A 144,179-nucleotide genomic window follows, 5' to 3' on the forward strand; every position below is an offset into this window, starting at 1 on the left:
CAGAATCACAAGGACCTGCGGATGACTGTAGTGCCCGGGTTATGGATGATACTTGAAGAATAGAATTCCAGTATGAAACTTGAACACTAAACACTATTCACAGTAACTGCCTGACCAGCCTCATTTTCGATTGACTTTGACTAAATTCGAAACTAGACTGTAAAACATCATCAATATTCTCAGGTGACACAGGGACAGGAAAGCTCGGGCCATGTTCTACCGGCTGATCAACTGATGTAACATTAGGATAGATAATAGCTTTTTTTATTTTTGGAGTTATATCCACTAACATCTATACAGCAAAAATAACAATCGTCTAAATGGTTTTTTTGCTCTCTCCATACCATGGGTACTGCAAATTTAAAAGCTTTCTTCGTTTTTTTAAACCATTTCCTTAGATCCTCTACACAAACATAACATACTTTATGCGGAACCCAACACTTGTCTTGATTACTGATTTCTAAACCAAAATATGCAAAGTAAACTTTTTTTACAAAGTCAGTAATTTCCCTTTGATGTTTTTTAATGACAAAATTACCACATATGTAGCAAAAAGCGTTAGGAGCATTTTTACAATCACGTTTAACCATTTTAATTTTGAATAAAAAACGCACAGCAATTTGAGGTTATAACTCACTAAAAGAAAGCTAACAGCTGTTAAATTTATAAGAACTACCAACTTAAAAACATTTTTCTTCATTGCCAATCTGATTACATTTTAATAATGTTGCCAACTAAAAAGTATTTAAGAAGTTAAAAATATATCCGATACATTTTGGTACATAAACTTTATTTTTACTTAATTGTAAAATGTGAAAAGTTGATGGGTGATATAACTTTTTAATAATTTTTTTCGTAATCAGGACACCAAATTACAAAGTAATTAGTTAAAATTATCGAAAAAGTTTTTTGGTTGTTGGCCTGTATTATCATTCGCCCAAATGCGGCAATTCTGCTTATTGACGAAACCACTGAGGTGAAAATGTGCCTCATCATTGAAGATGATTTTCTTCGAAAATTGGTCATTCACTATTGCCATTTCCTGCCTCCATTCTGACCATTGACGACGCTTGAAATGGTCAAGAGGCTTTAGTTCTTGAGTCAATTGCACCTTGTAAGCGTGTAAATGCAAGTCTTTATGCATAATGTTCATCAACGACGAGCGTGAGAGGTGCAATTGTTGGGCACGCCGACGGGTTGAGGTGGACGGCTCTTCAACCACTCTATAGCGAATAGCAGCAATATTTTCTGCAGTACGAGCTGTACACGCATGCACTGGTGTTTCCACATCTCCTACAGACCCGGTTTGCTCAATCTTTTGCACCATTTTTCCGATTGTACGCACATTTGGACGATTAAATTGACCTGTTTTCATAATAAGCCTGAATAACTTTAACGCATTGCTCGATTGTGTATCTTTCCATGGTTCAAATTGAGATAGTCTGAAATTGACAAATGTCAAATGAAATGCAGAAAAAACTAGACGTTTAGGTGGTGGTTCACATTCAACATCGGTCCTTGGAAATTTAACCACCCTTTATATGATAAGTATCAAGCTTCAACCATTTTGAGCATATCAAGAACACTTCAGCACATCTTATTGATTCACGATTTTTAATTGCTACTTTTTTTTGTGGAAACGGTCACTTGGTCTAAAAATCCACATTATTTTTCGAGATGTCACCAAATAATGGTTCTGTATTAAAGAAAAAACGTAAAATGTTCGCTGCCGCTATTAAGAAATTTTGATCCAGGTGCTAACAGAGTATTTTGTTTTTTATTTTCGAAAGAAAAAAAGAGTTCATTGGACATAAATCCTCCGGCCTTGTAGTGACGAAATGGATAGGCAAGCAATTTCAACAAGAGATGCAACTTCAACAAGAGATGCAACTCGGAAGAAATTTCAACAAGAGATGCAACTCGCAGTGACAAAGATGTAAAAAAACCAGAAATAATCGTCTAATGCTGCAGGCTACCATGTTTCAAGCCCCGGCGAAGTCGATCAGCTTCTGTCTGTTACCGGATATTTCGTAGTGCAGGCTGAGTTTCCCGACGGTGCGACCAAATATTCCCTCTTTGCTCACCTTGGTATTGAATTCGCCAAGCACGATTTTCATGTTGTGGCGGGGGCAGCGCTCATAAGAACGTTCCAGGCGCTCATAGTAGCAATCTATGGGCCCACTATCCTCTTCCGTCGGGGCGTGCGAGATGTTGAAAAATCTCGCTTTGAAGCGAGACACTCGTCCACCGGAGTGAACGGCAAAACGCTCCTTTACCTGGCAGCTGTAGTAGACGTCGCAAGGTAATATGTTTTTCTTGCCTTGCCCCGTCCATCGCATCTTTTGGATGGCAGTTATGTCAGCCTTTGTTCTTACGAGCACGTCAACCAGCTGGGCAGAGGCACCTTCTCCATTAAGTTCTCGTTCGAGACTTTGTTTTCGTTTTCATGGGTGGTATTTTTACATTGCAGCGCGCAGCGTGCAGATATACTAGGCTGTTTCACCTTCTCACATTAGCGCGCTCCCAAACGGGTGTTCGGAAGCTACGCTGAGAATACTTGGGTGAAACCCCGAAGTTGTGAGCTGCTTGGACCATATGCAGAAGAATTGGCCTGACCACTCCCAATCGGAAGGCGTTCAAAGACTTTCCCGACTTGCGTGAACTTCTACATATGGAGCCATCCTTCCATATTGTACTTACTTTGAAGTTCATTGGGATTTATATGTTAATAAAACCGCCAATACCTGTTCGATTTAAAAATTGTTTTTTGTTTTTCACAGATTGTATAAACTCTTAGTGTTTCTAAAACTTTTTGCATATTGAGGACATTTTCTGTGCAAGAAAAAATGCTTTAAAATATCTACAGATCGATGTGACGAGGGTTACTATTTACATTTCTGGCTTAACAATGGGACAATGAACATTGGCAGAACGTTGGTGAACCGTTGAAAACAGCTTTATTGCTTCTCAAAATATTCTCCCAGATGGCCAATACACTTTTGCAGTCGTCTGTACAAATTTTTGAAACAATTTATTCAGTTGCGCTTCCAGGGCATTTTTTGAATTGTGTGGAATCCAACGCGAACACATCTTTTTTACCACAAAAAATATTTCACTCTTGCGACCTAGCTTTCCATTACTCACAATCATTTACACAAGCACAATTATTTTTATTTAGCAAAAACAGTACTCAGAAAGAAAATTGGAAGATTCATTGTCGCCACCTTGTATAATTGAATGAAAGTAGCAATTTTAACTCCTTTTTACCTGCTGATACACAAACCGAAGTTGATTGAGTGAAATTTTATTATTCTAATTTCGAACAGAACAAATTTTTGCTTTTTACTCAAGAAGCACAAGTACAATCGACGTCAGAATTTGCCCGTATCCAATCTCGTGTAACAACAATATTCGTAAAGCCATCTGGTATACTGCTTCCACAGCCATTAACACCAAAAGATGCCACACCTATAATCACTCCATTGCAAGCCGCCGGACCCCCAGAATCGCCACCACAAATGCCATTACCAACACTCTTGCCAAGACATCTCATTGAGTCCGCCAGTGTGGTCATATGTTTGACGCACGTATCATGATTTAGCGCAAGCACTGTATTATACTGTAACGTTGTGGCCAGACCACCACTCGACACACCACCCCACCCTGTTATTATGACTGACGAGTTTTCGGGTACTTCGACGCTGGCCAGTAGTATTGGTTTTATTTCATCGGTGAAATCAAGCGATTGATTGAGTCTCAGCAAAGCTATATCGTAGTTGAATGAACTATATTCAGGATGTATTTTCACCTCAGCGACTGGTGTCACCACACCGCCTGAGTTGAACGTCACAGTGCCGGCACGTACCGAGAAGTTCGATGCGGAATAACTGTAGAGTAGAGCGTTTAAAGTAAAGAGATAGAAAAATGCAAAGGCTGTTATAGGATATTTACCCGCTCACACAGTGAGCTGCTGTCACAACATAATTTCTTGAGATGATCGCGCCACCACAAACGACGATATAGCCATCACCATTGCGTGTCACCAACACTTGGTAAGGAAATTGTCCTTCAGCAGCGTCTTGGCCACCATAAATGCGACCTTGTGATGACAGAAACGGGACAGCGACGGTGGTGCCATTCGTTGCAGCATTGCAGCCTGTTGCCGCTACTGCAGCAATGATACAAATTACGAGTGGAAAATTCTTAATTTCCATGTCTGCTTTGGTGCATCGTCAAGAACAATGTAAGTGTTCACCCCTTTTTTGGCTCGTTTTATACTAGGCGCTTTTTCTAATTAGTGCTAGTAAATCAATTTTTGAATAGCCATTAAAAAATAGTTTACACCCATCCGCCGTCTCAGTTGCTCATTTGATTAGATAACCTGTTTACAAAGTTTGCTAGGAAAGCAGGGTAAGTTTTTTACTTAATTCTATAATGACCTGGGATATCATTGCTTATATTAGGTAAGATTAGATAACTTGCTTACAAAATTAGCTAAGAAGGAAAGTCGGTGGCCTACTTTTTTCCAATAGAGAAAGTACATAATCAAGGCCATTCTCGGCTAATTTTGGCTTTCAATCGCATTAATTGCCCCACTGATAGCGCTGGATGGTGATATCGCTTAAATGCAAAATTAAATAAAGCGCTCGATGAAATATTAAAAATATTGATCCCGCGATAGTCAACACAGATAGCAGGTCGCTCTTCTGGTGAATTTAGCTGAGCACAACTGAATTCCAATTGTGAGACTTTCCTCCAAAGGTGTTTTGCATAGGAAGTGCTCGAGTTTTATCAGCTCCTATTGTTGTTGTCGTTGTTGTTGTTATTGTTATTGTTGTTGAAGTGGTTGAGTATTTCCACTGAAATAATCCTAATTAGTGACTGGGACCGTTTTATTTACTACCACCGTCCTCGTATAATGATGTTTTTTTGTTCTTGTTTTTGTTTTTTTTTCTGTGTTTATTTTTTTTTTTTTTTTTGTTTTTGTTTTTGTTTTTTTTGTTATTCTAAGTCAAATCCATTTAATGAGGTTCAAGTATAGCATCAAATTCTTTATCTCGATGTCTGAGATCTCATTAATTTGCTGCAAGAAGGGCTTACCAAAGGAGCGGAGTCGTGCCCAAGCTAGCCCTGGAAATTCACATAAGTAGTGGAAAAGACTTTCCTTCGCACCTTCGGCTTGACAGCTCCTGCAGATAGGATTGATGGGTAGATTGAGTCTAGCTGCATGATCTACTTTCCAATGACCTGTAAGGGTTGCAGTCATCCTAACAGATCATTCGTCCTTTGGATGTTGTATGACGGCCATGTGTTTTTTGTTGTAAAACATGTAGTTAATTGCTTCCATCTTCTTTCGGCTTAAGCATGATAGTGTGAAGCAATGGACGCTTTTAATGTGTTGAGTGGGGTGGAGACTGCCACCGCCTCTGCTATTTCTAGTGTCGAGCCTTTTCTTGTTAGCTCATCCGCTATCTCATTATCCCGTATGTTCCTGTGACCGGGAACCCATATCAGGGTGATTTCAAGCCAATGACTAAGAATATCCAGCTCCTCTCTACACTGTAAGACTAGTTTGGATGAAATGGAGTTGGACTGCTTGACTGTCTGACAAGATAGCTACTCGTGCACCAACTTTCTGTAGTGTTTTAGTGATTTGCATGCTTCTCTGATCGCTAACAGTACCGTAAAGCCTTTCTTGAAGTTTAAATCGGGGACTGTGTAGTCTGATCTGTTTTTGAGCAGCGAGGGTCCCTGGAGGATCTTACTGTGACCGTACGACCTTGTTGTCCAGCTTCCTATGTCTCTGAGTCTCACTGCGTTGCAAGTAGCTATTGTTTTAATGTATAAGTCTAATTGTAGCAGATGAGTTAGTACGTTGAGCGCTTCAGTAGGACGGGTTCTAAGCGCTATTGTAGTTAAGATACACGATGTACTTTGTATCTTGTTCAGCTTAGTTTTGTTGTATTTCTTTTCTGTTGCAGGCCACCAAACTAGTGCCGCATATGTTGGTATTGGCCTTACAATGGCTGTATAGGACCAATCGGATAGTTTTGGTTGGAGACCCCATTTTTTACCCAACATTCTCTTACACGTGTAAAGTGCTATATTCGCTTTATTTACCCTGTACTCTGCGTTGGACTGCTGATGGGTCTCAAATCTTTCGGTGTATCATGACCGCGTCTGCCAGCTTTAGGAATAAAAATCACCTTAACACTCCTCCAGCTTTTTGGAATATGTTGTTGTCAGTACGATATAGTTACCGGTGGTCTTCGTCTAACTCACTAAACGGTGGACCCAAGAAACGTGCTGTTTCTACAGGTTGGGTGCAGAGGGAGACGGGTGTTAGGTGAGTAGGTTTGATGGGGCATGTGAAAAGGTGGTTAGTGTCGTGCGTTGCGCCTTCACATGTTGGACATATGTTGGGTATATCGGAATCAATTCTGGATAAGTAGGAGTTTAACCTGCTACAGTATCCAGAACGTAATTGTGGCAAGGTTACGCGCGATTCTCGGGGTAGCCGAAGCTCTTCGTCTTGGTTCGGTTGGGGGTTGGAATCTGATGACGACATTCAGAGGTCGGGAGTTTAGGAAGGTGGCAAGTGTCATTCGATGAATGTCTTTCAGTGTTTGTCTGTATACTGTTCGGTGCAGTAGTTGTAAATGAGTTTTGTCTGGATCTCGTCAGAGTAGTTGAAGAGGTGCCTCCTGACGTGCTTGGGAGGTGGCTCAGGTTTTAACAAGTGTCTGCAGGGGTGATACCTTCGGTAGCACTCAAGGAGAAACTGCTTGCTGAGCATTTTATTGTTGTGCTCCTTGACAGGGAGCATTGATACCTCTTTGTGTAGGTGTTGCATCCTGTGGGAGGCATCCTGTGGCTGTCCTGATTGTAGTATTTTGACATTTCTGGAGCTTTATATACTGCGAATCACTAGTGCCAGGCGGCCAGACGGGCTCAGCATAATTCAGAACCTAAATATTATATAACGAGCAACATTTCATTGTATTTGCCCCAAGTACTGTCGGCAAGTGATTTGTGACGACCTTGTTGCGGTTTTATACCCTAGTGGCAATTGCGGTCGTGTACGCAGAAAAGGGGGATTGTTTACTGTCGGTATTGGTGTGCCATAGACCTTGACCTTTAACTGTAGTTTGACCTCCTTTGTTTCGTTCAGGTGGTAAAGAGGCTTATCGTGGATTTAGTGGGGAAAGTTGAAGATTTCTCGAGTGTCAGCTGCTTAGCTGTGCTTTTCTTATTCGTATTTCGTAGTAGGGAGAGTTCTATGGGCTCCTCCTCCAGTCACCATAATCTCGAGTTCAATACAAGGGATATGGTAAACTTTCTGCAGCATTTTCTATCGTCCAGCATCTCGTGCTTAAGCATTTTCGTCTCTCATATTCTTTGACCTCCGATAATGCTTCAGTATGACTTGCGCTGTTCCCCATCCCGTGCCGGTTTAGCATCGATGATAGGGACAACGTTCTTTCTTTTATGGCAGTGTTTTTAATCTCACTGGCAAATGACCGAAAAATGATTCGTAGCAGAAATGGTCGTTTTGTTTGTTTGTATTGCAACTTGTTTTGGGTTGCTCGAAGTGGAATAATTCGCGCTCGTTGCCACAAGTTGCTCTTCTTAAGTCCTCAGCTGGTGATTAGGTGGAAAACACTGAAGACGTGACTGTTATAACGCAATCAACTTGATTTCGATTTTTTTTTTTTGTTAGAGTTTGACTAGTTGTCGATATTCGATCATACATTTGATTAAATAGTCTTTTCAGTACTTCAATTCACTGCTGTTTTCTTAATGTCCCAATGCCATCTTGAGCGACTCACTGGAATGTAAGTTGATAAGAATTCCACTTCAAACGTCACTGCCATAATGATAATGGCAATAGTGCTTGTTTGGAGCACGAATACCTTCCTCAACATTAACCTTAATCAAATTAGTCGTTCGCAGATCAAATCGATAACCGATTCAAATTCGATGAAGTGTTCTTAATATAATTCACATATATTGTATATGTATGTATATTAGGGTGCCTCAATACAAAAACATTGCAGTTTTTCCACCGGAATTATAAATATTTTTATATATTAATTTAAGACGTCTGGCAAAAATTTTTCGGAAAACAATTTACGTGAGCTGGGCCGATTTGAAAGTACCTACAAAAACGATATTTTTTTATAAAAACAATACTTGTTTTTAAAGAAATGAAGAGTTTAAATTTCAGGGGTCCCACTGGTTTACAGTTCGAAAATGTTGGGTATTTTCAGCAATTTTTTTTACAATAAAACAAATGAAAAACAATATTTAAAATTTTTAAGCTTTTTATTTAACCACTTTTACATAAAAAAACGAAAAAAAATTGTTTTTAATTTTAATCATATTAAAAATTACGCTGAAGTTTACCCTTCGGAAAAATTGGGACATGGACGGTGTTGTCCATTTTGGCTCTGCTATTTATCTGAAACCAAAAACCAACAACAAATATTAATCAGTATGTCTGTAGCGATGTCCCGTACTACCATAAAAAAAATAAAATTTGACAAAATAGCGCGGTTTTGAATTTGACACTCTAAAACTCGAATAAAAAAAGTATGAAATAATGGAAATAATAATATGATTCTAGTACGGGCGATAGCCATCGGTGTTGTGAACAAAATATTAAAATTTCAGACGATTCGGTTGAATAGTGTTTTTTTTTGACAACATCAGGCCGAAAAAAGTCGTTTCGAAGTAAATGAGTTTAAAGTTTGAGGTACAGGAGCGCGCGGACAGTTCTCTACCTAGTTAATGGGCTCTAGAAGCTATAATATTGGGATTTCCACATGAAAATTTAACAGTTTATTCTTCAGATACTTCTTCTATAATAATTATTCTTTTATTATAGGTTTTCACCTGTTTTTCTTCACACAATTACATAGTTATAAATCCGAGGCTTTGTGTGGTTCTATGACCAATTTTTTCATATTAGTAGGTTGCTAGTCTGACTAACAAGTATTTCTCCTTTACTTGTTGGTCCACGAGAGGTATTTTATTTCCCTCTTACCATTCAGCCAGCAGACTATGTAGTAGCCTAGTCCGCCGATGAGCGTTCCCCTATCCGCCACCTGGGGACGCGCCCGATGGGGGTTACAAGTTCCCCGCATGGGATAAGATACTATACTTTCGAAATATCGAAAAAATAAAAAATTGATTTTTTAAATTTCTAGAGTCCCCTTAACAGGTCTGCATTTAAATGTTTACAAATTTTAGCAACAGAATCAAATTAATGAGATTTTTGATGCTATTTTTGAAAAAAAAATATCAATTTTCTGGGGTGATATAATTAGCCTTTCCAGTAGATATAAATGAAAATAATCGTATTTTTATAGCTTTGCCAAGGAAAAGGTGTTCTAAAAGTAGTTCCATAAAAATAAATTGCAAATTTATAAAATTGAAGCATGTTTATTTCGCATTGTTAGTTTTTGATATTTACTGCCTCCGTGACTATATTTAATCATCTCTAACCGGACTGACGAAAGACGAACGAATTGTAATGCATAGGTGGCGATTTCCCTCTGCATCTATTTGGCTACTTTTATTGTAATTTTGCGGTGGCGATAGCCTGCTACCTACTTTCCAGTTTATGCAAATGTTAATTAGGTACGTCTATCAAAAGCATTGCGAGTGGATTAGGTTGGGATTGCTGGTGTATAACCAAGTGGTTGACGATTCGTCAGGCCATGATCGGCCTCTAGTACTGCCCGGTTATATTCTTCATATATCTGCTGGATATGAAAAATATGTTACAGAAAGTATCTTAAGCAACTCATAAAAGAAAAACGGCCGGAATGACTGAAGAGAGGTATAATAAATTGAGTTTCCTACAAAACGGTTGGCTTTACGCGGCTGTGAAGAGTTATGACAGCGCTATATATAGGCGACATTGCTCGTTACTATTTATGTATTATAGATATATGCAGTCATTTCTAGTTAGCGTCTTAATTCTTGTGAAAGTATCAATATTTGACTTTATAATGGGACAACCTCTAAAAATGAACATTTTTTCGTGGACTGAATACGCAAACTATTGAATTATTTATTTGAAATCAAGATGTAAATTCAAATTCGAAAATAATTCAATGCTTCCTGCTTGGTAATGAAAACTATGAATAACTAAATGTATAGCTAAACTATTACATAACGTGGATAAAATATACCAAATGCGATTAAAGAACGTGCCGAAGAAAATATGTCAAATACCCTGCAGGAAAAATACCACTTGTTCACTAGAATACTACCAGTTCACTATTCAGCTCAATTAGTTTGTGCTCTATCTTTTTGCCACTTTAGCAAAAGATTTTCTTAACACGTGAATATCCCAAAAACCAATTCGAGTCCAACATGTTAAAAAAACGCATTTTAAATTATTCTATTTTATAAGAAAATTTATAACTATAAGAAAATCCTAAAAAAATTAAAACAAGTTCTTAAATAAACAAATCACCGAGGCACTTATTTTAGTTGGTACCTCCTAGGTAGGTGAAACGGTTGAAGCACCTGATATCTACAACCAGCCATAGCTTTTGAATCAATGAAGAAGATTGATGGAATTTAGGTTGGCAGACTGCCTCAGGCTGTCGAAGAAAGGAGCACCCAGTGACCTTAATCATTTGGCTAAACCAAACCCGTATATTTACAGAGGAAGTGCTCATTAGTCTTCTTCTCTGAAAGGTCCCCCCAGCTTCTGCAATTGAAATTAAATGGTAAATCCAGCTTTTCTGACTGAGTGCCGATCGTCCGATGTCCGGTAAACACAGCTACGAGTTTGGAAATTGAATGACGTGGAGTCCTTGGAGGACTTTCTGAGTTCTGCGGCTCTTGTACTGTGGCCCAAGGGCTTTCAAAATAGCATACGAAGAAACATTGCTCCATCTGATCGTTGCTTTTCTGAGAAATAAGTTGCGCAAGTCATCTTTAATGAAGGTAAGGGGGTGCCGATGACCGGATGTTGATATCTCCCTCGCTCGGCAGATTCTAGGAAATATATAAATTGGCTGATTTAGAGAAAACCCCTGCACTGACTTCCGATTCTATCTAGGAGTCGGTAAGACAGAGGGAACAGTCTAGGTATAGATTTCCCCCTACTGCCTATGGACGGACCAATGCGTCTCTAATTGGTGTCCAATGAGTCTTTAACTTTCTAACGAACTTTTTAAAACCAACTAATATGAAGACAAATTGATCATACCCAACTAGAAAGTTTCCTATTCCCTACCGGGTATATCCCTCTACACCTACACATACTCGTATACTATATACATCCACAAAGGACGTGCCATTAAATTTTCTCTTCAGCTATCTACAAGTGCCGACGTTCTTCTTAAGCACATAGATGGTCGGATAAGTGCAAACGTACTTGTACACACACACTCATACAAAAGTATTTGTACAAGTTATTAATTCATTGAATTAATTTTATTTTTAAAAAAAGCTAGCGGACTTGTGTCCGCTATTGACTTTATTTAACTGAATCCAACTTAAGATTAATTACATTATTTTTCTTACTCCTACATTACACCTATTTTTGGCCATCCATATGCTGACTGTTGTTGACTCGTAAATATGCTGACTGTTGTTGACTCGTATTGATTGGTGATTTGCTGATTGATACATTTACTAACTTCATGTAAATGTTCGTGGAGTGCTGATGCAGCGTCAGCGGTTATGACGGACTCACCGGATGCATTATCGGTGCCACTAACCCATGGGGTTATTGTCCAATTCGAGGTTTTGTAAAGTGTGGTGTTAACTCTTCCCCCTTTAAATGTGATCGTCCTCGATCATTAATAGATTGGCAAATTGTTAAAACTCACATATGTTGGTATGTGATTTTTTCCGCTTGGCAGGTTAACTTCTTGGCTCGTTATGGGTTGTACTGGCTTCATTATTTCTTTTTCCACATATTGTATTTTCACGGACCGTTTTCTTAAGAAGAAAATGAGTATTATAATTATTAGGAATGCTGCCGTTGTTAAACTACCGACAGAGAATGTCGCCTTTTGGATAGAGTTAATTTGATGCGTGTTTTTTATATGCAGGTCTTTCAAAGCTTCTAAAGAAAGTAGTTCTATGTGCTCTTTTTCTAATGGAGTTGGCTGTAGTATTGTGGGTATGGCTTCGATCGGTCTTGTTTCAAAATTTTCGAATAATTGACTGTTTATTTTTATTGTTGAATTGTAAAATATGATGACATGAGTACCATTGATTTTTTGGGGTATTTCGTCAGCTACTAGTTCGCCGTCAAATTGATTTAGCAATATAACTCCTCGTTTTATTTCTTCTACTGTAGGGACGTGATGGCCATTTGTTGTTGAACAAGTCGAATTCAAGCTATAAATAATCCTAGTTATACATACATCTTTACTTAAATCTATTAAATTAGTTTCTTTACAAATCGTTAGATCATTATATCTTTCGCATTCATTTTTTATTCCGAACAGTGCATCTTTTCCTTTAAGTATTTCTTTATACTCAGTTTTGATTATAATATTGTTTGCTTTTTTTACTGGTCGTATTATAATTCTTTTAAAAATTTCTTTTAATGTTAGAGGTATTTTTACCATATATAAAATTTCCATATCCTTACTTAATACGTTTACTTTCGATATTTCTAATGCTTCTTCGGCACTTTTGAATGGTATTTTTTCCTTTTCCATTTTATTAATTGACAATTCTATTTCTTTTTTACTTAATATTACTGAATTCAATATATTTTCTTTCGCCCATTGGATGGCATATTTTATATTTATTAATTCTTCCTTAATTAACCTAATCCTATTCTGCAAATTGATTATAATTTCTGTTATTACATTGTCTTCTTTTCTAATGGTATTTACCATTCTATCAACTATATTGGTTATATTATTTATTCGTTTTTCAAATAGTTTATTAATTACTACTTGGTCATTATTATTTTCATTTAAGTTATTTAAATTATTTGTAATTATTTTCAAATCCTCGTGGTCTGGAGATCCGGCTATGTATTTCCATGCCGTTCCCAGTATATCAATTGATCTCTTCGTTTTATAATTTGTGTTAGAAGGTTTTAGTGCATTTAGGATTTCAAAGGTTTGAATGGTTTCGTGTTTGAGGAGAGGATATAGGAAGTGGTTGTTAGGGATTTGGTGATTTATCTCTTCGTATGTTTCTGTCAAAAATTGTTCGTATTTTCTTAAGGGGGTATTCTAGTCTAGAAATTTGAAAAAATCGAAAAATTTTTTTTTCAAAATTCGATAGTCTACGTATTCAAAAATATCTCCCTAAAAGGATTTTGCAAAATTCGAATTATTTTCGAAATTACAACTATTTTAGTGACGCGACAGCTAGACTGGTTTGAGCGGACGGCGAAATTCAAACGCCTTTTTCTCAAAACTCCTTTTGCTGAGGTGGTTGACACGATATCTGAAGTTCTATCTGACCGATCCCTTTGAAATTTGGTGAGAATCTTTTTCATACATCTCTTTATCACTGGAGCATTGGATTTTGAAAAATTTTAATTTGAAGTATTTTTAAAAAATTCGTAAAGGTCAAAAAACAGGGGTAAAAAAAATTTTTTTTTTCAAGTAGGCGCCATTTTGTGAATTTTTATTTTTTTTTTTCGGCCGAGGCTCAAGATTTAGCGACATCTTTACTAATTAAGAATTTTCTTTGTTTGTTCGATTTAGATCACTACAAGGGTTGGAATCATGTCAACCAGGGAGCACTGTTTGACTAGCAACCCCTACTTCACCGACCTGTCACTGGATGAATTTTTGACTTTTTTTTTTTTTAATTTTTTTTATATACCTTAAACATCAATAAATATTATATAAAAAAATGGATAGTAAAAATGTTTTTAATTTTTCTTTTATCCTAGTTTGAAAAATACCCAAAAAGTAGGGCTCTAGACCAGAATACCCCCTTAAGTCGATGAGGTGAATAAGTCTAAATGTTCCGTCTTGTATTTTCGCTTGTCCGTCGTCTATTGTCACTAGTTGAGATTGACTATAGTCTAAAATTTGAACGTCTGATGAAGAAGTAGTGATCGTGATGAGAAGAATGAAAAGTTTGTAATGGTCCATTTTACCTGCAAATTTAATTAAGTTTTTATTAGGGATTTATGGATTGTTCTTCCTGTTACGAAAGGTATTAAATATAATGTATTTATGGGTGCCTTATCATGACTGTTTGATATTATTTTTATGTACGACTCGGCCAGTTTTAGTCTTTACTGTCGTGTTGTAATTCTCGGCAACTATTTCTTTTCGATACCTAGCTGACAACTTGTTTCCTAATCTTTTGTTTATTTTAACGAATATTTCCTCTCCCTTTACATATTCCTTGGGAATAGATCTATTTTTGTTGTGGTACGCAAGGTCAGTAGCTTGTTTTTCCGAGAGTTTTTTCACTGTTTCTTGCCTGTCTTTTTCTAGCAATTCTGGGTTGCTACTAACTCTTCTACCAAAGAATATTTCCATTGGTCTTTTCCCTGTAACTGTGTGAACTGAAAAATTATATTCTTTTACTGCTCTTTCTAATAATTCCTGGAATGACCGGTGTATTTTTTCGCATTGTAGACAACGCATTATTTCTTGCAGTGTTGAATGGAATCGTTCGACCTGACCGTTAGAGCAACTTGTGTATGGAGCTGTTCGAAAAATTTGTGTTCCGAACTCATTTTCTATCATGAACTTAATAGATTCTGAATAGAAGGATTTTTCGTTGTCCATGACCAACGTTTCAGGAATGAGTGAAAAGAGAATGTCTCTTAGAGGTTGCCGTATGTCTTCTGCCGCTCTGGACTTTATGGGCTTTGCCATAGCGTATTTAGAAAATTTATCAATTGCTGTTAGCACTAGTTCCTTTCCCATCACAAATATATCTAGGTGAACTATCTGACCGGGCCAACGTGGTATGGGTGTTGGCTGGATTTGGGGTTTCGTTGGGTGGCGATCATACTTGTTTTCTTTACAAATTACGCATTTTTTTATAATTTTTTTAATTTTGTTCGCCATTGAGGAAAATAGTACCTTTCAAGAATTTGAGTACGATTTTCTTTACAGTTCCTGTGTGCTCTGTCATGCACCCTGATTATGATATCCTCCTGTTCTTCTTTGCTAATTATATCGTCCACCATTACTTGGGTAAATCTTATTTTGTATTTCAGGAAGTGTAATGGGTACAACTCCTGTATTTTTCCCATAGTTTGTTCGTCTGTTTTTATACAGTTTATCACTGATGGATTTAAATATCTCTTCAAAATGGAAATCAATTTCTCCTCGCAATAATCTTGTTCTGTTATAATATGACGGTGGTACGTGGGAAATATAATTTTAAATTGATATGATGACATTACGTCTCTATTCAGAAATATTTGATTCTTAAAGGCATTTATAGGTGACTCAACACCAAGGATTAAATTATGAGCCGAACTTTCGTCTGAGTTCGTGACTATTGATAGCGTGTTTAACTCTTGCTCCGTTATCCTAGATAGAGCATCTGCTACAACATTCGCCTTTCCTGGCTTATAGAACATTTCGTAATTGTACTCTTCGAGTATGGCCTTCCATCTCTTCATTTTACTGTTGTTATTCTTATTGCTTAGCGCATAGGTTAACGGCTGGTGGTCTGTGAATATTTTGACCTTAACCGACCCATACAGGTAATTTCTCAAAGAGTTCAGAGCCCATATTATAGCTAACATTTCCTTTTCGTTAGCCGCATAATGCTCCTCCGTTTTATTTAAAGTTCTAGAGATAAATGATATTGGTCTATCATTTTGTGAAAGGACTGCACCGATAGCAAAGTTTGAGGCATCTGTTACTAGCTCAAAATCTTTACTAAAATCTGGGTAAGCAAGTACTAAATCTTCTGAGGTGAGTGCATTCTTTATTTTGGCAAAAGATTCCTTAGCATCATCATTTAAACTTATTCGTAATTTTGCGGATTTGTTTTTGGACGTTCGTCCTCCCTCCCCCCTTAAAAGGGATGTCAGGGGCTTAGCAAGTCTTGAGTAGTCCTTGATGAACCGCCTATAGTATCCTGACATGCCAAGAAAACTACGAAGCTCTTTAAGGGTTTGTGGTTCAGGAAAATTTTGTATAGCCCTAACCTTTTCCTGATTAGTTTTAATCCCATTGGGGGTAATAACGTAGCCTAAGAAATCTACTTCTTTTTTGAAAAACTTACATTTGTCTAATTGCACTTTCATATTGGATTCTTCCAAAGCTTTGAATATATTTTTTATGTGTTTAAAATGTTCTTCTTCGGATTTACTGAAAATAATGATGTCATCTATGTAAACATAGCAGCATCTTCCAATGTATTCCCGTAGGATATCGTCAAGCGTACGCTGGAAAATTGACGGTGCGTTTTTTAGGCCAAACGGCAGCCGTGTGAATTCATATTTTCCATTATTTATGCTGAACGCAGTTTTTTCCATATCAGATTTTTTTAGTGGAATCTGATGGAATCCACTTTTAAGGTCGAGAACTGAAAAAAAATTACTAGTTCGTAGTTGAGAGATGACTTCTGAAATCTCTGGAATGGGATATCTGTCGGCAACTGTGATGGAATTTAACTTCCTATAGTCTATGACCATTCTATATTGTTTCTTTCCAGTTTGGTCTGGTTTCTTAGGAACTATCCATACCGGAGAATTAAAAGGAGACCTAGATGGTCTTACGATTCCATCTTTTAGAAGCTTTTCTATTTGACTCTCTACTTCGGATTTTAATGAAGCAGGGTAAGGGTAGAGCTTCGTGTACACAGGCGAGTTTGTCGTGGTTCTAATTTCGCCCACTACTCTAGTTGTATACGTAAGCTTTTCATCCGGTTCTGAAAAAAGGTTACTATATGTATTTGCAATTATTTTCATTCCTTTCTTTTGTTCGTTTGACAAATTTTCCTCTGCAATGTTTATTGCATTTACACATTGCGTCGGGAGTTGCTTAAGGTGTACTTTGAAACCATTACTTAATACCATAATATTTTCATTGGTATAGATAACTGCCCCTATTTCCCTAAGGGTATCGTTCCCCAGAATACCATCGAATGTTTTTAGAGAGGGCATTAGGTAAAATTTTATTTTATTACCTAACTTAAAGAGTTTTACAAATGTATGCTCGCTAATTTTTATGTCGCCTACTATTGACCTGGCAAAAAATGGATTTTTATTTGCTATACGCTTACTCACTAATTCCGGCTTAACATAATTTTTGCTTGATCCTGTATCTAATAAAAATTTTAGCGTCTTTCCGCTCTCCGTCTTTACTTCAAAATATGGCAACGAAGAGCTTATCATGCTAAAAAATGGATGTCACTTGGTTCGCCAAAGTGCTTATCCTCATCTAACTGTTGTTCGTTTGTTATTCCAGTCGTATTAATATGATACGTTCTCTGATTTTTTGCTTGTTGATGATTACCGAATTGTAGTGGCCTTTTTCCAAAATGTTGGTTTGGTTGTGGCCTATTCATATAATTCATTCTACGAGAGTGCATGCTTGAGTCCACTTCCATGGGTTCTGGCTTTGGCTGTGGCCTAGGTGGACGAGGAGGGATCGCGTTATTTTGTTCTCGTTGGTTAAAAAATAATTGCCTTGGTTGCGGAATATAGGCTAATTGTGGGTGAAATATTGGTTTCTGCTGTTGTCCAGAGTTTCGTTTTGAGTATTGCTGTGAAGGTGGTTTCCATCTTCCGTTGTAAGCATGGTTCGAGCGAAAGCTTTGATTCTCCAGCTTGAGACAAAGGTGGAGAGCCTGTGGCAAGTCCACCGGTTCTCTGATCCCTAAGAGGCGAGGCAAGTCGCCATTTAAACCCCTAATGAAGGTGTCGAGAGCTTTGTCCCTATATGCCTTTGTCAGCAGAGTAAGAGATTCATTACCCATTTCAAGACATCCTAATCTATTCAATATTAGTGAAAGATGTGAGTACACTTTTTGGTAAAATTCTTGGATGCTATTACTACCCTGTACCAGAGTTGTCATCTGATATTCCAGAGTAGATAGGTCACGTTTGTCCCCATAATGTGTGATTAAACATTGTGAGATTGCACTCCAATTTAACGGTGTGTTATAAGATTCTAGCGCTATGTCAGCGTTACCTGTAATTTTATTTCTGATTACACTCAAAATTCCGTAATATTTCGGCGTTCCCTTTATAGGTTCGTATATTGTCAAAATTCTGTCCACACTTTTCTTCCACGAATTAAATTCTCCTGGTTGCCCAGAGAATTCTTTTAAAGATTTCACGACGTCCGGTATTTTGTCCATATCATTTAGATTTTCCCCCGTCTGTCTATTGGTTGGTCCCTAATATTGGCTAATCCAGCGTTTGGATTGAGAGTTTCTCGGATAGCCTGAAGTCCTTGGTTTCTAAAAACGTCCGCCGCTATATCCGAAATAAGAACTCTTAAATCGTCTAAACTCAACTGAGCATTTTGCGAAGTATTGGGAGCGGAATTTGAGGGAAGTGTGGGGGGCCTTATCAAATTATTCGGATTTGCCATTTTAATAAAATACAAATTTTAACTTAAGCACAAGATAAAGGCGTAATAAGTTTAAAAGGATACTTAAATATTGTTTTTACAATTCTTAATTAGATAGCTTACAGAGCTGCTCTCGTTCTGGTGTTGAAGGGTCCTCTATAGCGTATTCACAGTTTTCAGCACAGGAAAAATCTTCTTTGTTGTATCAGGGCTGCTTCCCACTTTCATAGAATCACTTCTTTTATGTTTTTGCTTGGTGTTTTTTTTCTTCAGTACTTGTCCCTTACGGATCTTTGTTGTATCAGGGCTGCTTCTCACTTTCACAGAATCACTTCTTTTATGTTTTTTGATTTTTACTCCTTCTGGGAAGGAGAGCTTTTTTACCCTGGAGGGTCCCGTAGGAATCGCAGAGTTAAGCTTTATATTATAAGACCGGAGGGTCCCCCTTTCGGTGGTGAATCGCGGCCTTTTATATTTAATTTTATCTGGCTGTACAAGCCGTGAGTTATATTACCTTATTTTTTCGGTCCTATAATTTTAAAGCGTTGCTGCCGCTTGTCTTAGTTTTTTCCTGCTGCTGCTTTTTTTTTATTTCTAGTACTTGTCCTTTACGGATCTTTGTTACTGCGGCACAGGCTGGCACATATATGCCCCCGTTTTGCTGTTTCGCTACTTCGGAGCCTAGTTACCGACTTGTTTTTTCACAATTGCTCGGGCGCCAGTTATTAATTCATTGAATTAATTTTATTTTTAAAAAAGCTAGCGGACTTGTGTCCGCTATTGACTTTATTTAACTGAATCCAACTTAAGATTAATTACATTATTTTTCTTACTCCTACATTACACCTATTTTTGGCCATCCATATGCTGACTGTTGTTGACTCGTAAATATGCTGACTGTTGTTGACTCGTATTGATTGGTGATTTGCTGATTGATACATTTACTAACTTCATGTAAATGTTCGTGGAGTGCTGATGCAGCGTCAGCGGTTATGACGGACTCACCGGATGCATTATCGGTGCCACTAACCCATGGGGTTATTGTCCAATTCGAGGTTTTGTAAAGTGTGGTGTTAACTTACACTCTAGATAGCAAATTTTAGCTTGACACTAAACACCTTAGACGCCACTGTAAGGGTTGTTTTCAATAGACTTACTTTGGTGCCGCCGTCACCGCTTGGCAAGGTTACCACAAGCCATTAAGGCATAAAAGTGCTCAGCAAGTCATCGAAGAATTGAAGCTTTGTGCTCCTAGATGTTTATGCATATATGTATATATGTATGTATGTATGTGTAGGCTTGCATGGCAAGTGCTTTTTCACTTTTAAGTTTTTCAGGGTTAAGTAGGTTTCAATGACGAAAAAAATGTGGCCAGTAGGATGGCATCCAATGAATATTGTTCCAAAGTGTTGGTCTCCGTTAGAAGTGAAAATATTTGATACATATATTTTTTCCAATGATGAATTTCACATGACGAAAAACTGAGAAAAAACGAGAGATGAACTGATTCTGGTGGTTAAAAAAAGTTCATGCTGCTTCAAAGTGAACTGTTTCTTATTAAAATGAGTTTTAAGTTTATTTAGTAGTTTGTTGAATATCAGCTAAGTTTTTCTGCATAGCGCTCCACGAACCCTCTAGAAGTTGCCCAAGCTCAGCACTCTTTTTACGGATACTAAAAATGTCAGGATTGCGATTTCCTCTCCAATAAAGCAATGTTGTTGGCATCAAAGCACTCGGCTCCTGTATTCAAGGTAATTATCTTGTTTGGACTTTAATTTAATTCGGCTATAAGTAAAAGCGGTAACCTCGGTATTAAACAAGGAACTGAATTTCATTCAAACGACTCTCACAGCTGGCTATACAGTAGACCATTTTGACAGCATCGAGCAATGTGTTGATTATAAATCTAAGCCGCATTTGCTTTTTATTCACTTTGAAAAAGTCTTCGACAGCATCAATCGGGAAGTCATCTGGTCTGCTCTGCGAAGAAGAGATATTCCCGATAAGCTAATTGCCCTGATACACGAGAGCTACAGTCCTGCACAAAGGATTGTTTTCTGAGACTTTCCAAGTTCTGAGCGGTGGTGCACGGCAAGGATGCATATTTTTTGTTCTTGCCCTCGAGGACATCACGTGCGCTGCTTTCAGTAATCAAAGATATCTGGCATACGCGGATGATATCTACTTACTGGCTTATAAACTTTGCGACCTGAAACTGCTTACTCAAGCCATGCAGGAAAAGCTTCAAGGTACCGGTCTCGAGATCAACGCTATAAACACCAAAGCGCTGCTTCTCAATGAGATCACATCAGAGTCAGTTGTAGTGGGCGCACATCAGCTACATTGGCTGCATGGTCACCCCCGAAGGCAGCTCTGAGGTAGATGTTAAGTGTAGGATTTGAAAGCTATTTCAAAGCTATTTCACCATTTGGCATCCTCGCGCCTTCGTGGCAATCTAACACCATCAGCCTTCATGTCAAATTGCGCATATTTAACACAAATGCCAAATCTGTCCCTATATGGTTGCACTACATGGAAAGTAACCGCGGTAATCACGAGACACCTGCAAACGTTTGTGAATCGCTGGCTGCAATGTATGCTATGAATTTTTTGGCCCTGTATACAACTTGCTAAAAAACGTAACTAGCTTGAAGTGGTTACTGCAATTTGAAAAAGAAAGTGGTAGTGGATACACGCTTAGAAAAAGTGATGACCTACCCGGTCATCGGCATCCCCCTGACTATTGTTAAAGTGGACTTGCATAACTTATTTCTCAGGAAGCCGCAGAAAAAATGGAGCTCCATTTCTTCATGTGCTATTTTGAAAACCCTGTGGCCCTAGTACAATATATGGAGGACTCGGAGATTCCTCCAGCGACTCCACGTCATTCAATTTCCCAACTCATAGCTGTGTTTACCGGTCATTGGGTGATCGGTCCACAAACAGAAAAGCTAGGTTTACCATTTAAACCCCATTGGAGCAGCTGTGAGGACCTTTCAGAGAGGAAGAATTATGAGCACTTTCTCTGTAAATGTTCAGGTTTGACTGCTGGACGATTAAGATCACTGGGTGCTCCTTTCTTCGATAGTCTGGGGCAGTGTGCGTACCATTACATCAACAGCTCTGGTTGCCTGTAGTTATCTGCCTGCTAGAGGAGGGCCATAGTGGAACTTCAACCATTTTACCTACCTATCTACCCACCTATTTATGTATTTATTTTATTTCAATTTCTATATCCAATAACTTGTAAAATAGTGTTCGTCTGCGCACATCTCACATTGTCTGAGGGTAATTTTAAACCACTTTTTCATACTCTATAAAAACTCTAACAAGTTGCCGCATATTTCCTTTCTATTATTATGTCATACTCAGTATTCGCTTACATCACATTCAGAGCACTCACCAACTCATACAAGTCTTGTGTACAAACAGGATGAGGCACTTTTGCCTAACGACCTTGAAAAGCTACTTAAGATATTTGCAACAGCCCAGCGTTCATTTCCAGCCAAGCAGAATTTTGTGGCTTCCTGTGGCAGTAGTAGTAATAGGAAACAAGAAAAAAAATGTGGGTGCAGCTTCAACTTTATGCTCTCCATGTACAGGGTTGGCCATATTAAACTGACCCATTGAGTAACCCTATAACTTTTTACTGTAATTTGAAATCTAAGGTTTACGTCAACAAGCCAAAGACACTAGGCGCACTTAAGGCCAATATCCGACGGGAAATAGCCGCCATATCGGCCGAGACGCTGGCCAAAACTATGGAAAACGCCGAAAAACGGGCACATTACGCTATACGAGCTAAGGGCGACCACTTGCGCGATATCATATTCAAAAAGTGATGTAAACGAATCTCCTTGAACTAAATTAAATGTTTTTCACAATGAAACACAAAAAAATGTTTCTTTTTCCATATTTTTTTAATAATCACATGGGTCAGTTTAAGATGGCCAACCCTGTACATATCCAAATACGTGCTTAGGGCGACCACTTGCGCGATATCATATTCAAAAAGTGATGTAAACGAATCTCCTTGAACTAAATTAAATGTTTTTCACAATGAAACACAAAAAAATGTTTCTTTTTCCATATTTTTTTAATAATCCCATGGGTCAGTTTAAGATGGCCAACCCTGTATACAGGGTTGCGAGCATTGAAATGTGAACACCTAAGAAAACATGTGTTAATTGTTTCTTCGGGCGACTTCATCTTCTTGACTAAATACAAGCTAGTGCAGAAATACAAAATAGAATTATAAAAGTGCATCAGTCGACGATCATCTCTCTTATTTGAGGGTCCGTCGATATTATTATTGTCATTGCGCTATAGTGCATTGTGATCTCAATTGTGGTTAATTCTAGTTGACCGTGAGCCTATAATTGGAGGCTTCTAATAAATTTAAAAACTTCCTGAGGCTTTTTGTTCCATATCAAAACGGATTTAAAGTCACACAACCTAGATGTGCTAGTCTTCGTCTTGCGAGAGCTACATATTCGCAGTGGCGTTCACCAGTTCACAGAAAAGTTAGGCGCTGGTTTCTAGCAGTTCTAGTTCCGTGGAATGATAACAAAGATTACAATGCCCCGTATGGTATAAGTATACAGTGAGAGCTCGTAAGTTCTTTTCCATCCAGGTCTAGGAGCCTACCTCATACTCTTCTAGCTGGAAGCATAACAGTTTTGCCTTTCCATCTAGGGGCGCATGAATACTTTGTCTTCTCAGTCAATGCTAACCTCTTTTATGTGGGCTTTGGTAAGCCTGAAAAATTGTTCTGGTTATGGAATTGTGGTATAGTGTCTAATTTCACTAGGTGATCCGCCTGTTGATTGACGTTATAACCTTTTGCCCCGGTACCTAGCATAGCAAGATGGCGTTCCTTGCTCCCAGAATATTGATATTGCCATTACAGTGCGCATAAAGCTGCCTGGCTGTCTGAAAAAATGCAGATTCTTTTCGAATTTGTATATTAGTTCGAAATTATTCTCTGCCACAAATTTCTATTATTTGGATATTCGCTTGAAAGACTGTGGAATAACCGTCCATTGGTGTCGATATTTTGAGATTCGGCCGAAAGACACCTGCATTGCGTGTCACTTAGAGCGCCCCATCTAAGATAGATGTCTTTAAATTTCTGGAGACCTTTAACGCAGGAGTTATTGCATCATGTAATTACACTATCGAATGAAATTTCGGATTATGAATGAATTTCACTTCCGGCTATGAAAATGCCGGCGTAATCGAGGATGCATTGGCTAAGGTAGAATCTACATGGATGGGTGTTCCTGAGATTGTCTCTCGGTTCTGTGCAAAGAGTAATTCAATTGCACTTTGTTGGTTCAGCAAAAGGATGGTGGTCAAACATCCCATCAGACCTAACTACTGTAAAACGAACACAACAGATCAGTTACAATAAGCAAACAAACAAATATAATAATAATACAGATAAATTTAGAATTGTAGAATTGGAATGGTGTTCGCACGGAGATCTTGCTGAGAGTATTGGGTTTTCTTACAACGGTGCCTGCCGCAGTGTTTACCTGGATGGAATGCAAACGAGGAAACTGCCCATTATTTTCTATGCGAATGCTATTAGCTGATGGTGAGCCGATGTTCGCGCACACTCTTCGCTCAACCGGACCCATGTGACATTCCGTTTCTGCGAAATTTTTCTTAATTTTAGCTCGTCTTAGGAAATGACTTTGCCATTGAAGATGAGCCCAGTTTTGGCATCTTTTTGCCCATTCTATATAATTTTGACAACTTTTTGTAGTAAAAAGTTGGCATCTACAATACCTTAATGAATTCCTCGGTCAAAGGGTGCCATAGCAATTTCGATACTAAAGTGAAGTCTATGAATCCCCTTCTAATAGCCTTAACAGTTTTCAAACGATCGTGTTCGCTAATTAGGGCTAATATTTTTCACAGCTTCTGAGCAAATCTGCATGAAATTATCTACCGGATTATAAAAACAAAAAGCGATTCTAACAATATTTCTGTTTCAAGCTCTTAAAAAAATACCCAATACTTTGAGAGCTTAATACATATTTTATATTTTCTGTTATATCCTCCTTTTTTGCCTGATGCACTCTTGAGGGTGCAGTCCAGTTTAGTTCTCTTAGTAGTCCCTTTTCTTCTCTCAGCTCTTTTTTATGATATGTGGTCCTCTGCAGAGAAAATTTTCACTTCTGTTCATGTTATTGCTGCGGTTTCTTTTGCCATTTTAGTTTCCTCCTTTCTTGTTTCTCTCTATGCCTCATAGCAGCTAGTTAGTATTATTTGCGAGGAAGGCATATAGCTTGTCTAAGCACTCAGGAACCAATGAGGATTCTACTAAACAGTACGATGGGCCTTTGAGACCGGCTCGTGCCGGTATGTTGCTACGTACCGCCTCTACGTACATACTCTTCTACAATTTCCCAAGTCTCTCAGTGCTTGAAAAAAGGCAACGCTGTGAGAAGACTCTTCCTAATGTTATATTTAATGCACGCAGTAGAGATCGAACCGCACTGAGCTTGTGCCTGCGTCACTACAAATTGTCGACCACGACGGCCGACTTTAGACGGTCGTCTCTTTATTTTGCAAAAAATCTTCAATATCAGACTTGCTGAATGTAGATTTGGCTTTTAGTGGAGTGCCCGGGGGTTTTGACCTCGGATCTCTAAGGGGCTGAATGAATTGCCATGTAACCATCAGGATTTTCTTTTGTATGCTCTAAATTGTAACTTCTACCAATATTATATTGTGCAATTAATTTTTTCATTGTTTAAACAAAAAAATATGAAAAATTAATATATTGGAGCATAATATAATATTTAGTTGGAAATAATTTTTTTAGTTCTACGTTAAATTTTACTTAAATAGATAAAGAAAAACATCTTCCCAACGTTATATATTATTGGTTATATTATGGCTGGAAGTGGGATAAAAGAAGTTCTTTCTACCATTTATGCAGAAAATACGATTGATCACATAACGTCAGGACGTACCTATGCTAGAGCAGTACGTGCTCATACCTTATTGCAGCAAGCTTTAGCACAATTAATTTTTGAAGATCTTAAGGAGAATAATGCGGATTTTTTAAATGTATTGAATGACGAACAAATATCGATGATTTTTGAAATGTTCAATTACAATGAAATTACAGAAAATCAAGGATTTCAAATGCTGAGTAGAATTTTTGAAGATAAGTTAGTTGAGCTAGAAAATAAAGATAAAACATCAAAACTATGGATTACGTATTTTCGAATGGTAACAATATTGAAAGACTTCATTGCTGCCGACCTTATGGGGGATTGGAATTTACATCTACATAGTACTGAGCTGATGATTCCACTATTCGACGCATCAGGACATTTTCCCTATGCGAAGGCTGCACAAATTTATCTGCAAGATATGAAGGAATTACAGTGTAAAATGGATCCAGCAGAGTTCGAAAAATATACAACAGGATATTTCACATCTAGGCGATCAGATATTTTTTTTCTGGTATTGCAAGTGATCAGACTTTAATGAAAGGAATAAGCGTCGAAGGGGGTCCTTTTGAACGAGGTGCCACTGAAAGTGTAGTTTATAAATGGATCAGAGGAGTTATTTATAGAAAAGATATTATTGAAAGCATAGAAAATTTTTGTGACATATCTTTCAATAAAAGTCATCAACGCAGTGATTCTACAGATGCTAGAATTGAAAGCGATGGTATCGATGTAAAAAGATTGGTAGACTTTTTCAAAGAACACAGTCCTTTTCCTGATACAGATGCAATTATGTCAATTGCCACTGTAATTACCGGTGATAAAAGTATAAATTGTTACAATGCTTTTGAAGAAGGTTTAAAAGTTATATAGAAAATCGAAGGGAAAAATGTACGCGAATTGAAGTTATTAAGGAAAGATAAAATAAATAATCTATTGGCTAAAAATAATAAAATAAAAATTCATGACAATGTTATTCCCGTTGATCCATTGTTGCTGTTTCAACGTATTTGTGTGTTGAAAAAAACAGATTATGAACTAAAAACTTATATGAATTATGAACTGGCACCATATCCACTTGCTCTGTTTGAAGATGGCCAACTGCAAAAAACAAAAAAATCAACTTTATACGAATTATTCCCAGAAATTCAGATTAATTTGAAAAGCTTAGAAAATGTTCATTATGTTATTGATGGGGGCATGTTGTTATATCGTTGCAAATGGCAATTAAATGAAACATTCAAAATGATATGCGAACATTACGTAAGATATTTGAGGAATAATTATAATAACGCATACGTGGTATTTGATGGATATAAGAAGCACGGTATTAAATCTGCTGAAAGGAATCGTCGCGCACTAAAAAATATAAGTACAGATATTGAATTTGATGAAAATGTGCCGTTAAAAATCGCTCAAGATAAATTTCTAACGAATAAAAAACATAAATCTCGCCTAATCGAAATGTTAAGTATAAAATTAGCTGATAATATTTTTACATGCCAAGCGGAAAGCGATGCAGATAAAATAAATGTTGATACAGCAATTAGTTTAGAATCTCAAAATATTGTTGTAATTTCTGAAGACATTGACGTCTTGGTTTTGTTAACGTCATTGGCGCCTACTGATCGTGAAATATTGTATATTTTTTAAACCCATCCCGAGGCAAAGTTAACCAACAAATATTTTCATTGAAAAGTTTAGAAAAATCTCTACCAGCATCTAAAGAACATGTTCTATTTTTACATGCTTTCACGGGCTGTGATACTACTTCTGCGTTTTACAATAAAGGAAAAATTAAGTTTATCAAAAATTTTGAGAAGCGGAATGATCTACATGACTCAGCAGCAGTATTTAAAAATGTACATGAAGATGCAAATAATATATTTCAAGCTGGTATTACATGTATTTTGGGACTGTATGGTGGTTCGGCAAAAATTACAGATTTGAATACATTCAGGTTCAATTCTTTCATCAAAGCAACTGCCAAAGACACAAGTGTTCTTTTATCTTCGTTACCTCCCACATCTGATGCAGCATTTGAACACTTTAAACGGGTTTACCTACAAATTCAGATGTGGTTAGGGAATGATTTAATCATCGAAAATTGGGGATGGAACTATTCCAATAATACCTATCATCCAATATTTACGAATCAATTACCTGCTCCGGAAAATTTATTAAAAATGTTATTTTGCAATTGCAAAAAAGGATGTGGAGCTGCATGCGGATGCCGAAAAAGTGGATTATACTGCAGTGTAGCATGCCTACAGTGCAACGACGACAGCTGTCTAAATGTAGCGCCTATGATTAACATCAGTGAAATTGAAGATGATATTTGAAAAAATGTAAATTTTTCAATAGACACATTTTTTTGTTAATATAATTCATTTTTTTCTTTTAAATAGTCATAATTTTTTTGTTTTTAATAATTAATTCGATTTTACTTTTATGCTATAATAACAGAAAACAATTTTTTATTTTTTTTTTGTATGCTAATTATTTAAATAAACGAATAGTTTACATAATATTTTTTTTTTAACATTTATTTATCCATAATCTATTTATTTTTTCATTTGCTTCCACTTCTGTTACAAAAACAATAAATTCTACAACGTTATTTGCATTATAGCACATAAGTTATTGCAATCATAAATTTTTCCTATTTAAAAATCAAATGCACAACTTTTAAATAGGTAGAGATTATTATTTATGTTATTCACAACACATTTTCGAAAAGATAATTTAATTTCATCTAGTCCATGAGACATCCGAGGTTTTAACGTTTTTAACGCTGCAGACACTTCACTATTTAGTTTCTCGTATATTCATTTTCAATTTCAGTTTATCTTTTCAATTTGTAGGCTGGCCATCCACACTTTATTACCCGTAACTGTGTGTGTAATGTATGTAAGTATTATTGTGCCAAGTGAGGCATTACTGGCATCAGCATTTAGTGTTTGTTTTTTATCAAAATCAATTCGCCAGCAAGACTGAGTTGTGCCTGGTGTGAATATATACGTACAGATCATTGCGTAGGTATGTATGTGTGCCTTTTCTCAAATTCGCATGAGTGCCTCATATAAAGCTTGTAGAAGCCAACGCAGTGACACTTTCTCGAGTATTTTACGATTTTCGCACTAGTATCCTTGTGTACAGATACGCACAGATACGGCTTGAAACTGTAGGTCCCTCCATTTGTGAAACAACATCAAGACGCGCACCACAAATAGGAGGAGAAGCCCGGCCAAACACCCAAAAAAAGTGTACGCGTCAATTACATACACACAACAGCTTGAGCGTAAACTTTCAGCTGTAACAATTTAAAATATAAATCCTCTTATTTATGCTTGAACACTTCTTTTAAGCTTGCATTATCCTTTCAAGCAATTTAAAGTAATTACTTACAGTTTTCATTCTCACTTGATTAAAACGGTTTATTTTACAAACATATAAATAAATAAGCAGTTTACACTTTTGCACATCAGCGTATGACAGCAAACGCCAGCAGGGGTTATGCAAGGAGTGGCGGCGAGGTGACGTGACGCAGATGCACATGTGGGTGTACGTAATCAGAATTTAAAATGTTGTATCTTACTTTCACTAAAGTTTTGTTTTACATTTGCGTTTTGAGCGTGATGAATTATCTGGTAAACTTTTTTGTGGTTTTTTTATACAAATAAATATCAACGACGTCAATCGCTAAAGTTTCCTTCACATACAGCCTTCATTTATTGTCGCACACTTGACATCAAAAAGCCAAAACTGTAATCTGTTTAATATCATATATGCCAAAATGTATGCTACAAACTTATACTTACTCATACACTCATCTACTCATTTAACTTGTATACTAATGCAAGCATTCGAGGTGTGATCGCCTACATGCGCGCTTTCTACACACACTGTTGCTGGTGTGGCTATAAAAGGGCGTTTGCTCGTAAAATACACATTACAATCACAAACCTTTGCTCTCACGTCTGCAAGTACATATACCACACTACATACATACATATAATACGAGTATTACACACTTACATGAAGCATGCAAGTTTAAAACACTTTTTCCGTCGGTTGAGTGTTTATGCTCTTACGTCATATGTGCTGTGTGGACTTTTAGGCAAATTGAGGGTTTTTCAATTCATACTTTGCTTACTAGTGCTTTTTAATTTTGCTCTACTTCTGACGCTGTGAAAAGTGTGGTGCTACTTATGACTTTATGCATGCGAAAAAGTACGTAAAACACCATTTGAAATTTTTTATTTAACGCTGATTAGCTTATTCAGGAATAATTTGTTTAGCACTTTGTATCATTTTAAGTTTTCTTACTCTATACATTTTTGTATGCTTGAAAATGCGGTTTTGCGCGCATCTGACGCCCACAAGTCTGTGTAAGTCAGCAAAACATTAATTTTCTAAACTTATGATTACCAATTTGAACACAAACACACTAAGCTTCCTATCTACTCGTGGCCTTGAACCCAGGAATTGCACATGTCGGAAGCATGCCACGAGTTGAATGGATAGTTGTGTGTGAATGTGTAAGCAAAAATGTTTGCTGCGGAAGTGAAATGCGTTGAGAAATTAGGAAGGCCTGAATCAGTGGCAATCCGGACAGTCAGAATCACAAGGACCTGCGGATTACTGAAGTGCCCATATTGTGGATGATACTTGAAGAATAGAATTCCAGTATGAAACTTGAACACTTAACACTATTCACAGTAACTGCCTGACCAGCCTCATTTTCGAAAAAATACGGCCCAATGATGCCGCCGGCCCATAAAGCGCACCAAACAGTCACTCTCTGTGGGTGCATTGGTTTTTCGGCAGTCACTCTTGGGTTATCATTCGCACAAATGCGGCAATTCTGCTTATTGCCGAATCCACTGAGGTGAAAATGTGCCTCATCACTGAAGATGATTTTATTCGAAAATTGATAATTCACTGCTGCCATTTCCTGTCACCATTCTGACCATTGACGACGCTTGAATTGGTCAAGAGGCTTTAATTCTTGAGTCAGTTGCTCCTTGTAAGCGTGTAAATGCAAGTCTATATGCATAATGTTCATCAACGACGAGCGTGAGAGGTGCAGTTGTCTTCAACCACACAGCAATATTTTCTGCAGTACGAGCTGTACGCGCATGCACTGGTGTTTTCACATCTCCTACGGACCCGGTTTGCTCAAACTTTTGCACAATTTTTCCGATTGTACGCACATTTGGACGATTAAATTGACCGAAAAAATCACGAAGTGCGCGATATGCATTTTGATTTGAACGCCCGTTTTCATAATATGCCAGAATAACTTTAACACGTTGCTCGATTATGTATCCTTCCATGGTTCAAATTGAGTTAGTCTGAAATTGAGAAATGTCAAATGAAATGCAGAAAAAAACTTGACGTTTAGGTGGTGGTTCACATTCAACATCGGCCCTTGAAATTTAACCACCCTTTATATGATAAGTATTAAGCTTTAATCATTTTGAGCGTATCAAGAACACTTCAGCACATCTTACTGATTCACAATTTTTTAATTGTTAGTTTTTTTTTGTGAAATCGGTCGCTTAGACTGACAATCCACATTATTTTGCGAGATGTCACCAACTAACGGTTTGGGATTAAAGAAAAAAGTTTAAATGTTCGCTGCCTCTGTTAAGAAATTTTGATACAGGTGCTAACAGAGTATTTTGTTTTTTATTTTCGAAAGGAAAAAATATTTCATTGCACGTGAATCCTCCGGCGTTATAGCAGCGAAATGGATAGGCAAGCGTGACTTCTTAATGCTCAAAACGAAAGGACATGTTTACGGAGGAACTTTAAGCAAGAGATGCAACTCGCAGTGAGGAGGATATGAAAAACCCAGAAATAATCGTCGAATGCTGCAGACTACCATGTTTCAAGCCCCGGCGAAGTCGATCAGCCTCTGTCTGTTACCGGATGTTTCGTAGTGCAGGCTGAGTTTCCCGACGGTGGGACCAAATATTCCCTCTTTGCCATCCTGGTATTGAAGTCGCCAAGCACGATTTTCATGTTGTGGCGGGGGCAGTACTCTTAGGAACGTTCCAGGCACTGATAGCAGTAATCTATGGGCACACCATCCTCTTCCGTCGGGGCGTGGGAGATGTTGAAAATCTCGCTTTGAAGCGAGACGGAGTGAACGGCAGTACTTGGTGACGAAGTCTCTCTTCCACAACAAATCCAAAACCGAATTTGCGCTCCTTTACATGGCAGCTTTAGTAGACGTCGCAAGGTGCTATGTTTTTCTTGCCTTGCCCCGGCCATCGCATCTCTTGGATGGCAGTGATGTCAGTCTTTACTCTCACGAGGACATCAACCAGCCGATAGAGGCACCTTCTCCATTAAGGAACCGAAGATTCCAGATGCATACCCTCAAATCGTAATCCTTAGTGCATTCGGAGTGGTCGTCATCAGAGTATGCAGTTCTAATTCGAGACTTTGTTTTCGTTTTCATTGGAGTTATTTTTACATTGCAGCGCGCAGATATACTAGGCTGTTTCACCTTCTCACATTAGCTCGTTCCTAAACGGGTGTTCGGAAGCTACCCTGAGAATACTTGGGTAAAACCCCGACGTTGTCAGCTGTTGGACCATATGCAGAAGAATTGGCCTGACCACTCCCAATCGGAAGGCGTTCAAAGACTTTCCCGACTTGCGTGAACTTCTACATATGGAACCATTCTCCCATATTGTACTTACTTTGAAGTTCATTGAGATTTATATGTTAATAAAACCGCCAATACCTGTTCGATTTAAAAATTGGTTTTTGTTTTTCACAGATTGTATAAACTCTTAGTGTTTCTAAAACATTTTGCATATTGAGGACATTTTCTGTGCAAGAAAAAATCCTTTAAAATATCTACAGATCGACGTGACGAGGGTTACTATTTACATTTCTGGCTAAACAATGGGATCATGAACCTTGGCAGAACGTTGAGAACCGTTGAAAACGGCTTTATTGCTTCACAAAATATTATTCCAGATAACCCAAGCACTTTAGCAGTAATCTGTACAAATTTTTGAAACACTTTATTTAGTCGCACTTCCAGGGCATTTTTTGAATTGTGTGAGATCCAACGTGCACACATATTTTTTACCACAAGGTGGTCATGCAAAATCTTGTTCACGCTTGTCATACTAATTTCCAAAGATGCCTCAGTCTCACGGTATGTAATATGACGATTTTATTCATTTCACGCACAACTTCGATATTTTCTGACACAACAATTGATTTTGCACGATCTTCCCTGAATTCGTCAATTATATTTGACAAACTTCTTCTTGATTTGAGCGATAGTCGCTTACACGATTTTCTTCTTAATTGGCGCGATAACCGCTGAAGCGCCAGTTGGGCACAGCAAGTGAGGCCAAGTCCTTCTCCACCTGATCTTTTCAACGTAGAGGAGACCTTCCTCTTCGACTGCTACCGCCAACTGGTACCGCATCCAATACTTTCAGAGCCGGAGCATAGAACTGACTGCCGTGAGAGCGACTCAGTTGACGCAGTTAACGAAGCCGCTCGATCTTTATTCGCTGCACTATGTATATGTCGTCGTAAAGCTCATACAGCTCATCGTTCCATAGCCTATGATACTCACCATCGCCAACGTGTAAAGGTCCAAAAATCTTAGACAGAATCTTTCCCTAAACCACTCCAAGGAACGTCTATCGGATGTTGTCATCGTTAGGACCCCCTTGTAGGGGGTTAGTTTTGCTCGTCGAGAGAGGATATTAGTACTTAATCGCCTACTTAGCCCAAAGTAGCTCTTGTTGGCAAGAGAGATTCTCAGTTGGATTTCAAGGCTCACCTTGTTATCGGTGTTAATGCTGGTTCCTCAATAAACAAAGTCTCTTAGAACCTCGAAATCATAACTTTCAATAGAGACGTGAGTGCCGAGTGCTCCGACTGTTTGTTTGTTGACAGGAGGTAATTTGTTTTGTCCTCCTTCACCACCAGATCCATTCGTTTTGTGTCTTTTTCCAGCTTGGAAAACGCAGAACTAACAGCGCGGTTCTTAAGGCCGATGATGTCAATATCATCTAGGCTCTTAAAAAAATATTTCACTCTTGTGACCTAGCTTTCCATTACTCACAATCATTTACACAATTACAATTATTTTTATTTATCAAAAACAGTACTCAGAAAGAAAATTGGAATATTCATTTGTGCACCCTTTTATAATTGAGTGAAGGTAGCAATTTTAACTCCTTTTCAGCTGCGGATACACAAACCGAAGTTGATTGAGTGAAATTTTATTATTCTAATTTCTAACAGGAAAAATGTTTGCTTTTTGTTCAAGAAGCACAAGTACAATCGACGTCAGAATTCGCCCGTATCCAGTCTCGTGTATAAACAACATTGGTAAAACCATCTGGTATACTGCTTCCACAACCATTAACACTAAAACATGCCACACCTATAAGCACTCCATTGTAAGCCGCCGGACCACCAGAATCGCCACCACAAATGCCATTACCAACACTCTTGCCAAGACATCTCATTGAGTCCGCCAGTGTGGTCATACGTTCGATGCACGTATCATGATTTAGCGCAATCTCTGTATTATACTGTAACGTTGAGGCCAGACCGCCACTCGACACACCACCCCACCCTGTTATTATGACTGACGAGTTTTCGGGTACTTCGACGCTGGCAAGTAGTATTGGTTTTATGTCATCGGTGAAATCAAGCGATTGATTGAGTCTCAGCAAAGCTATATCGTAGTTGAATGAACTATATTCAGGATGTATTTTCACCTCAGCGACTGGTGACACCACACCGCCTGAGTTGAACGTCACAGTGCCGGCACGTACCGAGAAGTTCGATGCGGAATAACCTCTACAGTTAGAGCGTTTAAAGTAAAGAGATAGACAAATGCAAAGGCTGTTATAGGATATTTACCCGCTCACACAGTGAGCTGCTGTCACAACATAATTTCTTGAGATGATCGCGCCACCGCAAACGACGATATAGCCATCACCATTGCGTGTCACCAACACTTGGTAAGGAAATTGTCCTTCAGCAGCGTCTTGGCCACCATAAATGCGATTTTCTGGAGACAGAAACGGGACAGCGACGGTGGTGCCATTCGTTGCAGCAGTGCAGCTTGTTGCCGCTACTGCAGCAATGATACAAATTACGAGTGGAAAATTCTTAATTTCCATGTCTGCTTTGGTGCATCGTCAAGAACAATGTAAGTGTTCACCCCTTTTTTGGCTCGTTTTATACTAGGAGCTTTTTTCTAATTAGTGCTAGTAAATCAATTTTTGAAAAGCCATTAAAAAATAATTTACACCCATCCGCCGTCTCAGTTGCTCATTTGATTAGATAACCTGTTTACAAAGTTTGCTAAGAAAGCAGGGTAAGTTTTTTACTTAATTCTATAATGACCTGGGATATCATTGCTTATATTAGGTAAGATTAGATAACTTGCTTACAAACTTAGCTAAGAAGAAAAGTCGATGGCCTAGATACTACTTTTTTCCAATAGAGAAAGTACATAATCAAGGCCATTCTCGGCTAATTTTGGCTTTCAATCGCTTTAATTGTCCCACTGATAGCGCTGGATGGTGATATCGCTTAAATGCAAAAATTAAATAAAGCGATCGATGAAATATCAAAAATATTGATCCCGCGATAGTCAACACAGATAGCAGGTCGCTTTTCTGGTGAATTTAGCTGCGCACAACTGAAATCCAATGGTGAAACTTTCCTCCAAAGGCGTTCTGCATACGGAGTGCTCCAGTTTTATCAGCTCCTCTTGTTGTTGTTGACGTGCTTGAGTATTTCCTCTGAAATAATCTTAATTAGTGACCGGCACTGTTTTACTACCACCGTCCTCGTGCGATGATAAGTTTTTTTTTTTGTTCTCAGTCAAATCAATTTAGTGAGGTCCAAGTATATCAGCAAATTCTTTATCTCGATGTCTGAGATCTCATTAATTTGCTGCAGGAAAGGCTTACCCAAGGAGCGGAGTCGTGCCCTAGCTAGCCCTGGAAATTCACATAAGTAGTGGAAAAGACTTTCCTTCGCACCTTCCGCTTGACAGCTCCTGCAGATAGGATTGATGGGTAGATTGAGTCTAGCTGCATGATATCCTACTTTCCAATGGCCTGTAAGGGTTGCAGTGATGCGTGAGATGTTTGGCCGAGAGCATCCTAACAGGTCATCCGTCCTTTGGATTTTGTACGTCGGCCATGTGTTTTTTGTTGTAATACATGTAGTTAATTGCTTCCATCTTCTTTCGACTAAAGCATGATAGTGTGAAGCAATGGATGCTTTTAATGTGTTGAGTGGGGTGGAGACTGCCACCGCCTCTGCTATTTCTAGTCTCGAGCCTTTTCTTGCTAGCTCATCCGCTATCTCATTACCCCGTATGTCCCTGTGACCGGGAACCCATATCAGAGTGATTTCAAGCCAATGACTAAGCTCCTCACTACACTGTAAGACTAGTTTAGTTGAAATGGAGTTAGAGTCTAAGGCCTTTATAGCTGCTTGACTGTCTGAGAAGATAGCTACTCTTGCACCAACTTCCTTGTAGAGTTTTAGTGATTTGCATGCTTCTCTGATCGCTAACAGTTCTGCCTGGAACACGTCGTGTCTTTCAATCACCTTCCCTTTGCTCCATTCGACTCTTGGTGGAAAACGAAGTTTCTTGAAGTTTAGGTCGGGGACTGTGTAGTCTGATCTGTTTTTGAGCAGCGAGGGTCCCTGTAGGGGGATCTTGCTATGACCGTACGTCCTTGCTGTCCATCTTCCTATGTCTCTGAGTCTCACCACGCTGCAGGCGACAATCGTTTTTATATGTAAATCTAATGCTAGCATATGAGTTAAATAGTACATTGAGCGCTTCAGTAGGACTGGTGCTAAGCGCTCCTGTAGTTAAGATACACGCTGTTCGTTGTATATTGTTCAGTTAGTTTGTTTTGTTGTGTTTCTTTTCTGTTGCAGGTCACCAAACTAGTGCCGCATATGTAAGTATTGGCCTTACAATGGCTGTATAGGACCAATTGGAAAGTTTCGGTTGCAGACCCCCCCATCATTCTCTCACACGTGTTAAGTGCTATATTCGCTTTCTTTACCCTGTACTCTACGTTGGACTTCCAGCTGAGTTTGTGGTCTAGGATAACACCTAGGTAGTTTGCCTGTTGGGTTAGCGTGAAACTGACGCCGTTCAGTTTTGGGAGATTAAAGTTTGGTACCTTGGTTTTCTTGGTCAATAGCATCAGTTCAGTTTTTCTCGGGCTTACAATTAAACCACAGTCCGTGGCCCAAATGCTGAGTAATACCAGAGCTCCTTCCATACCACAGCAGAGGGGATAAGACTCCTCCCTGATGGGTTCCCCTGTTGACAAAGCGTTTTACCGTGCTGCTGCCTACTTCACCGATAATTATTCTAGTTTAAGACTGTTCTCTATCCATTCGCTGAGACCTATGTCTATGCCTAACATATTAAGAACAAGGTAAGCATGTTGAGATGGTGAAATCGTTGTGTCTGTAATCTTCTCCCTGAGATATACCTCCAACAATCGCTCGAGAGTTTTGAGAATGAAGGAGGATAAGCTGATGGGTCTGAAATCTTTCGCTGTATCATGACCGCGTCTGCCAGTTTTAGGAATAAAAATCACCTTAACCCTCCTCCAGCTTTTTGGAATATGTTGTTGTCAGTACGATATAGTTACCGGTGGTCTTCTCTAACTCACCAAACGGTGGACCCAAGAAACGTGGTGTTTCTACAGGTTGGGTCCAGAGGGAGACGGGTGTTAGGTGAGTAGGTTTGATGGGGCCTGTGAAAAGGTGGTTAGTGTCGTGCGGCGTGCCTTCACATGCTGGACATATGTTGGGTATATCGGTATATTTATTATATATTATTATCGGTATATATATTTGGTATATCAATTCTGGATAGGTAGGAGTTTAACCTGATATTTAGAACGTAATTGTGTCAAGGTCACGCGGGACTCTCGGGCTAGCCGAAGCTCTTCGTCTTGGTTCGGTTGGGGGTTGGACTCCAATGACGACAGTCAGAGGTCGGGAGTTTAGGAAGGCTGTCCGGGGGGCTCAGCATAATTCAGAACCGGCCGGCCAATTGCTGTAAATGTAAACGAGCAACATTTCTTTGTCTTTGCTCCAAGTACTACCGATAAGGGATTTGTGACGACCTTGTTGCGGTTTTGGACCTTAGCAGAAAAGGAGGTGTGCCATAGACTTTGACCTTTAACTATAGTTTGACCTCCTTCGTTCAGGTGGTAAAGAGGCTTATCGTGGATTTAGTTGGGAAAGTTGGAGATTTCTCGAGTGTCAGCTGCTTAGCTGTGCTTTTCTTATTCGTATTTCGTAGTAGGGAGAGTTCGATGGGCTCCTCCTCCAGTCACCGAAATCTCGAGTTCAATACAAGGGATATGGTAAAATTTTCCACAGCATTTTCTATCGTCCAGCATCTGATGTTTAAGCATTTTCGTCTTTCAAATTTGTTGGGTTCCGATAATGCTTCAATATGTTTTGCGCTGTTCCCCATCCCGCTGCCGGTTTGGCAGCCATGATAGTGACAACGTTGTTTCTTTTATGGCACTGTTTTTAAGCTCACTGGCAATCGACCGAAATTTGATTTGGGGCAGAAATGGTCGTTTTGTTCGTTTGTATTGCAACTTGTTTTGGGTTGCTTGAAGTAGAATATATCGCGCTCGTTGCCACAAATTGTTCTTCTTAAGTCCTTAGCTAGTGATTAGTTGCAAACAACTGAAGACGTGACTGTCATAACGCAATCGACTTGATTTCGATTTTTTTTTGTTAGAGTTTGACCAGTTGTCGATATTCGATCATACATTTGATTAAATAGTCTTTTCAGTACTTCAATTCACTGCTGTTTTCTAAATGTCCCAATGCCATCTTGAGCGGCTCACTGGAATGTAAGTTGATAAGAATTCCACTTCAAACGTCATTGCCATAATGATAATAGCTATAGTGCTTGTTTGGAACACGAAGACCTTCCTCAACATTAACCTTAATCAAATTAGTCCTTCGCAGATCAAATCGATAACCGATTCAAGTTCGATGAAGTGTTCACATATGTATGTATGTATAAATATATTAGGGTGCCTCAATAAAAAAACATTGCAGTTTTTCCACCGGAATTATAAACATTTTTAGATTTTAAGACTTCTGCCAAAATTTTTATGGAAAATAAAAGTTTTAAAAAAGATTTTCGTTAGCTGAGCCGATTTGAAAGTACCTATTCGTACCCTGTATTTTTTGACAGAGACGTCAGATCGCTTAATGTCATACCGCGTTGGAAGCGTCAGTCCAAGCAGATTTTTACTATGGAACAGTACACGCCACGCGAGCGCTCCCAAATTGTTGAAATTTACATTCAACAAAAGAAGTCAATTGTGAAAACTCAACGTGCATATAAAAATTAAATAATGTGAAAAATGCGCCATTAAACGTTTGTACGAAAGGTTTTCGACTGGTGATGCTCCTTCTAATCCAAAGAGGCCAAATTGCTCTTGTACGGGCCGGTGTTGAGACGTCATGGCCGTCCTCAGCAGTTGGGCATTGCTCGGACCACTTTACAACGAATTATCCGCATTGATTTGCATTTATTCCCGTATAAGATTCAATTGACGCAAAGATTTTTGCCTGCGGACAAGCCTCGTCGATTGGAATGGACCCAAAAAACACATGCGTCCGTCGAATATGGGCAACGCTGTATACAATACTTTCTTTTAAAGAAATACTTTCGGAAAATTCACCTCCGATGATAGAAGAGTTTAAACTTAAGGAGTCCCGGTGGTTTAGAGCTCAAAAATTTAGGGTATTTTCAGGAATTTTTTTTACAATAAAAAAATGAAAAACGATATTAAAATATTTTAGTCTCTTTATTTAACTTCTTTTACATACAAAATTGAAAAATTTTTTTTTTTTTTTTATTTAAAAAATGACGCTTAAGTCGAAAAATTGGACATGGACGGTGTTGTCAATTTTGACTCTTCTATTTATCTGAAACATAAAAGCCAAAAAAAATTATTAATCAGTGTGACAGTAGTCATGTCCGGTACTAGAATAAAAAACAAAATTTACAAAATGGCGCGGTTTTGAATTTGACACTCTAAAAATCAGGTTTTTTTCAGTCTTTTAATGTAATAAATGCGAAATAATTGAAATAATAATATGATTCAAGTACGGCTGATAGCCATTGATGTTGTGAACAACATATTAAAATTTCAGACGATTTCCAGTTGAGTTTAAAGAATGAGGTTCAGAAGTGGCTGTAGATGCTATAATATTGAGAATTTCCGGATGAAATTTTCACATTATATTCTTAAGATACTATACTTCCGAAATATCGGAAAAACCAAAAAAAATCGATTTTTTGAAATTTCTAGGTCACCGGTTCCCCTTAAAAGGTCTGCATTAAAATGTTTAAAAATTTTAGCAACCGAATCAAATTAATAGATTTTTGAGCTATTTTTGAAAAAAAATTATTTGTGAAAAAAAATAGAAATTTTCTGGGGTGTTATATCATCTTTCAGCCTTTCTAGGAGTTATAAATGGAAAATAATCAAATTTTTACAGCTTTGCCAAGGAAAAGGTGTTCTAAAAGTATTTCTATAAAAATAAATTGTAAATTACACGGAAGAAAAAATATAAAATTTAACCGTGTTTATTTCGCATTCTTAGTTTTTGACATTTACTGCCTCCGTGAATATATTTAACCATCTCTAAACGGACTGACGAAAGACGAACGAATTGTAATGCAGAGGTGGCGATTGCCCTCTGCATCATTTGGCTACTTCGATTGTAATGTTGCAGCTACTTCCTAGTTTACCTACTTCCTAGCTTACAGAAATGTTAATTACGTCTATCAAAAGCATTGCGAGTAGATTAGGCTGGGACTGCTGGTGTATACCAAGTGGTTGACGATTCAGGCCGTGACCGGCCCCTAGTACAGGGCGGTTATATTATTCTTATATCTGCTTGGATATGAGAAATATGTTACAGAAAGTATCTTAAGTAACTCATTAAAGAAAAACGGCCTGAGTGACTGAAGAGAGGTATGATAAATTGAGTTTCCTTTCCGGTGGGCTTTACGCGACTGTGAAGTGTTATGGGACAATCTCTAAAAATGAAAATTTTTTCGTGGAATGAATTCGCAAACTATTGAATTATTTATTTGAAATCAAGATGTAAATTCACATTCGAAAATAATTCAATGCTTCCTGCTTAGTAATGAAAACTATGAATAACTAAATATATAGCTAAACTATTACATAACGTGGATAAAATATACAAATGCGATTAAAGAACGTGCCGAAGAAAATATGACAAATACCCTGCAGGAAAAATACCACTTGTTCACTAGAATACTACCAGTTCACTATTCAGCTCAATTAGTTTGTGCTCTATCTTTTTGCCACTTTAGCAAAAGATTTTCTTAACACGTGAATATCCCAAAACCAATTCGAGTCCAACATGTTAAAAAAACGCATTTTAAAAAATTCAATTTTATAAGAAACTAGCAAACCCGGCCCCCTTCGCTGGGCACACTAAAATAGAATAGATATGGTTTGCAACAGAAAATATATGGTTTTCATATTATTTATTTCTTTATTCTCAAGCGCTTTGGCATAAACAATATTTTTTGTTTTTCTATTTGTTTTTAAGTAAATATAAAATATAAATTGAAAATCAGGAAAAAAGAAGATTGTTTTTAAATTTCAAATCAACGCATATGAATAAACAATCGTCTTTTTTCCTGATCATCCATGAATTTTTCGTTTCAATTTATATGTTTTATTAAGCATTGGAGCTTTTTTAACCATTATCCATTTATATTTTTCAAAAAAAAAAAAACGAAAAAAATTGTTTTTTCCACGAACACATAATTTCATTCGGATTTCACATTAAATTCTCAAATTTCGTAAGAAATTATTCACTGTTCCAAAATCCACTCCAAAAAAATTCACTAACAATTTTTACATGTTGCACTTACGTTTTTTCCTTATGGCATCCAAATCAGAAAGAAATATTGACACATTGTAACTCACACTGTCAATTTGACAGTTCAGTTCCGCCCCAAGCGTTAAAAAAGTAAGCGACATTATGGCTGGCTGAAAAGAACGCTGTACCCGTTGCCACTGCTCCGAATTACAACCAAACTTTACGAAACCCATTTTCAATACTTACTTAACAATGTGCATAAGTTTGGTTTAATTCGGTGCAAAGACACGGCGGGTCCACGTTTTGGCGTATATTTCGAGACCCTAGTCATCAATAGGTATGAAAATTACCCCGTATTAAAGCACTTATCAACAGCTTTCATTTGATACCCATATTGTACATACACAGCCAAAGGTTACCCGGGTCCACGTTTTGACCTATATCTCGAGACCCTATCTACCAATAGGTATTCAAACTATACGGAAATCATCTTCAATACCTACTTAACAATGTGTGTGAGTTTGGTTTAGTTCGGTTCAAAGACACGGCGGGTCCACGTTTTGGCATATATTTCGAGACCCTAGTCACGGAGCGGATGGAAATACTCTGAACTAAAGCATTCACCAACAGCTTCCATTTGAAACCCATATTGTACATACACATCCGAAGGTTACCCGGGTCCAGGTTTTGACCTATATCTCGAGACCATATCTACCAATAGGTATCCAAACTATACGGAAACCATCTTCAATACCTCCTTAACAATGTGTGTAAGTTTGGTTTAATTCGGTGCAAAGACACGGCGGGTCCACGTTTTGGCATATATTTCCAGACCCTAGTCATCAATAGGTATGAAAATTACCCCGTATTAAAGCACTTATCAACAGCTTTCATTTGATACCCATATTGTACATACACAACCAAAGGTTACCCGGGTCCACGTTTTGACCTATATCTCGAGACCCCAGTCACGGAGCGGCATGAAAAATACTCTGTACTAAAGCATTCACCAACAGCTTCAATTTGATATCCATATTGTACAAACACATTCTAGGGTCCACGTTTTGGTCTCTATCTCGAGACCCTAGTCACGGAGCGGCATGAAAGATACTCTGGACTAAAGCATTCACCAACAGCTTCCATTTGATACCCATATTGTACATACCCATCCGAAGGTTACCCGGGTCCACGTTTTGACCTATATTTCGAGCCCTATTTCCAAAATAAAATATGATCCATGTTACTCGTGGATGATGTAGCTTTCGAATGGTGAAAGAATTTTTAAAATCGGTCCAGTAGTTTTTGAGCCTATTCGTTACAAACAAACAAACAAAGTTTTCCTCTTTATAATATTAGTATAGATATGAGATTATAAGCAAATCCTAAAAAAATTAAAACAAATTCTTAAATAAACAAATCACTGAGGCACTTATTTTAGTTGGTACCTCCTAGGTAGGTGAAACGGTTGAAGCACCTGATATCTACAACCAGCCATAGCTTTTGAATCAATGAAGAAGATTGATGGAATTTAGGTTGGCAGACTGCCTCAGGCTGTCGAAGAAAGGAGCACCCAGTGACCTTAATCATTTGGCTAAACCAAACCCGTATATTTACAGAGGAAGTGCTCATCAGTCTTCTTCTCTGAAAGGTCCCCTCAGCTTCTGCAATGCGGATTAAATGGTAAACGAAGCTTAGGCAGAGGTAACAGCCTCGGTACAGATTTCCCCCTACCGCCTATAGACGGACCAAGGCGTCTTTAATTTGAGTCCAATGAGTCTTTAACTTTCTAACGAACTTTCTAAAACCAACTAATATGCAGACAAGTTGATCATACAAGAGTATTATCATTCTATATCCCTCTACGCCTACACATACTCGTATACTATATACACCCACAAAGGACATGCCATTAAATTTTCTCTTCAGCTATCTACAAGTGCCGACGTTCTTCTTAAGCACATAGATGGTCGGATAAGTGCAAACGTACTTGTACACACACACTCATACAAAAGTATTTGTACACTCCAGATAGCAAATTTTAGCTTGACACTAAATACCTTAGACGCCACTGTAAGGGTTGTTTTCAATAGACTTACTTTGGTGCCGCCGTCACCGCTTGGCAAAGTTACCACAAGCCATTAAGGCATAAAAGTGCTCAGCAAGTCATCGAAGAATTGAAGCTTTGTGCTCCTAGATGTTTATGCATATATGTATATATGTATGTATGTATATTATGTGTAGGCTTGCATGGCAAGTGCTTTTTCACTTTTAAGTTTTTCAGGGTTAAGTAGGTTTCAATGACGAAAAAAATGTGGCCAGTAGGATGGCATCCAATGAATATTGTTCCAAAGTGTTGGTCTCCGTTAGAAGTGAAAATATTTGATACATATATTTTTTCCAATGATGAATTTCACATGACGAAAAACTGAGAAAAAACGAGAGATGAACTGATTCTGGTGGTTAAAAAAAGTTCATGCTGCTTCAAAGTGAACTGTTTCTTATTAAAATGAGTTTTAAGTTTATTTAGTAGTTTGTTGAATATCAGCTAAGTTTTTCTGCATAGCGCTCCACGAACCCTCTAGAAGTTGCCCAAGCTCAGCACTCTTTTTACGGATACTAAAAATGTCAGGATTGCGATTTCCTCTCCAATAAAGCAATGTTGTTGGCATCAAAGCACTCGGCTCCTATATTCAAGGTAATTATCTTGTTTGGACTTTAATTTAATTCGGCTATAAGTAAAAGCGGTAACCTCGGTATTAAACAAGGAACTGAATTTCATTCAAACGACTCTCACAGCTGGCTATACAGTAGACCATTTTGACAGCATCGAGCAATGTGTTGATTATAAATCTAAGCCGCATTTGCTTTTTATTCACTTTGAAAAAGTCTTCGACAGCATCAATCGGGAAATCATCTGGTCTGCTCTGCGAAGAAGAGATATTCCCGATAAGCTAATTGCCCTGATACACGAGAGCTACAGTCCTGCACAAAGGATTGTTTTCTGAGACTTTCCAAGTTCTGAGCGGTGGTGCACGGCAAAGATGCATATTTTTTGTTCTTGCCCTCGAGGACATCACGTGCGCTGCTTTCAGTAATCAAAGATATCTGGCATACGCGGATGATATCTACTTACTGGCTTATAAACTTTGCGACCTGAAACTGCTTACTCAAGCCATGCAGGAAAAGCTTCAAGGTACCGGTCTCGAGATCAACGCTATAAACACCAAAGCGCTGCTTCTCAATGAGATCACATCAGAGTCAGTTGTAGTGGGCGCACATCAGCTACATTGGCTGCATGGTCACCCCCGAAGGCAGCTCTGAGGTAGATGTTAAGTGTAGGATTTGAAAGCTATTTCAAAGCTATTTCACCATTTGGCATCCTCGCGCCTTCGTGGCAATCTAACACCATCAGCCTTCATGTCAAATTGCGCATATTTAACACAAATGCCAAATCTGTCCCTATATGGTTGCACTACATGGAAAGTAACCGCGGTAATCACGAGACGCCTGCAAACGTTTGTGAATCGCTGGCTGCAATGTATGCTATGAATTTTTTGGCCCTGTATACAACTTGCTAAAAAACGTAACTAGCTTGACGTGGTTACTGAAATTTGAAAAAGAAAGTGGTAGTGGATACACGCTTAGAAAAAGTGATGACCTACCCGGTCATCGGCATCCCCCTGACTGTTGTTCAAGTGGACTTGCATAACTTATTTCTCAGGAAGCCGCAGGCTCAATTTCTTCATGTGCTATTTTGAAAACCCTGTGGCCCTAGTACAATATATGGAGGACTCGGAGATTCCTCCAGCGACTCCACGTCATTCAATTTCCCAACTCATAGCTGTGTTTACCGGTCATTGGGTGATCGGTCCACAAACAGAAAAGCTAGGTTTACCATTTAAACCCCATTGGAGCAGCTGTGAGGACCTTTCAGAGAGGAAGAATTATGAGCACTTTCTCTGTAAATGTTCAGGTTTGACTGCTGGACGATTAAGATCACTGGGTGCTCCTTTCTTCGATAGTCTGGGGCAGTGTGCGTACCATTACATCAACAGAACCATAGTGGAACTTCAACCATTTTACCTACCTATCTACCCACCTATTTATGTATTTATTTTATTTCAATTTCTATATCCAATAACTTGTAAAATAGTGTTCGTCTGCGCACATCTCACATTGTCTGAGGGTAATTTTAAACCACTTTTTCATACTCTATAAAAACTCTAACAAGTTGCCGCATATTTCCTTTCTATTATTATGTCATACTCAGTATTCGCTTACATCACATTCAGAGCACTCACCAACTCATACAAGTCTTGTGTACAAACAGGATGAGGCACTTTTGCCTAACGACCTTGAAAAGCTACTTAAGATATTTGCAACAGCCCAGCGTTCATTTCCAGCCAAGCAGAATTTTGTGGCTTCCTGTGGCAGTAGTAGTAATAGGAAACAAGAAAAAAAATGTGGGTGCAGCTTCAACTTTATGCTCTCCATGTATACAGGGTTGCGTGCATTGAAATGTGAACACCTAAGAAAACATGTGTTAATTGTTTCTTCGGGCGACTTCATCTTCTTGACTAAATACAAGCTAGTGCAGAAATACAAAATAGAATTATAAAAGTGCATCAGTCGACGATCATCTCTCTTATCCCCTAATGTGCTTTATTGTGGTTCAGCCTATAATTGGAGGCTTCTAATAAATTTAAAAACTTCCTAAGGCTTTTTGTTCCATATCAAAACGGATTTAAAGTCACACAACCTAGATGTACTAGTCTTCGTCTTGCGAGAGCTACATATTCGCAGTGGCGTTCACCAGTTCACAGAAAAGTTAGGCGCTGGTTTCTAGCAGTTCTAGTTCCGTGGAATGATAACAAAGATTACAATGCCCCGTATGGTATAAGTATACAGTGAGAGCTCGTAAGTTCTTTTCCATCCAGGTCTAGGAGCCTACTTCATACTCTTCTAGCTGGAAGCATAACAGTATTGCCTTTCCATTTAGGGGCGCATGAATACTTTGTCTTCTCAGTCAATGCTAACCTCTTTTATGTGGGCTTTGGTAAGCCTGAAAAATTGTTCTGGTTATGGAATTGTGATATAGTGTCTAATTTCACTAGGTGATCCGCCTGTTGATTGACGTTATAACCTTTTGCCCCGGTACCTAGCATAGCAAGATGGCGTTTATTGCTCCCAGAATATTGATATTGCCATTACAGTGCGCATAAAGCTGCCTGGCTGTCTGAAAAAATGCAGATTCTTTTCGAATTTGTACTTCGAAATTATTCTCTGCCACAAATTTCTATTATTTGGATATTCGCTTGAAAGACTGTGGAATAACTGTCCATTGGTGTCGATATTTTGAGATTCGGCCGAAAGACACCTGCATTGCCTGTCACTTAGAGCGCCCCATCTAAGATAGATGTCTTTAAATTTCTGGAGACCCTTAACGCAGGAGTTATTGCATCATGTAATTACACTTTCGAATGAAATTTCGGATTATGAATGAATTTCACTTCCGGCTATGAAAATGCCGGCGTAATCGAGGATGCATTGGCTAAGGTAGAATCTACATGGATGGGTGTTCCTGAGATTGTCTCTCGGTTCTGTGCAAAGAGTAATTCAATTGCACTTTGTTGGTTCAGCAAAAGGATGGTGGTCAAACATCCCATCAGACCTAACTACTGTAAAACGAACACAACAGATCAGTTACAATAAGCAAACAAACAAATATAATAATAATACAGATAAATTTAGAATTGTAGAATTGGAATGGTGTTCGCACGGAGATCTTGCTGAGAGTATTGGGTTTTCTTACAACGGTGCCTGCCGCAGTGTTTACCTGGATGGAATGCAAACGAGGAAACTGCCCATTATTTTCTATGCGAATGCTATTAGCTGATGGTGAGCCGATGTTCGCGCACACTCTTCGCTCAACCGGACCCATGTGACATTCCGTTTCTGCGAAATTTTTCTTAATTTTAGCTCGTCTTAGGAAATGACTTTGCCATTGAAGATGAGTCCAGTTTTGGCATCTTTTTGCCCATTCTATATAATTTTGACAACTTTTTGTAGTAAAAAGTTGGCATCTACAATACCTTAATAAATTCCTCGGTCAAAGGGTGCCATAGCAATTTCGATACTAAAGTGAAGTCTATGAATCCCCTTCTAATAGCCTTAACAGTTTTCAAACGATCGTGTTCGCTAATTAGGGCTAATATTTTTCACAGCTTCTGAGCAAATCTGCATGAAATTATCTACCGGATTATAAAAACAAAAAGCGATTCTAACAAAATTTCTGTTTCAAGCTCTTAAAAAAATACCCAATACTTTGAGAGCTTAATACATTTTTTATATTTTCTGTTATATCCTCCTTTTTTGCCTGGTGCACTCTTGAGGGTGCAGTCCAGTTTAGTTCTCTTAGTAGTACCTTTTCTTCTCTCAGCTCTTTTTTATGATATGTGGTCCTCTGCAGAGAAAATTTTCACTTCTGTTCATGTTATTGCTGCGGTTTCTTTTGCCATTTTAGTTTCCTCCTTTCTTGTTTCTCTTTATGCCTCATAGCAGGTAGTTAGTATTATTTGCGAGGAAGGCATATAGCTTGTCTAAGCACTCAGGAACCAATGAGGATTCTATTAAACAGTACGATGGGCCTTTGAGACCGGCTCGTGCCGGTATGTTGCTACGTACCGGCTCTACGTACATACTCTTCTACAATTTCCCAAGTCTCTCAGTGCTTGAAAAAAGGCAACGCTGTGAGAAGACTCTTCCTAATGTTATATATAATGCACGCAGTAGAGATCGAACCACACTGAGCTTGTGCCTGCGTCACTACAAATTGTCGACCGTGACGGCCGACTTTAGACGGTCGTCTCTTTATTTTGCAAAAAATCTTCAATATCAGACTTGCTGAATGTATATTTGGCTTTAGTCTCTCGTATATTCATTTTCAATTTCAGTTTATCTTTTCAATTTGTAGGCTGGCCATCCACACTTTATTACCCGTAACTGTATGTGTAATGTACCTATGTAAGTATTATTGTGCCAAGTGAGGCATTACTGGCATCAGCATTTAGTGTTTGTTTTTTATCAAAATCAATTCGCCAGCAAGACTGAGTTGTGCCTGGTGTGAATATATACGTACAGATCATTGCGTTGGTATGTATGTGTGCCTTTTCTCAAATTCGCATGAGTGCCTCATATAAAGCTTGTAGAAGCCAACGCAGTGACACTTTCTCGAGTATTTTACGATTTTCGCACTAGTATCCTTGTGTACAGATACGCACACATACATACATACATCGATTTTATGTCAGCATCGCTTGCTGAGTTGCGGTTATTTAAACCCCCCATAGACAATATTGCGGGATTGACAACACAGCATCTGCTGCAAAACTGCTCGTCCACAATTCCCTTAAACAACTCCCACATCGACTTAATTTATTTGCAATGACTTCTGTTTAAAACCTTGTTGTTGTTTTTTTTCATAATCCACATGAATTACTTTTTTTTACTTTGCACAGCAAACGCGGACTAGGATATGAAATAAGCGAGAGCTTTTTATATTACTTAATAATTCAAAATTCTTCAGAATTTTATTTTTGCAATTGCATTTGCGCTAGCCTTGCGTGGGTATCGTTAAATATTTTTTATTACCACAATTCACTGGTATCTCATCTCCAGTGGTATTAGCATCGCTATTTTCGTTTCCATGATTACATTTAGGAAGCGATGCTGGGCGCCTGTGTGTGCAATATTTGAGACTCTAATCTTCCTTCCACTTTACCACTCTAAACTTCCTGTTGATTCACTGGCACATTAATCGCCTAAGTGCAATAATGCTCTCCTCGCCAGTAGATTCTTCCTTCATGGGCTTATGTGCTGGCGACAAGAAAATACCAATTCAGCTTCATCTGGATTTTTCATTGGTCGAGCACCAGCACAAAGGCCCATTTATTTATCTTTCGGAGAACCTTTTCTTGAACCCGTTTTCATGGTGTGTTTGAAGACCCAGAATGGTTCTTCTTCTCGAAAGAGCACTTCAGCTTGCACTGTGAGCTTGATCTCAGAGATAGAGTTCGAATTCGCATAGAGAAATGAAAAAGGCATAACTGGTGATGATTAATTTTCAATGGCGACTTACTTATATGTAGAGGAATTGTTGGTAAACCTATCTGATTGTTGAAGGTTTAGAAGGCGGTCTAAAGCCGTCCGTCGCGGTAGAGTGTGTATGTGTATGACATAAGTACAAGCTCATTGCGGCTTGATCTCTACTGCGTGCATTAAACACTAGAAATTGCCTTTGCGTTGCCTTTTTTCAGGCAATGACGTAAAGGTAATTTGTAGCAAATTATCGCCACGAGCCGGTCTCAAAGGTCCATCATCCTGTTTAATAGAATACTCATTGGTTCCTGAGTGCTTCGACAAGCTATATGCTTTCGATGCAAATAATACCACCTGCTCTCGTTCCTTGGCTTTAGAGGCATAAAGAGAAACAAGAAAGGACGAAAATAAAATGGCAAAAGAAGGCGCAGCAATGACATGAAAAGAACTGAAACTTTTCTCTGCAGAGGACCACATATCATAAAAGAGAGCTGAGAGAAAAAAAGGGACTACTAAGGGCACTGTCGGTGTAGTCCAGACTCTCAAGAGTGCACCAGGCAAAAATGGTGTTAGGGGGATATAAAAAGAAAATATAGAAAAATGTATTAAACTCTTAAAGAATCAGGTGCTTTTTAAGAGCTTGAGAACTTAAAATGATAATATGAAACAGCAATATTGTTGCAATTACTTTTGTTTTATTATACTCCGGTATATAATTTCATGGCATTTATTTTTTGAATATGATATCCGCCATAAATATATACGTGGCCCACCACGGCTACGCCTTACGCGGTCCATTCGGTCAGCCCAAGTTTTGACTAATTCTGAGAAATGGGGGCGTATGGCGGCCGTCGTAGCCGAATGGGTTGGTGCGGGACTACCATTCGGAATTCAGAGAGAGCATTGGTTCGAATCTCGGTCAAATACCAAAATTAAGAATAAGTTTTTGAAGTGAAAACTTCTTTAGAATCGTTGGGAGTGATTTGAGAAAAAGTGAAACGAAAAAAGCGACACTCTTGGCTACGAATATTACATATACACGTAGCGACGAACTAAATAACTTTTATGCTAGCGCCGACAGCATAGCGCGATAGCCGAGCGGCTAGCAATGTGAGCTTCCGATCTAAAATCCTTGGTTCGAATCACAAGAAAAAAAATTTTTTTATACAGTTATTTTATTTTATTTTATGATATGTTTATGAGGAGCTTTTTTTCATGGCAGAAATACCATTTTTGCCATTGCCTGCTGAGGGGTGAGCGCTATTAGAAAAATAGTTTTCCTTAATTTTGGTGTTTTCACCGAGATTCGAACTGACGTTCTCTCTGTGAATTCTGAATAGTAGTCACGCACCAACCCATTCGGCTACGGCGTTTGTTTGATTTTACTGATGCAAAAATGAGGAAAAATATATGAATAAAGTTTGCTTACTGTTTACACATTTTCCAAAGGTGACGGAGAACCAAAAAAAAAAGTCGATTTTCAAACAAATACGAGTGCATATGTGTAATTGTGTTAGAGTTTCGGTCACGCAGGTTTTGCTGGGGACGCTCATAATAGCAACCGCGTGTGTATTTTTATATTCGTAAATATTTTCATTTTTAAATATTTACCGCAATTATGCCGAAAAATAATACAGAAAAGTGTCGTGAGTATCGACAGAAAAAAAAAATCAATAAATAGCATCACGGAATTCATTCACGAAAATTTAATAAAGTATACACCAGAAGTATCGCGGATACTTAGAAAAGATTACAATAAAGTTCCAATGATTTTAAGTGGCGATTTTAACGTAAATTTTGCATTGGACACAGCGGTTCCGTCAATTGACTTTCTCAATACAACATTCAATTTAAAAATGTGTAACAATCGCACTGAATCGACAACACGATCAAAAATAACCATTGACGCGGTATTTCAAAGACATGTTGACAACATCGAAACCAAAGCATTTGTATCATATTTTAGCTAATAGGACTATGTTTAAGTTCGTGCGGTTTTTTTTCGAAATTTGAAACTTTATTGACGTAAAATGGTTACAAATTTAATATTCAAAGTATTGTCCATCGCTTGCTACTACTCTTTCCCATCTTTCTGGCAATTCACGGATTCCCTTTGTGAAAAATTCGGTCGGTTTTGCCGCAATCCACGAATCGATCCATTTTTTGACTTCATCGTAATTACGGAAGTGCTGGTCAGCCAGGCCATGTTGCATCGATCGGAAGAGATAGTAATCGGATGGCGCAAGGTCTGGACTATACGGCGGGTGGGGTAGGACATCCCATTTGAGCGTTTCTAAGTATGTTTTGACCACTTGTGCAACATGTGGCCGAGCATTGTCATGTTGCAAAATAACTTTGTCGTGTCTATCGGCGTATTGCGGCCGTTTTTCTCGCAGTGCTCGGCTCAAACGCATCAATTGTCGTCGGTAGACATCCCCCGTAATCGTTTCATTCGGTTTCAATAGCTCATAATACACAACACCCAGCTGGTCCCACCAGATACACAGCATAACCTTCAGGCCATGAATATTCTGCGCCGACGTCGATGTTGAAGCATGGCCAGGGTATCCATACGTTGCCCGACGTTTTGGATTGTCGTAATGGACCCACTTTTCATCGCCAGTCACAATTCGATGCAAAAAACCCTTTCTTTTGTGCCGTTGAAGCAGTTGTTCGCATGCCATAAAACGGCGTTCAACGTCTCTTGGCTTCAATTCATACGGCACCCAATGGCCTACCTTTCGGATCATTCCCATGGCTTTTAAACGTTTGGAAATGGTTGATTGATCAACTCCCAAAGTTTTTGCAACCTCTTCTTGCGTTTGAGCCGGATCTTGATCGAGCAATTCCTCCAATTCGGTATCCATGAACTTTGGCGGCGCACCCTCGCGTTCTTCGTCTTCCAAGCCAAAATCACCACTTTTAAAGCGTGCAAACCACTTCTGGCACGTTCGCTCAGCTAGAGCATGCTCACCATAAACTTCCACCAAGATACGATGACTTTCGGCTGCTTTTTTCTTCATATTAAAAAATTCCCCGCAAAAACACATTATTTGGCACGAAATTCGACATTTTCAAGTGTGGTAAAAATATTGTTGTTTACGCTTCAAATAAAAAACTTATACTGACGTTTGTGCCTTACGACAGTAGCTCTCCAATGAATGTTTGGAAATGTGGATCGATGGAATAATAATCAAGTTACGCCATCTGTTGTAAAACCGCACGAACTTAAACATAGTCCTATTATCATAAGCCACTCGTATCATTTGTTGAAATTGAAAACATTGAGGATGAATAATAATAAAATGAAGAAAATAAAATATGAACTTTATAGCAATATTATAATGAACATATAATTATCCCGCCCCTAATGCTGCTTTCGTCTCATTCTCTCTCAGTTTGTTTTACGGAAGGTTTCACTTCTATCGCGTCTAACCGTTAGACTGGTGTTTTTTTTTCTAATATAATAGCGGTCGCCCATCAGCTGACAATGGCAAACCTCCGAGTGTATTTCTGCCATGAAAAAGCTCCTCATAAAAATATCTGCCGTTCGAAGTCGGCTTGAAACTGTAGGCCCCTCCATTTGTGGAACAACATCAAGACGCAGCCCACAAATAAGAGAAGGAGCTCGGTCAAACACCCAAAAGCGGTGTAAATATATATAAATTGTGGATGAACTACTAGACTTAATTTTCGTAATTTAAGCGGATTAGGGGAATTTTCGATGAGAACGATGCCGAAAAATGGCAGTTAATATCTATAGTGAATGAAAAACAATGAAACTTTTAAAGAGAAGAGCAAGAAAGACTGGATGCAATGCTAGTTTGCATTAACACGTTTGAAATCGCATTAATTGTTTTGATATTTCGGAGCAGTTTGAGAAACTGCAATTTATTTCTTTAGTATCATGCCAATCTATCATTGCGACAAACTTAGTACACCTCGGAGAGGACTGATTACATCGCCCGTACGGTAACATTCAACAGGAATATTGCCACTCTCTTTCCATCTCACGAGGAATGGGGTAAGGGATTCTCACTAAACAACTTCGATACTACTACATAGACTCAGAATTGAAAAATCTTTACGTCTTCCAGCAGTATCTTCCAGGCGGAAGTACTAGCTTCTATATTGCAAATTTCTCTTTTAAGGGCAATATAGATATTCTTTTGGATAGTCAAGCTGCAATCCAGGCACTGGATTCGGCTACAACAGGCTCTAAACTGGTGGAACAAAGTAGGAATAGCTTTACCACCTTGAGTGAAAACCATAAAGTTACCTTAATCTGAGTCTCGGGATTTCGGACATTGAGGGTAACAAAAGAGCAGAAGAACTGTCAAGAGGTGGATCTGCCATGAATAACGTTCTTGCAGAATCGGTATTCACATGACTGGGTGCAATTAAGAATACAATTTCTTCAAAATACCTCCGAATCGTGGATTCTAGGTGGAAAGACCAGACGACATGCAAAGTTAGCAGAATGTTATGGCCAACCTATAACCTCAAGCAATTGTCGACATTGATAAACATGAAACGACGTTACGTATGGGGACTCACGGCAATCATAACTGGCTTATGGTCTGTCGGAGAACAAGCAGCCAAAATGGGCATACCTCACACACATTGTCACAGTTGTAAACAACCGGAGAAAAAGTAAAAGGTTTTCCATTTCCTCTGTGAATGCCCTTCCCTACTGAAGGAAAGAATATGAACCTGGGCAAACCATTGTTCGACACAGGCTAGTTTAATGGGGCGGCCGCCCTTGGTCGGGAAAACCCCAAGTCATTCCCGTAACGTAGAACCGCCTGAAACGGCATGTGAAGTGAAGGCACTTAGCACGGCACTAACCACCTTTTCACATGCCCCATCAAACCCTCATCTAACACTCCTCTGTCTCTGGACCCAAACTGTAGAAACAGCCAGTTTCCTGGGTCTACCGTTAGATGCGCTAGACGAAGGCGACCGGTGATTTACGGTACACTGACAGGGCAAAGTTACTGCTACAACAACAACAACAGCTGATTCCCGTATTTGTTGCCTGCGGCCCGTCCTTTACGGACGAAACTATCCAATAAACAAGTCAGCTGTTGACAAATCCGCGTAACAACCATTTGTCACATTACAATTTTAATCAGATTAACTGCGCCTCTAGTCCGGATTAACACCGCCGTCTGCCAATGCTATAAAGTGCTTATAATATGGTTGGTTGTTGTTGTGGCTTTAGAAGCTTGCGGTGAAACTATAAAAACAAAACAAATATTTTCATGGAGTCGATATACTCGTCTTCCTCGATGGATAATAATTTTACCAATTTTCAACTGTTTTCTATACTTTGCAACTAGTTTTTGTAAATAAATGGGTTCGCAAAACAACACCAAAATATACAAGCTTTTCAGTATTTTTTTTTTTTATATGTCTTATTGATAATTAAATAAAGCTATTTTCACCGTGAAACATTTGTTTTTCAATGCTTTATTGATTCATGCAGTAAAGGGCTAACAACTTCTGCAAGACGTCAAGATTTTTCTATAATTTTATGGCGCAAGAAACTCTTCGAAATCATGCATTTCATGCTAAGTCTTACTTTATTGAAAGTTCTTTCAGAAGTTCGATAGCTTTCCCACGCAGCTTGTGTCCGACTGCGACATGACCTGATAGGCCGCGTAATTTTTCTTTGTTACCACTTCAATTTTAATGTTCAATGTTCAGTATTTTCTTCCTTAGTATGCAGTCTGTTGATCCTGCCATTTGCGACTTGGTACCTTTGTACGTGACTTTCTCGTTTTCAACCCTTAACTAGCCATCTCCTTAAGTTCGGATAATAAATTCGCCATACGAGTATAAGCTTCAACCTCCATTCTGCATAAATTTAAAAGTTTTTGTGCTGTGGTGTTTTTTTTTTGTGTTTTTATTTTTTTTGTTTTTGTTGGTTTTTTTTTGTTTGTTCTATTGACTTTATCCTTGTACTGCACCAGTTCGCGTGAACTTTGTAACTTCTCACTCACCCACTTCTACCTTCAGTTTGATTCGCAATCTCGCATCTCTTTGATTTGATTAATTATTGCTGCGTGAAATTAAACGCCATTGAAAACTTTCTCTATACTAATAAATTCAATAGCTTCTTGCGAAATTTTAATGTATTTACATGCAAATTTAATTTCATAAATTTACATTTATATTCAATTTCATTTGTATTCAATTTCAGTTTTTATGCTGCAAAAATATAAAACTTTTTCTGGATGTTTGCCGCAATCATTTTGGACTGCGCGATTCTGATCTCTTTGAGCCTACAATGCTGTACGATTTGATTAATTTCCATCGAGTGCTGATAACACTTTCCAAATTATCGCAATGCCGCAAAGTACAACAACTGCATCCGGACCTAATGTGAGTACTGAATAGAAAAATTGTGCACAAAAATGATATCAAATATTGTAGAATGTAAGAAAATTAAATTAAGAGATAATTTTTTACGTTGTCTTAAAAAAAAATATTTCGAAGCCAGAAAAGATTTACTGAATTGAAACGTGGTCGTACAAGCCTTGAAGACGATCCACGTCAAGGACGCACAAAACAGCAATAACACCAGAAATCGTGGAAAAAATACAGAATATCGTATTGGAAAATTCGCGAGTGACTGAAAGAAACTTAGTAGAATCCCTAGGCATCGCATTGGGCAGTGTAAGCAATATTTTGATTGAAGCATTGTGTTTCCGAAAGCTGTGTGTACAATGGATGCCGCATTCGCCAACAATGGAACAAAAACAGATTCAAATGCGACTTTCTCAGCAACATTTAGAGCATTTTCGAAAGGATAAAGTGGATCTTGTTCGTCGATTCATTACTATGTTGAAGAGTGGTGTAAACCTGGTACTTCGGCTCTGAAAAGAATCGGCCAAGAATGTGTTGGCATTAGTTTTTTGCGATGCGAACGGAATTGGCTAGTTATTGACAACGATGCCAAACACGTACGGCTCACAAAAAACAGCCAAAGATTCCTTCTACTTTGCACCTAGTTCTTAAGACCGTAAAGAACTTAAATCTACCCTGGCTCGAGGGAAATCGCATTTTATCCTACCCATCATGGATTATTTAAAAAACATTATGTGACCTCAGTTTTTGAAGACTTAAAAATTGCAATGTTTCTGCTAATGCCTTTCGTTAGTTATTTCTGGAACGTAAAGCTCGCTATGAAACGGAAAAATGGGCGTTATGGCACACAGTTGGCTCCAAATCTAAAGACTCATCCCCCAGTTACGCAGTTGTCGACACAATTGGTCACGTCCTAAAAATGCAAATACTACCAGACATTGAATCAGCGTTCACCGCCATCCGTAGCGCAATCATCATGGCGTTAAAGACCGCTTCCAAAGTCCTCATATGTACCAACAACTTGTCGGCCCTGAAATCAATGCAAAATCCAACCCATGCCTCGCTTACAGTCAATTTAATTAGAGATATGCACATCGAAAACGATCAAGAGATTAAATTGCTGTGGATACGTGGACACATTGGTGGGCAACGAAGCAGCACATCGTGTCACAAAATCGACTAACTCAACACCTGTAACAACAAAGAACACATTCGAAAAAGTAAATGTCAGGCGATTTATACTAAACCACATCCGAGGCGTAAGAGTACAGAATTGATTTAATTTCAACCACCATTACACGGCCATAAATCGAGAACTCACGACGCCTACATATCCAACAAATGGTTTTAAAAAAGCACATTCAAACGTTCATAAGACTCCGACTAGGTCACACTCTCTGCGCCCATCAACACCTTCTAACAGGCAATCCATGGCCAACTTGCCCGCTCTGTCCCCATGTTTTGACTCTGAAGCACATTTTTCTGAATGTTCTGTCCTCAAACACAAGTGGATTGAACTCCTCCAGATTTCCAATGAAGTGAACATAATTTCAATCAACAACTTTATCAAAATGGTGAAAGCAACAATCTAAAATTAGTATAAAAAAATGATATGCATTAAGAGCTGATAGCCCTGGCAGCTAATGCTCATTAGTAAATTTTTAACAAGTTACTTGTTTGTTATGTTTTTAAGTCATAGCGCGTAAATGAGCGGTTAGTGATAAATAAATAAATTACCTCGCTTTTATAATGCAAATTTCATTTTAACACATATTATTCAGCACATTTGTCAAGCCTAATTAATGCTGTATCATTCTTTGTTTTTGCAGAGGCTTCAATATTCAACTATCGCCCAGTGAACGCTCCCACTCCGATGAGGCCATTTACAAGGACCTGCACTCGACGTAAGCAAATTAAAGCTAATCTATTTTTAGCTGTAAAATTATTCCATTAATACAATCCTTCAATGTTAGTGAGTTGAATAAATGCGAAACGCTCACTCACTTGACATATTTGTGGTTTCTAGTTTTGCCAGGGGGTTATGCTAGTGGAAAAGGAGAGCGCAGTTAGCTGAAAATATTTTTAGTACATACAAAATGTTTTCCCTCTAAAAATAAATCGAAACGTACTTTTGACTAAGTCCGCATTAACGCTTACACCTACTTACCATAAAATACGAAGAATTTGAATACATTTCTGCGCATAATTAGCTTTTATAATATTTTCTACCATCTATTCTATTTTCTGCCTACTTTTGCACACAACAACCGATCATGCAATCAATCAAACGGTCAACCAACACAATAAATATTCAATCAACTAACTACACGCCCAACAAACGTACACATAATGCATATGCATGTGTGAGTGTATCTATTGGGTTTTTTGTTTCGTCCAGTGAGCAGAAAAAGAATAACAGCATTGACGGACCAGCAGAGAATTTTGATCGCATTTCGTACAGTGGCTCACTCTCTATTGACGATGAGAATAGCGACATAACGATCGAAAATGGAACTGAAGATACCGAGGATTTTGAAGAGGATATGATTTCAAATTTATTCGCCCTCGACGATGAACAGCAATCCGTCAGCATTACTAGCTCTGCCCCGTCGAATTCGCACACCCGCAGTGCCACAGTGAGCAGTTTTAGTGGCCTAAGTAGTCGTGGTTATGCTGACGGCGCCTCTGTCGGCGGCGACAGCTTAAGCGCTGTCAGTGCAACGAGTAGCAGCCAATCGAGCTCGACGGACAACCAAAGTTTACAGCGTTTAATGGCAACAACATGGAGTTATCAGGCAACTGCCATAGAAGTGTGTGGCCATGAATATCTCAATGATATTTACTTTGAGGAGGATGAAAAAGTTTACGAGGACTTATGCTACGTCACGTTCTCGTCGAGTACATCTAAGGTGTGCACTACAGCGTTTTGTTGTTTGGCTTCCTTTCCTTCAAATGCTCTTAATGTAGAGTTGCATAAATGCATACTTTATATGTGTATACAAATGTATGTAGGTAAAGGGCGGACCATCGGCTGGGTATATTTTTCAATAATTTTCGGATTCATTAAAAATATCCAAATAATTCTGGCATATAAAATTCCATTCAAATGGCTGTCAGGGCTGTTGTTGTTGTTGTTGTAGCAGCATAAACATTCCCCATACTTGCATACGGGGAATGCTGCTGGAGTGACAGTCCTTGGCCGGATAGAAATCCGGGTCGTTTCGGTAACGTAGAACCGACTGTCGGGGTGCTGCTGCCAGTGCTGCTCTTGTATTAGACCGTCCTGTCAACCCAGTTTTCCAAAACTATGCCCATGCGAATTAGTCGGCTAATAGTCATCTTAAATCGCTGGCTCGTTTCTGGTTCATCTGTAGAGCAACCGATCTTTAACGACTGCTCATAAAAAACGTAAAATCACAACTTCGAGTCGGCCAATTGACATCGCCAAAATGGCTGCCTAACCGCGAGGCGAATTCATATAAGTTGTTGACCCCTTGAACAAACTTGTAGCTGGAAACTACTGATACCCTGACGGGTATCTGCTGTCAAAATTATAACACATTTAATAGCATGAAATTGCACAGAATTGCGGCGGAAATGGATTTCTTGCCGTCGGTTATTTTTACGGCGGCAAAATAATTAGATTCGTTTCAATTTTCTCCGACGGGTTGCATACTCAGTTGCTTACTTTTCCAATTACTTGATGACAATTTTTTTGTTTACAAGCAACAACAGACAAATAATAAGCAAATAGTATTCGATTCGCACAAGAAAGCCCGCAAAATATTAATAATTTAGAAAAAGGTTTTTTTGCAACAATGAGCTTCAACGTGTTGCTTCAAAAATATAAAAAAATACAAAATTAATTTTATTGTAACCACAAATTGTCAACTTAAAACCATCCCGGCACTTTAGTGTGTTCCGTATCCGTTGCATTTGTGTTTAACCGACCGAAGTTTCCAACGGAAGTAAATCAGCTGATCACCACCCGTCAGCCCGTTACGGGCTTGAAGTTACTGGTTCATCGTTCTGGCGATTTCGTGGTCTGAATGGCAAAGTAAAGCCAAGGTGAATTTATTATAGGTGGTATCGGTAAATCAGCTGACTTTTGCTTTTTCTTTCGCCATGTCCATGTGGCTGTCAGCCCAGAATGAAACAAGGCGAATTCATGCTTCGTTTTCTATTTTGCCAATACTTTACTTTGACAATCAAACGTACAAAATTTTGTTGAATTGAATGGGCCTTGAGCAAAGCAATATTTTTTGTTTCTCTTGTTGCTTTGTTTTTTTTTTTTGCATTCCAATTGAAATTTTGATATTCAACTACTGCTATCACCTTGCCTGAATTCGCCTTGATTGCCCGACTACTGTACGTAGTCATATCGTAAATTTTAACTCATAGGAAGTCGATAAATTTGGCTCCGTAGCGTTCAGTATTTTCGAAAAATTTCCAATATTGCCACCACTCCAAAATCCGCATCAAATCACACTCGTCAGATGCATTGATTTTCCTGGCAATCACTTCCGGATTTTCCGTTTGCCAAATGCGATAGTTTTAGGTAAAACATCGCTCATGTTGATTGCAAATTCCAATTAAATTGTATTCCTGCCACATTTGTGAACACAAAATAGCTGCCAAGTGTTTTGAAAATAAATCAGTTGTTGGTCCACCCTTTATTTTAGATACAAAATATTCTTCACACTGCATTTACTTATGTATGCATACCTGTAGTGGCTCGTTTAACTCAATGATTGTTGTAGTTACTTTGTTTTTATGGTGCAACATTTTCATTGTGTTGCATGAATACTCTTGAACTGCTTCAGAGCCACGTACGAACCTCGTCTCTTATCGTTCGGATACGAAAATGTGCGTGCCTCTGCTTTTATATGCCAGTTTTATATTTTATATCGAAAAAAAACTCCGCGTTGTGTATCTGGTATCTTTAGAACACTTCTAAACGCTTTGCTGTTGAGAATGCAAATGAAGTGTATTTCACTTTTTTGTAACGTAGAAAATATTATTTATGAATTAATTGCGACTCTGAATCTTTCGTTCATCCCTTTTGCATTTGTTTGTTGTTTTTTTATTTGAAGTAATTTACATTATGCGCCTTCATACGTAAAAGAGCTGGTGTATGCTTGTAGATATGTCAAGTTTGCATGATACTTAATTTGAATTTCAGTTCGTTGAAACATTTTTTTTATCTAAATAAATTTTTTTACTCCATTAAGAAATTCCTAAAAGAGCCAAACCAATACACTCATTTTATTATTTGAAATACTGAAGCCAACGTCCGTTTTCATAAATTTTCTGAAAATTGGATTAGTGGCCTTTGTACGAAAGATATGAAGAATGAATGAAGTGACAGTGCTGTGAAATTGAATATGAAATTATTATTACTTTCGGGTGGTGCTCGGGCTCAAAACACGCTGTGGGCCCGAAACACCAAAATTAGCGAAATGTTGTTTTTTCTAATAGTAGGCGCCCCTCGGCCGGTAATGGCAAACCTCTGATTGCGACAAACATCAAGACGCACCAATTATACACGGTGAAGTCCAAAATAAACAAGACTGACCTCATAAAAATGTTTTTGTTGGTGCGAAGAAGCGAAGTTATTGCGTCTAAACTGTCAGCGTGTTTGTGCCATCGGTACAAAAATGAGTTTCGCACACAGAGCTAATATGAAATTTTGTTTTAAAATCGGTAAAACGTTTACCGAAGCATTTGAATTGATGAAAAAAGTTTGTGGCGATGATTGTCTATCTCGTGCAGGAGTTCATGAGTGGTTTACAAGTTTCGGAGATGGTTGTGAGGACATAAATGTCAATGAACATGCGGGCCGGACCGCTCAAAGTCAGTAATCACCGAAAACTCCATTGAAGTTATTCTTAAATTTATCAAAAATGAACCGAAATCAGCGTCGAAATTCATGGAATCGGAGTTGAATATCTCCAAAATATCGATTTATCGCATTTTAACTGATCGTTTGGGTTTACGAAAGGTCTGTGCACGTTTCATTCTGCACAAGTTAACTGAGGGCCAAAAATTCTTCAGAATTCAACATTCGAAAGGCCTCATTAAAGAGACGAGAAAAGACGAGAACTTCCTTTACAATATTGTAACTGGTGATGAAACGTGGTGTTTCGAACATTAACCTGAAACTAAGCGACAAAGTGCCGAATGGGAGGCCCCAGAAGGGCCACCACCCAAAAAATCGCTTTTGAAAAAGTCAAAAATCAAGTCGATGCTCATTTGTTTTTACGATTCCAAGGAATGAAAATGCACCATCTCATCGATCCACTCTTGAGACTGATTTTCTGACTAAAAATCGCATTTTAACCATCAATCACTCACCGTATTCGCTTGATATGGCTCCCTGTGACTTCTACCAATTCGGAAAATTGCATTTGGCCATGAAAGGAAAACGTTTTGCGTCCGTAGAGGCCATCCAAAAGGCTTGTACCGACATCCTGAAGAACTTTCCGGTGAATGACCTGAAACATTCTTTCGAAAAGTTTTTAGATCGCGCAAAACAGTGTATCGAGGGCAGAGGTCTGTTTTAAATAAATAAACTCGGAATTATCAGAACAACGCTCCTATCGTTTCAATTTTAGCACAGTCTTGTTTATTTTAAGCTTAACCTTGCATATGTACATATTTTTCATTTTCGATCTTTTCTCAAAGCTTATTTATACCATACAAGTCATATTTTGTCTAGGACTTCATTATCTTTAGTAAGTATGCTTTTCCCCGAAGCTCTTTGGCCTCTACATTCATGCTCCAATTTAGTTTCTTGTTTGTCGAGAATTACACCTAAATATTTGGCGCTATCTCCTTCTTCTAACCTTACACCATTTAATGTTTAGATTAATTCTCTAAATCTGCCAATTTATCTATCTCCTTTAAACTGCCAAATACTGCTAGTGTTTTTCAAGCAGAAGTCTTTGCAGGCATGCAAAATACTTAGGGAACGCGGTACCGAGGGAGATATTAACATTTTCTCCGATAGTCAAACCGCGATTAAGGCTCAGACGACGCCATGGTGCAAAACGAAACTGGTAAACTCCTGTAAGGTGGAGATCAAATATCTTGCGTGTGCAGGTAAAATTTCTCTGATCTGGGTTCCAGGACATACATAGGAACGTAGAGGGAAATGAAAATTGGTGATGAGCTTCCCAGGAAGGGGACTAAATTGGTCTCAGAGACCTCCTACCCGGGCATCGCAATTCCCCTATCAGTTGTTAAAGGGGAACTGCACAAATTATTTCTCAGGAAAGCGCAGAAAAGATGGAGCTCCATTTCTTCATGTGCTATTTCGAAAACCCTTTGGCCCCACTACAATAGACAGAGGACTCAGGTAGTCCTGGATACTCCACGGCATTCTATTTCCCAACTCATAGCTGTGTTTACCGGTCATTGGATCATCGGCGCACACACGAAAACGCTAGTTTTACCATTTAACCCCCGTTGCAGAAGCTGTGGAGATCTTTCAGAGAAGTAGACGGTTGCATACTTTCTCTGTAAATGTCCGGGTTTGCCAGCTAGACGCTGAAGGTCACTGGGTACACCTTTCTTCGAAAGCCTAGGGCAGTGCGCCAATCTAAATTCCATCAATCTATCATATCAACAGCTCTGGCTAGCTGTAGATATCTGCCTGTTGGAGGTCTCATAATGGTGTCAAAACGGCGCTTCAGTGCTACTTGAGGAGTTCCAAACTGGCACTTTAATCATTTCACCTACCTACTTACATATAACCGAGTTGACAGTCTGAGTTTAAGTCTAAAGAAATTTTGAAACTGAATGAGCAGAATCTTTTAGCGAAAGATGTTTTTTTAATGCAACAGGCGGTTGGTTGCAGGGTCGGGCGGTTAGAACAGATTTTCTCCTCGCTCGAATCCTGCCTACTTGGAAAGATTGCCGTAGCACGACCCTCAAACTCCAGTTTTTGGATAGATGCTGAGATCTGTCCGAAGTTGAGAGGAATACCATGTTAGCTGCTCAAAAATGCTACCTTGTTCCTTAAGAGATTGCCTACAGAGGCCAACCTTCTTTAATCTGAATGCACTTCGAGCAGCGGTGGAAATAACGTAAAAATCATTGGGAAGTAAGTGCAAAACAACACTCAGGACAGCACTAGGACAAGTTCTATATACATGCTCCGGCGATGCCAATACAAGCAGTCCTTTGCACCCTCCCCTGTTTAGTCAAATTATAGCCCTTCCGAAGAGCTTCCCACCAACCAGGCAGTCATGCGTTAAAATTGGCAGAACCATTACGTTGTACATCCAAAGCACGAGCTGTGGCTTGAGTCCCCATTTTTTGCCACGCACAGATTTGCAGGAATAATAAGCCATATTGGCCTTCTCGGTCATAGTCATTGGACTTTTCATATCAGATGTGCTAGGTCGTGTGTGTTTAAGTGTTGTTTGAGTGGGATACGGTACACTAGATAGGGTTAGTTTACTGGGGCGGAAGCCCTTGGTCGGAAGAAACCCGAGTCATTCCCGTAACGTAGAACCAGCTGTCATGGGAATCGTGTTCTTTGAGTCAACTTGGTTGGTTTGGTGTTCTCCACCAACGATGATATCGTTTTGCTCCATACATCAATTTTCTTAACGATTGTCTGATAGACAATTTTTCACATCAGCACTTTAAAAGCTACTGAATCCCAATAAGTGATCCTAACCGTGAGTGTTCAAAATTTCTTCAGGCTGTGTAATTAAGAACAACTGGTTCTAAAGCGGCCGTTGTAGACAAACAGACCTGAACATGCGTCATATCTGAAGCTAAGATTTTAACCCCATTTTTTCCGAACTTCATGGTTGTTGTTGTGGTAGCAGGGTAAACATACACCATACGCCGAGTCGTTCCGCTAACGTACAACCGACTTATGGTTGTCGCAGCAGTATCTTCGTCCTGTCAGTGTAGTGTAATCACCGGTCGCCTTCGTCTAGCTCATCTAACGGTAGGCCCAGGAAACTAGCTTTTTCGACGGGTTGGGTCCAGAGGAAGAGAGGTGTTAGATGAGTGGGTTTGATGGGGCATGTGAAAAGGTGGTTAGTGTCGTGCGGGGTGCCTTCACATGCCGGACATATGTTTAGTATGTCGGGGTCGATTCTGGATAAGTAGGAGTTTAACCTGCTACAGTATCCAGAGTGTAGTTGTGCCAAGGTTACGCGGGACTCTCGGGGAAGCTGAAGCTCTTCGCCTGCAATAGGTGGTGGTTGGACGGTAAACTAGCCCTGTCTAGTGTACCGTATCCCACCGACTTATGGTCTAGACTTTTGCTTAAAAACAAACGGCTGAAAATTTGTTTCTCTATTCATCAGACTCACAAAGCCTGCACCTTCCCAATACAACGAAATTTGTATTTCCACAACTGAAACTAGACAAAACATCAATTAAGAGGATGTCTATACTTCCCCTCGTAACGAGGGCTCGGAAAACTTTCACGCGCCATCGTATTCAGCACATAACCTCTTCGGTACTTGGTTTCGCCCAATTTTCCATTTGAGAACTTTTCTATTTTCACGAACTCATTCGTTTTGTTAAATGATTACCGCCCTTTACTCGCTGATCTGAAGCGCAGGCTTATATCGTCAAGCTTTCGTTTCCACGATGTGGAACCTTCCTTTGCACCTCTGCATTGTGCAAGATGGGGGTTCCGTTGCTTCTCCACCCTCCCTATAGCCCAGACCTGTCCCCTCCGGACTTCTTCTTGTTCCCGCGCCTGAAAAGAAAGCTGAAGGGGAGGCGTTTCGACTCCGTCGAGGCGATGCAAAAAACTGTGACAGCCGAATTGAACGCGATTCCGGCGGATGAGTTTAAAAAATTTTTCCTGCGGTGGAAGGACCGCTACCAGCGGTGTATTGACGCTCAAGGGTCCTATTTTGAAGAATATTAGTTGTATAAGCCAAAAGGTTTAATAAAACTGCTTAAAAAAAAATAAGGCTCATTACTTTTCAATCAAACCCTGTAAAGTGTTTCGCTTGAATATAGTGTTTATTTGGTTATTTCAGTTTTATATAGTAGTCGGTACATTCGAACATATTAAAATACTACTATTCTTCCAGTCACAATTCTCAATTTCTCATTACATTTCACCAAGGCGAATCTATCAAAAGTGGTAGGAATAGGCCGGCTGATATTTTTCTTTCTTGAGCCGTGCACATGCGGATGTCAGCATAAAAATTCAATTTTTGTTATTTAAAAATTGCATTTCGCAATGAATTTAAATTCAAAAGTTATTATGAAAATTTTAAAATAATTTCAGCACGACAAATAAATTGCTTTTATTTTTCTCTTTTGCCTTCATAAATAAATCACTTCTTTATCTTTTCACTTTGACGTGGCATTCTATTGCACAAATTGTTGTTGTTGGCCTAGTGCCACCACCTTTAATGAATTCGCCTTACATTTTACATTACAAATTCTCCCACATTTTAATCTACTCAATGTTCTGGCTGTTCATCTTTTGAAATTTCCGCATTTATTTCTTTAGCCGCAGTAGTGGTAAATTGCATTTCCTCCGTGTCGGTTGAAGATTCATTATCTTCATCAACACTAGCATCATCATCATCATCATCGTTCTCACTCTTGAATAGCTGATTTGCCAGCATAGCTCCTTGTATTACAGTGCCCATAATAGGACCTACATTGATGTTCGGATACTCTGCCTTAACTATCTGCCCGAATACATTTAATATTGCATCGAAGCGTCGCTCTATGCGCCGATTAAAACGACGCTTATGTCGATAGTAACGGTCCTTTTCACTGAGTTGTCGCTCGGTTAGACGCTTTTGATAATTCCTCATGCGACCACCAGATGTGCTGGGCATTTGCTGCTGCGCATTCATATCAATAAAACTTTGTTGTTGTACTGGCTCAGCAGTCTTTTCGATATCGCTTTGTGGTTCCATTTTCATTTCTACAATTTGTTCACCTGCTACATGCAGTCTTACTTGTTCCATGCCTTCGGTTACGCCATTGCATGTTATAGGCTGTTCAACGAGCATCGATTCTTGAGTGTCATTGCTTACATCTGCAAAATAATTCAAGGGGAGTCCATTTTTCTTCGTATAAAAATCATGATCGGTGTTTGGTTGCGTCTTAAGCGCGTTGTTATCATTCGAATTGTTGTATTCATCATTCGTATCACTGCTGAAAACGTTGAGGCCATCTTCAGAGGAATTTGAACTATGATTGTCCTGTAGTCCGTCACGTGCTGATAGCGGTAGTGGTAATCGTACAGTTATCGGTAGTGCGTACGAATGCAAATTGGTGGTTTTGTGCGACATAAAACGGTGTATCGGTTCAAAGAATTCCCATTCCTGTGTAACTTTTTCGATCTCTTCAGCATCATGCGTGCCATTTGGTATTACATCCAGACGATTTTGCTGCGAAAAGAAAAAACGTGACCGTGTCGAGTATTGCATGTGTAGGTACACATAATTAAGTGAGCCATAACTACCTTGTATTGTTTGTATTTGTTCACCATATTCGACCATTGCTTGCGCACAAAAAACACATTGTAATCATCTAACTTGGCCAAACTCACAATTTTCCTACAAATTATAAGCGCACATAAAGTAAAAAATGTGATTGAGTATGTATGTATGTATGTATGCACATGTCACTACTCACTTCCACGGCGCTACACTGGCGGTGGGCTTATTCGTGAAAAGCTCATCATGGTTGATGCGTGTCTCTACAAGTTGTCGCTTCTGATCAGTTGACCCTGCAATTGCATTGTGAAATTGACAATTATTGAGATTTCTTTTTAAAATATTCATTTCCCAGCTTACATTTTTTCGGCACCTTTCTTTTCGCGTAAGAGTGTAATTCCATCGTCAACTGTCGCAGTTTACATTCTTCTTAAACTTATAATGCTACACTTTGGCCAAACTTCTTGTTTATTGTATTTAAACTTGTATATTTTTGCAGAATTCTCTGCTAACTGCAATTTATTGTCAGAACTGCACCCAAAGATAACCCGCATGCATTTTTTGACATTACATTATAGCTTCTTCCTAGTTTTTAGCAGCTGAGCCACATACCGTGAATTTACGTTCTCTGCCTACTTTTTACTGTGAATAGCTGCGCATTGGGTGCGTGTCTGTGCTATGGTAGCCAACTATTCACAAATGTCTTTCGCACGTTCAAGAAAATACAGAGTGGTTGAAAAGAATATATATATATTTTTTATTTATATGTAAGAAAAAAGAATATAATAAACAGATAAATTATGAATAGTAAAAGTTTTTCGCATAGGAATAGTTAAAAATATATTCGAAATCATTAAAATATATATTTAAACTCTATAAACATTATTAAAACCGGAAAAACTTTCCTTTACTACCACGATATATTTGAATGGGGGGCGGAGGGGGAGGGGGCGTGGCACCACCCACCACGCCCATTAGAAAGAGCAAGGTCACACCATTATAACTGTGAAAGTCCCAACCTCCTAGGGTCCCTATAGAACCCCCAGGAGAAGTTTAAAAATTAGGTTTTTTTCGACCACATTTGCAGTTTGTACTGAAATACAGTTGAAGAGAAGAGAATACAGCAGTCGACAACCCAGCAAGCATTTAACTTAGGTTTTATAATTCATACAACTTATGAAAATGTTTTTTTATCGTAAAAGTTATGAGTGCCGATGGCGAAAATTTAGGCGATTTTTATTCCAAATTTTCAGCTTTTGTAAAAATATTTGTTTTTGTAATATATATGTATATTTGAAAGCAAAAAAGCGCCGCAGTAGAAAATTTGGACTAAAAATCGCGCGATATTTTTTCCAAATTTTCAGTGTTTGTAAAAATATTTGTTTTTGTAATATGTATGTATATTTGAAAGCAAAAAAGCGCCGCAGGCGAAAATTTGGACTAAAAATCGCGCGATTTTTTTTCCAAATTTTCAGTGTTTGTAAAAATATTTGTTTTTGTAATATGTATGTATATTTGAAAGCAAAAAAGCGCCGCAGTAGAAAATTTGGACTCAAAATCGCGCGATTTTTATTCCAAATTTTCTGTATTTGTAAAAATATTTGTTTTTGTAATATATATGTATATTTGAAAGCAAAAAAGCGCCGCAGTCGAAAATTTGGACTAAAAATCGCGCGATAATAATATAAGAGTTATTCCCTTTATGTTGACTGGGTTTTCTCATTTCGCTTTGTTCTTCTCTCTCTCATCGCAAAAAATTCACAAAATCGAAATTTTTTTTCTTCACTCATCTTATAGTAAATCATTTCAAGAATGTTGTGTCAAAATTTTAAGTGGATCAGAGCAGAACTCTCAAAGTTATAGCCTTTGTAGGCACTCTACCTCGAATGCGGAGCATAGATAATTTTTCAGAGTCATTTTTTCAAACGCGTTTTTCCCGAAATGACTTCTTAAAAGTCGGTGCCAATCACAACTCCGAAACTATTCAACCGATTCTTTTCAAATTTGGCACACGTTTTCTAAATCAAAAATACCTCCCCCCACACTGTTTTTTTTATTTTTTTTTTTAAGGTTGTTTTTTACTTACAAATATGGCGAAATTTTTCGCCAAAAATGCTCGTTTTACGTTTTTTTGCCACCAAAACTACAAAAATGAAAAAAACAAATTTTATTCATGTGGGGGGGAGCATTACGTTATACTTTAACTGAAAAATTCGACTTTTTTGGTTTCAGATGATTCTACGACGAATGCCGATTGGCACCGCAGAGCACCTCTCGAAAAACATATCTCCAAAAAAACTCTGTCATGGGCTTATTTCTCAATATTTTATTATTAATATTTTTTAAAAACTTATTGAAAAGATGTACAATAACATGCAACTGATTTTATTAAAGTATCTTAAGCCATATTTCTGTAAAAAATTAAAAAAAAAGTGTTTTTTTTTTAGCGCTAAACCCTACCACCCCCTTAAACAAAAATAAAATACACGTCTCTTTATTTTAGTGGCAACTTTGGCTGTGACAACTTTTCAGACCCTTATAGGTTTTCTGTCCGTTTAATAAACCATGGAATTTCACGAAAAAATATCAGTATTTTAATTAAGCATTTCTTAAAATAGTCCCGCAAGCCAAGGCTATGAAAAACTAATAGTTAAAATATAGCTTTCAACCTCAGAAAATTAGTATTTGACAGGCAGTAAACGCCTAGTGAAATTAAATTGCTCTATCCAAAGTCCAAAGGATTAGACTAGAAAGTATGATTTACGAAGGACAGAATGTCCACCCTGGACAAACCGCTGTTCGAGAGTCTCGAACAACTTGTTTGGCTTAGATATCAACAACCTAATATCGCACAGACTGAATATAGTCATGCTGTCAATAACCGTTAAACAAGTGACAAGAGAATGGTGCGCAAGCGCTAGTTGAATTCTGGATTCTTCAATCAACCAAGGCAAAGGTGTGGCCAATGTCAAACCGTTAATCGGCTCTAAGCAAATTTTAGGAATCAGCTGATTTGCTGACGTAATAAGGCGGTGACAACACACAGAGGTTGGCAAAAACTATGATTGTATTGGTCATATACGGATAAATCAAACGCAGCCAGTGCCCATGTTACTTCATTGTCGTCTGAACAACGGTTGTTGTCTGGAAAAGCGTAAGAATACGTGTGAAACGAATGGACAGAATTCTGCTGTCAAATTCCCTATGACATAGCAGCCAAAGTTGCTCCCACTGAGTTATTTCGGATGGCCAAATCATTGTATTCTACCCTTCCTGAGCATGATTTTGGGATCATTTTTAGAAAAGATCTGCTTTATCGCTACTAGTTCAGCCTGAAATATGGTGGCCAGATACTTTTCTCGCTAATTTGGATTTAAAATTGTTTAAGAGAATCGGGATATTTATTTCGGTATTTCATTCACATGGCACAACTGGTGTGATTTTCAATAGATTTATAAAAAAAAAATTAAATAACAATGGCAATGAGAGACTTTCTCCCACATAGAGTTCTAATAAAGAAAATAATAGAGTAAAAGTAAATAACAACAGTCGCACCTTTCTCAATAGCTTAGACAGACGGCGGCGTAAATCGGGATTACCGGCGCAGTTAATTCTGACTAAAATTGCATGTGATAGATGTTTGCTACGCGGATTAGTGAACAGCTGATTTGCTTATTGGTTAGTTTTGCCAGTAAAAGGTGGACCGCAAGCAAGAAATACTGGTATTAGCTCCCTAATGCTAAGAAATAACTATTTATTTAATGTAATTTGGAACGTGTTAGTGCAAACTAGCATTGCGTCCAGTCTTTTTTGTTTTTCTCTTTAGAAGTTGCATTATTTTTCATTCACATTGCATTCATTCATTTTTCGGCAATGTTGCCATCGAAAATTCTAATCTGATTAAGGGGTCATATTTTCCCTGATTTTCATTAAAAATTTTTAAAATGAAGAAGTCGATATAATTTTTTCAAAATTGGCATACAGTTTATCTATACATGAAAATAATATAAACATTTTTTAATTTTTATTTTAATTATTTAAAATGGCGGATGCACTTTCAATTCTTCCAGGAAGCTCGTAGCGGGGCTTCTCAATCGGCGGGCATTGTAACATCGGCGTCAGTGCCTTAATACAAAAAACCAACAATTTTTTTGTTTACTAATGTCATAATTTCTATATGAATTAAACAAAAAGGGGGAAAAAATTCGCGGAGTTAAAAGCTTAAAAAAAATAATTAATTTTGGGGCGAATTTTCCTACTATTTTTGCTTCGAAAAAATTATTTTTTCAAAAAATTTGTATTCACATAGAAAGCTATATTATAAAAAAGATGTGTGCAAAATTTTATGGAGATCGGTCAATAACTTTTCGAGTTATCGTGTACGCCAATTCGAAAAATATAGTTTTGAGAAAAACGCGTCTAAAGGCGGCAATGTAACTATACCTCTCCCGGCGCTCGAACGCAAAGAATAGAGTCGTCACGGTTGACGATCTATAATATAAGAAATACTGAAGTTTACGTTCTAACATTTTTTCGACATATTCTTAAAGGATTATATTAACATTTTATGAAAAAAAAAGTTTTACAGGTATCTGTCCCTTTAAATTATGAGAATTAAGTCGAGTTGCCAATCCGCATTAGTTGCACTTACATAATACCTGAGCCAGCGTCGGTCTAGGCTATAAGCTACTTTAAAGCCATTTCTGGGGGATTAATGTGAGACTGTTTGAATTTATGATCGGCGACATTTTTTGTTATATTATTTTTTACTTTCAATGCAATTTAATTGACCCCCTTAATGCTTTTAGTTTATTTCGTATAGCTGTTCCTCGTCCGTGCTTAATGTTGCATGATTAGTTACAGAAAACTTATTTATTAGCAGTTTCTATATGTTTTTTTTTGGTAAATTAATTAGAGTTCACTGAGAACTAATTTTAGTTTTCGCTTGGGTCGTATTTTTACTGTAGCTGGAACTACTTTAAATTAAAAACAGTTGACGTAAATAATTTTAAACATTTGAAAAATATATTTTATTTATTTAGATTTGTTTTATAAAGATTTTAGATTTATTTTATAAAAAAAATATATATTTTTATAAAAATTTGTACATACATTACTTTTACATATACTTTTGCTCATATTTTATTATTATTTTTATCTTTTTTTGTTGTTTTTACTTTTGCCACTTGATTTTTGAAAACCAAAATTGGATTGGATTACTTATTTTGATTGGTTTGATGCTGAATTGTAACGAATTGATGGACGACAGTACCACCGACAATAATGCATGTCACAATGATCATATAAACACCAAAGAAGAGGAAGTCTACCAAGACTTGTGTGCTTTACAAAGGTCCAGTAGAAGTCAGGTACTGATTTGACGTTTATTATTCCTTCTTTTATTGCAATTTTTTTTTTTTTTTGTATAATTATTAAAATATTATTTTTTAATTAAATCTTTAAAATCAAAATATATTTACAAATATAATTACTAAATATATCGCATGATTTTTGTTCATTCGTTGCCTGCATTTATTCAGTAAAACCAAAGAAAAATTTTTTTTTTCTAATTTTACTAATTAATCATTTTTTCTTTCAACAAATTGCACTCAGATCTCTTCGGCGACCAGTTTTGAGCAACGCGATTATGTCATACGCGAACTGATCGATACCGAATCGAATTATTTAGATGTACTGAATGCGTTAAAGACAAAATTTATGGCGCCACTCGAACGCTACCTTAACCCAGAAGAGATTAGGCAAATATTTCCGCGCATACGTGTGAGTCCTTAACTCCTTGTATTTATTTATTTTATTATGTGTATTAATCTTCCTTTAAATTACCTTTTCAGGAACTCGCTGACATACATACAAAGTTTCTCGAAAAACTGCGCGATTCTCTTTTGCCCACTACCAAACTGAAAATGAGCCAGGTATTTTTGGAGTTTCGTGAACCATTTCTACTCTACGGCGATTACTGTTCATGTCTGTTGGGAGCCATCGATGCGCTGGCTGATGTATGCAAGAAGAATCAGATTATAGAGCAACTTGTGCAGGTGAGGGACTTTCCGCTTTGATAAATTTCCGCAAAAATAATTTTAATTTTTTTTTTTAGCAATGCGAGCGAGAATATAACGTGGGTAAATTGCAACTGCGCGATATTCTCTCCGTGCCTATGCAGCGAATTCTCAAGTACCATCTACTATTAGATAAGCTAGTCAAAGAAACCTCACCGGTGAGTAAAATGAACTTAGATTAAATACCATTTACGGTCGCCGTAGCCGAATGGGTTGGTAGGTGACTATCATTCGGAATTCGAAGATCTTAGGTTCGAATCTCCGTGAAACACCAAAATGAAAAGAAGAAGTTTTTTCTAATAGCGGTCGCCCCTCGGCAGGCAATGGCAAACTTCCGAGTGTATTTTTGCTATGAGAAAGCTCCTCATAAAAGTGTCAGCCATTCGGAGTCGAAGCTCTTCCACCTATTTGTGGCGTGCGTCTCGATCTTGTGGCGCATTGGGTTCGTGTCATGATGTTGTGATGTTTTAAGCCGACTCCGAACGGCAGATATTTTTATGAAGAGCTTTTTTATATATAAAGAGTTTTCCAATAAGAGGTGTTATTTTGATATTCAAAGAAAAGTGCTATTTTTTAATATAAATGATCGGATGTTTATTTTATTATAAAAAGGAAGGTATGCCGTTATTAGTGGAAAATAACATCAGGCAAATGACCACCATGACCACCCTTACAGGACAATATCCTTTTCAAGAAATTTTCCATAACCGAATTGCAAAGTGGCTGCCCTATGTCCTCGTTAGCCTCACGAATTCCATCTTTGAGGTCTTGAATCGGCCCTGGGCTGTTGGCGTAGACCTTCTTTTTCACGTGGCCCCAAGGAGAAAAGTCACAAGGTGTTAAATCACAAGATCTCGGTGGCCAATTGTGATCACCTCTTCGAGAGATAACACGGTCCGGAAACTTTCCCATAAAATATCAATGGTGTCGTTGCTTGTGTGGCACGTAGCGCCGTCTTGTGAAAATAAATGTTCTCCAGATCAATATCATCCAATTCCGGCCATAAAAAATCGCTAATCATCTCTCGATAGCGCAATTCATTCACCAATAACACCTATTATAGGGAAACCCTTTATAAATACCATCTAATCACTTTACATTCCATAGACTTCCTTGCCTTGTTTTTTGCTCAATGTTTATTTCAAATTATCTTGATGCGTACAAAGAGGGAACAGAGTCTGTAAAAAGTGGCCCTTCAAATTTCAGAGTGGTCAACTATTCAAATTTTGACCCAAACTTAAGCTGTAATTAGTCATGCCGTAGCCATAACGACATAGCTATAACCATAATCATAGCCGCAACATTACAGCATTTGTCGATTAGTCATGCCGTAGCCATAAACAGCTGATATTGTAGTAGAATTAGTGAAAACATCGCATTTTGTCATAAAAACACTGGTAATTTTCCACTAAGTTAATTAATTTTTCGTCGTTCATTTGTAATATTGAAATTTGTATCGCAAATATTAAAAAAAAAAAATGTAAAGTACTTCTCAGCTGCTTACGGTTACAGGGAAAACCAAAATTCAATACATGCACACGGCCATGGTTATGTTTACGGAATTATGGTGCCGCACATGTAATCTTTTACAGTGTTTGATCAGAGCAGTTGATTGCTATGGTTACGGTTATGGTTAAGGTACGGCACCACTAATCGCAACTTTATATACACATGCCCCACAAAGTCTGCGTTCACCCTACAATAACTTTTTAGTGAATGAAACGCACAAAAATGCAAAAATTAAATCTAATATTTAGTTGGATATCCACGTTGCTTCAGGACTTCCCTCAGCATATTTGGCATTGAACTTACTAGTTTCTCTGTTTTCTCTGCTGTTATCTTCCTCCATTCTGCCTGCATGACACTCCGCAAAACCTCTTTACTAGTAATCACTTGCTGACGAATTCTTTTTCCCAATAGATCACACAGATACTCGATGGGGTTAAGATCTGGGGGCTGTGGTGGTGTTTTAAGTTGTTTTGGGGCGTTGTACAAGAGCCAAAGCTTAACGATCTCGGCTGTGTGCTTCGGGTCGTTATCTTGTTGAAACCAAAATATTCTTGATAAGCCGAGATTTTCTGCACTTTGCTTTAAATTCCGTTTTCCCCATTTATCCATCGTCGAATCAATAAATTTTAACTGACCCACCCCATTTGCCGCCATGCAGTCCCAAACCATAACCCCTCCACCTCCGTGCTTAACCGTGCCAACAAGATTTTGCTTTTCAAGAGCAGTTCCAGGTTTTCGCGAAACAATTTGACGGCCTTTAATTCCGAATATACAAAATTTACTTTCGTCTGAAAATATTACTTTTTTCCAGAGCTCGGAAGGCTTATTTATGTACTCATTAGCAAACTGAATGCGTTTACGTCTGTTCACAAGAGAAATGAAAGGCTTTCTTAAGGCGACTCTACCATGGTATTCAGCTTGACGTAGAACTTTTCTGGCAGTTTCAGCGCAAATACTTTTTTTAAATGTTTGATTTATGTTTTCAACTAATTTTGAGGATGTAATCCGGGGGTTAACCTTTGCCAAGTTGATTATAGAACGCTCTTCCCGGGTCGATAATTTTTTCGGTCGCCCTGACTTGGGATTAGATGTAAAAATTCCAGTTTGCCGAAAATTTGTTACAACTCGCTGAAAGAGGAATACGTTCTCCCAATAGATCTTCCAATATTTCGGAAACTTTTTCCGTCTTTCCACATTTTTATAATTATTTTCCTCTCAGAAACGCTTATTTCTTTTCCCTTTCCTTCCATTTCTTTAATTATCTCCAGTTATAAATAAAATGTTCAACTAGCTTTGTTAACAATCAGTCGAAGTAATGCGCAATGAAAAATTAATATAAACAAGGAAAAATATCTTAAAATTAACGGTTTCATTAAAATAAACAGGTCTAAAAAAACAGTCTGCGTTCAGAGACTTTTTGGTGCCACATTTACATGCTGCTGAAATTATTTTCCCGTCATTTAAAAATGAAGTGGGGAATCTTGTTTTTTTTTTTTTTGCTCTTAAAAGCTGGGAATGTAGTGAATAAACAAATTGTAAAGATTTCAATTTAATCATAATATTCTATTTTGTTTTTAATAAATTTAAGAAGGCTATTCGGGTGAACGCAGACTTTGTGGGGCATGTGTATGTAAAGCCTTGGCCAAAATTGTTAGGCACCCCCTTAACTACAGAATTTTTCGTTTTAAAAAGTGAAGCAATACTCTTTTATTAATAAATCCGTACAAATAAAAGGGATTAGTGATAAAAAACATTAATATTTAGTATGCCCACCCTTTACTTTGACAACAGCAGCTATCCTCTGAGGCATGCTGGGTGCAAGCTTTGCATATTCGGCTGTACTTACGGCGCTCCACTCGGGAATTTAACCATTTTTCAGGGCTGTTTGCGATGTTATGCTGTGTTCCTTTATCGTACGTTTTAAAATAGCCCACATGTGCGCTGTGGGATTTAGATCTGGAGACGGTGCTGGTCAATGTTACAAATCAATGTTATTATCTCTAAACTAACACATCGTAGACGCTGATTTGTGACAAGCAGCATTGTTTTGTAGGAATCAAAATCTATCTATCTAAATTAGTGTCGCCGAAAATGCACAATACTGAAGGTCAAAGTGCAGTTTCTAGTACATTTACATATGTATGTACTTTTAACTGTTCATGCGACCCTCGCAAATGAACATTTCGCAATACCATCAGTAGCCAAACAGTCCCAAATCATAATGCTGCCTCTCCTATGCTTAACAGTATAGAACCACACAATCTATATGGCACTTTACGGCGAACACGTTGCCTCACGCACGTCACACCAAGTCTTCCAAATACCTGTAGGAAAGGAAAAAAATAATTTGATAAGATTTGTGCGATTTCCTCGAAATTGGACTAGCGTAAGAAGCTATGAATGTTGATATTTTAAAATGCTGTAAACTAAGCCATCCTTCGATTCATCAGACTACAGAACATTCGATAAGTCTTCATCTGTAAAATGTTGGTAACGGAGAGTTCGCTTTTTTCGATTTTTTTTTTGTGAAAATCATGGCTCCTTTCGGGCTTTGCCGTGACTTTTAAACCTGCTTCCAGAAACCTACTTCTGGCTGTCCGAGCATTAACGGATTTTCCAAATTCTTCCGACAGCAGCTGCAAGCGCAGAATAGGATTTTTTATGATCGTTGAGAAATTCGCCTAAAAGTTTTCGGTCTTGCCGTACACTAGTGAAGCGTTTTCTTCCACATTTTGATTTATTATGGTGGTATTTTGCTACGCAAATCGCTCAATAGCACTTTTTTTAGGCTGTTCTTAAAAAAAAAAAATTCATAATTTAAAAATTCACTTTTTTAGACTTTACGCACTAATTGTGCCACGACTTTTCGCATAATATATTACAATTTTTTGTTGTAATCAAAGGTTAAACACACCAGTGACACATTTTAAAAAAGCAGCGGTCACTTTGGTAGCCACATTTGAAATTACTCGTATTTTAGTGGGGTGTCTAATCCTTTTGGCCATGGCTGTACAGAAACACAAACTTAATTTAATTTTCATGTCCACAGGTAGGCTTAATGCCAGCGCTAAGAATAATTATTACGAGCAGCATTGCACACGGAACTGCTCCAGTGACGATAGGCGAGGGGTAGAGTTCAGCGCACTTAACAGGGTTACTTCACTTTACCCGAGTCATTCCGGTACGTAGAACCCGTTGGCGTTAGAGAGATTATGCCGATTATGTGCGGCTTTGATTTAGTGTCAGTATTCTACCGAGGATTGACGATGGTTTTAAGTCGTTCTGGGGTTCTGACTTTAAAAAAATTTCTTACTTGTTCTAAATGTGCAATAAATATGATATATTATATGTAGATTAGGGCGGGTCGATTTAAAAATCGCTCATTGCTCTGTGAAAATCGTATTCTAGGGATCAAAATAAGAAACTTTGCCGAAGGAACCATACCTCTAAAACGAATTCTGATGTCCCCCAATTTGGGTCGAACGAAAAATCCCACTTTGACCCATTTAGAGTGCTCCAATCGAGTCCAAATGTATGACCGACCCCCACTAACTTTGGACGGCCGATCCACCCATGCCAGTGGCACACCCCCTGGAACTCGCCTGGGGGGTTCCCCATACATTCATTTCAAAATATCACCATTTTTGGCCTTTGCATGAGAAAAGAAACTAAAAAGTTCGACCCAAATTGGGGGACATCAGAATTCGTCACCAAAGTATCTTATTTTGATCCCTAGAATATGATTTTCACAGAGCAATGGGCGATATCTTTGCCTCCCCACAAATCGACCCGGCCTAATGTAGATCATTCTAGCCGATCACGCGACTGTTCCCGGGTTCCAAATCCATTGTGGACATGAAACTTCAAATGGATTGAACAATTTTTTGCCGCCATTTGTAGGTCATTTCAAACTAACCCCTAAGTGCATTTCTTCAATAAAAATTTTTCCTAAAGGAACCTTCTGCCGGTAGCACAACATCAAGGTGAATACCGCAAAATGAAGGAAAAGCTCATACAAACAGATGTTGGAACCGTTACAATTACTCATATGCAAATACATAAGGGTGTCTCGCCAAAACATTTACTGTTTATAAATATAATTATTATTTATTTTTTTATTTTTACTTAAATATATATTTTTTTAAATTTTATTTCCTTTTATTTTAATTTAATTTATTGTCTTCATTTATTGAATTTATAGGAGTGATATACCCTAATTCTTATGTATACTTATTCTATACAACAATTGACCATATTCTGTGGAATTTAGCCCAAATTTGCACACCCCTTATTTTTATTCAAAATAAAAATTCGAATCATTGCAGGTGCACGAAGATTATCGCGCATTAGAGCGTGCCAAAGAGGCAATGATTGACGTGTCTCAATATATCAACGAAGTAAAACGCGATTCTGATCACTTAGTGATCATACAGAAAGTTAAAGTGAGTCCAACTGCAATTTTTTCGCAAACATGCTTTTTAATGTTAAACATTTTTATATGCTTTTTGTTTTTTGCATTTTTGCTTACAGGACAGCATAGTCGATTTGCATCTCTTACCAAATGGTAGCAACGATCTCCTACAATATGGCCGTCTGCTGTTGGACGGTGAATTGCATATAAAAGCGCATGAAGATCAGAAGACGAAGTTACGCTATGCATTCGTTTTCGATAAAATACTGATTCTGGTAAAGCCATTGCATGCGAAGATGGGCGACATGCAGTATACATATCGCGATTCGCATTACCTCTCTGATTATCGGGTGGAACAGAGTCATACGCGGCGTACCTTGGGTAGGGATACACGTTTCAAGTGCCAGCTACTGTTGGCGCGCAAATCTGGCAAAACAGCTTTTACGCTCTATTTGAAATCGGAACCAGAGCGAGATAAATGGCGCAAAGCGCTCACTGAGGCGATGTAAGTTGGATGTAAAATTAATATTTTTGTCGATTTAATTGATTCTTTTGAATTTTTTTTTCGATCAAGGGAGAACTTGGACCCACCTGGTTGTCGCAATACAGACCACAAAATGGAAATTTTCACATTTGATGCGCCCACAACATGCCGGCATTGTTCAAAGTTTCTAAAAGGCCGAATACATCAGGTGAATGGTTGTTCAAATAATAGGATTAACCAGTATCTAAACATTTTTATTATTTTTCTAAAAATTTAACATTAATATTTTTTGATTTTTTTACTATTTTTCTAACATTTTTTCATTATTTTTCTAAACTTTTTTTAACTTTTTTTCTAAAATTTTTTCATAACCTTTCCAAATTTTTTTTTTAATTTAATTCACTACTTTTCTAAATTTTTTTTCATTATTTTTCTAAGATTTTTCTCATTTTTCGTAAATTTTTTCATTATTTTTCTAAACTTTTTTTCTAAAAATTTTTCATTATTTTTCTAAATTTTTTTTTTCATTATTTTCCTAATTTTTTTCATTATTTTTCTCATTATTTTTTTTTTTTCTTTATTCTTCTAAAATTTTTTTCATTTTTTTCTACAATTTTTGCATATATTTTCTAAAACTTTTCCATTATTTCTCTAAAACTGTTTCATTATTTTTCTGAAATTTGTTATTTTTTTTTATTTTTTTATTATTTGTTTTTTTTTTTTTAATTTTCTCATTTTTCTAAATTTTATTTTCATAGTTTTTCTAAAAAAAATTCTTTATTTTTCTAAAATTTGCTCCTTATTTAAAAAAAATTTTTTTTTTGTTAATAGATTCATTACTTTTTTTTTAATTTGCTTTTCATTATTTTTCTAAAATTGTTTAATTATTTTTTCTAAAATATTTTCATTACTTTTTTTATTTCCATTATTTTTTCATAATTTTTTGTAATTTTTCTCATTATTTTTCTTAAATTTTTTTCCATTATTTTTCTAAAATATTTTCATTATTTTATCTAAAATATTTTCATTATTTTTCTAAAATATTTTCACTACTTTTTTTATTTTTCATTATTTTTTCATAATTTTTTTAATTTTTCTCATTATTTTTCTCAAATTTTTTTTCTATTATTTTTCTAAAATATTTTCATTATTTTACTAAAATTTGTTATTATTTTTCTAAATTTTTTTCATAATTTTTTATTTTTCTAAAATTTTTTTTTCATTATTTTTCTAAAATTCTTTCATTATTGTTCTAAAAATGTTCCATTATTTTTTAAAAAATTCTGTCATTAAATTTCGAACATTTTTTTATTATTTCTCTGAAATTTTCTAGGGCTATCGTTGCAAAGTATGTGAAATTGCTGTGCACAAAGGTTGTATATCGTCAACGGGCCGTTGCAAACAAAATCCTCTCAGCATACCGCCTCCAGTTTGCGATCGTCAGCTTGCAGGGTTTAATTGGTAAGAAAGAGAAAATACGATTTTATAATGTTTTTTGGGTACAAATTATTCAATGTATCTTTTGATTAAAAAATAAGGGGGGAAATCTACTTTTCCAGGAAATATGTTTAATAAAAATATTTATCCGCATGTTTTCAATTAAACTTTGGACCTTTTCCTAATTTTTATTTCTGTGATGAAATGTCAACTATGAAGTGGTTATGAAGTGCATCGCAACGGCAGATGAGACTTAGGCCTAGTTTAAAGATCCATTAACTGCAAGAGAACAAAAATTGCACTAAGGTTAGGTTAGGTTAGCCTGGTTGGCTATAAACCACGCATAGACCTTTTGGTCCGAAGCGATACCAGATGGAGACCGACCTCCATGAATATTGAAAGTAGACATCATGTAGGACGTCAGTGCTTTTGGCGAATCTAAGCAGATCTGGGCGATCCGCTTTTAAAACGTCCTCCAGACCGCAATTGCACTGAATTCGCTTAAAAATGCAGATCATATAGACCATTTTTTTCGATTACACAGCCACAAAAAACAGTGTTTTTTCGCCCAGGGAGTCTAATTATGGGTACGGTCTAGTTTTAGGGTCGCCTGGTTTGGCCATTATCGAACAAAAATTGATTAACTCTCCGTTGGACACTAAGGTCTGGCTGGGACTGGCCTTTTCGACTTTCCACGTGAATTTAACATATTTCTATTATAGCTAACGACTTGAGCTTCCAGGTAGCTTCCTAACATTTTCGTTTGAATTATTGATATAACCTTTTCAAAATGATCTTCGTACAGGACGAAAGAAGGCCATTCAGGCCGAAAGTTTTAAAAATGAAAGGGCTTTGAAAGGGACTAAATGTATTTGGAAGCAGCATAATTAATAAAAAATAATCATAAACAAAATCACTTTTCTGTTCATTTGTACAAAGGTCGTATATCTATAGCCAATTCAAATATTTTTAGGTTTGTCGGCACAATGGATCGCGAAACGGCTGCTTCACGCTTGGAAAACCGTCGTGTCGGCACTTATTTGCTGCGTGTGCGACCTCAAGGTGCATCCAATTCGCACGAGACTATGTATGCGCTGAGCTTAAAGTGAGTCGCTCTATACTGGTTTAGTGTTGATCGATTTGTTTAACATTTTGTTTTTTTTCCTATATTTTTTCAGAACCGATGATCACATTATTAAGCACATGAAAATCAACCAAAAAACCGAGGGCGATTCAATACTCTACTGCCTTTCGTCGAGACGTCATTTTAAAACAATTGTCGAATTAGTTTCGTACTATGAACGCAACGATTTGGGAGAAAATTTTGCAGGGTAAGTAGATGTGGAATTATGAAAAAATTTCTCAGCTTTACAATGAAACTCTTCTCAATAGGAGTAAGACTCATTACAATAGTTCCTCTCAAAATATTAAAACGCGATTCGATTTTTTTTTCTTCCTGATTTAAATAATTTTCCCTATGTCATTTTAGTCTAAATCAATTGCTGCAGTGGCCTTATCGCGAAGTGATTGCCACCGCCGTTTATGATTTTGATCCAAATGGCATAAATCAGTTGCAGCTTAAGACTGGCTGTCAACTTCTGGTTATTGGTAAGGATGGCGATAGTAAAGGCTGGTGGCGTGGAAAGATTGGCGATACGGTAGGTTTCAACACAAATTTTTGATTTTATACGTAGACAGTAAATATTTAGTTTAGAATAACATTCTGTAGTTTTTGGTTTACTAATTAAAAATACGATACGGATTGAAGAATTTATGAAAGATTCAGTTTTGTACGAAATGATTCACATCGTAAGCCCACTATTTTATTTGCGCCGGTGATACAATTTATCCGATTTATGGAGTTAAAATTAAAAAAAAAAAAATAATAATAATAATTAAAGACTGCCAAAGTTAATCTCCGTTGGTGATGGAGGGTTAACTTTTGGCATTACGAGCATTAAATAAGACTACCACAAACTGTAGCACCTAATCAAAATTGAGCAGGCATAAATAGATCGGAGATAATCCGTAAATTTTTCTTAACCCTCCTAGAGTTTTTCGCCTTCGGACGTTAATTTAACATATTTCTGGTATACAGGGTGAACGATATGAAGTGTTACCTATTCAAAACACCATAACTTTTTTGTGTGAAATTAGTTTTTATTGATTTCAAAGACAATATTATATTCACTTTAGCTCGATATGACCACCTTTTGCCTTGACTATAGCCTTCAAACGGTCAAAAAATGAGTTGCATGCTGCACGAATGTGATCTTGAGGTATTTTGGCCCATTCTCGTATAATCGCTTTTTTCAGCGCATCCATACTGGCATATTTTTTAGACCTCACCTTGCTCTCCAAAGTGGACCAGATGGAATAGTCCATCGGATTTGCGTTTGGCGAATTCGAAAGCCATTGTGTGGACGAAATGAAGTGTGGTACATGATTTTTTAACCATTCTTGGTTCACACGAGCTTTATGAGACGGTGCTGAGTCCTGTTGGAACGTCCATGGTCAACGACCGAAATGTTTGCGTGTCCAAAGCAGCTTCTAAAACATTTTCCCGATATTAAGTTGCATTCATTTTGACACCAGGCTCGATAAAAACGATTGGAGACCGTCAATCAGCGGTCACTGCGGCCCAAACCATTACTTGCGATGGAAATTGGCCATACGTAGGCTCAAATTCTCGTATGAGCGTTCGGTCAAGTAAACACGATCGTTTTGAGTGTTTATGAACTGCTCAATTGGGAATTTTTTTTCAGCAGAAAACACAATGTTAGGAAATTCGCCACGCTCGTGCAAGCGCAACAACTCCTTTGCCCTTTCGCACCGAACTTTGTTTGCTGGGGTGAAGATCGTATGCTTTTTGGAACTTGTAAGCCTTGACCTTGAGTTAATTTTTCAATATGCGTCGAATGCTGTCTTGCGATATTTTCAGTTCTTTGGTCATTTTTCTTCCACTTCGACGTGGATTTCGTTCAAGTCGAGCCTTCACTTTCTGAACCATTTCTGGCGTTGTTGCGGTTTTTTTTTTGGTCCACCTCCATAGCGTTTTGCAATGCTACCAGTATCATTGTAACGTTTTATAGTGCTATACACAAACATTTTATTCACTCTGAGGTGACTGAGCTCACGAACAATGGCTGGTTGTGATTTTCCAGCCAAATATAACGCAATCACACTATTACGTTTGGATTCCATCACAGAAAAAAAAAATCAACAAAACTGAGACGCAAATGCTTTTGATGGCTTATAAATAATTTATTGAACTGTCATTAGAACAATTTTGACGTTGATGTCATGAGCTGTTTTACAGATACAAGCTGTGTGAAGTTGGTAACACTTCATATCGTTAATTAAAAAAGAATCCTCGAATAGAACGAAAAAAGATGAGATCCGGGTGCCCAACAGAAGGTTTTAAAAAAGTGGTCCAACGGAGGATTGAACATTTCTCTAAAGAATTTTTTATTTGGACCTAAATAATGCTTTCGATAGAAAATGGCATAAAAGCTTAGCGTTGGAAATTCCGTTTATAATATTCATTTTAATTTTTGAAGTGATTTTGATAAAATACTCGTATTAATAAATTTTTCTAAATTTTAATTTAAATTTTGTGTTATGTGGCTTTACATGGTTTTTGATGGCCTTTAAGCATTCACGCACTTAAATAGTTAAGCATACGACTAAAAATCACTTAAGCCTAAACTTAAGCACTTAAATGTTTATGATAAAATCCCTCCGAAAGTAATCAGTCAGTTACACTGTACAACAAAACAAACTTTTTTCCAAAATATCGGAGTTCCGGTAATGGATTCTGTAGAGGGCATGAAAGAAAATATGCGTAAAATAAAATGTAGGGATATCAACTAGATTCGTATGCCGATTTACCAATCAGAGAGTTTAAAGATGCGAACGTTGTCCCAAACCTTTTAAAGAATGATTAATAATCATAATGGCCGAAGGGTGGCTGCGTGTCTATGTCGAAAAGGCAGCTAAAAGAGTTGGTTTAGCTGTGAACCAGCAAAAGATCAATTACATGGTTTTGTCTAGAAATGAGGAAAGAAGATATGTGCCGTGTTTTCATATAAACGAATATATTTTTGACGGCGTAAATAAATTTTAATGCCTAGGCGTCCTAGTAACAAACGACAACAGCACAATGGACTGCATGCAAGAGTGTTTATTTATTCAAAATAGTCCCTTCTGATCTCGACACACTGTTTTGCGCGATCTATGAGCTTTTCGAAAGAGTGTTTCATTCACGCCACTGACCGGAATGTTCTTCAGGATGTCGATACAAGCCTTTTGGATGACCTCTACGGACGCAAAAAAGTTTACCTTTCATGGCCAAATGCAATTTTCCGAATAGGTAGAAGTCACAGGGAGCCACATCAGGCGAACATGGTGAGTGATTGATGGTTAAAATGCGATTTCTAGTCAAAAAATCAGTTACAAGAGTGGATCGAGAGAGATGATGCATTTTCATGCAATAAGCGCCAGCTTCCTCCTTCGCAGTATTCAGGGCGAATTCGACGAATGCGATGCAGCAAACGCTTCAAAACGTCAAGATAGAAAATTGCATTGACGGCTTGGCTCGTTGGCAGGAACTTCTTGAGAACAATTCCCTTGGAATCATAAAAACAAATAAGCATCGACTTGACTTTTGACTTCTCCAAACGTGATTTTTTGGGTGGTGGTTCGTCTGGGGTTTTCCATTCGACACTTTCACGCTTTGTTTCAGATTCATATTGGAAACACCACGTTTCATCACCATTTACAATGCTTTATAGTAAGTTCTCGTCTTTTCTGGCCTCTCTAATGAGGCCTTTCGCATATTGAATTCTGAGCAATTTTCGGTCCTCAGTTAACTTGTGTAGAATGAAACGTGCACAGACCTTTCGTAAGCCCAAGTGATCAGTTAAAATACGATAAATCGATGTTTTGGAGATATTCAACTCCGATTCCATGAATATCAACGATGATTTCCGTTAATTTTTGATAAATTTACGAATAACTTCAATGGAGTTTTCGGTGATTACTGATTTTGGGCGGCATGAACATACTCATTGTCATTTATGTCCTCACAACCATCTCTGAAACGTGTAAACCACTCATGAACTCTGGCTCGAGATAGACAATCATCGCCATAAACCTTTTTCATCAATTCAAATGTTTCGGTAAACGTTTTACCAATTTCGAAACAAAATTTAATATTTGTGATGCAACTCATTTTTGTACATACTGACACTTTACACGCAATAACTTCGCTTCCACTGGCCCGAATGTCTCCAAGCTTTTACTAGAAGTCAGCTGGAGATGTAACTTCCAACGCACTAACTCATTAAAAAGATGGCGCCATCAAAAACATTTTTATGACGCCAGTCTTGTTTATTTTGGACTTCAGCTTGTAGGAGTATTCGAAAGGAAAATAGTGCGGAAAATCTTCGGCCCGAAGCGCAATGAGAGGCGAGTACATGCTGCGAAGCAACTCGGAACTGTTCCGTCTAAGTAACGCAGAATAGTCAAATTCTTAAAAGCGCAGCGGCTAAGATGGCTGGAACACGTCATAAGAATGGAAAGTACTAGCGCCCGAAAAACCATTATGGACTATGCATATGTCGATAGCGGAGAGAAAACGGCTAAGACCGCGAAAAAGATGGCTAGACGGGGCTCAAGATGATCTGAAAACAATTAGAGTGAGAAACTGGCGGTCACTAGCAAACGATAAAGAAGCCTGAAAGATAATATTGGAGCAAGCCAGAACTCACCCCGGGTTGTAGCGCGGACTGATAGTGATTAGTATATTAAATATTATAATACCTTCTGCTCAAATATAAACGAGACGTTATCAATAAAACGGTCCGCGGATGACATGTGGCAAAAATAAATTTTTTGTTTTTTGGTAGGACTGTTATAAGCTTACATGGCAAATTTCAGCGTGATATGTCACATAGTTTGTTTTCTGTGCTACTGTAAACAAGTCAAGGTCGAGTGTGTTCTTCGAATTCTCTTTTATGACTTCAATTGTCTCAAATCCACGGAGCGGCAACTTGAGCTTGGGAAACAGGAAAAAGTCACATGGAACCATATCAGGCGAATACGGTGCTTGCGGAACGATATTAACATTATTTTTGTTCAAATAATCGCGAACAAGACGTGATGTGTGAGCTGGTGCATTATCGTGATGCAAGAACCATGACTTGTTGTCCCACAATTCCTTCCTTTTAAGACGAATGTTCTCGTGCAAACGCTTTAAAACGTCTAAATAATATTCAGCGTTAACCGATCGGCCTTGCGGAAGGAACTCCGAGTGCACCACACCTTCGTAATCGAAAGAAACAGTCAGCATAACCTTAATTTTTGAGCGACTTTGGCTTGGTTTTTTGGGTTGATGTACGGCCCTGTTTGAACGATTTGTATCACTGGGAAACACGTGCACGCGATAGAGCAGAGTCCCCATAGGTTGTCTGCAACATTTTTAAGGCGTCTGAAGCCGAAATTTTGTTGGAATAACAAAATTTCAAACAAATTCTTTGTTCAACTTGAATTTCCATCGTTAAATTCGAAGAACACACTCGAGCTTCACTTGTTTACAGTAGCACAGAAAACAAACTATGTGACATATCACGCTGAAATTTGCCATGTAAGTTTATAACAGTCCTACCAAAAAATTTATTTTTGCCATATGTCATCCGCGGACCGTTTTATTGATAACGTCTCGTTCATATTTGAGCAGAAGATATTAAGTATTAACTACTGGGTTATGTGAGAAAATTAAAATTATAAGAGACAAAAAAGGTAATCACTACTTGGCTCGGCTCAGCTTTGTCCTCCCTTAAAAAATAATTTAGTCCTAAAATTTCAAATCGCCGATACACGCATATTGTTGTTTCTTTTTGTGTTCTCTCTACCAGAATCCATTGTCGGAACCTTGTTATTTTTTGTTTGTTTGTCGTAAAGTGTCATTTATGTGCGTGAGTTTACGAAACTTTTTTTCCACATATTTTTAGGTCGGCTACTTCCCTAAGGAGTACGTTCAAGAGCATCCTCCGATTAGCGACGAACTTTGATATTACAATTATGTAATTTATGTTGGGAACTCACTGGACCAACATTCAATTGCATCGGATATTTCAAGTTTAGTGGACGATAATCTGTCGATCAACGCTAGCTCTAGAGCTATGGCGCCTATTGCCGAGAACGAATCACTCTGCTCTGGCGAAGAGTGCTAAGCAAAAAGCGAAAGCGAAGAAATAAAAGAATATAAAAGTGTTTAGAGTTGAAAAAGGATAAGGGAACGCCTTGAACAAAAGTCACATTGCATGTATAAGTAGCAGTGGCAAAAGTGCATGTACAAAAACAACTATAGCATAATAATCTTATTAATAATTGTGCCAATAGCTTTTTTATACAATTTTAATTGCGTATTTTATATTATTATAATATTTATGATGCATGTCATGTATTTATGTATGTGTGTAGGTATACTTTAACAAATTTTTGTTAAATGTTTTTCAATTGCATTATTGTGTAGTTTTAAGATAGTAAAAACATATTTTTAATTCAAATTTAAGAGACAAATGTGCGTGACTATACTTTTAACTAGTTTATCTTCCTTAGGTTTTTATGAAATTTTAACTAGTTTTATACAAAACATGAATATTTACATATAAACAAAAAACAAAAAAAAAAGAAAAGCAAAACACAAGTTCAAAATTTCAAATAAGTAACTGAGCCAGTTATTATCGTAAAATCGTACGCATCAAGTAAATAAGCTTTAAATCGTTATGTAAGTTTATGTAGGGGCAACGGTACACACTAAATATGTACTAAATAATTATAAATGCAATTTACTATACATATGTATGTGCGTAGCCGCAGCTGAATACTGGGGGAACAGAAACTTGAAATGAATGCAAAATATTTAGATATACATAATTGCATACATATATACCTAGCGCATAATTGTACGAATCTGCATTGCATTTCAAGCATATTTTTGTTTTATCAGAAATAAAACAAAGTTTTGAGGAAAACGTGTACAACGTATGTACAATACATACATACAATTAATATATAATGTTTTGAATGCATCTGCACCACAAATAACCGAAGATCTATTTACAATATATATATACTTACATAAGCATATACAAATATATGAAATAGGTACATACAGTGGCACAGTAAAGTCTACATACCCCATTGAAAAACGAGGTTTCGAGATTTCTGTGAACATTGTAGCATTAGAATATATTCCAAACAAATCCAATCTAACAACAAACAATAAATTTTAATAAAAAAATTGTAATCCGAAAATATTTATTAACAAAAACGAACAAAATCCATTTTCCAAACACAGAAAAGTCTGCATACTTTGTAAAAAGAATGTGTTTCACTTAAAAGGAAATAAAAAGACAACAGAATTAATACTTGGTGGGTCCGCCACGACTTTCTAGAACAGCATTTAATCTATTTTGCATGGAATTTAAGAATACTTTTGTGTAATTATTCAAAATTAAATTCCACTCTTCAAGTAAAGCATTTTTGAGGTCCTGTTTATTTTTAATTGTCCTTTTCCTAATGCGACGATCCAATTCATCCCATAAATTCTCTATGGGGTTCAAATCCGGTGACTGGGGTGGGGAATGAAGTTGATGGGGCACATTATATAGTAGCCATTCTTTGACAACACCAGCGGTATGTTTTGGGTCGTTATCTTACTGAAAGTACCAACCCGCCGTAAGACCCAGTTTACTCGTGGATTGCTTCAAATTATCTTTGAGAATGTCCAAATATACCCAATGTCCAAAATTACCCACCCCAGCTGCTGACATGCAGCCCCAAACCATTATGGAGCCACCACCGTGCTTCACCGTAGGAAGCAAGTTTTTGGGCAATAATGCTTCATTATTTCGACGCCATACTTTTTGTTTGCCATCATAGCCAAACAAGTTGAACTTGCTTTCGTCACTAAATAAAACATTAGCCCAAAAATCTTCGTATGGATCAATATATTTCTTAGCAAATTCGACTCGTTTCACCATATTTATTTTGCTGATGAATGGCTTCTTTCGAGGCACACGGTTGTGGATTCCATTGCTTCTCAATAAATGTCTCACCGTTTCTGGATGCACTGAAGCAATATCCTGATTTTTCAGGGTTTTTGCAATTTCTATTGCTGTTATTCTTGGATTTTCTTGCACGTCTAACAATATTTTTCGCTTAGCACGAGGAGTCACTTTAGGTGGGCGACCACTTCTTGGTTTGTTTTCTACACTATTAGTGTGATTATATTTCCGAATAATTGTTTGAATGCTTGATTTTGGATGTCCGACCAGTTCTCCAATCTCTCTTAAAGATTTTTTTCCTTATAATATTTCACAATTAGCTCACGTACTTTAACACAGATTTCTTTACCCATTTTGGTTAAATTAACACAGCTACAATATTAATATCCAAGAACTAAACTTCTTTCTAACTAACGGTATCTAGTAAAGACGCCTGAAGTGATTGGTAGCACTGTTTGAGTACAGAACTGCATTTTGTGTACTCCACTAGAAAGCCGTATGCAGACTTTTCTGTGTTTGGAAAATGAATTTTGTTTGTTTTTGTTAATAAATATTTTTGGATTAAAATTTTTTTGTTAAAATTTATTGTTTGTTGTTAGATTGGATTTGTTTGGAATATATTCTAATGCTACAATGTTCACAGAAATCTCCAAACCTCGCTTTTCAATGGGGTATGTAGACTTTACTGTGCCACTGTATACTGCATAGAAACTCATAAGTAGCAACACAGCGAACATCAAAGGCAGCCAGGCTTCGGGCAACAAATCAGTAACGCAGCGTTCGAGACACTTGTTGAGCCTTAGCATGTCTTTTCTAGATACAAATTACTTGGTGTTAGTTTTTTTTTCAATTCCGGGTAAGCTTGGATTGATATTGGTCATTTAGACCACTCAGAGTCAACATTTTCAAACCTAAAAGTTTCAGCGGTATCAGCGTTCGTTTAACTTGGGCTCTTCATCAAGTCATACAGTTACGGTAAAAAAAACCGATTTGGGGTTCACCAATTGAAGCAATATTATATTTTTAGTACATTCTGTCAAAAAGTACCGGGAAGTGTTCAATAAAACGCAAAATAATTGTTTATTCATCAAAATTTATTTTATCGCCTTCAAAATATGCTCCATTCGAAGCAATACACATACACATGTATATATGCTAATGATTAGTCCAGTCATAAAAGCACCTTTTAAACGCGTTTGAAGAGATCTTCTTCAGCTCCTTTAGCGAATTCCCCTTAATGGCACTATCGACTCAAAGCGGCGTCCGCAGAATGGCAATTTAAGTTTTGGGCAAAGGAGAAAGTCACAGGGGGTTAAATCCGGTGAATACGGTGGTTGTTCGATGATATTTGTCGAGTTTTTGATCAAAAAAGTGTTCACAATGTGAGCCTTGTGAGGCGGTGCGTTATCCTGGTGCAAGATCCATGAGTTTTCTTTCAACAAATTGGGCCATTTCCTACGCACATTCTCTCTCAAACGTCGCATAACTTCCAAATAATTTATCGAGGAACCATTTGAAATGAATTCCGAGTGCACAACTCAATGATAATCAAAGAAAACGAGTAGCATGAGTTTCACTTTTGACCGAGTTTGACGTGGTTTTTTGGGTTTCCATTCAGCCGTCTGTGGATTGGTTTGCATGTGAAACTCATATACCCACATCTCATCACCTGTTATGATGCGCTGGATAAACGTTGGGTTCGAATTCACTTGCTCAAGCATGTCTTCAGCCACCTTCCGATACATTTTTTGAAAGAAATTCAACTCTCTCGGAACGAGTCGAGCAGCCACGCCCTTAATTGATGGTGTAAAATGTAGCGAATTGATTCGTGAGACACACTAAGGTCACGATCTACCTCCCTCAAACTCAAATGATGGTTTTCCAGCACCATTTCCTTGACTTTGTCGACGTTTGACGTTATCATCCGTTGAAGACGTTGATGGGCGACCAGATCGGGGCAAATCTTCCACGACTTCTCGGCCCTCTGCAAAAGCTTTATACCACTCACAGATCCAAGTTTTTGCTAAAGCACACTCGCCATAGGCTTTCTGCAACATTTTCAACGATTCGGCACTCGAAATCCCGTGATAATTAGCACAGATTGCCAGCCTTCTTATGTATTGGGAGCACACTTAAATCGGCAGGCATGCTGTACAGACAAACTCGTTTGTTTGTCCGGCGGCAATGCTGAGAAAAACGTTATAAATTCAATGAACTCCAAAAGTATACTGTTTTATTTTGCATATAGACTTGCTTATATACATACACACATACTTAATTCTAAAGGTTCTAATTCTAATTTGGTCCCCTTAATCACCTGATGTTCAAGGTTGTGGGACTGCAATGCAGGGGCGGATCAAATGATGCGGTCAAAAGGGCGCATATAATATGACCAAACACATGCTTTCATCCGACCATAGAAGCAAGCGCCTCGCCGCCATGTTTGAATAGCATAGCCGCCAGGCAGTCCGTCGGCGCCCGCGGCTTTGTTGTTCTTTAGCCGCGTTATCGCTATTCTCACCTCGTCATGGTCGGGTAGCTGAATGGCGGTTCCGTAGTCAACGTCGGGATCTTCACATTGTCTGTGAGCTGCGGAGCTGTTACTATTTAACATTTTCGAGAAGTGTTCCCTCCTTAATTTTAGTATGCTCTGGATGCCAGTCACCAGATCGCCGTCATTGATCTTACAGGAAAACGCCCCCAATGTACCCATTACGCATTTAAAATGACAGCAAAGGCGCCATAATAGGAAAAAAATTACCATCGTCGTTTTTTTTTACCGAAAATGTGCGTTGATTTGTTTTTCGGGGTGATGGCTAAAAATAAAAGATTAAAATTTGCCAAATTTCAGCCATTTAAAATTTAGCTTCGTAACTTGTGAGAATTTATTAAAAAAAAAAAAAATCGGAAACAATTCATATCCTCCAAATGTGTTGGTCAATTTGGCTGATATTTTTATATGGTTTGGATAACATTCAAATTTATATTTGTGAAAAATTAAAAAAAAAAAAAATTTTTTTTTGTGATTTCAAAAAAATATAACATTTTTTTCTACTATAAAGGGAGGTTAAGTTTCAAGGGCCGGTGTTGATTTTGAATAAAATACAACTTTTTTTAGGACATTATTGTCATTTTTCTTTATTATGATAATATTGGTATGGCTCAATTACGTATGGAACAAAATATCGGCCAAATGGCCGCCGCGGCCCACACTGGGGATTTTTGTACAGAGATGCGGAAAAAAGTATACATCCAAAAAAATATTTACATTTTTACTACTAACGAAGTTGTATATATTTGTGTATGAAAAGAACATGTTTAAAAACTATTTAAAAAAAAAATTTAAAAAACAATGTTTTTTAAAATTCATAAATTTTATTTTTAAAAATATATGGGGAGAACATGATTTAAAACTATGTTTAAAAACTGTTTTAATAAAAATGTTGAAAATCAATGTTTTTTCCATATAGAAATATATACTACTGCGTTATTTGTAAAAATATGAAAATTTTTATATGGACTGCCGACAAGTGAATAAATAAGGAACAAATATTTATTTTTAATGATGTCATACATACACAAATTATACACATTACATATTCATACAAAACATATTTTTTTGCAAATTTTATTCTTGTAAAAGCGCAATTACTTCCTTGCTTAAATCACTGTGCTTTTTCTTATTGAAAGAAGGTGTCAAATGTGATATCAACGGGTCTGATGTCACCATCATTCGGTGCATGATGTCTTGATTCGTGGAAATTGTGCTGCATTTTCTGGAGTGTCTGAGTCTATACTTTTTGTAGTCTTTGTTTCGACATTCCTGAGCCTTTTCAGACAATATACCCACAGGGAAAATACACTTTTCCATTATATCCTTACCGTGTATGAGAATTTTATGGAGAGTAGTTGGCATATTGTACCACTCATACAAAGTAACAAACTTTTTTGCTGTCTCCATACAAAAATCTCCAAATTTTGTTGGGTTCACTGGCTCACGTATGGTTATGGCTTCAAGAATAACAGCAAATCTTTTAATTAAATCTTCGTCCAAACTTGTTATTTCAGAAACTAAGGTTGGATTGGCAAAGAATCTTCGTGACGTGTTTCCGGAATTTGTTGTGCCGGATCCTTGCTTGACAGTATCAACTTGTATCTCAATTTTATCTTTTAGCTCTCGTTTTATCAATTGTTTTCTGGCTTCTTTTATTGGGCGAGTATGTGAGTCGACTCGTCCTCGTTTAAATTCCATATTATAGGCTACATGCAGAAGACACTCCATCAGCTTGATACGAGCATGGAGAGGTGACATGCCGAATTTCAGTGCTTCTTCATTTACGGGCCTTGATTGAACTTCTTCAATTTTATTCATTTTTGAGGTTGTTGCTCCACAAATAAAAAAAGAAGATGCTGCTAATGTTTCTGTCACAAACTGCGCTGTTTTACCGTCGATCATCGAAAAATATAATTCATGTTTTACTTTACTTTACACGATTATTTACTGTGACTTCGGTTTCTCTGAGCTTCGATATTTCCTCATCTACCTTTCTCTTTTCGTTTCGTATAACTTCAGAAGTCTCTTTAACATATGAAAACTTTATCATTAATCCACACTGATTGATTTATGTTGTCACTTCGTGATAATTTTAGTGGTACTACAACTCTCATATATAAATGAGAGTCAGACACTTCTTCCGTTGAAAAACTTTGGAGATACTCACTTTGTCCCGAGGCTCCATCAGAACCCCATTTAGAGTATAACGTGAAATTTTCGCTTGTAATTTGGCTTATCTCGTTTATTGATTTAGTCTCTAAAATTCTTTTAGTAGTGTGATCCAAAAGCTTTTGTAAGGGTACACTTGCTGAACTTTCAGTAATAAATATGCCTTCTGGATAACTTTTAGTCTTTTCTTCCGAGAGTGCTTTGTAAGATACAAGTATGTTATATCCTTCACGTTGTAACCAGTGCATAAGATACTCATATTTTTCTTTTGTGAGTTCTAGCTTTGTAAACAAACCAACTGTTTTTTTGGGGCAAATTTTCTGATCAGCTTTCGAAATATTAGATGTAGAAGCAAAATCAATCACTTTTTGGGGAAACATAGCACGTACTTCATCCCTTTTATATCGCTTAGCACGATCACAACACTCATCAAAGGATTTTCGTGGACGACCAGTTTTAGAGCTGGTAGAAGGTTCACACTCATCATTACTTAAGTCAATTTAAAAAGTTCCTTCAAGCCAACTTGCGTTCTTACTTTCAAATCGCGATTTTGTGCGCTTAGAATCCAACCACCTTCGTTTGAATTGAGAGTAGAAACGTTTGTATACTGCATCCACAATACGGTCAATTTTATGTTCACTTATGACAATGTATGATTGTTCCAAAAATAATTTTAATTTTCTCCTATCGTTGTCATATTCCAGAAGCTTCGTGCCTAAATCCGCGTATGAAATGGTGAAACTTTCCGTTATACAGGTATCCCTCGTATAACGCGATAGTTACGTTCCAGAAGAATTGCGCGTTATGTAATTCCGCGTTATCTAAAACATAGTTTTCATATAAATTTGGGGGTTATGTTCCAATAGGTTTTTTTTTTTAATAAAATACATACAAAATAACAGATGCACATATATTTCAACTCAATACTAAAGTTCAGACTTTCTTATACCATTAAAAACACAAGATATGAATAATAATACATATGTACAGACATATTTCAAAATTCAAAAAACAAAATTTAAATAATTATGTGCACATTAAAAAATTTAAAAACAAACTAAAACAAATTAAAGGTTTATTAAAAACTTTATTGTTATTCTTCAAACTTCATATGGTAGTTAATCTGTTTCACTGTCTTCAAAGATCTTTGCGCGTGGGCGTTTTGGGGTAGCAATAGCTTCATCAGAAGATATAGTATTTCTTTAACATAGTTTTCGCTATTGGATAAGAAACTAGTTGTGGGACCTTGTGGTTCTTCTACTGGTTTTATAATTTCAAAATCTGTTATCAGTTTTTGGTGGTTGGTTTTTTAAGCTCCTTTTCAATTTCGTAATAAGGTGCTAGATTAATATCTATTCTATCTATCTAAGGCAAAAAAGGGTAATTCCCAGTTTACATTAAAAATACATAACATATTATAAATATGTGGTACGCAAATTAGTGTTACCAGATTTTATAATTATGTATTTTCCCCTTCGCGTTATATAAGCCTAAATTTCGCGTTGTACTGAAACCTAATTTTTGCAAATCGCGTTATATCGAAACTGCTTTGTATAAGACCGCGTTATACAAGGGATACCTGTATATTTGTTTACATTGACAAACTCAGTAAAGAGTATAATTATTACGATTCACAGATTATTATTAATATAAGCCAGCAAATATTTACGCACAGGATACAAGTTCATAATTCTGAATTACCCTCAAAATGTCAAAACAAAATTAAAAGTGTTTCGTTATCATTATGCACACATAGAAAGCGTTTAGTTATTATCATTGCCAAAAAATAATCAGTGGCGCCTGGTGCCACCTGAAAGAGACGCTATTAAGCAACACGTTGATACTAGTTTCTGACCGTAGGTAAATGTAGCTCAACTTGCAGATCCAAGAATATGAAGGAATATGATTTTTTTTTTGTTTTTCGTAAAATTAATTATAAATAGATAATCAAATGCTTCACAGCCTTTGTTCTTCCGGCTAAAATATATAAAAATATCGTACCCTAAATGAAAAATAAAAAATTGGAAGTCGGCTCAAGCAAAAGGAAAAAAAACCACCTTGGGCTTTGAAGTTTTTTCTTAGTCAGTTCAATACTATAAAAAAATTATACTTTTGACATATCTATAAAAAAAAACTGTTAGTCGGAGTTTAGTAATTCTTTTTGATTTTATTGTTGGTTCTATTCTGGGATTTAGAAATACCATTAAACATTGCGTAGGTGGTATGTTGCAAATTTGACTTTCTCCATTGTGCGGCCTCGACGGCACACCATCCGATGGTCCAAATTTTCAATGACCCTGAGGCATAATTGAGGTTCTATGCCGTTAATGTGCCGAATTATCTCATCCTTTAGCTCTTGAATTGTTGCTGGCTTATCGACGTACACCTTTTCTTTCAAATAACTCCAAAGAAAGAAGTCCAACGGTGTCGTTGACGTTTAGGCGTGGTTCACATTCAACATCAGCCCTTGAAATTCAACTAAACGGAAGTAACTCTTTCGAATTTGAAATGCAATATTGCGCAATTATCTTGGTAGCATATCAATGAATAGTTTATTAATTTATCTGGGTTTTTTGGCTGTAGGATTAGTTTTATATTTCAAATTTAATTTCCAAAAGGAAAAATAAACGAAACTGGATGTGAGTAGTGGAAGGTGAATTTAAAAAAGAAAGAAAATTGCAAAATTTCCAAACATTGTTCAGGTGAATGTTTTTGTATGACACTTTGCCAGAGGACCCTGAACGGAAATGACAGCTGGTTTGACACGTAGCCCTGTAGAAAATTTTGAACGTTAAAAGAAAACCCCGTTACTTTCGTCACAAACCTTATTTGTGCCCCCAATTTAGCTAAAATACTCTTTTTAAGTAGCAAATAAATCCAACGATAAGGTGCGCTAATTATTTGTAAAACTTAACCTAGGGCAACAGTAGTGAAGAAAGTTGCTAATGAGTTGCTCGGAGCTTCCTTTGATGTTTGATTATTTTTTAAAATTACTTATGCCAGTGCAATTAATGAGATACATGGAATATAGTAAATACACACATATATATATTGCAATTTAACTTATTCTGAGTGAAAACAAACACACACAAGTGTATTAATATGAAATTGAGCCGTACCTAAGAGTGCAACTCTCGAAATTTAGATAGCAGGGGATATATTATGCACACCTGAGACGTAAATATATGTATATGTAGGTATACAAATGATCAAACATACATACACACATGTATAAGCCATTTTAAAATTGTAATTGTAATATTAATACTTAACATTTATGATATTTGTATAGGGTCACACATACATACATAGACGTATATCTAAAATTGCCACACTCAACAAAATTTACGATACTAAAAATATGTTGTCGATACGCAAATAAGCAGCATATAATTGCATTTTTAACAAAACATTCTAATATCGTATTTTGCTTGAGCATATTTTCTCAAGCATTTACATACATAAAAATAGTAGTTTGAAGAAAAGACAATTTGTGTAGCCAAAAATTATGCGTTTGAAGAGAACTGTGAGAAATTTGTGAAATGTGTAACTTTGAAGCATCCTTTCGTTAATACAATAATACTATCTTATCCTTCACCTTTGTACAGTCTGTCTAACAAAGGCGTGACCGCCATAACTTGGAAACTAAATAAAGGATGATTTTTTAAGAGCTATAGGAAGGGTTTTCAAAAAAATATACGTAAAATTCAGAAAAATGCATGAAATTTTTATTTAAATCGATATTACAGTCCATATAATTTAATGTTTGAAGATTATTTCATGCAAATGTTGACCATGACTGCGCTTCAAATGGTCCACCCGCTTAGTCCAATTTTGGCATACTCTTTCTAATGTTTCGGCCGGTATCTCACATATAAATGCTTGAATGTTGTCTTCCAATACGTTAATTAAAGCAGACTTGTCTGAATAGACATGAGCTTTAACATAGCCCTACAAAAAATAATCTAAAGGCGTTATATCGCACGATCTGGGTGGCCAATTGATAGGTCCCGAACGTGAAATAAAATGTTCACCGAACTCGTCTCTCGAAAAGTCCATTGTTACACGTGCTGTGTGGCATGTGGCACCGTCTTGCTGAAACCATATGTCATGCTAATCAAGCTCTAATCATTTTGGGCAAAACAAAGTTGGATATCATTTCACTGTAGCACTCACCATTCACAGTTACGTTACGATTCGCAGCATCTTTGAAGAAGTACGGTCCAATGATACCTCCAGCCCATAAACCGCACCAAACTGTGACCTTTTCTGGATACTTTGGTAGCTGTCGCAATTCTTCTGGCTGATCTTCACTCCGAAATCGACAATTCTGCTTATTTACGTACCCATTGATCCAAAAATGAGCTTCGTCGCTGAACACAATCGATAAAAAAGTTAATCATCGGCCAACTTTCCAAGAGCCCATTCACCAAAAATTCTTCGTTGCGTTCTGTATTTTGAAAGGCTTAACCCCTAAAGCCCGAAAATCCATGATCGTCTGGACTTTACTAGGATCTGGTGCGATGCCACCATCGGATAGCAAATGGCCAAGAAACTTGAGTTGCCTTACCTTCCACACATATTTCGCTTCATTCAGTAGGAGATTGTTGTTTTTGAATCCGTCTACCACTTTTTTGACGGCTTCATCGTGTTCCTGCTCTGTTCTTCCGAATATGATGATATCATCTATGTAATTTAGTGCGTTTTTGCACGAGCATAAAAGCTTTTCTATCACGCTTTGAAATATTTCAGGAGCTGAGTTTACTCCAAACATCAGTCTCTTGTACTAAAAGACGCCCTTGTGTTAGATAAACGTCGTGATGTGGCGGCTGGACTTGTCCAATTCTAACTGGTGGTATGCCCATTTTAGGTCAATTCTTGAAAAGAATTTGGCTCCTCTTAGTTTGGTCATAAATACCTCAAAAGTGGAGAGTGGATAATTCTCGCGTAATACGGCTTGATTTGCCCTGCGCATATCGATGCACAGTCTCTTTTCGCCCCCTTCTTTGACGACGATTACTATTGGTGAAATCCACGATGTGGGTCCCGACACCGGCTCGATTAATCCAGTGCAAACATTTGGTCTATTTTATCTTCGACCTTCTTTTCCAACGCCACAGGGACTCGTCGCATTGCCTGTTGTACCGGCTTAACATCTGGATTTATTGATAATTTAATTTCCACCCCAAACATCTTTGGGAAAGGTTCTACTCTATCCACCCGTTTTACGTTTGTTCCCAGTCTCAGCACTCCTAGCTTCATTGTCGTGTCGTGCCCTAATAGTGACTGACATCCATTTTTGATCACATAGAAGCTAGCAATTCTTTCTACATTACGTATCCCTATTGGTGCTTCGAATACCCGCAGGACACTAAGTGTTTGGTTCGACGCATAAGCTTTGAAATGAGTGGACGAGTCTTTTCGTTCATTCCATAGAACTGCTGCATTGTTCTTTAACGATTTAAAATCATTTTCACTAACCAAGTTGAATCGCGTACCCGAGTCAATAATCATTTGTAATCTTGAAGCAATGCAGCTCTCGAACTTCTTCTTCCGGTTCGCTTTCTTCCTCTACATTACGCACCCTAAACGACCCTGATGACCGCTTTTTGGGTGAACTATGTCCACTGCTGTTGTGTTTTCGCTTTTTGGTCTTACATTTTCTTGCGAAATGTCCCACCAGACCACATTTGTTGCATTTTAGGAATCTCGCTGGACATTTTAAGTCCTTATTCTCGTGACCTTTTTGGCCGCATCTCATACACTCGTCCAATTCATGTCTCCCTCCGGATGTTTTGGCTGAAATTCTATTGACTTTTTCTTCGCTTGGTTTTGTGAACATTGACCCCGATTGCTTACTGATTTGCTCGTAGATTTGACAGGACTCGATTATTTCATTCAGACTTTGTTCCTTTTCGAGCAGTTTCCTTTTAAGGTCAACAGGGGCCCAAGAGTCAATAATTTTGTCTTTCACGCAAATTTCGATAATTTCCGACGCAGTTTTCCCAAACTCGCACTTAGACACTTGATTTCTAAGCCGCAACAAGTATTTATTAAAATTCTCGCCCTCGCTAGGGGACAGATTAAGGAACAGGTGCCTCTCAAAAGTCGAGTTACGCTTTGGTGAAAAATATTCATCCAGCTTGTCTACCAGTACTTTGAAAACATTTGTATTCCCATCGGATTCAACCAAAGCACCCGGAATATTAAATGCCACTTCCTGTAGCTGTGGACCGCCCAAATGTAACAGTTTATTCTTTTTCTTTATTTCATCATTTATATCTTCTGCCTGAAGATATAAAGTTGAATGCGCATTTGGAATTCTGTAATTGTTGAATTGCTGTTTGCTTGAATTAGTCTTAGTATTTTTTCCTATAACAACGTTATCATAAACTTCATTTTCTCTTAAAATTTGAATAGCAGACTTCATATATGTAACTGTGTTAGCATTAATTAAAGCTACTAAGTGAAAAGGTAATTCTCTTTTAAGAGTTTTTAAACTAGTTCGTGTCAACTCAGTATACAAAAAATTTATACTTGAGGTATTTGACTCTCTTAATTTTTTACTATCTTTAATTTTACATACTTCTGCATTTATTTCTTCACAAAGCAACCTTACGCTACCATTAAATTTAATATTACCAACCAACAATATTGCCGTTGTCACTGGTGTGGGATCTGCAAACTCTTCGATCAAGATTTTTCTCAATACTTCCCATGTCTCAGGTTGTTCCCTTCTGACTACGTCTAATGCTGGTCCGCGCAGAGTGCTTATAATGCATTGGAAATAAAACGCCCTTTCGCTTTCATTAAGAGAAGACGACGCTGGCATTAATCCGTTTAAGCAATCAATGTATAACGCCAAATAATTTCTGTCTCCATCAAAGGAAGCAACTAACTTAATACTTTGAACAGTTCGCTCTCGTTTTTGATTAGCTTCAGCCATTGTTACTGTTGCTACGATAAGATACGTTGGAGATATTGACAATTCGGTTGGATCTGCTGCTGATGCACTCAATTTTAACGAATATCGGTGCTTTTATTGTAATTCGACTGATTTCTGGTAAAGGCACAGAATTAACAGTACTCACGTTTGATGTGTTGCTTGACTGTGAAGTCCCGATCGATTCGCTATCTCCAGGCATGTTGAATGCACGAAGTAGATTTTCCAAAACTTTGTCACAATTTGACTTCCAGACGAAAGATCCCTCAAACAATTTCTGCTAACGATCGCTCATGCAAGTCCAATTGAAAAAAATACGGCGAAAAAAACCCTCGCAATATCGGCGCGTTGAAACCACGTGGCAGCAATGAGGTCTTCTTTTTCTTAATTGCGTTTATGGATAGTGTGTTAAATTACGTCCAAAAAAATTGCGAGTAAATTACGAGTATATTCCGCTGATTATTTAAAAAATTTATTTTCAAACGTCGGGGTCACCAATATGGTGTAAAATATTTCGGCTTTTGAATATACTGTTCTTACAATTGCGAATGATGTTGTCTCGTCGCCGGTTGAGAAGAGAAGAAGGTATTTAGAGAGTGCGTGCTAACGACTATTGTCAAATGACGAACTGTCATAAATTAATTGAGCAGCAGTGCTGCCACAAACTTCTCTTATCGCTGTTGTTGCCGAAGTAGATCCCACGCTCATACACAACAATTGCTGGCAAAGCTCGTTGACTTCGTTGTCACACATACAACGTACGGCCGAGATATTTTCGTTAGATCGTCTTGGCCGCTTTTTATTTGGACGTCGGGTATTAGCCACAGTGCCGGAAGACAAAAATCTTTTGTGCATTTGCTTGATTGCGTTCTTTGACGGCGCACTTTTCACTTTATTTTTTTTTCTCCACGCACGTTGCGTTTTTACAATCGAGAAGGAATTTTGAATGGCACAGCTGAACAATTTCAGCGCGTTCTATTGGGGTGTACTGTTTCATGGTATAAATCTCCTTCGACTGACGCTTCCAACGCGGTATGTCATTAGCTGATCTGAAATTACAGTAAAAAGTTATAGGGTTACTCAATGGGTCAGTTTAATATGGCCAACCCTGTACTAACTCACCAATAAGAGTAGCAGTAAATGTACTAACGTATGTAAAAAGTTTTCTTTGGGAGAATTTCTCTTAATTTCTGGAGTTAATTTATTTCAAATATTTTAATGTTCTTTGCGTTTAAAGGTCAGCCAAGGTGACTTTCTTTACAAGTTCATATTATTTGTATTAAGTCTCTATCTATCTCTCAACAATAGTTCGTTTTTGTTTTTGTTTTGTGTTTGCTTCATCAGTTGAAAAATGTTCTCTCTTTTTAGATATCATTTTCAAATCAATGGTGTCTAGTTCCTCCATAACAGTTTCGCCTTGCGTATCATCGTTAAAAAGAGATTCCTCTGTAGTATCGTTTAAAACTTGAACTGCTTTTATCATATTTCTTCCGTTGTCAGATTTTATGCTGTATGCATAAATGTAATATTATTTTAAAACATACATATATTTTCTGTAATTCAAATTTTACCTGAAAATTTGTTCCACTTTTATTTCATAATCCATTAAAATTTCTGCTTTATGTATACACCTGTGTGAGAATCCGCGAGTTGGATCGTGCCCAACGTTTTTACACTGATTTCAGTTGTATAAAGGCTTGCATCGATTAACTGCAAATTTACACCTAAAATGGATTTATCCATTCTAGTGGCAACATCGATTTTGAGCGACACCAGTTTATCTTTAACTGAAGCCTTTATGTTTTCTTTAATTGACTGCTCTTTGACTTTTACAAAATTTATCACATTGCGCGAGGTTATTGGGTTCATGCCTAGTGAACTATAAATTGGATCCATTATATCCTTAAAGCCTTCACTGTCCAGAAAAAGAAATGGTTTTCCATCCGAAAAGAAACAATGGATTCTTCACTCGTGAGGTATGATACTTTCCTTTTTTTTTACACTTTTTTGTAATTGGGAGTCCCCGCTCTTGCTCCCGCCCCGGTCTCTTAGCTATCTAACACAGAGTCGTAATAAAGTCCTCAGTTAATTACTGTAAGCTAAGGTAACACTTACCGCTGAGGCATGAAAATAGTAATAGTAAGGGCTTGTTACGTGCCTCAAAACAAAGGCTACAGTATTGCAGCACGTATTGCGAATGCTAAGCTGTAGTTTTTCTGATGTTCGGCACTTATTTTCCATACGTGAGGTTGAATACAGAAATAAAAGTAATGGAGATTTCTTTAAATATGTTCCTTGATAATTTCGATATTGACGGTAATTTACTATTGGGAATGGCAAAGAAAATAATGAAGTAATTGTGCAAACAAAATTTGTATACTGCTGATTTAAAAGACTTTGCGCCCAAGAACGACCGAACTTTGGACGGTTAAAATGGTATATTTTTGCTGAAGTTGTCGGAATTTCACATCAAACATGATACCCTATGATCAGAAAGTACCGGTAATGTGTAAATAAAACACAGAGTTAAAAATCAGCCAAATTTATTTTATCTCCTTCAAAATATGACCGGTCTGAAGCAACACACATGTGCCAACGTTTAACCCAGTCCTCCATACACCCCTGGTAGGCCGATGAAGGGATGGCCTTTAGCTCCTTTGTCGCATTCTCTTTGATCTCCTGGCTGTGACGCGTCTCATACCCAAAACATCAACCACAATGTGTTGTGCCATTCCATGTGAAATGCCAAGTTTACTAGAAATCTCTCTTAAGCTGGTATGACGATTTTCAAGCACGATTTCTTTTAAAGCAAAGTTTGAGTTTTTGTAGTTTATTCTTTGAATGCTTACAAGTAACTGACAATGAGTTCAAAAAATGGAATGTAATATAATAAGTGGAATGTAGAACAATTCAAGGATGTATTAAAAAGTATTAGTATGCAAAAATATATATATAATACTAAAGACTACGTTGGTAGTGAAAACTACTTCGTTGCGCCAACAATTTCTTTCACTTTCTTCACGTTTTCATCGGTGTTCGACGTAAAGTCTTTATACCATTCGTATGCTCTTGTTCTTAATAGAGTAGATTCGCCAAATGCTTTTTGCAACATTTTCAGTGCATCGATACACGAAATTTCGTTCGCAACATAAAATTTCAAACAAACTCTTTGCTCAAGAAAATTATTATTATTATTATTTATTAGATATATCAAAATGCTTATATCTAAATATAGAGGAGTAGCAGCTGCCAGGGCTTACGAATCCTTCTTTAAGTATATAATACCTGTGTTGATTTAGTTCTAATTATGGAGTTTAAATAATCTTTATTGACTTACATTGTTTCAGAAAGTTATATATTATATTTTGTGAATGTTTTCAGAAGAAGGTTTTTCAAGAAGTGCGGAGGGTTTAATGTCGCCAAATATTTTGATCCTGTGGCTTCGGAGATTGGGGCATTCATCTAGTAAGTGGTCGACCGTGGAAAGTGATCCACACCAAGGACATGTGTTTTTGGGTTTCCCTGTGAGGAAGTGTTCGTGTGCCAAGAGGATGTGCCCAATGCGTAACCGTATAAAGGTAGTGGTTTGGCTCCGAGTGTTATTATTTGGAAAGTGGGGGTTTTGTCCTGATGGGTTAACTTTGCCGTACCAGGATGAAAATTCTTTCCAATTCTTCTCTTTCTCACTTTGAATATATACTGCAACGGTCCTAATCGAATCGTGTTTTTCAAATGTTGCAAAAGTAAGGCAGGGTTGGAGATGGATTTTTATTGGCGGCCGCATCTGCTGCCTCGTTACTTGGGATCCCAGCATGACCCGGCAGCCATAATAAGTTGATCTTTTTATGATGAGTATTTAGTGCTGCTTTAATATTTTGAATTAGACTACTGGAGGTGTTTACGCTTTGGAGTCCACTCAAGCATGATAAACTTCATGACCTTCAGTTTTGTCGCATATTCAATAGCTATTTTGATTGCCAGTGCTTCGGTTGTGAAGACTGAGGTTCCACCGAAAAGCCAACCACCTGATATGATTAACCCTGTGTTGGAAACTACGGCGGATGTGTCAACATTATTGGTTTTAGATCCATCTGTGTAGATGAAGCTCCAGTTGTCTTGAGAATACTTTTCAAATTGTTCGCGAAATAGAGCTCTGTAAACTTCAGGACTAGTAGTGGCCTTTTTATACTGATGTAGGCAAACGTTTATGGCTGATTTATTAAAGATCCACCAAGGATGATTTTGACACGATTTGCATCGCATGGGACTCGGAATGTATTCTCTAACTTTTACATTGTGCCAACATATGTCGATTTTAGAGGGCAAGTTGTATCGATGGAATGTTAGCGACAGACCGATTTCTTCTTCGTCCACATTGTTGAGGCAGGGTGCATAAACAGTATCTTTCACGTGATTGAGGGTGTTGTGAAGTTTACAAGTAATTTTACATACTCCGGGTAACGTTGTTGTTTTTAAGAAACGTTGAGCGATTGTATTGTTTTTTACCAGTAGCAAAATGGTGCCATCGCGTAGCGTTGAGATTGATGTGATCTCCTTGCTTATAGCGAGGATTGCTTTATGCACTAACAAGCATAAGTATTGGGCTAAGTTTTTTCCACTGTCAACTGCAGCCAAAACAACAAATTTAGGGTTTTCTTTGAATGTTTGTGGTAGATCTGGGAAATCGAATGTAATTTTTTCACGTTCTTTTCTTTTCTTTTTCGCTTTGGGTGAATCGGCCAACAAAGAGAACCGATTCCCCCCCGTAACGTCCGGCCCAGGGGCCATGCGTTAATGATTGCGCAGTAGCGTTCAGCAGTAACGCGGTTTGTTAGACAAATTGTCGAAAGAGAGAGTTTTTCGCTTTTCTAGATTTGAGCATGAAGATATACCATGCTGTTCATTTGAGTGTCAGTCCATATATCAGTAGTCAAACAGATATTAGACCCATGCGATAACATCTTTTTAAATTTTTACACTTCTCTATTATACATTTTTTCAATTTCTGCTTTTATTGTATTCCTGGTCGGAACTTTATAAAGCGGATATTGATGTTTCATCAACTGCAAGAACCCTTTCCCTGAAAAGGATACACATCCATATGTCTATGAGGAATCAGCAATAATGCATTGCAACAATGCAGAAATAATAGTCATATGAAAGAATACCTTCCACATGCGAAAATGGCAAATTGTCCATTACAACCATTTCCACTATTGATTGCGTCAATTTCTGATGCTTCGTACCACCTGATGCAAAACTCTCTACATTTGAAAACACAGTGTTTATATTTGGCTGATTGCTTCTTGGTGTAGGTTTGTGGCTCGTGCTTGGCAATTCATTGCTATCCTCTGTGACACAACTGGCTTCATACAATGCTTCATTGTTTCTCTGTAGTACACATTGTACATTAAAGTTGCGATTAATTGATGGTGGAATTTTTAACTTAATTTTAAGGCTTCAGCCTCCTTTGAGTGTTTCAACTTTAAGTGCTGCATCATATTTGTTGTGTTGTTGGAGCACTTTAAAGTTTTGCAGCACAACTTATACCTTATATCTGTAGAACTCTCCTTTGAAAAATGCTTCCAAACATCACTTCGTATTGGGAGCATTTTCCTTTTTTTTCGCTTGAATAAAACCTTGGTCAAATAAGTTTTTGAAAAAAATTGTAAAAAGCTCTGCTGATGTGAAATGATTTTATTTTCTAGTGGCGTACATCTTTCGATTATTTTGGAAATAATCGATTAACATTGCAATTAATCAAAAGGGCTTTCACGATACAATTAATCCGACAAGTAAAGGAAAATAACCGATTAATATTAATTGTTCGATTAATCGTGCCATCACTAGTGATTGTACTACTAATTATGCTTATTATAGCTTTCGAAGCGCATTCAAAAAGTTTCTCTGCGAGTTTCAGCAAATGGAATCGATACTTTTCTACTGCTTCTAAGGGCTCTGGATCAAAGGGCTCACTTAGTTTTCCGACGATTTGTGTATATGTGAGTTGACTTGCCTTTGCCCGACTTATTTTGTCGCACAGAATGTTGTATAGTATGTCATGTGCCCTATGTAGTGCAACATCATTCGTACTTTTTTTTATTGTCATCACAATCAAATATGTCGACTGCTATCTGCCGACGGTCTACTTACGCAACCATGAGCTCTGGTCAACCTCCAGCTCAACCTGTATTGCCACATGTGGTACTCGTGGATTTGCAATCGAAGTTGATACTATCTTATAAGGTTATGTATTCACATCTGAAATCCACATAGAAATTTCCACTAAAATGAGATGGATTTCCGTAAAATATTGTAATCTTTTACTGGATCCCATCTTCAAAACCTTGTTGTAACCCGTGACTATGTTATAAAACGCCCGGGTTTCAATTTATTTATGGCGATTGATAGAGATTTCTACTTTAAATAAAACGCGTGTTCACCATTCAAGCGGAAATCGAAGAATTCCCTTTTTATTTAGAGTGGCATTTTTCATCAAATCAGATAATACTCGTACAAGCTTAAGCTACGTTCACAATAAAATGATGCATGTAAAATATGTTATTCTAATAATATAAGCTTAAGCTACGTTTACATTAAAATGGTGCATATAAAAAGTTGTTCCTTTATAATGTGAATAAATATAAGAGCTTGAAGATATGCGACGAGGCGAAGTAGAACAGCAGGCGATGACCTTTCAATTGTGTTTATATGTAGTGATTATATGCAGTGTTGGTAGGCTTAAAAGTTAATACGCGCTTAGTTGCATTTATATCAGAAATATTGTGGTGCAAAAACTCTTAAAATTTCCACCTTAATAAAATTAGTTCTTGAGATAAGAGCGATTTCCTAGCAAAGAGATTTGTTGACTCACTCAAGCAGTTATTGCAGATAAATGCAGTATTCTTGTTTTTGACGAAAATATCAAATGAATCAATAAATTCCAGTTTTGCACTGTTTTTATTAAAGTTTAATTCGTTTTAAGTGACCCGATACGGCGTCTAGTTTGGTCTACTATCAGTGCTCGGCGCTGCATGCTTCGGGCACACTTTGAAGTCTGCTGTTCCTCGATCAGCTCCTTTACTGCATATGTATGTAAGCTTACATATGTACATATCATATGTATGTAAAAATTTATTAATCTAAATGTATATACGTTACATAAAAAAAAACTTACGAACGACAACTTTAACAACTGCGTAGCTACAACTTTTCCCTGCGCTTAGCAACGCATAGTCGAAATATGTATAGATGTTTGTCGTCAATTCGCGCACACTACAGCAATTGTTCGAGTTCTTTCTATGAATTTTTCCACTTAATCTTGCCAGCGTCAACTCGCGTCACTACAAACAACTGCTCTTACTATGTCCAACTATGTACGTATATCGACTGTACTGATACAACGCTTCGTTGCATGCATCGTTCAAAATTACACACTTTTGCAAAGTTCAGACACGTACGCGACACTTTTTTATTGGCTTAAAAGCGGTTGAGCCCCCAAATGTAAAAATTTATTAATCCAAATGTATATACGATACATATACAGTGGCGCACAGCTTATTTTATGCAGTGCATAGTCTCAAATCCCAAGCTTTATAACTACAAAACTAAGAAGAATTTGAAAAAGAAATTGGTACCATTAAAAAGATAAAAAACTCAAATTTAACAAAATAACTTCATTTATTGTGAAAATATATATTTAAATAACTTTAAACTACGAAAACCAAAAATACTGGTTAATTTCAGGTCACAGCTTATTTTATGCAGTTACTTATAATTATAAAAAACTTAATATTACACATAATTTGAAGTATTTTTAATATTTGGTATGATAACCCTTGTTGTCTATAACAGATTTAAGGCGATTTTGCATTGATGTCACCAGTTTTTTTGTAATATCTGGCGAAATATTCGTCCACTCCGTTTTCAGCGCCTCCTTTAGGTCGTTTTTGTTAGAAATCTTATGTTTCCGGATATTAGTTTCTAGTATAGACCACAAGTTTTCAATGACATTCAAGTCTGGCGACTGTGGCGGCGGCGTCATCAAGTGAGGACAGTTATATATTAGCCAGCTTTGTACAATACCCGCTTTATGCTTTGGATCGTTATCCTGATAAAATTGAAAATCTGATTTTATACCCAGATCCTCGGCACTCTGCAACAAATTATCCTTCAGAATCTGTAGGTATTTAAATTTGTCCATTGTTGTCTCAATAAATGTCAACCTCCCAGTACCAGCAGCCGACATGCAGGCCCAAACCATGACGCTGCCACCGCCATGTTTCATTGTCGGTTTCAAATTTTCTTTATTGAGTTCCTTATTTGGTTTTCGCCAAACATAGGACATCCCATCCGAGCCGAAAATGTTGAATTTCGATTAATCTGCGAAAATAACAGAATTCCAGTACTCTGACGTCTCTGAAACATGCTCATTGGCAAATCTAAGTCGGAAAAGTCTATTTTTTGGGCTGATAAAAGGTCCTTTACGTGCTACTCGGCCATGAAAATCGTGTTTGCGCAGAATACGGCGAACAGTTTCCACACTACATTGTTTACCGAGGTCAGATTGAACTGCAGAGGTCAGTTTCGGAGCCGAGAGTCGTGGATTAGCTTTTATCCTTCTTACAATAGTTCGCTCATCAGTGTCACTGAAAATTTTGTTTGGTGGTTCCCTGCCCTTATTATGTACACGATTTTCATGGACGAAGCGCTCGATGATTTTTTGTACTGTAGGGGCGTTAATGTTAACTATTTCTGCTATTTTTCGCAGCGATTGGCCGTTTTTGAAATGGTGAATAACCAATTCACGTTGACCTATCGCTGTTCGCGGACCCATTTTATTAATCACATTAATTGACACTTCAAATACTAAAATCAAACTAAAAAGCGAATACAAAGTAATTTTATAAATAAGCGATGATATTACATACGCCTACTACTCTTAAATAACGTAATATTTAAGTACCGTTGTACAAAGAAGCGACTGCATAAAATAAGCTGTGACCTGAAATTACGCAGTATTTTTGATTTTGGTTGTTTTATGTTATTTAAATACATATTTTCACAATAAATGAAATTATTTTTCTAAACTTGAGTTTTTTATCTTTTTAATGGTACCAATTTCTTTTTCATATTCTTCTTAGTTTTGTAGTTATAAAGCTTGGGATTTGAGACTATGCACTGCATAAAATAAGCTGTGAGCCACTGTATATGTAAAAAGAGTATTTAATTAGAATGAAAAAAATGACAATGACTATTCCGCTTGCGCGCTCCCTGCGACTTTTTGCTTCAGCTTTCCGCCGACGGCTGCTCTAACGCCAAACCCGTTTCTCTCCCTCACTGCTGTCAGGTATACTCCGTCTTACATGTATGTATATGTAAATTATACTTAGTTAAATTTCGTTGATCCTCTTTGATTGATCTTAATCCTTATTGCCTTTAGTTGGCTCTCTTTGGTTGATCTTCGAATTAGTGACAAGCCACTTGTTGTGTGGTAAAATTTTTGGTTTTCATTAAATACAATGTAATCGTGATTATTTTCCTGCGTAAGGGTGCGAGCAGAGTGAGCGCTGATGCCGAGCGGAGCCGAGCCGAGCTTATTGACGCTTATTTTCATGCGAGAAGAAAATTTGTATGTAACACAGTGAATGCGAGAATCAGCGCTGAATTCCATGTGTTTTGCTCTTATGTCATTTAGTTTTGTTGTTCTTTTGTGTTTATAAAATTGCTGTACACGGTAATGGGTTCATCTGATGAAGAGTATTTTGCTTCTCCTAGTGTGATTAATGCAATTATTAACACAAAAGAGTTTGGAAAACATCCAATTACACTAAAAAGGAATGAATTTGGTGTATTTCATCATTTATGTAATGATTTAAGGAAATATCCAGCTAAATTTCAACAATATACCCGAATGAAAATTGAAACATTTGATTACATTCTGGACAAGATAGGTGTGAAACTAAACAAAAACTGGACACATTTTATTAAGGTGCCAGTAACTTCTTGCGAAAGATTGATAGTGACTCTGAGGTAAAATAATTCTTTAATACTTTGTTTAATTCAATTATATTTCATGTAATAATTTGTATTTATAAAAAAACTATTTATGTATCGAGTCAGTGTAATAAATTGGCGTCTCTTTTGCTGTTTGTATTTGGTCCAATAATGGTTCACTTCCAATTTGTATGGAGGCAAATGATGAAGTGGTTGGTTCATTTGTGATTTCAATAATATTACTTACTTGGTACTTTTATTTCTGCTGCAACCGATGCCCACGGTTTTTCCACACAAACACGATTGTGATACAATACAATTTGTTTTTTTGGTCCCACAAAGCAGGCCGGGAAAAAATTTCACTTATTATTTGATCGATATCCATTTTTTTTTATTTTTAAACCATTAAAACACACAACTTCACTCTAAAAAGTAAACATCAACAATGCAAAAACGCTTTGAAACTGTTTTCTCGCACTCATCGGCCTTGCTCTCTGCTCTTGTCGGCGTTCACTGTGTTATACAAGTTACTCGTTTTTAATTTATTATAATTTTATTTCATTTTCCCAGCTGCCGTCTTGGTCAGCTTTAAGTGTTGAGCCTATCTTAGAACTAACAATTCATTTCTTACTATCCTACCACTTAACCTACGACGTCGTGCAGCGCCGGCAAGTCATGACGTTAGCAGAACTGTAGCGACGTTGGTGTAGTGACTTTAAGCGGTATCAAATGTCGATACTTTGCTGATACCGCAAAGTGTGCTAGCAACCGTGTTCTGCACTTGTTTACGAAATATTCCTATTTCATTAATATCCGTTCGCATAAAACCCGCTGACGCGATGTCTAGGTGAGAAAGGCAGTCGTGGGAATTAACTTATGATAACTTCTCCCCTTCTAAGTGAGGGGCGTCCGCGGCCCCCGTGGTGGTGTTTTCAATTGCCGCTTTGACGGACTTGGCTATGGAGATTTTCTTCCTGTTTACAACTGCGCGCTGAAATGCGTATGCGTGTAATCCCATAATTACAAAAGCTCCAATGCGAACATAATTCGTTATGCTACTGCGTTCAATGCTTTCTTTCAGATGTTTAATATGTCGAAGGTTCTGTTGGTTTACGTGGTGAAGGTAGGGGGCACTTAAAATTTCTATGTGCTGCGTCAGGTTGATATTTGGGGACAATGGCACTTCGGGTTTCAAAGGTGCTGTGGAATTTTCGTTATAAAATAAAGTTCCGTTGACTTTCACCTGTTTCTCAAAGTTCACCAAGTAAGTCCCGTTGACTGTAACTGGGATTTCGTCGTTTTCTTCTATTATCGCAATTTGATCATTAATAACAATCAAGCCGTCGCCTATCGTTGTAATAAACGTGGTACCGCAGTTGGCGGTATTGTGCGTCATTAGTTGCAACGCGCATGATTCGGTTGATGATGTTAAGCAGAATGCCGGAGTTGTGTTGCTACAGTTCTTTACGGCTACCGTGTGGTTCTGACATGTAGCTATGGTAGGTTCTTGCAGGTGTAGAATTTGATTGCCGCGTGCTACCGGGAAAATTATTGTTTTCTTACATCTAAACTTAGGTATAGGATATTTTATTAAAAAGTATATTGCATTATTATACTGAACAATCTTAATTCTAGTTAAAGGTACTATATCGGCTACGTTGAAGCTTGTGAAGTGCTGTGCTTTCATAACTGAATTTATTTCTGAGCTATCCAAAAGAATGGGATTAAGAGTCCCGATTTTCGCGAAAGCTATGGAGGTGATTATATTGTCTAATTCTATTATTAATGCCCTGTTTCTTGCCGTAAGTATGTCGTAGAGGTAACCTGTATCTACTTCGTTCTGTTTTGCTGATTTTAAAATTTTATTTACCGTAGTAGTAAGGCTGTTAATTTCCTTCTGCACCTCTGTGTTGATGGTAAACTGTCTGTCCTGTGAGTCGATTATTTGCTCTGCTGGGTTGGTCAATCTGTCAAAGTCGTCGTGATCTGGAGTACCTGTAATGTATTTCAGTATTGTTCCGAGTGCGTTCAAACTTCTTGCCTGCCTATGGTGGGTATTTATCAGCTGTAAAAGTCTGTCTATTTGGTTTATATCTGCGTCCATTAACTTCCTCATGTGCGTTCGCGGAAAATGGTCTGTAGCGTTAGACGTTTCATCTCGTAACAGTTCGTATAGGGTCAAGTTAGTAATATGTTTGACGTGTCCGAAGTTTTCCCAGATTATAAGGTCCCCATCAGCTACTGGGATGTACTCTGCGTTCGTGTAGTCTAGTATTCGTCCTGCCGATAGCGATGCTGATAGTACCATAACCAGTACCAAAACAATCCTGTAATAAGTTAGTTCTTATTAGCGACTAATAATGTTCAACTTCCACGAAGGTTGTCCTTATGGACCCTCCTCCCTCTTATGAGCACCGTAGTGCCGAGATCTTTTTCAATCTCCTCTTCGGTATAGAGAGGTGTGAGTTTATTGCCTAGTCTTCTATTATTCTTAACCAGTACTTTTTCACCTATTTCAAACTCCCTATCCTGCCTATTCTTATTATGGGTTCTTAATTCCTTATCCTGTGCGTTCTTTATACAGGATGTTATTCGTTTGCCCTCCTTTTCTGGACGGAAAATAGTGATAGGTTTCATCGCAGTCACGGTGTAAATGGATCTATTGTATTTTATTGTGGCCAAAAGGATTATTTCCTCGATATCGTCCATGTTGGTATCGAGTTTAAGGCATCGCGATATTTCCATCAGGGTGCTATGGAATCGCTCTACCTGGCCGTTCGATGTACTATGGAGGGGTGGGGCATTCGCGATGTCGATATTGAAGTGATTTTTTATTGTGGATTTGATGCTATGAGAATTTAGCGACTTTTCGTTGTCACAGTATACGATTTTTGTACCCGAAAACATATTAAGTATTTGAAGAAGTTGCGGCTTCACATCAACTATTGTTCTAGACCTTAAAGTCTGCACTATAGCGAACTTCGAAAATTTGTCAATGCAGGTCAGAAAATATTTAGAGCCCGTTGAAAATATGTCGATGTGGAGTATCTCTCCACAATATGTGGGGATGGGCGTCTGTGCAATGGGTTGCTTTTGTGGATGGCGACTGTACTTCGCCTTAGAGCATGTGCGACAGTTGGCCGCAAATTGTTTAGCTTTTTTTTCTATATTTGGAAAGAAATAGTCTTCTAATATTTGTTTCGTATTCTCCTGGGCCGCTCGATGAGCTCGATTATGCTCGGCCGCGATTATTTCTTCTTGCTCATTTGGGTCGGATATATCATTAACATATTTTTCAGTATGCCTGAATTTGGTTGTTGGAAAAAGTCCAACCAATTCGTCTTGAAATAAGGCCAGTGTGTGTAGGTCGCAATATATTGCGTTGACCACATCCGCTTTTACCGCCTCCTGCAGGAGGTTAATCAAATCTTCTTTATTTTTAAATGTGATTAAATGTCGGGTTTTTTTCCCGAAAATAATGAACGTTCTCTTCCCCGGTTCGATTCCTTCTTCTACCACTATCTGGCTTTTCCGTTCTTTCAATTGTGTTAGTCGACGATTCCTCGTTGTGAACCGTTTGGGTGCTCATATTATCCAAAGCATTCATGTGTTGCCTAGACAATGCATCTGCGACTACATTCTCCTTGCCTGGTTTGTAGATAAGCTTTGCGTTGCATTCGTCTAATGCTTTCCATCTCTTTATTTTTGAGTTTGGATTTCTATCTGAAACCGCGAAAGTGAGCGGTTGGTGATCTGTGTGAACGGTGAGATTCGTCACGCCATATAGATAATTCTTAAGAGTTTTAATGTTCCTCGCAACTGGCTGAAGTGCGGGAGATCATAGTTATAGGTTTTCCTTCTTGCGATAGGACAGCACCTATTGCATGCGAGGAGGCATCGGTAGTGAGTTCGAACGGTTTCCTGAAATCGGGGTAGGTTAACGTCACCTTCTCCGATGCCAGTACTTCCCTTAGGGTAGTGAAGGCTTTTTTCTGTTCTTCGGTCAAATCAATTTTGATTTTCTTCGACTGAGACGCAGTAACTCGGCCATATTCACCCGCGGTGGTATCCAGCTATGCCCAAAAATGATCTTAGCCCCTTCAGAGTAGTGGGCTCCTGAAAATTTCGGATAGTATCTACTTTATCCGGGCATGTTTTGATTCCATTTTGTGTTACTAAGAATCCCAAAAACTCGACTTCTGTTTTAAAGAATCGAGATTTTTCCGCTGAAACTCTCATATTGGCCTCGAATAAGCTTCTTAAAATCGCTTCTCTGTCTTTTAAATGCTGCTCCTCGTCCTTTGAAAATACAATAACGTCATCCATGTAGACGAAACATTTGCTTCCTATATGCTCCCTTAAAACGTCGTCTATTGCCCTCTGGAAAAAGCTAGGAGCATTCTTTAAACCGAATGGCATCCTGCAAAATTCATATTTTCCATTTTTGACGGAGAAAGCCGTTTTCTCTCTGTCTTTTTCTGACAGGTTTATCTGGTGGAAACCAGATTTAAGATCAAGGGTGGTGTAAAATTTACTCCCCCCTAGATTCGATAGGATCCCTGAGATATCCGGGATCGGGTATTTATCGCTAATTCAGTTTGCACTTTTACTAAATTTATATTCAGCACCTCATCATCCTTAGAATCTAGTATTTTATGATTCAAAAATGACTTATGACTTCAACAAGTTGCTGGCTTTAGGTTACCGCCGTTCGTTGATTTCCCTTCTTTTACTGCTGATTCGTTAATACCGTTGATTCCTTTCGTATGTGCTGCACTTGTTTACGAAATATTCCTATTTAATTAATATCCGTTCGCATAAAACCCGCTGACGCGATGTCTAGGTGAGAAAGGCAGTCGTGGGAATTAACTTATGATAACTTATACAAGCTTATTTGTATTGACTTGTACGTAATCAGTTTTATCGCACTGCCAATCTCGGCTCGGCTTTCAGCGCTCTCTCTGGTCGTCACCTAAGTCTATATTATTAATAACGCTTATGATATGTAGGGCGATGGCATTTTGCGAAAATCCAGCGTCAATAAGAAATTGATTTGCATTCAGGGAAGGTTCCGATATGGAACTAATGGATCTTCCAACGTTTACCCTGTTGTCTTCTTTCCTCAATAATTGCGATATTGTGGGCCTCATTTAATATTATTTGGGATTTGTGGATCATCCAACTTTTGTCCTGTTGTCTTCTTTCCTTTATAATTGCAATATTTTGGGCCTCATCTAATATTAGCGATATGTCTCCATAATTGGCATCACGAGGAAACAATTTCTTAAAAAAATCGATAGTGCTGCGAGCTGTGTGTGGTGGAGCGTCGTCTTGTTGAAACCAGAACTGCCTCATACGCTTTCGCCGAATAATTGGCATCACAATTTTCTTCTATTCTTCTTCTCTTCTCAATTGACTTCTTTTGTTGAATGTAAATTTCAACAATTTGGGAGCGCTCGCGTGGCGTGCACTGTTCCATGGTAAAAATCTGCTTGTACTGACGCTTCCGACGCGGTATGTCATTAAGCGATCTGACGTCTCTGTCAAAAGATACAGGGTCGCCAGATAGGTCCGTCGAATATGGGCAACTCTGTATAAGCACAAAGCACACTCTGCTAAGGGCCTGTTTATGTACAAGCACATGCCTACAACTACTGTTTGCCTTACAACTCGGCCCTCCTGACACATAGAATCTCTTGATTCTATGAAGTTTCGTTTACACAAATAAAGTTTGTTTACTTCTCAGTATTTTTTTTTTTCGTGACTTTGTTTAAAACCACACCAAGGCTTTAGATTTGTAATCGACCAAGTACCTTTATACGGAATCTGTTGGAGATTACAACATAGTCATCTAGGCTAAATTTGCGAGGTTCTCGCCGTTTCATATCTGAATATGTTTTATTGTAACTTTGTGCTTTAATTTGTTCTAGTTCTGCCTGTTTTCTGACGGGGTCGAACTTTGTACTGGCTCTACCACATTTTCTCTTACGCTATCTACTATCTGCTATCTCTATCTTTCCTCTTTGTCTAACCCCAAACAAAAGTATTTCCTTTTGTAGCATTTAAGGTTGTCTTCCACTGTACCGTTGGCAACGTTGGACATACTGTTATTTTCTCTGGCGTCGCTCGAACTGTTTTTCGACAAACGGACCCCAAACTTACCGCTACATATGTATAAAAACCGCGCCGTCGTCGTTATTGGCTTCCACAGCCATATCACTTTGCCGTTACTGTACGTTGTCACCGTTGTCCTGATCAGTGTTGCCAGAACATTTTCAGAAATAAAGCTAGATGGATAAAAAAAAAAGCTAAAAAAAGCTAAAAAAAAATCGAAAAAAGGCTAAAAAAAAAGCTAAAAGTACAACGCCATTTTTACGTTTTATTCGTTATTTTCATTGTAAAAAAAAACAATACTTAGCATAACTATTTTACACATGTAGTGAAACATTAAATTTAATTTGTACTTCAATTTCATAAAAGTATATATTGTATATACACTGATGCTTTGCATCATATAAATATAAAGCTACGAAACATTGCAATTTGTATTTCATAAAATTTTTCATAAAAAACAATCTTAGCATAACTATTTTACACATGTAGTGAAACATTAAATTTAATTTGTACTTCAATTTCATAAAAGTATATATTGTATATACACTGATGCTTTGCATCATATATGTAAATATAAAGCTACGAAACATTGCAATTTGTACTTCATAAAATTATTTCCACTTCCAGTTAACAAAATAAAAAATGCGCCTTTTACTAACTGCCCAACCTAATATAAACGCACGAACATAAACGACGTTTTTTGCTCTAACCGATATAAACACAAGTTTTCTTGATAAAAATATGTGTGTATATGTCAAACCCTGGTGTCACGCAGAACCAAAATTGGAAATCAAATTAGGTTTTTACGCACGCAAATTAATTTATGTTACTTTCATACAACTTGTATGTACATGAGACAATTTTTGACAAAAAGTTACCGCAATGCGTTTATATTAGATTGGGCTGTAAAAGTCTTATTATATTTCTATGTCAAAATTTTCTTCATCATCCGAGGAATAAGAATAAATACTGGAATTGTTCATGAGACTAATGAGATCTTTTGTTATGACAAAGTCATGACAGCACTTCTTTTCTTTTTTTAGTCCATACCTTATACATAAAATTGCATTTAACATTGTAGTACTAGTCCTATTTCGCACCTTAGTTTTTACATTATTCATCGTACTAAAAATACGCTCAACCTCCGCATTGCTTAGCGGCAGAACCAAAAATTCAAAAACAAAATTAGAAAGACTGGCAAAAGGATTTTCCCCGAACGCATTCTTATACTCCCGAACCTGTGTCCAAAATGCAACTGTGGAATCTATGCCTTCCCATTCGATTAGATGCAATTTCTTCCATTGCATTTCTATGTTACTTATCTCGTCAGATGTATATCTACATTTTTCTTGTTTGAAACTATCAAATATGTTTGTTTTTACAGCGCTCAGTGCTTTTTCCATAGAAAAGAAATTAATATTTTTCAAAGTGTCGATATTACTTGGCAAACGTTGGCGTAATTGCTCTATTAGTTTAATAAGAAAACTACGGCAGTTATCTCGTATATTTTTTTCTGTATCTATATCATTAATGTTTGTTTTCATAAACTCCTCAAAGGAGTAATGGAAACAAGGAAGAGGAATTAATAACGGCAACAACGGAGAAGACAATGGGTCAAAAGTTTCTGAGGAGTAAGTAACAAGTGAGCAAAGATTTGAAAGTAGATACTTTAAGTCACTGAACATCTTGAGGGGGTCTACAGAATTGCTTTCAAAAAGCTTATTCACCATTTGAACTTCTTTTAATATAGGGCCAAGGAACATTAAATAAGCTAAATTTTCGTCAGAGAACAGATTTGCCAACAGCTTCGCTTTATGACAGCATTCCACTGTTGCAGCAATACCAAAGTGCGTTTTCAATTCCAACCATTGACTGGTTACTCTTTTAACGGCAACTTCGATAGACAGCCATCTAGTAGAGCAGGCTCTAACCATTTGTAAAGGTTCTAGCCCATCATTTATGGCAGCATACAACATGGAATAGCTATTTTGTCTACTTGCGGATTTAGAAAACCAGTTATATGTTTCTGATATCAAAAATTCAATTTTATTGGGAAGTAATTTCGAAGCAGACGAAACAGCCAATTGGATCGAATGGCAAACACATGGAACTAAAACAATATTAGGTTGATGTTGCTTTAATAAAGAAATCACGCCTCGGTTTCTGCCTACCATAACACTAGCATTATCTGTTCCTAAGCCCCTTAAGTTTTTAATATCTAACCCAAACTCACTCAATGTTTTTAAGATTGAATCTACTAATCCTTTTGCCGTGCAATCCTCGATAACTGATAGTGTAAGAAATGTATTAACAATTGATTTGCTGGTAGCGCTATAATATCTTATCACTATTCCGAGGTACTTTTTAACGCTTATATCTGTCGATTCATCAATAATTAAGCTGTATGGATTGCTACCGATATCAGAAAGTAACCGATTTTTAAAATATGGACATAGCACATTTCGAATTAAAGCACTACATTTTGATCGAGCCAGTTTTATTCCTGTAGCTATTGAACTGTCGTGAAACGAGTTTCTTTGAATCGTAGATAAATGATCTACGGAACAGATAGCTGTGTGTGAAGCGACGTAAAGTGCGTTAGCTAATTCGGCTCGCTTTGTATCATAAATAATACCAACAGCTTTAAAAGAAATTGTTGCCTGCTTTCCTCTTAAAAATGGACCTGCTGTTGCTTTGTGTTTTTTCGTATTTGCATGCGCTATCAAAGTGCATAATTTTGGTGTCAATTTACAGCCGCAAAACTTACACAATATTTTGTCATCATATTCAGATATCCAATCTTTAAACCTTTTATCGCTGAACCAAGCTTTTCTCACTTGTTGGGTATATCTGCGCCACAAAAAAACGTCATTTAATATAAAAAACAATAAAAGCGGCATGTGAATATAATACCTTTTGGTCTTTCTGCGCGGTGATTCCTCATCCGAATAGCTGCACGAACTTTCACTCTCGGATGTTTGTAAATCAATTCTTTGGGAACACCTGTTTAATACACAACTATTTATTTCACAATAGTTACTTCAGGGCTGCATGTTAACGTTAAATTTATCAATAAACGAAAATAAATTAGATTTTCGTTGCTTTTATTGATAATATTTACGTTAAACGGCAAACTCTTAGAATTTTCTTGAAAGTATGCAATACATTTGTGCATACAAACATACATAGGTATGTATGTACGCACTTACCTTTTAGTATTTTTCGGTTCAACTTCATTCAAATTGTCCTCTTCACTCGAAGATGTCTCAATTGGAGCCGGCACAGCTTTTTTAAAATATCTAATAGGTATAATAACATAAATTTAACAATTTTTACCTTTAAATGCACAATTTTAACTTACCTTTCCATATTTCTGCAAATTTTACTCGATGCAACAACGCGGCGCGAATCGTTAGGAATGTTCGAAAATTATTTTGCATTTATACATGGAAATGTTGGCGGTGAAAAGAACAGTGCAATAATCGATTGTTCGTGCTGCCATTCAGTGTTAAGCGGACACACACTATACATACTTTGTGGAGACTAGATTAACAATTTTTATACTATCGAATTTTATTAATCTTAGAAAAAAGCTAAAAAAAGCTAAAAAAAATTCGAAAAAAGGCTAAAAAAAAGTTAGAAGCTAAATTACATTTTTTCCGGCTAAACGAAAACAAAAAAAGCTAAATCTAGCTTGAAAAAAGCTAAAATGGCAACACTGGTCCTGATCGTTGTTCTTCGCGCCTCTGCCGAAAGTTTGCTCAAGCTGGCGGCCAGTGAAGCTTTTGCGCCGCTAGCGTTAATGCCCACAGCGGTGCACCAGGCCTTCAGCTGCTTCAGGGAGTACCGATCAGCGTTTATTGAGTCCATTATTTTATTTTAGCTTTGACATGTCGATGTGTTAAAAAACCACTTCTGATATAATATAATAGGATAGATAATATGGTTTTTTCAAATGACCGATATCACCGTGTTCGTCGCGATAAACCGAATGAATTTTTATTCAATCAAAACGGCATCTACTCGTACCAAACGCTACCACCAACGAATCTTAAGGTCTAATTACAACGAAAGCTTAGCGAGTAAGTCTTAAGGGCTAATTACGTAATTATAATTACATGCACACTCTGCTAAGGGCCTGTTTACATACAAGCACATGCCTACAACTACTGTTTGCCTTACGGAACATTACTTCTTTTACACTGGATGATGCAGCTAAAATTCGGTAAACTGATTTCCTCGTCATCACGCAACCAAGTCTCATGAAAAACTACCACATTACATTTTTCCATAACTGGAATACGTCAATACGTCAGTAGCATGAGCACGTAGACTTTGACAATTAAAAGAGTATATCGACAATCCTTCTCTTTGTTGTATAAATTGAATCATTTTGTGGATCAAGAGTTTCGACAGTCTTTGAAATTCTGCTTGCAATGTTGTTGTTGTTGATGATCTCCGGCCATGGTAGAATCTCAAATCATCATTGCGTGTAGCCTTCTGTCGAGCCCTACATTTTCGATTGCGTCGTGCTGCTGTTTGCGCTGGCGGTTTTTCTTGTTTCGACAATTTTTTCCGAGCTCTGTATTCTCTTGCACGTTCAGCAAGCGTTTTTGGCATTTGAAGCCTATAACAAATAGTAATACCAAATTGGAAATCAACAATATTTTTATGGTCATCCAATACAATAATATAACTATTATAAAATTATAATTACAAATACTCAAATTAGTGATGTCAAATCGGGTTTAGTAAGGCACATCAGTTTTTCCTCAACAGTACCTGTGAACTGTGTAAGATAGATCTTTCATAATCACAATATACTGATATTTAATTTCGTCGTATAGATACTAAATTTGACATAGTATATTTATAAAAATTTATCAATACATACCTGTTCTAACTGGAAATTAATTTGCAAATTTTAATTTCACTTTCACTGAATATAAAGGGTTTTTCAATAAGGGCGGGTAGATGTTAAAATCGTCAATCGTGGCGTTTGCTGTGTGGCACGTAGCGCCGTCCTGCTGGAACCACATGTCGTCTAGGTCCATATGGCTCAATATGGGCCATAAGAAGTTGGTTAGCATCGTTGTGTAGCGCTCGCTGTTGACCGTGACCGCCTCACCAAAGTCGTTTTCAAAAAAGTACGGACCAATGATGCCGCCGGCCCAAAATCCACATCAAACGGTAACTTTTTGAGGATCCCTTATCACCTGGTGAACCTCATGTGGATTGGTGCCGTCCCATATACGGCAATTTTGTTTGTTAACACAGCCATTCATCCAAAAATGCGCCTCGTCACTAAAGATGATTTTTCGCCCAAAACTGGGGTTCTCTTCCAAACGATTCGAAGCCCAGTCAGCGAACAAACGGCGTTGTCTATGGTCATCAACTTGGAGTCCCTGGGCCAGTTGGATCTTGTACGGGTGTAGGCCCAAGTCCCGACGCAAAATTCGCCAAGTTGAAGTCTGCGAAAAGCCAAGTTCTTGTGCACGGCGAGGAATAGACTGCCTCGGGTTCTGCTGTACACTTTCACGGACCGCGGCAATGTTCTCGGCTGATCTTGCGTTCCTTGAACGTACGGGTATTGGCTGACTGTTTACTGACCCAGTCGTCTCAAACGTTGAAGAGTCGACTTTGAAGGGCCAACGTTTGCGTTAATGAACACTCATTTTGATAATAAAGTTTTATCATTTGAATGTGCTGTTCAATCGTGTAACTTGCCATGATGATTTAGCATAAACAACTGAATAATAAACAAAAGATTTGACAGATGTTACCAAAACAAAATGGCTGCCACAGGGCGCCAAAATCGACCCGCGCCAATTGAAACACCCTTTATATTTAAATATTATTTAATAATAATTTTGATGAATACGTGGACTACACAAGTCCGCGTCGTTTTCTACGTGTCTAGGCGTCTGCGTCTCCTCGCCCCTGTAATATCATACGCATGCGCTTGTGTACGAATGTCTCCATGTGACATAGGCCGTAGGCTGCAGTATATTGTATTAGTGTACATATATTGACTGTGTATACTCTGTAATACGTAGAGCTGTGATAGTCATGCAAAATAAAAGGCAAAAATATGCACGAAAAAATGCAAAAAAAGCCCAAAATAATATTCGCAAATCTCTCAAAAAACACCGAAAATGCAAAAAAGGTAATTTTTCTCCTGGGCTAGTAAACGTTTTTATTTCAGTTAGCCATATACTTATAGTAATTCATTGTTGCAAGTCAAAACAAGATGATGTTTCAGACTATCGAACGAGAAGCACCACCGTTTTTTAGTTAAGATTGACTTGTAGGTTGAGAAGGAACGTTCTACATCCACCGATGTAGCAACAGCAAATCTAAAAAATGTTATTTCACATGGTGTCAATGCTTTATATATTCATTTGAAGCGCTAGCTCGTGAATCTCTATTTAAAATATCATTAATTTCAAGCAAAGATCTATATCCAACATTCCGAGATAACACTTTTTGGGGTTTTCCAATTTATATTTTTATTTATTATTATAGGCAGATTTTTAAGTGTATGTACAGGCAAATATTTATTGTACAATGAAATATTAATAAATGATAGAAATGTCTCTTTTAGCTGCGAACGATATAATTAAAACAACCGCGAAAGTTGTGACACACACACTTAGCAAAACACAACAATACTAAAGCAACGTATACACGCTACCTTTTGGTATCAACAATCCTTACGCCCAGCACACACGCTGCGATTGTTGTATCAACGCGTTGTACAGTGCGTACATGCAATTACAGGCAATGCCCCACAACTGTGACCGCGCGCAGTAAAACAATATTTTAAGCTATTCCATTTTCAGATTTGCTAAAAAAAGGCCTACCTCTTCCTCTCCTGCCACCAGCTGGTACCGCATCGAATACTCTCAGAGCCAGAGCATTTTCTATCCATTCAGACAACATGACCCAGCCAACGTAGCCGCTGGATCTTTAGTCGCTGCACTATGTCTAAAGCTCATACAACTCATTGTTCCATCGCTTACGATACTCGCCTTCGTCAGCATGCAAAAGTCCAAAAATCTTCCACAGAATCTTTCTCTCAAACTCTCCAAGAAACGCCTAATCAAATATTGACATCGTCCAAGCTTCTGCGCTATATGATAGGACGGGCATGATGAGAGCCTTATAAAGTGTTAGCTTTGTTCATTAAGAGAGGGCTTTAGTACTCAATTGACAACTTAGTCCAAAGTAGCACTTATTGGTAAGAGAGAACGGAGAATGAATTTCAAGGCTGACATAATTATCGGTGTTAATGCTGGCTTCTAGCTAAACGAAGTCTCTTACAACCTCATAACTGCTCTAGCCTACTGTTACCCTTTCTGGGTCTGCTTATTCTATTGCTTCTTGCTGTAAACTTTACTCGCTTGATTCTGTATTTGATTGATAAGACAAATTACTTTCTCTCCAGTGTAACAATATTGGGTAGTCGAAAAAGTCTTTTCGTATTTCTAATCAAACTTCAACTCATTTTTTTTTATATTTATAATCAGCTTTATTAAACCAAATATGTACCATTTTGGTCGACCACCTTTTGCCATTTTTCTTCTAGAGACATTATTCCATCAGTGTAAAACTTTTGTGGTTTCTCGGCGAAAAACTGCGGCAAGAAATTTTCACAGGCTTCTCTTGAACCCAACTTTACTCCATTAAGAGAGTTCTGCATTGACCGAAACAAATGGTAGTCCGATGGTGCAAGGCCAGGGCTATATGGTGGACGGTCCTGGTCAATCTTTTCCGTAATTTCATCGACTTTTTCAACGATAGGTCGACCGGAGCGAGGTGCAACTTTCACATCGAAATTTCCAGAACGGAAGCGAGCGAACCATTGTTGTGCTACACGAACTGATACAGCATCGACTCCGTAAACTTCACAAATTTCATTGGTGGCTTGCGTGTCATTCTTCCCTTTTTTATACAAAAATTTCAAAATATAGCGAATTTCTTCATTATTTTCACTCATTTTTGAACAGGTATAACTTGTTTTCAACTTCTCCGAATTTAATTTTTTTTTGGTTAAATGAAGCTTAAAATGTCACCTTTCTAACACCATATGATATGACACAAGGTGATTGGTAGCACTGGAGATAGATGACTCCAACGACATCTATTGACAAAATACGAAAAGACTTTTTCGACTACCCAATATTAATACAAGAACTGGGATTCTGTTCTTTCAATTGGTGTTTTTTTTTTAATTTTTTTTTTTTTGTATTTTTGGCAGTTGTTGTCTAATCTTTAACCCAGTTAAAATAAAAATTTAAAAAGTATCTTGTTTCATGACAATATATAATTCGTGTTAATGGAAGTCGTAGTTTTCACAGAACAGCTATTGAAAGTTTAAAAAAAGGCATTTTTGACGTTTTTTTACTAAATTATCAAAGTTAACTAACTTTTTTCTAGAACAAAAAATTTTTTTATACCGACATAAGAGAAGTTTTCTGAAAAAAAATTTTGTCACCTACATTTTAAGCTTAAGTTTGTCTGAATCGACAAAAAATTGTAGAAGTTATGACCCATAAGGTCAACACATGTGATTTTGCAACTTTTGACATGGCTATGTTTGAGATCGAAAATACGCTTTCACTCTCAAACTTCTTCTTTTATGTTGCACGGAATCTTCACATAGTTGCATCCAGCAGCAGTCGCTCATCCTTCCTTGATCTAAAAAGCCCTTATAACGCTTTTCAATCGTAGCAATATCTTGATGAAATCGCTCGCCTTGTTCATCACTTTCAGCCACCAAATTCGGAGGAAAAAAATCCAAATGACTGTGAAGTAGGTGCATTTTTTACGACATGCGAGCACCTGTTAACAAAAACAAAGTTAATTCTAAATTTTCCTATAATTTTCCAATCAATGCATATGATAAATTTATTTTGGAGTATGTACGTTTTACAATACTAGCCAATAGTTTTAAAGTATTTCATCATTGTATGAATCAATTGACGGTCGTTGTTGCTCCTGTTGTTTCCTAAGGATCCATGAACAACTTTTTGGAAAGCTTTCCAAGCTTAAGCTTCGGAACTGTCACGGCATTGTTGAGATTCTGTGTCCGTAAACAATTTCTTTATCTGTGGACCGACGAATATACCCGCTTTGATTTTCTCTATAGACAATCTTGGGAACTTGGTTTTCAAGTATTTAAGGGCTGTGTTTTCCGGTTTTTTTGCCAAAGCTTTCACAAAATTCTTCATTAGTGCTTTCAAGTGCTTTTTTGATAACGTTGTTCTTTCCCACGACATGCTGCGCACGCTTCGGCCAAACTTGTTGAGTGAAATGTTTGTCATCCGCTCTGCTATCCCAAAGACACAAAAAACAACTGTATTTGGTATAGCTACCCTGCAGACCAGTCAGTACAGCGACAACTTTCAAGTCACAGCATATTTTCCAGGTATAGGTACGAACTGTAGTCAATTATTTGAAGTAGCTCTTTCATTGTCTCATAAGTTTCTTTGCCATTCGTAGAATGAGCAACGGAGATCGATGGCTTCTTGTTGCCTTTGTGCAGTAAGACAGCCCTAACACTATACTTGGTACAAAAACCTTGCTATTGCACAAAAAACAGGTTTTTTGGGAATATCTCGAAAACCGTTCTTTGAAAAAAAAAAAATAAAAGTCATTTTTGGTTTCAACGACCTCAATTAGTCTAAAGAACACTTTTTGGTCAAGGACCATTTTTGAAACTGAAAATTTGTGAACTAGTGTATTTGCAAAACTGATTGAAAACAAATTGAAGATGATTTTATATTTTTTTCATTACACTTAGAGTCTCCTTAAAAGCAAATAGTGTTTCTTTCCTTTTTCCAGTAATTTTTTGCATTGATCTTTGTACACGCAGCAAAAATGCACAAGCTGGAGTAGAATTCGCTATTGCGTAGTATATTTCTAAAGAGAATACATATAACATTGAACAGTATTTTTTTTTCATTAAAAAACAATGATAAATCAGCACACGGAATTGCTTTGAATTTATTTTTTTTAAAACTCAAAAGTAGCGTCACTTAAAGCACTGTAACTTGTAAACAAATGGTCGGATTAACATATGATTTTGACAGTAAGCCTAAAAAGGTTGCCAACTTTCGAAAAAAATATTGATTTAGTACTATTGCCGCCATCTATGTGTCAGTCACACACATTATTGAATGAAGTGTTAAGTACAGGAAAACACATTTCTATATTTACCCCACTTTTCGCTCCTGCTTGACAGGCGTGCTCCGATGTAAAATTGAAAAAATTACCCCAGTTATATGAAATCTCACGATTGTATGCTTCAAATAATAACGCAACAGACAAGGGCAGTGAGGCAAAGCTTGATGAAAAGAGGGGTACACATAAATTACATTATAGTAAATGACATTAAACGCACTTCATATCCTAATACAGATCGTATAAAGCAATAACGTTGACTTATTCCAAACAAGAATAAAAAAGAAAAATAAAGAACATAAGAACTAACTATTCCAAACATTGAGACATCAAAGTAATCTTTCACAATCTTAAATACCGCTTTTGGATAGACTAACTTTCTACCGGCTTTCACTATTTATTAAAATATTACTAACCACTTGGTTGCTAACCGTTTTAGACCTAAAAAATTCGATGCCTTTACAGAAAAAATAAGAGAATAAGTCATCGGTCGCTGGGCAGGAACCATATTATGCGAAGAACGAGTTATTCAAAATTTTTTTACTCATAACATTTGCTTTATTATCATAAAAGAAACGAATGAAACAACGGAAATCTGGAATCCGCTCAATTCTGATAAGCGACGAAGAACTTGTATGTAAAAGTAAAGTAAAACTGGATGCATTCTTGGGAACTCTTCTTGCAGCTCGTGTTACATGAATGAAATGAACAAAAAAAAAAAAACAATCCTGCTTGTCCTACTTTTTCATCATATTTTAGATTTCACAGTAGTTTGGTGCCAATTTGCAGTTATATGCCGAAAAAGAACTTTTGGTCGGCGTGGAAAGATTTGCTATTTTTGCACGAAGGTGAATTCCCATGAGGTAGTATCACTAGATCAGCTGATTTGTTTGTTTTTTTGTTTTTTTTGCTTTTGTTTTCTGTTGTTTAAATGTCGATGTCATCTGCTTTGTTTATATTCTGATAGAAATTCGTGGAAATCAATCAACAGATTTTGACATTAAAACCCCCAAATTGCAAAAACAAAATACATGTAATTGTTTTTTTTTTTGCATTACTGTAATAACCTTGCACGAATTCGCCTTGGCGCAGGCGCTTTATGTCAACAAAATTCCAAAGTCAGCTTCAGTTAGCTGTTTCTTTTTATGAGGCGTTTAAGCGAAAACCACAAAAAGGGTTAAAGCAAACTGGAAAATTAGGAATAGTTTATCGTCCGCGTTGGTAAAACGCACTTTCTGGGCTAGATGAGAAGATTCGTCACTAAGATTTTTGTACTAAACTATAAAGAAAGTTCTTATTCACTCTCATAAGTGCTACAAAAATGTCTTGCACCACTTCCGCATTTCTTCACAAACTATTTATGTACTCGTATATGTTACAAGTTATGAATTTATGCTACCGAAAAAAATAAAATATAATAAATAACTAAAAAGCAGAACTATTCAAATCCTTAATATAAGTAATAGATACAAACTAATGATTTTTCCAACATTTTTTAAAGAAATCTGCAAACATTCCTTAATGTTGGTGAAAATTATAACACCGAAAATAACGCAATAGTCATATAAATAAGTTATAACTTCACAAAAAATTGCTTACATAGCCAGAAGAGCAAATCACGTTTGTGCACCTCAACAAATAGACACAAACATACCCGTTCTATGCTAAGAAAAAAAAAAGGAAAAAAGGAAGCTACAAATTTCTTACTGTTAGGCAAATTGTAATGCACCTGCACCACTGGTGCGAATATATTAACGTTATTAAAACACAAACTCACTTCTCGGTGTCTGCGAAATAACTCAACTCCTTTATTCAAATTTATTTACAGTAAACCTTATTTATCTAAAGCTTACATCTAACGAAATCTCTTAAAGTTCTACTCTTACTCTAATTTCTCTTATTGCTAAATTTAAGATTAATATTTAAACATGTAAGTTAATATGTTTGTGTATGTAAGTATGTACGTATGTAGATATGTATTCAGGTATTTATGTGTTATACATATATGTAGGTATGTATCTTATGTTACACCTCCACCCGTAGACTAAGCAGTCCCTGCTTGTTCAAAATGAACTTATTTAAGGTAAATGTTTAATCATATTTTTTATATTGGTACCTCCTCGAGCAATGGTCAGATGGATTCTCTACTGTTAACTTGATTAGCTCTCCCAAATTCACTGCAACTAGTTTTGCAAGACGCTTGTAGGTTATTAAAGAATCGTGCAATAAGCTCACCTCTCTTATATATTGCTCATGGGGACTTAATCTGGCAACGCCTGTCAAAGATCTATCCAAATTTTCCTCTTCTATTTGGTTGGATAGTATTGATCTAATCCTCCTACCAAAAGAAAGAGAACTAGTTGGATCAAATGCTGGGATTACAGATTTATCTAGTGGATCGAATATTGCCAACTTCCTCTCTCTCATTCTATCAGATATAAAACCTTTACTGACTGTAATGTTAGTTCCTCCAATATCTGAATAATCGTTATTTGGTACCTCATTATTATTCAGATCATCTGATGTCGCAACTAAATCGTTGTAAACTTTCTCAACATCTTCTCTATCTAATATTGATAAACCAGTGTCCTCAGGTGTAAGATGGTAACAAGTTTTGACTTCAGAACTTATTAGTGTGTTGTTCTCATACCTTACAATGTAAAGATGTTGGGTTATATTGATCGAATGAGACGATGGAATATGGATTGTAGAATTTAACCAAACATTAGTCCCGTTATATCTGAACACTAAAGGAATTTCTGAGTAAGGAGAGTCAACTAGAATATATTTGGTTGATATGTAGATATGTATTCAGGTATTTATGTATTATACATATATGTAGGTATGTATCTTATGTTACAATATCAACCTATTAGCGTAAATGTATACTAAGGATGTCCTTATTTCTAATTTAAGAACGTATGCTTTATTATACATATAAAATTACATTAAATTTCGTAGTTAAATCAATGCTTTGGTAGTTGAAAAATGTACAAAAAAATGCTTCTTAGTTAAACCAATATTTTGGTATTAAAAACAAAAATGTTTTAGTTAAGCAAATAATTTGGTACTTGAAAAATTAAAAAAAAATGTTTATAGTTAATCCAATACAAAAAACAAAAGTTTTTTTTTATATTGTAGTTAAACCAATACTTACTTTGGTAGTTGAAAAATCTCAAAAAACAGGATATTTTCGTACATCTAATTGGTGAAGCTAATAAAATCAAAAAACAATTGGAAGCTATAAAAATCAAAAAACTATTGCAAAGGATTATAAAATTTATAAAATTTGATACAAATTTTTCGATTTATACAAGGTGGCACAAAATTAATATACTAGGGATGCCCTTATTTCTAATTTAAGAATTTATACATACTTTATTATACATATAAAATTACAATAAACAATTTTTTATCTGTATATTAGTAGCAACTTGGTAAAAATTCAGTCGTTCACAGTTTTTTTTGTTTGCGTTTACGAACTTGAAAAAAAAAATTTAAACCAATGCTTTGGTAGTTGAAAAATGAAAAAGTTTTCTTAGTTGAACCAATACTTTGGTATTTAAAAGAAATAAAAAATGTCTTAGTCAAACCAATAAGTTGAAAAATCAAAAAAAAAAAACAAGAAAAAAAGGAAATATGTTGAAAAATCAAAAAAAAAAAAAAAAAATTTGAGTTTTTCAATTCAAAAAAATTTCAATTTTTCAATTTTTTTTATAGTTAAACCAATACTTACTTTGGTAGTTGAAAAATCACAAATTTTCCGATTTATACAAGGTGGTGCACCCTATCATAAGATTTTTATTTTTTGCAAATAGCGTCGTACGTCAACCATATTTGACACTTATGAAATAGACAGCTGCAGTATACACACAGAGAATCAATGGAGCGCGTAAAGGTCAAAGTAAATATTTCCATCATTTTAAATTTTTTTTTGGTAAAAACTTATTTTTTAGTAAATTTTATTTTAGTAAAAAAATTATGTTTTAGTAAAAAAATTATTTTTTAGTAAAAACTAATTTTATATTTTTTAGTAAAAAAATTATGTTTTAGTAAAAAAATTATTTTTTAGTTTTTAGTAAAAATAAAAACTAATTTTCTATTTTTTAGTAAAAAAATTACGTTTGAGCAAAAAAATTATTTTTTAGTTTTTAGTAAAAAAAAAAAAATATTTTTTTACTTTTTAGTGAAAAAAATTTTTAGTAAAAAAATTATTTTTAGTACTTACAAAATTTGTTTTTAGTTAAAAAACTATTTTTTAGTGAAAAATAAGATTGGATGATTAATTTTGCGCCGTTTTAGTAAAAATAAAAACTAATTTTCTAATATATTTTTTAGTAAAAAAATTATGTTTTAGTAAAAAAATTATTTTTTAGTTTTTAGTAAAAATAAAAACTAATTTTCTATTTTTTAGTAAAAAAATTACGTTTGAGCAAAAAAATTATTTTTTAGTTTTTAGTAAAAAAAAAAAAATATTTTTTTACTTTTTAGTGAAAAAAATTTTTAGTAAAAAAATTATTTTTAGTACAAAATTTGTTTTTAGTTAAAAAACTATTTTTTAGCGAAAAATAAGATTGGATGATTAATTTTGCGCCGTCTCCTATTACCAAATATAAGATCAAGCTTTTTTTAAAGCTATTTTTCAGTCTTCTTTTGACCGAAATTCAAAATTTTTATAACCGTAATTTTTTTCAGTTAAAAAACTATTTTTTAGTAAAAAATGTAATCAAAAATAAAATTGGATTATTAATTTTGCGCCGTCTCCTATTAGCAACTATAAGATCAAGTTTTATTTATTTTGCAGGCTTGTTTTACCGAAATTGCAAATTTTTATAACCGTAATTTATTTTCTGTTAAAAAACTATTTTTTAGTGAAAAATGTAATTAAAAATAAAATTGAATGATTAATTTTGCGCCGCCACCTATTAGCAACTATGAGATCAAGTATATTTTAAAGCTGTTTTTCGGCGTTTTTTTTATCAAAATTCAAAATTTGTATAACCGTAATATTACAAAATAAGTAATATAATTTCTTTCGTTGTTATTTTAGAATTTAAGGGGGTATTTTTCGAAATTTTTTTTGTCGACACAGTTGATTTATTCAAAATTTTAAAATTACTTCATTATAAAGTCATATTTAAAGAATATTGTGTGAAATTTTCATTGATTTTTATGAAGAAATGAGTTGGTGGCAGCGAATCTTCGCGGACGTTTCATAAAAAAGTTTTATTGCGGTGTCCCTCAGAACTCATTACTGGATCAACTAAAATCAAAAAACCAACAACGTCGAATTTTTTTTTTTTTTTTTTTTAATTTTTTAAAGCGCTTTGAAGTCAAAACACCGATTTTTCATAAAAAAAACTTGAAAACTTTGTTGTTTTAAAATATGACAAAATTAAAAAAAAAAAAAAACTCGACGTCATTACCTCGTGAATAAAGTAAAGAAACAAAAAAACCAAATTTGAAAAGAATCGGTGCAGTAGATATGAATCTACAGTGGACACCGACCGTAAAAAAGGCAAGTGTGAGAAAAACGCGTTTAAAGATTTGTGAAGATTTTTACACTCTAAGACGAACATTTTTTGTTGTTTACTTACATTGAATCATCGATACCAGCTCCATAAAGCAAAGGGCTTTCACTCAGGATGTCTAGAGCATCCTTTTGTTCTTGTCGACGTTGAATTCTTGCTTCCTTGGTTACTTGTTCAGCTTCTAGCTCCGCTCGATTTAGTCGATCGCTGTTAATTCTCTGCACCCATTCATGAGAACTTGTCCCTGTTTTGACTCCCATCTTTTGCAAAAATGCCAGCAAAGTAAAAGAGCCTTCATTAAAAGTACAGGCTGATACATTTGCATCAATTTCAACAATACTTCAAGAGCCATTGACAATTTTCGGACAAATTTTCCAAATGAATTGGTTGAGACTCTCATTGTTGTTTTGAGTAAAGCCTCCAACACATCGCTCCAGAAGTGCGTCCTTACTCAAGTCCTCATAAATAGGCTTCATGGCTTGTAATACATTATCTGGAAGTGCCTCGTAGCTATGTTTGAATGAATCCAGATTTTTTTCAGCTGCAGCTTTTTGCCATTCACACCATGAGTCTACGCCGCTCGGACATTTTTGATGCTGTGGATTTTTATCTGTCGAGCTGTAATGGTAATAAGTTGCCCATATGGCATCTCTCATTTTCTCCACAGAATCATGGTTTCGTCGAATTGCCAGACCATAATAGACAGTCAATTTGTCGATCATTTTGACGGTAAGGTTACCTTTACCACCTAAACTTTTTCTTCTTATAATTTTTCCCGTTGTTGTTTTTTTTTCTTCGACATTATTTTTCACCAAATCTCGCAAACGTTTACCCATTCGTTTTTGAACGTGTCCTACACATTCTTTTTTATTGATTATAAAATCATCACCATAAGGCGTCGAATTTAGGACACCAGTGTAGGTTTTTGAGTCACCATCACCGATGTAATTGCGATATTTCACTCCATTATTCATTGAACGTTGAAACATTGTTTTTATTGCGTCAACTTCCATATTTCCAGCGGGTCCAGTATGGTTAGCATGGCATTTTCCTTCATTTACATGGGATTCATACCATTCTTCAAACTCTGCAGAATCTAATTTATTTTCCCAAGTTGTACAATTCTGACAGTAAGAACTTTTAACGAAAATGTCCAGGACTTTTCCGGTGTAATGCCCGATCAAGGAAGCCACGCCATATAATGAAGAGAACCCTCGTTTTTGCCAGGTTCCATCACCTGATACAGTTAACTCATCTGTATCCTCGATATTATTCGCTTCAGACGTTGCTTTCTTCTCTTCTTGTACAGCCGAAACAAGAAATTTACTAGTCACATCTGCTATAACGTAGGACATTTTTTTTTCATATGAGCTGTACGTTGCTTTTGATAAAAATGAGCTTGCTAAATCCATAAGGCCACAAAACTTTTCACAGCCAGCTAATCCCAAACCTAACATTCGCATCACAAAACAAAACCGATAGTTTATTTCATAAGGACCTGATTGAATCCTTTCTGAAGACGGAATAAATCGAGGCTGTTTACATTTTTCACATGAAACTTTAATATTGAATCCAAGGCCTTCTTTTTTGCAGGATTGAAAATTAATTGTTCCATCACACTTCACACACTTCACTAAAGTTGAAATTGTCGAAAAAACCAGCATAAAATCGACGATACGATAATGTTTTTCGAAATCTTCTGCCACGTCCAGAGACGTGTTCATCTTAATTTTTTTCGCTGATGCGCTGTTTGCTATTATATCCTCCTTCTTTCGTTTATGGGGAGGTACTCGTTTTTTAGGTCTACATAATTTTGACTGGGTATTTTCCCGATCTTCTCGGCAAATTTTTTTTGGCATTTTAAAAAAAATAAATGTAAAATTATAGTAAAAACTGAAACAAAAATTCACTGCACGTGTACAACTGCTCGGTAGAACGGACAATTTTCAACTAAATGTTCTTTTCAACATAGCATTCGAACACACAGGTACGCGAATTTGTACACGTAGGTCTATCGACAGGAAGATGGTAACGATGATTTGACAAAAAGAACGGAGCAGCTACAAGAAAATTCATAAACAGGTCACTTTTGTTTGCGCTGTTAGGTAGCTATTTTCGGCAGCGTGAAATCCGGTTGGAGAGGTAGATACTTAATCCTCTGTGTCTTTGTCAATTTTACTCTAATGCACTTCAAACTTTCACACAATAATCTTAAGATGTTATAGAATAATTTAAAAAAAAAAAAAAAAAAAAATGAAAAAAAAAATACCATACTACCCCCTTAAGTATTGATTTATGTTTTATTTGCAAGCGCTAATGCCAATTGTAATATTTAAAAATTTACGCCTACGATTATTTTTCACCGGAGACGTCAGTCTTTCGGAAATCAGTAAAAACTTACTAAAAAATATAACTTACTTTCTCGTAACATTTTTGAGCAATATTTGTATGTATGGGACCTGCTCTGCGAAAGGGAGGCTTGCGTGCGCAATGCAGTTTTCGAGAAAACAGCTGTTAAAGATAAACAATTTCACCAATTTCTTGTGCTTTTTCTTCAACTTTTAGTAAACTTTTCAACAAATTGTGACTTTCTGGTGTTCGCCATGTTAAAGAGCACCGCAAATTATCCAAAAATGAGAAATGTAGTAGAAAATTATTTTTTTGAGAACTTGCCGCCTTTTCATATCATAGAACAGGTCACATATAAACTCAGATACCGCATTTAACCGCTAAAAAGTATAAGAAAAAACTGTATTTTTAAATTTATTTAGTACTATTTTATCTTAGGTGAGTAATGCATGAACTTTCACCTCAATATACCTCTACTTAAGCTTCGAAAATAAGTTTCATGCATTTATTGAAAAAATTTATTTATATAAAAAATGCAATAAAAACTCACCCAAATGAGGACATCCCTAGTATATACTAAAAATTTACAGCCCATGTGCATACTAACTTAAGCAATAAGGAACTATTTACACTTTAAAATTTAACAAAATTATTGCCTGAATGGTCTATTAGTTCGCGCTTCGAATATTTTATATTTATCATTTTAATTTACGCGCTTTTGACTGTACAGTTTTATAACATAATTTGATTAAATAAACAATTTAGCAAACAACTACTTTTGTATAAAATAAGCTGCGTAAATTTATCTTAATCGTTTCCAACCTCAAACGCTTATCGATTAAATATTAAGAAATTATAAGAAAAGTGCAAATGGTGAGTGAAATTTGCTGGTTTTATCATTTTTTAATCAATTATTATGAGTTGATTTTCTGTTATGCATATCAGGCGTTAACGACTGCAACAATTAAACAATTAATTTCCAAACATTCAAGCCACCATTTCGAGTTTTGTGTCAGTGTGCTGCTGCAACGGGTCTGCATAAATTTCTTAATTTTACTATTAACTGTACTCTACTACTACCGTATAACCAATTGCATATGTATGAGTGTGAGTTAAATCTAATTTTTTAATCTATAAGTATTTAAATGCTGCAACTAATTACTAAAAAAGCCAGACCAATTAAAATGTAATGCTTAAATGCAGGCCAAATGTTGTATTGTAAAGTAGGAAAGTCAAAAGCTCTTGTAAAGTTTGCAAATTCAGAAACAAAATAAAAAAATACTTTTAAAAAATATAAAATCTGTGTTTACTGAATTTTTACACATTCTGAATTTCTTTCGCGGAAGATGTGTGGACCTTTGCACGTTGGTGACGGCGAGTATCGTGGCGATGGAACAATGAGCTGCATGAGCTTTACGACGACATAGACATTTATGTATATATATATAATTGGCGCATACACCCTTTTTCGGGCGTTTGGCCGAGCTTCTCCTCCTATTTGTGGCGTGCTTCTTGATGTTGTTCCACAAGTGGAGGTACCTACAGTTTCAAGCCGACTCCGAACGGAAGATATTTTTTATGAGGCGCTTTTTCATAGCAGAAATATACTCAGAGGTTTGCCATTGCCAGGAGGCCGACCGCTATTAGAAAAATGTTTTTCTTCATTTTGGTGTTTTACCGAGATTCGAACGAGATCCGAATGGTAGTCACGCACCAACCCATTCGGCTACGTGGCCGCCATAGACATAGCGCAGCGAATAAAGATCCAGCGGCTACGTTAACTGGGTCATGTCGCCCCTGCGGTACCAGCTGGTGGTAGTAGAGGAAAAAGATGGCCTCCTATGCGTTGGAAAGAGCAGTTGGAGAAGGTCTGGGTTTCAGTTGCTGTTTCCAATTGGCACCCGTAAGCATGAGAAAGAAACTACTAGGGCGCTTTATTAAACTCTTCCAAAATGGAGTAATAGCGGTTATCGCGACAATCAAGAAGAAGAAGAATTTTTTTTCGCTCACTTTGATTTATTCTACCTCAGGTTAGGTTAGTCCGTTGTAATACCACTGTGCGACACGGGAACCTCATTTATTTTTCTTCGTGGAACCATTTTGGGACTCTTATGAAGCACAGGATTGGTCCCAACCCGACACCAGACAATTCCGTAAGAGAATTGAAAAAGTATCCACCTAGAAAACCTGCTCTGATTTTAGCCATGGCTGGACAATTGAAGAGGAAGTGCTCCACTGTTTCATGCTCTTCTCCATCTATAAAATTTTTACAAAATTCATGGAAGAAAACTTCTAGTCTCAAGGGATGCTTGCCAAATAGCCAATGACCGGTTTTACAAGCCACCACCTTCGAGATATCCTCTCTTGAAAGGCTAAGAAGCTCTTTTTTCTTATTTATTTGCGGCCACAGTAGCCTAGCTGTTACGCATGTGCCTTCATATCTTCATGACCTTTTGGCCTCTGGGATATTGTTGTTGTTGATTATTATTTTTTTTGCTCGTGGCCATAGGTATTCTAATGGTACTTCCTAATCCACTACGCATTTGAAGAGTAGTACCTTTCCCGGCTAGCGCTTCGGCTTTACAATTTCCCTCAATATCTCTGTGTCTCGGAGCTCAAATAAGGTTGACCTTGAGTACGAATATCATTTGCGGCTGCTCGGCATTCCGGTGCATCATTTGATCCTAAAATAGTCGCATTCTTTGATTTAATGCCCGCCTGGCTATCTGAGAAGATATTCATCGTAGTTTTTGTTACGTCTGTCTGATAAACACTGCACTACTTGCTTCGAAAATACTCCATAGCCAACTTTATCGTCTCGTTTGGAACCATCTGTACAGAAATTTAAATCCCCTTCTCCATGGCCTTTGCTTCTGCCATTCCTTTCTTGACGGTATGCTTGAAGAGTCTGTCTAAGGTGAGTATAAGAACAGAATATTCTATTGGACCTTATGCGGCTTCAGGCCTGATAAGCCTACTATTGACCAGATCTTCACGATACGCCAAATGCTGGAGAAAGCCGATGAACGAAAAATCGACATACCCCACCTCCTTGTCGATTTCAAATCTGCTTTCGATAGCACAAAACAGTAATTAAGCTAAATAACTAAGCCGCTATGTCTGACTTTTATATCCCTGCAAAACTTATACGGTTGTGTAAAATAACATTAAGCGCTATGGTAAGCTCCGTCAGGATCGGAAAGGAACTCTCCGAGCCGTGTGATACCTAACAAAGTTTCAGATAAGACGATTCCCTTTCGTGTAATTTCTTTAACCTTACTGGAAAAAATTATTCGTGTTGCTGAGTTAAAGTACTTTGGCTGACGATATTGATGTTGTCAGCCTGAACAGCCTGACCCTGTGGTGTATGAGAGTAAAGCAAAGTACCTGCTGTCAACATACAAAGAGTCTTCGCGTCTTGGACAACACGTAATTGTTGGCAAACGCGAATTTCAAGTGGTGAATGAATGGCTTTGTTTATCTAAGTTCCAGTATTAACAGCCAGAACGACACCAGCCTAGAGTTTCAATGAAGGGTAACTCTTGCCAACAGGCCTTACTTTGTGCTTAGTGGGCAATTGAGAAGTAGAGGACTCTCTCGAAAAATGAAACAACGCTGTACAAAAGCTTAATCATCCCCATCCTTGTATACAGCGGAGAAGCTTGGACGATGCCGACACTGATGTGAGAGTACCGGGAACGTTCGAGAGAATAATTCTCCGAAAAATCTTTGTTCCTCTTCGCATAGGCGAGAATGAGTTTCGTATCCGATAGAGCAGCGAACTGTATGAGCTATATTGAGATGTGGACATAGTGAAGTGTATTAAAATCAGGGACTGCACTTTCTTGGCTATGTCTCGAGGATGAACGAAAGTGCTCTGGCACGGAAGTCCTTCGAAAGAGATCCCACTGGTGGAGGACGAGGAAGAGGAAGACTTAATCTACGTTGGGCAGCACTTGATGCCACCAACTGGCGCTAGCAAGCAGCGAACCGACATACGGTTGAAACACCATCTATGTGAAGGACTGCCATCTAAGTAAGTAAGTAGGTAAGTAAGTAAGTAAACACAATCTTTTGGAGTGATGAGAACCACTTTTATGTAAATAGCAAAATTGGCGTTATTGATTTGCACACAAACATTTTGAATGCATTGCCAAGCAGTGGAATAAATGCTTTTTGTTTTTTTGAAAATCGCGAGGGCAAGCAATTTCTGAGGACGCTGACGGTCTCTCTTATCGGCGCGTGCCGAACGATTATCTTCTGCTAATAATGAGAGAACATCCTTCCTTCAGAACCCACACGCACATGGTTTCAGCAAGATGGCTCCACGTCTCACACGACCAACAAGACCATGGCGATACTATGTGAATTTTCCCTAACAAACTGATACACCATTTCAGTTACATATCCTGGCCATTTAGGTCACCTCTTCTTACCTTTATGGACTTTTTTCTGTGGGGGTGACTCAAAAGTAAAGTCTATGAAACGAAACTAGCGACCATCTCAGCACTCAAAGAAGATATCGTTCGCTAGGTTAATGGCAACCCAACATCACTTTTCTAGCGAGTGTCACGAAGTACGGAGGCCAGATTCCAAGAGTGAATCCGATGTCACGGTCAACATATAGAAGAAATAATTAAAAACTAAAATACTGCACTGAAATAAACCGTTATCATTAGTAATTCTTTTTTAATTTAGCTTTCAATTCCTAATTCTGCCGCCGGACACCCTGTACTTATAATATCTATAGAATTCATTCAGGGACAATTTGAAAGCCAAAGAATTTAAAATTTTATTAAATTCATTCTATGTTCTGTGCATCGGTAGGAAGAAGGAATAAACTATTATTTCGTAAGCTATTTGTGGAATGTTAAACCACTGATGATATCAAGAACAAAGTAGAGTGAAATGACAGTCTTTCTATTTTGTTAAGGCTTCAAATTTTTTAACGGACATCGGACAACATACGAAGGAATTGAATTAACAAAATCAAACCATCTGAGAACGAAATGAAGAAAATTATTTTGAATATGTTCAGGCCTCTTAATATGGCCTGGTTAGTATGGGTAAGTATGGGTGCCTTCTCCATATAAAGACACCATATTCCAACTAACATCGTATAAGTGATCAGTAGCATATATGGATCAGTAAAATCTGAACCAAAGCGTCGACTAAAGGCAATGTAACACATGGGCTGAAAAGTCCCGGGCCTAACAAATAGATGGCACTAGATTTATTGTATTCACCTGTTTTTGAGTTAGTACTAACCTTAAAGAGGCAGCTGCTAAAATTTTATGATATTCTCTTCATTAGTTCGTAAGTTATTGCGCAAAGAGTGACGCTATTTTTGTTATTTTCAAAACAATGAAGTAAAATGAGTTTCGTGTTTTAATTTTACACTGCTTCTAGATGGGAACAAATATCGTTCAAGCCAAGGAATGACTTGAAAAGTGTTATGGGAACTCTGCTCCATCAGAAAAACCAATAAAACGATGCTTTGCTGACTTCAAACGGGGTCGTAGGGACATCGATGATGCACAACTCAGTGGACGTCCAAATGAGGCGGTAACACCAGAAAACATCAAAAAATTCTACAAAATCGTTTTGAATGGTCGAAAAGTCAAGTTGCATGAGTTAGTTGACATCGTAAAGGTATCGAAAAACGTGTTGGCTTTATACAGGGCCCGGCACTCGAACTGTAAGCAACTTATGCACAGGCATAAGCTGTCTGTTACTTGGCTAAATGACAGAAAACAGCGATTGTTCGTGAGCTCGAGCACCTTAAAGTAAATTAAGTTTTTGTTCATCGCAGATGAAATGGTTCAAAACGTAAAGAAGCGACTTGAGCGAAATCCCCGACGAAGTGCCAATCAGTTGCCGAAAGAATTGAAAATATCTGACCGTAGCATTCACCGCATCCTGAAAAATGATCTCAAAGTTAAGCCTTACAAGATCCAAAAGGCGCATGATTTCACACCAAATCAGCAATAAGTCAGACTTGAGAGAGCGAAGGAGAGATCAAAAACGGTCAATTTCCGAACATTGTGAACATTTTTCTGACGAAAAAAATTTTCAAATTGAATAATTCCTTAACTCCCAAAATGATAGGGTTCATTTCACCGACCGTCTATACGAGAATTTGAGTCATCGATTGGTCACCAAGAGGCAACATCCGCCACAGCTAATAGTTTGGGCCGCTGTAACCACAGATGGGCGCTCCCCAATTATTTTCATCGAGCCTGGCGTTAAAGTAAATGCGAAATATTATCGTTAAAGTATTCTGGAGGTTGCTTTGAAGCCGTGAGCAGACAAACATTTCGGTGGCAGACCACGGACGTTTCAACAGAATTCGGCACCATCTTACAAAGCTCGAGTGAAAGAAGAATGGCTAAAAAACAACGTTCCGAACTTCATAACGTCTGCACAATAGCTCTCGAACTCACCACACGCGAATCCGATGGATTATTCGCTTTCGGCCATTTTGGAGAGCAACGTCTAAGCTAAAAGATTCACCAGTCTCGAGACGCTGAAGAAAGTCATTGCCCCCGACTGGATCAAAATACCTGCAAGTCACATTCGAGGAGCTTGCGATTTGTTTCTGGACCGTCTCAAGGCCATAGTCAAGACAAAAGGTGGTCGTATCGAGCAAAAGTCATTGATTCTTAATTTTGTATTATTTTCACACATTTTTTACTTTGAATTGACTAAAAGTAATTTTCCAAACTAAATTTATGGCCTTTTTAATTTGTTACACTGCGAGTGCCGGAGCTGTACTGCATGAGCATTTGACTAAGAGGGAGATCTCTTCAGAGTGGGTGCTGCGGGTGAATTGAACTTTGAATTGCTCCCACATTTACTGTATTCGCCAAATTTGGCTCCCAGCGACTACTGGCTGTTTGCAGACTTAAAAAAATGCTCGTCGGTAAGAAATTTCGCTCGAATGAAGAGGTTATCGCGAAACGTAGGTCTATTTTGAGGCAAAAGATAAATCGTTCTGCAAAAGTGGTATTGCAATGTTAGAGCGCTACTGGAATGATTGCGTTGTTCTTGATGGAAATTACGTTGATGAATAAAGCTAATTTTGAGAAAAAAAAACAAACGTTTTTTTTCTTTTTTAGACACGGGACTTTTCAGTCCATGTGTTATTTGTAGTTCCTGCTGTATTTTGATGAGCTGGCTGTGAATGTTGGCTTGCAGTTGCCGCTTAATGATTTCAGGTGTGATTTTTTATTCACAGATCCCCCTTTGCTTTTCGCTTTGTTTGTCAAACGAATTCCCTGCAAGCAAAGATGCATTCTCTTGGTACGGTTTATTATTGGTAAAATGTATTTTTAGAATTGATATATGTAGGTCCAACATATATGCCATATATACTTAAAATGATACATTTACCTTACTTTACTTTGTTACCCATCGACAAGTAACTCGAATTGGTGCTACAAATAAATATGGAGATTAAAATCTGAAGAATAACTTCTTTGTCAAGCAGCCAGCTGTTTTTATTGTATTTTTTCTTGAAATTTAATTTAGTGTTCGAGCGGCAATAAACAAACCATAAAATTCTGGTTTCTTTCTTCATGTACATTTTTTTATTTATTTTTTTAAGGAGCTGATCAACCTAGAAACAGGAAATAAGGCATTAGTTCAAAATCTGGCAAATTTTTATTCTACCCACCCCTCGAAATTTTACTAATATTTTATAATTAAATTACATAATGGAGCGCTCTTAGGCCTCAGACTCTTTACCCTCCTCAAGTTTCTTAAAGTACTGCCTACCGAGCGTTATGGCCAAAATGGTGCCAGACGATAGCAGGTGCTGTATATTGTACCCTTTTTCACATCGCGCCGACTCTTATAGAAGTCCTTTCAAAGTCCTTTCGCCCAATGTGACAACACTTAAATCAACCGCGCTTGGTCCAGTAAGGAGCGGGGTTTAAGTATACGATGCTAAAGAATAGTCTTTCTTTGCCGTGTAATGGTTTAAGTTCATCGACGCATC

General features: G+C 37.1%; 5 protein-coding genes across 5 annotated transcripts; 1 reads left to right on the forward strand and 4 right to left on the reverse strand.

Annotated features, from left to right (window-relative positions):
* Positions 1 to 3,288: 3,288 nt before the first annotated feature.
* LOC129236951 (serine protease SP24D-like) lies at positions 3,289 to 4,220 on the reverse strand. Its single transcript, XM_054871273.1, has 2 exons — positions 3,952 to 4,220; positions 3,289 to 3,887 (listed from the first exon to the last, which is right to left on the reverse strand). The coding sequence occupies exons 1-2, from the start codon at positions 4,212 to 4,214 to the stop codon at positions 3,347 to 3,349; spliced, it is 804 nt and encodes a 267-aa protein (XP_054727248.1). The 5' UTR covers positions 4,215 to 4,220; the 3' UTR covers positions 3,289 to 3,346.
* Positions 4,221 to 33,592: 29,372 nt separating this feature from the next.
* Positions 33,593 to 34,696, reverse strand: LOC129236952 (serine protease SP24D-like). Its single transcript, XM_054871275.1, has 2 exons — positions 34,397 to 34,696; positions 33,593 to 34,333 (listed from the first exon to the last, which is right to left on the reverse strand). The coding sequence occupies exons 1-2, from the start codon at positions 34,657 to 34,659 to the stop codon at positions 33,790 to 33,792; spliced, it is 807 nt and encodes a 268-aa protein (XP_054727250.1). The 5' UTR covers positions 34,660 to 34,696; the 3' UTR covers positions 33,593 to 33,789.
* Positions 34,697 to 55,739: 21,043 nt separating this feature from the next.
* Positions 55,740 to 88,745, forward strand: LOC129236954 (protein vav; the record flags this gene model as incomplete). The annotated part of the gene is made up of 15 exons (XM_054871277.1): positions 55,740 to 55,918; positions 57,733 to 57,807; positions 58,302 to 58,814; positions 72,617 to 72,716; positions 72,961 to 73,128; positions 73,200 to 73,403; positions 73,463 to 73,582; positions 79,259 to 79,375; positions 79,464 to 79,849; positions 79,919 to 80,036; positions 81,162 to 81,289; positions 82,239 to 82,370; positions 82,444 to 82,596; positions 82,755 to 82,923; positions 88,279 to 88,745. Coding segments are annotated over 15 exons (2,622 nt in total), but the record flags the coding sequence as incomplete, so codon positions are not given.
* LOC129236953 (uncharacterized) lies at positions 65,887 to 67,925 on the reverse strand. The gene is made up of 4 exons (XM_054871276.1): positions 67,708 to 67,925; positions 67,547 to 67,640; positions 67,374 to 67,467; positions 65,887 to 67,299 (listed from the first exon to the last, which is right to left on the reverse strand). Exons 1-4 carry the CDS (start codon positions 67,748 to 67,750, stop codon positions 66,355 to 66,357), a joined length of 1,176 nt encoding a protein of 391 aa, XP_054727251.1. The 5' UTR covers positions 67,751 to 67,925; the 3' UTR covers positions 65,887 to 66,354.
* Positions 88,746 to 112,875: 24,130 nt separating the features above from the next.
* LOC129238088 (uncharacterized) lies at positions 112,876 to 121,555 on the reverse strand. Its single transcript, XM_054873127.1, has 5 exons — positions 121,477 to 121,555; positions 121,325 to 121,414; positions 121,029 to 121,118; positions 119,216 to 120,965; positions 112,876 to 113,571 (listed from the first exon to the last, which is right to left on the reverse strand). Exons 1-5 carry the CDS (start codon positions 121,482 to 121,484, stop codon positions 112,876 to 112,878), a joined length of 2,634 nt encoding a protein of 877 aa, XP_054729102.1. The 5' UTR covers positions 121,485 to 121,555.
* Positions 121,556 to 144,179: the final 22,624 nt, after the last annotated feature.

The sequence above is a fragment of the Anastrepha obliqua genome, chromosome 2, assembly GCF_027943255.1.
Source record: "Anastrepha obliqua isolate idAnaObli1 chromosome 2, idAnaObli1_1.0, whole genome shotgun sequence".
Taxonomy (NCBI): Eukaryota; Metazoa; Arthropoda; class Insecta; order Diptera; family Tephritidae; genus Anastrepha; species Anastrepha obliqua.

Bases quoted from the DNA above. Each gene is read 5' to 3' on its own strand.
- LOC129236953 (XM_054871276.1), bottom strand. From the start codon at position 67,750: ATGGAATTACACTCTTACGCGAAAAGAAAGGTGCCGAAAAAAT. The intron at 67,641-67,707 runs GTAAGCTGGGAA...ATGCAATTGCAG, and splicing joins AAGAAAGGTGCCGAAAAAAT to GGTCAACTGATCAGAAGCGA. The intron at 67,300-67,373 runs GTAGTTATGGCT...TTCTTTTCGCAG, and splicing joins ACAAATACAAACAATACAAG to CAAAATCGTCTGGATGTAAT.
- LOC129236951 (XM_054871273.1), bottom strand. From the start codon at position 4,214: ATGGAAATTAAGAATTTTCCACTCGTAATTTGTATCATTGCTGCAGTA. The intron at 3,888-3,951 runs GTAAATATCCTA...TCTACTCTACAG, and splicing joins GCAGCTCACTGTGTGAGCGG to TTATTCCGCATCGAACTTCT.
- LOC129238088 (XM_054873127.1), bottom strand. The intron at 121,119-121,324 runs GTAAGTGCGTAC...TGTATTAAACAG, and splicing joins GAACCGAAAAATACTAAAAG to GTGTTCCCAAAGAATTGATT. The intron at 113,572-119,215 runs GTGCGAAATAGG...CCTATACCTAAG, and splicing joins TGAATAATGTAAAAACTAAG to TTTAGATGTAAGAAAACAAT.
- LOC129236952 (XM_054871275.1), bottom strand. From the start codon at position 34,659: ATGGAAATTAAGAATTTTCCACTCGTAATTTGTATCATTGCTGCAGTA. The intron at 34,334-34,396 runs GTAAATATCCTA...CTCTAACTGTAG, and splicing joins GCAGCTCACTGTGTGAGCGG to AGGTTATTCCGCATCGAACT.